Raw genomic sequence first — 144,179 nt, 5'->3', positions numbered from 1 at the left:
GTGAAATGCATGGTTGTGGAGTTGATGTGAGTGGGGTGTTAATTTGGAACTTGCCAAGGGGCTGTGCGTTTCCCTTGGTGCCATCCTGGAAATGCTGGTTGCTGTTGGACTGTTGGAGGATGAAGGAATCATGCACACTGGCTGTGTATTTCGAGGCAACATTGGTGGAGATCCCACAGTGTTCCGATGTTGCCTGCACATTGATGTGTGACGTGTGCTTCCTGTTTTGGTGATTGTGTGCTATGTCACCAGGGGGCACAGGTAGGACCTGTGTCCTGTGGATTGCCCCCAACACGTGTGTGAATCCGGCTGTGGCGTATGGTCCTTGCTTGGTGTCTAGCGGATCCTGCGCATTGTGTTGGATGTATGGGGACTGGGGTGCCAGGTGTGGGGGACTTGGATGTGGCTGGCTGTGAGACTCTTCCGACTCTGGCGGGTGTTGGTTGGGGTGTGCCAGGGGCCAACAGGTGCAGCAGAAGCTAGCAGCTTGGTGTGGGGAGGGATGTTGGTTGTCCGCTGTGTTGGTGCCGTAGGCCTGTTAGGCGATGATGGTCAGGATGCATAGGATGACTGTCCCTTTCAGTCTGTAGTGGACAGTGACATTGTCAGATGTTGGGTTGTGAGGCAGGTGCGTTTCCTGGGGGACCGCTGTCTTTGTCTGCGATGCCTCTGTGGTAGTCTGGGGGGGTGTTCTGGGTGGGCTTGGGGTACTGAGGTGGTGGCGATTGGTGTTGTGGCCCTCTTGGGTGTTTGGGCTGCATGATGAGTGGCTCCCTGCATCTTTTGCCCTTCCGATGACGCCCTGGGCTGGGCTACCTTTTGTGTTGCAGGCTGTCGTCCAAGTTTACACCAGGTCAGAGTAGGTGTTAATTTGCTGCTGCTAACGCGCCTTATCATGTGTTTTGTGTTCTTATCGCCAATCTGGCTGTTCGTTGAGAATGTTTAGGTGTCGTGTTGTCGCGGCTTTTTGCACAGGAACGCCTACTCTGCATCTCATTAGCGATAGTTGCGGGTTTCCTCTGTGGCGATATTTTTTGCGGCTGCTATTGCGGGTGAACAGTTGCTGTGGGCTATTAACATCAGCTTGTGAATGGGGAAGTACACTTTTCACAACTTTGGCTGCGATGAAGTGCCGTTAATTTGGCGATAGCTCCTTGTGAATATGCCCCTGTATTTTTGGTGCAGTGATAAAATAAATTAGGAAGCAATGTCCTGTGCACCAGCACACTTGATGGGTCAGCTGACCCAGAAAACTTCCTATGCCTTGTGCCAAAGACAGGTGTCAAGCTTCCAGGTCTGGCTGGTATTTTACCTTTTCGTAATCACTTACCTCCAGGGCCTCTGATGTGGGGAAATCTGCTTCAGTCTGTAGAAAGGGGCTCCTATGCCTCCTCTGTGACTCTCTGCTCTGCGACGGTCTGTTTCAGCCCGTGCAGCAGGGTTTCCTTGACTCGGGGAAGATCTGCACCAGCCTGTTAGGGAAAGGGTCACTGTGCTCGGTGAACCACTCTCTAACTCTCTGCTGAGACTGCGGATGGGGTGGTTTCCATTCTCTAACAGCATGAGAGCCTTCTCTCTAGGATGCTGTTAAAGCAAATTGAGCAAGATGTCTACTGCAGTTGTTTAAACAGCAAGCCCCCGTGTTCTGTAAAGCTCAACGAAGTGTAGAGCATACACTCATTTAGGCCCATGAGTCACTGCAAGCTGACAAGCGCAGTTTGCCTGGACCCAGACCCAATCCCGACCGCTAGTGCTCCAGACAGAATGTATCCTCCAAAATCTTCCAGTCACGAGACTCCGTGACCTGCTGCAAATGGCTGACCACAACGCATGACCTCTCCTTGGCCCTGGCATGCCCAGAGCCAAGGGGAACTGACAAACACTGCTCCATTCGCTGTGCAAAGCACACCACAGGCACAGCAACTCAAACAAGCACTAGCCCTCTAACCCGAGTGACAAAACAATCCACAGAGAAAATGCGACAACACCACCAAATATGCACCAGTTCAACCCCTGCTGAGTGACCCCTAGCAGGGCCACAGTCCCACCGGAGCAACAACCTCCATATCCTGACCCAGCTGCGGACCTCTGACATGAAGGCACGGTGAACCATGAGGATGTAAAGCCCACTGCACTCGTCAAAGTGCAAAGAGACATGCAGGACAACCCAGGGCCAGCCAAGAGAGCAGCCCGTTCAGTGGAAGAGGAACTGCGACTTCACCCATTCTGCCTCACAGCAGCAGGAGGAATGCACACAAACAGCCACGCCCCTCCACATGATAGGATATGTTTGTAAAAAAAAAATTATTTGCAATGCAATAGGTCTCGCATTTGAATGCTAGACCTATGACATTGCAAACAAACGTTCACCATTGGCCCGGCTTCTTCGAAAGTGAAAGCGGGCATGATCCGCTGAATGTAAGCAAAGCAAAGCATGTCCTCGTGCCTAGCGTAGGAAAAATTAAATAAATAAAATAGTACACCTACCATGTAACAACCAAGAAAAGGGGTCAGTAGCCATGGGAGGTTACAAATGAAGACATGGCCTTTCTAAGGAGGGACTAACAAACCTATTTAGGAATCAGAAGAAAGAAGTTACGAATGACAAAGACACAAGCCAATGAAAAAGATGGGCGGTAGAGCGGGGAGGGGCTTCTCTCCCATACTGAACTACAGCAGATCATCGCCATAGCAGCACTTGCGCGCTGGCTCAGGCTCGACCTAAAACGATTACGCCATAGGAATTTTAGTTGGTGAAATGCTAAAATGCTAAAATCAACAGTCCTAGATGCCAAGCATTCTAAGCACTTTGTATCGGTTGGGCTGTACTGAACGTTTAGAGAGGAACGTGCAAGGAGTCTCCATATTAAGTACCTTGGAGTACCCACTGAGATCACAATATTGTCCCAGTCGGTGTCTGGCTGCCAAGAACACAGTACAAAGAAAGTGGTCACTGCCCACTGTCATTTTAGGTCCTTAACTTAGTTTACATCACACCCTGCCAAAAAGGCTCTCATCATTGCGGCTTCCTTAGAGAGTACATTTCTTTCAAACTCCTGTCACTTATTTAGTCAAATAATGTAAGCATTTTCATTATGAAATTATGCAGCATTTTTAAGATATAAAAGCCATTACAGAAGATGTAAATTAATAAGAACAGAACATATTACGTGATTGAAAGTCGTACATCGCCATTCAAAACCATGGTGTTCTTGTCTTATTAATGAAGGTAAGGAAAACAATTTATTGTTGTCAGTTGAACAACAGTTCACATTGTAGTTAATCATCCAAGAAGGAGTGCATGCACCTCCCGGGTCTGATGACTCATGTGGTAGTTTGGCATCTCTCTGACTTCATAAAGATCATCTCGTCGGAGCGGTTTCAATAGCCCAACTCAAGTAAATGGCAGATATTTCGAGTCCCTTCTGTAATTCTGTTAAAACTTTACTTTTATAGGAATTATTGATGCTATTGACATTGATATGTCCTAGGATTTTTTTAACTTGTGGATTTTTCTACTCACATATAATGGCGAGCAATTACATTTCCAAACAAATAAAACATGTTTCAAAAAATGTGACTAAATACCTGACTTCAAATGTTGCCTTATTTTCAGGTTGTTGTTACATATGTCTGTGTGTAATAGCACAGCTATATTGTATTTTTTAATAATTCGCTCGAATGGGATCCAACTTTGCAATAATCAGGGCCACTGGAATTATACGATTGTGCAGCCATGGCGATTTTGGCATAATTATGCATTTGCCTCATAATTCATCATCTGCACATTAAAGCCCAAAAAATAGTTTCTAGCTCAAATAGTTCAAAAGTTACCAAAAAGGCAACGACATGCGCAGTGGAAGACTTTTTGTTGCTTATTACAGAGTTGGGTTTAATACGGGAACTAATGAGGTGCAACCAAAGCCCATTCAGTGTTACCAAGTTTAAAAATGAAGAAATAATGAAGTAGTGCTATTAAAAAATGTGCCACATTAACCAGCATAATTTCTTTTTCCTTCTGCATAATTTACTCAACCCTTCTGCATAATTTGACCCTCTCCTGCCGCATAATTTCAGTGGCCCTGGTAATAACCTATATGAATAAAAATTGTGTTTATTTTGGCTCTCTTCAGCTATTTGGTTAGTTGTCGGTTCTTTAATCGTGGATGAGTTTAATACATCCTGTGGATTCCCTTTCTGTTCAAATCTATGCAGTATTTTCCGTTCTCTATGGTACAGTGCTTTATTTCACGTATTTGTTCAACATATAGTATCAACCTTTCAAAGTGTTTGGGTTAACAGTTGTACATTCACATTAATAGTTACTCCGTTTTAACTTTTTCATATCTATAGCTGGTTTATTTGTTCATCTTTTTTCCAATGTTACATTTAAATACAATTTGAGGTCCTGATCATTCTTATTCAACCACTAAATATGTTCTGTGAGTAGCTCTTCATTGCTCTACTAGATGTTCTGTAAGTCAGTAATGAATGATAACCATTTAATGAGATGTTTATTGTAGTTTTACAGTGATGGAGCCCAAACTACCATTCTTTCCACCAAGATAAAAAGATACTGATATAAATCGGTGCAAATGGATGTCCCATGACTACTCGCTGCATTTAAACACAATATTTGCCATTAAGGCAATAGTTGTTGTGCAGGGATTCATTCATTGAATTATGATGCAACACAGTTATGATGCAGGTAATGTGCAGTTCTCTGTAGCATGTCAAAGTGTCAAAGTAAAATGTAATGGATATGTATATTGGCAACACATTTATGGTGATAGGTATGCAGAAGTGTTAAATCTCAACACAAATCTTAAAACATGTTTGTTTTTGCACATATGATTTTTGATTTAGTACAAAAAGGATATAAATCGATTTTTATAAATGGATCGGAGCCACAAGTTCTCCCAGGTGGTCCATCTGATAAACCATGTACCTCCCATAGAAGTTGAAAGGGCAGAGCTTTCAGAAATTCATCAACATTCCATAGTTTAGTATTCCACTACCCAGCTAGTCATATAAGCTAGTTAGGTCTAAACGATTTAGTCAGTCGTGTTTCCAAAGCACGTCAGAGTACCTAATAGTCTCATAATTTCAATTCTTATGTTATCAAATCCATTATTCGCACTCCACCCAATCTGTCAATGGCTTTCAAACATGATTTGCCCCTTTTCAGTGTCCCTAAAGATTGCCATTCGGCTTGCTGAACATGTTTCATATTTGAAGTAGACTTCTGAATTCTTTCCAAATTCTGCACCACGACTTTTAGAAAGACTTCATTTTTATCTACCTTATCTTAATGCACACAAAACCTCTGGGCCTAATGTATGAAATTTCTATTCACAAAAAGAGCTCGCAAATCACACACCGACTTTTTGCAAATGGAAAGGAATTTTACCAACAGGCCTATGTCCTAATAGGTTGGTTAACGACATTCTGAATCAAAGTGGGTTCTAATCTATCCTACCTTATCAATATTCATGCTGTAGGTCATAAATTGCAACTCAGAACGACTGGATACCATCAGAGGGATGGGGGCCTGCTGGAGTCAGTAGACCACAATGTAATATTGTGATCACATTTCAAATAAAGTTGCAGGGCCTCATTTAAAAAGAAAATGTTCTTGTTTCTTTGTTAGAGAGTTGGCAATGGCCCTGTCTACCACTGCCTCGCCCCATCAAACTTTTTTGTTAAGATTCACAAAGGAGATGGAGTCCCAAGGGTACATTCTTTGCGGTTTTGGAAAAATGTATAGGTTTTACAATTGGATATCAGTCGCAAAATATTGATACTTACCTTAGTGAATCTCTATTTGGAAGGGATGCCCTAAATGCTCCTCTTCCCAATAACGATTTGTTCTAAGTTTCTAAACCCATTTTGTGATTCAGAAACTAGTTACCAAATGAGAACATGGAATTAGTACCCAATAAAAAGCTATTTTCCAGTTTCAAACCCTTTGAGCAGCAAGCCATAGATTTTTTCCTTGAACTGCTTTCCCCTGGACAGTGGGTGAATGTAAATTTCTATTAAATGGGCAACAATTTCAAATACTTTAATGCAGTGGTCAGGTCTTCTTTTCTTTTAAGACCCAATTCATACATTGTCTTAGTGTGAAAAACAGACCACTGTGATGTGAGAGGGAGGTAGACAAGTGGATAGAAAGGTAGAAGCAGTCAAAAAGCCAGGAGATTTCCAAAGCATTTGCTCTGAAATCTAATGAAAAAAAGTTGTGAGTGTGTATTTTTAGGCTCTGTCACGGAATAACGTTCTCCACATAAAGTGTATTTTTGACATGAAGAAAAAAACAAATGAAAAATAAATAACTAATAAATTGCACATTCGCTTGACCACCCCCTTGACTTACAGAACATCATCCAGTGGGCAATCCACATGAATATGGCCAGGGAAAGTTAGAGCATATGATGTCATTAGAAATGTTTTATTTATAAATACATGTTTTTCAAACTTTTGCACCAACTATGCTTTAGCCTGTGCAGTGACTAGGCCCAAAGCTTTCCTTTCGACCTTTGCTCATAATAAAACATTCTGTGTAACTGCCTTGCATTGATGTCAACTTTAGAAACGCAGTGATTCCAATATCATGATCATTTAGATCCTCACCCCATATTAGATCATTTCAACAGAATATAATTGAATTATTGAAATTGTAAAGAATAAATGGTTACCTAGACTTTATAAATGTTGCTTACGAATAACTTGAAATATGCTTTCACATTGCTGACTAGTCTTTGTCTATTCAATGAACTTATAGTGCATCTTTGAACTTAGGTGAGAGGGTTCTCGTGGTAACCTTTCTTCATGTAACAATTATGCTAGAAAACGGTATTAACCCGGATGACAAGCTGCAGACTGTGGGAATCAGAAGAAGATGCATCATATGACTGACAACACCACATTACGAACTTTTGTGATTGGACATCAAGTGAAGATGCCTTCAGAAGTTGATGCTTGTGTATAAAAGCAGTAATAATGAGTGTTTCTAGCTAGTTTGACACACCTCTTTATTCCCTTTGACTCATCCAATGGTCCTGCTGCTGGATTTTCTTTGCCCAAGATTTTTCTGTATGGAGAGTTGATTTCTTTTTAGATATTCTTTAGCTGATTTACCTCTATTAACTTGTGATTGATGCTACTGCACACATTGCTATTCTACATTCAGGTGATATTGCAACTGTAGGAAGCTCGTCTGAGTTTTCCAGGTCTACTCTTTAGGAGAAGTTCATTCTTCATTGTCCGTTCTTTTCCAATTGAGCTCTTTATGGGTTCTTTCTATTTAAATTGGCCCCTTAGCTAGCTTATTGGGTTTCATTATGGAACACAACTTTAATGCTAATTTATAACGTCTTCTTTTATGTCTACAAATTACTAAACTGTATAAAGATATTTAGAAAGTCTAACCTAAAGATAAAATAAAGGCTTTAAAACTATCCCAAACTCTCATCATTGACTCATCGCAAATTCTAAATGTCCATGATGGAAGAAAGTGTGACTATAGGCACCGCCTTCCCTCAGGACTCTTGTTGCTCTAATTTTAGCAACATCAACATTTCCAATGACTGGGTGAAAATCTTAAGTTACGAAAGCACCATCACATATGCACACCTTAGTGAGTGCACGTTTATTGTTTTGAAGGGGTCTTTAGAGACCCATGTATAATCGTTCTGAAGATAGCCACAGTGAATGATATAGCACAAGTCGGTTGGCTGAAACATGTAGACCACACTAGAATGTCTGAGAACACATTTCTCTTTCCACAGCCACCACTGTTCTAAGCTGGAAGATTATCCTGGAGGCATTTTTAAAAAATTTTCACTCACTAATTCACAGTTTCATAAAGAAAACACTGTTCCGCTGTAATCAGGCAACGTGGCATACAGAGAATGCACTCGGCACTCTAGCTGGGAACCTGATGTTGAACCATGCCACCAACTAGGTTGGTGGGTGAGTGTTCTTTAAAAAACCTATAAGGATTTTCTATCCAGAGGGAATACAGAATGCACAATAGAGGTTGGCTGTAGGACATAGTAACTAGCTCATAATTTTCATACAAACAACTGTTAAAACCAGTGCTTAAACTGGAAAATAGGTGCAGGAGCCCATTGTTTTCTATATCAGCCTTTCACTGGTGCTACTGATTGCTGGGGTTGCCAGAGATCGAGTCTTGATTCCACTTATGTCCCTTTCTACCACCACCCTACATATTTTTCTCATTTTTTCTTTCTTTATCTCATTTGTGCAGGATGTTGTCATCCCTGCTTTCTCCCTTAGTCACTGTTTTTCCCATATTGCTCCCCCTCCTTTGTCCCTTTTCTGGGTGTCTCACTCTTGCTCTGAATTAAAAGCTGAAGATGAAAAATAAATATGAATTCCCAAAAATATGTGCAGCTGGTGTCCGCCACCTGCATCACCTCATTCAAATTTAGTACTGGTGAACACAAGCAAGTTTGCTACAAAATCGAACTAACAAAGCAGACACCAGAAATCTTTAGAAAAGCTCTCACAGAATGCTGTAAAGTCACTTCAAGCACTGCAGGCAAAGCAATAACTGTGTACCACCACATGATTCAATGGGATTCCACGTCCAAGCGCTGACAGCTTTCAAAGGTATTGACAAAATAGTGATCAATAGTCCAATCTCCCTCGGTGTTTTCCTCTGCTGAGGCTTTGGTCTGCTTGTGTCTTTATTACTCCCTGTATATGCTGTTCTGTTTTTTGCAGTTTGTGACATTAGCCTCCTGCAGGAGCATAGTAACTCTGACTTCATTGTACTTTTAGCAGCATATGGCAGCGAGTGTAGGCCCATATCAGCTAGAGGCAACACAACTGCTCTGGAGAGTTCCGCGCATTAATTTCTGCCGGGAGCAAATTTAATTCAGATTCCTTGCAATCAGCCAGATGCAGGAGTAACAACAAAAAACACACACGTGAAATTTGTGTGGGTGGTATAATGGTGAGGGTAAAACAGAAGGGAATAAAGTTTGTAACAGAGAAGTCCACCCAATGGCTGTAGTTCTGTTTTAATCAAATCCCGTCAAGATACAGCTGCAGGGATTTCTTCATTTGCTTGTCTGGCAGCCTTCCATTTCCCATTTCTCAGTAGCTCTTTGATGGTATGGAAAGCACAGATTGCAATGCACCTTTAAGGTTGCTAGTGGTTAAAATGCATGGTTGATGCATTCCTGGACTAAATTGACTAGTCTGAATCAAGATGATCTGTGTTCTAAACCAAGTTTCTTTAAATTTATAAAAATATTTTACCAGAAATTGTCGTTACTCCTAGTCTTACTCCTCTCAGTCATTACTTATAAGGTGATCTCACATCCATGAGACATGAGCTAATAGGAAAGGCGGAAAAAAAAGGTCATCCCAATCCCAGCATTATCCTGTTTTTTCCAGTCTCAGATTGAAATAGGAAATGTGAGGTAAGGTCCGTGCTGGGCTTTGGTTCTTTTCTTTTTGGCTTTCATTTAGGTACAGTTTTCTTTCCCTGCTAGGGCTCGAGGGATTTTACCAAGATTTACATTGGACATGTCCCTGCTTGGCCTGAAACATTTTCATTGGATGCACATCAGTGCCTGTTAGATCTGTGTCCTTGGTGTGGCATTCTCCCAAACGTTTTTCCTTTACCCCTCCTGTTTTGCTGAATTTGTTTAAGGTCACTGTAAGACTCTGTGCACTTTAGCACTCCTAACCAGTGCTAATGTGCTTGTGATCTCTCCCTAGAACATGGTAAAATTAGACTGCACCCAATTAGCACATTTAGTTTACTTGTAAGTACATAGTACATTATACATCATGTACCCAGGGTGTGTAAATTAAATGCTACTAGCAGGCCTGCAGCATTCATTGTTCCATCTACTAAAGTAGCACTTTAAAACATGTCTCAGGCCTTAAGTGCAGTTTAAGCTACACTTTCAACCTGGCAAAGTAAAACTTCTGCACGGCCTAAGGCTTCCATTTTATCTATACTACTATTATAAAGAGAGAACTGTGTCCTTTGAGCCAGGTAAACTCGAAAAGTACACCACCAATCACAACACCCAATACAGCGTTGGAAAGGGGAGGTCCAGGAGATGGAAATATGCTATACATTTAGGCAACATATACATTACAAAGTGAAAACAATATTCGGGGTAAAGTAGTTCCTTGTGGGCGTTCTTCTGCTGTTAGGGAGTAGCATGGGCGTGTCAAACTAAAACTGTGGGCGGCAACATTGGCACTCGCTTCCAGGGGCTGCGAGCTTCAGGCACACAGAGCGCAGCAGGCACACACAAAACACCGCGAGTTCAGTAACACAGAAACTCGCTGCATGAAGACAGAAGCTCGCTGCAACATTGAAGCATCTATAGAAGTAAGCGATAGTGACGGTGGGCACATAAAGAGCGTGGGCGTGGGCGTGTGTAACTTACTGAGGGAGGTGACATAAACAGCGTGGGCGGGGGTTTGAGGAACGTCGCCATGTGTAAGTAAACGGAAAAAACATTCACATATGCCATGAATGTAGAAGTTGATGTGTATTCACTTCAGGCAGACACACTCGCGCATCAGTTCTGTAACTACGCCTTATAAGGGGTGCGGCTTCCATCCACGGCGCGGCTTCCATCAACAAGACGCGTTACGTAGGAACGCTACATTCATGGCCCGCCTATTGCTATTACATACGTCACAGCCTTCACGACGCCACGCAAAGGGTTCCCTAAGGAAAACAGACACAGACTCGACGCTCCTGCTGCTCCCGCTGCTGGCCACTCTGCTGAGCGTCTCCTGCAGCGGTGCTGCCCCCAGCCCCCTTCTGCCCCGGACAACGTCGGGACGGGCTGCTAGTATCTTATAAATTACCCTAAGGTAGGCTCATAGAGCAGGACGCATGGCATTTCAGAAAGTAGGACATGTGAGTTTAAGTTTTACATGTCCTGATAGTGAAAAACTCCCAGCATTGTTTTTCACTTTTATAAGGCCTATCTCTAACATTGGGTTACTTCATTAAATTAAATAAGTGCGAACTTTGTATTTGGAGCAGATAGAGATATGCTGTTGAGACTCAAATGAACTTTAATTTAAAATCCTCCTAAATAGTAAAGTCCGCTTTTAAGTTACAATTCTGAAAACAGCACTTTTAGAAAGTCTTATTCTAATGATTGAGGCCTTCTGCCAGTGTCTGGGTCACATGGCAGTGAATGGCTTTGATTTGAGGTTTGTGTATTCCTCATAGACAGTAACGCAAAGTGGACTAGGAATGGTCAGAATCTGCCATTCTGGCTGTCTTGCCATTCTGCCAAGACAGCGGGGGTGAAACTGTGCCCTGCTCCAAATACAGTTCCAACAGCATGCCTTCAGCACACACAAAGGAACTTGACACCAGCCTTTTTTGCACTCCAGGCAAATTGGTGCCTTGACAGGGGAACTTTCGAGAACCAGATGTGGGGGAAGGACAGGGTGCACCCTCTCACACAAAGACTGTCACAAGGTATAAATATTTGATCCTCAGGCCCACTTCAGAACTCCTCTGGACCTGTGGAAGTTACAGAAGGAATGCTCAGTTGTCAGAGATCTACTCTGCTGCTTGAAGGACTGCCTTGCTGTCTGAGAAGGAAGACTGGCCCTGCTTACCGTCATCCTATGCTAACCTGAGTGTCACCAAGGGTCAGTGAGCTGACCAGCTGTGTGGGCTAGAGGGATGTAACAAGCCCCAGAGGCCTCCCTGCAACTGTCCAGCTGGTCTACTGCACTGGACCTGCCAAGACCTGCAACTGTACATTCCTGAGCTGTGCTGGTTTCTACTGGAGTGTGTTCCTGATCCCAAAGAGGTGCTACCAGGTTGTGAATTCTTGGCTGGCATTAGTTTAAGCTCCTCCAAAGAATAAGAGGTGAAATCCTGAGATTTGGGCTCTTTACAAGCACGAACGGGCCCTTTTCCATATGACTGTGCCGCCTGTGATGACCGTCAACGCCGAGCTACCGTGAGACCTGCTCTTTGCGCTCCAGCAATTGCCAGCGACGAACGGCAACACAAGAACTGCACTCTGAGCTACAGCAGTGACCAACAAATCCACGATCCAGCAACGACTGTTTGCAACGCTTGACCAGATCTTCATGCTACAGGGAGGACAACCTACAACAACTGGCCTGCTCTTTGTGGTACAGTGACAACCATCCTCAATTCTCTTCCTGCTCCTTGCACCCTCTTTCACCGTGAACAGAACTCTTCACGCTGAAATCTATGAAAGTAACATTTTCAGATGGTCTTACCTGGTCCCCGTGTCTTACCCGCACTCCATCGCTGTTGGCCTGAACTTGTGACTTTCTCCCGAGTCTAGTATAACTAGTAACCACAAGATGCTTTTTGTGCTTGTAGGCACTATTTTCACAAGAAACATTAAAATTGCACATCTATGGTTCTATCAGTTGGATTTTTGTCGTTCTGGTTTCATTTCTAAAATGTACTCTACGTTACTGAATTGGTTTGCGATTTTTCTTGTGTTTTTTTTCTTTATTACTGTTTGTATGTGGCATAAATTCTTTTCACATTGCATTTATGTTAAGCCTGACTGCTTATGTGCCAAGCGGCCACATGGTTAAACACTGGTTAATTTAGTGACTGGTGTGGTTCACCCTGATGAGGATTGTGGTTGTTGTCTAAGTGGGGCTTCCACCCACTCAAACAATTTCTTACAGTGCCTGTTTCTCCTTTTAGACTGGGCTATAAAGTGTTTTCTGTACTCTGTTTCTATTTGGTTTCATTTTTGGAAGTAAAGTAAGTTGAAGGTCCTGTGATGGGTGTGGACTGCTCCTGAAATGTTTGATTCCTGGCTGGACAGGGCTTGGTGGGATATATTCCCGTGTCATGCAAGGATTTGTGTTTGCTGCATTGCCTTGCCATTATTTCTTGGCTTGAGGAAGGAATGTCAGAGAGCCTCAGGATTGCGCAGGTGGTATGATGATGAAGGACTCTGTCCATGTGCTAGGTTTCATTTCAGGCATGAGAAGCGGTAAGATGAAAAAGCTTAGTATTTAAGGGCTGCTCGGAGTTATGTTAAGCATTTTTGAAACATTGTTGACGACCTTTGAGATGTTGGGAATTTTATTCCTTATGATTGTCATGGGGAAGCATGCAAGAAAGAGGAGGTTTGCTTCTTCCTCCTCAGCAGCAGAATCATCGAGGTCCATATTACTTTACCCAACATGATGGAGTGGCAAATTTCCAAATTACTGTGATGATGCAAGAATAAAGAGAGTTATTAGAGAGAATCTGGAGGAAATGAAGTGTAATTGAAGCCCTGTGTATGAAAAGGTAAAAAGAGCTCCCAAGGCTTCTGATTCAGACATTTCGGAAGCTGAAAGAAAGAGGAGGTATGCTCCCAAGGAGCCCAGTACCTCAGCAGTACTATATTAAGGAAGTTTGTGCACCCTCCTCAGTTGGGATGGCCAGTTCATGCACAATTTATGGGCATTGTGTTAAGAAAGTAGAAAAACCTAGATAAGAATTTTCTTCCTCTGTTGATGCAAAGGTAATTCTCTATGATTGAAATAAAATCTACCCTGGCAGAATTGATTTATATGGACCAAAGGTGAGAAGTCTGTTGGGGAGGACTTCTATGAAGATTTTTTCTCTGAAAGGATGCTACAGAGGGGTTTTCTTAAAAAGGTGCAACCTGGCTCTCATTTGGCATTAAGGGTAGGCATTAATGGAGGCTACATGTCTAATTCTGTCATTGTGGATTTCAAGAGCCTGTTTAAAATGTGGAGGAGGGTGTGAAATCTTTTGCTATACTTGAAGGGATATAGAGACATATTGAGTATCTTTCTGATACTTTATTTAACATTGTGAGAGCTGCAGCATGAGCTAGAGGTGCTTTGGTGGCTATTAGTTGTGAAGGGACTAGCGCACAGACCATTTTCAAGATACTTTGCATATTCCCTGTAAAGGTAAACATTTGTTTGAACAATGGTTGGAAGATGAAATGCTAAAGTTGTTCAATCAGAGATATGTAGGTAATGTGTGGTTTTATGCAACCAATTTAAACTGAAAGAGCTGAGAAACAACCTAACCTAGGTAATAAATCCTGTATAACAAAAGCCTGACCCCTAGAAGTGGATGCTCTGGGATAGCCTTTGCTTTCTTGATATCTATTGCCTCTAATTATAGACCCAAATGTCTCCTGCTGCTTATTGCAAGTGTAATCCACGCTACTACGCGCTTCTAGCTAAAGGGTTCACATTGTTAAGTACAAACTTGACATCAGTTTTTACAACAGTGCTACTCCCAAGCACTAATGCAACTTTACCTGTGATTATTTATTTATTTATCTATCTATCTATCTATATATTTTTTTTTTGCTTTGTGCATTGGAGCAGTCATTTTGGAGACGTGTCTCTCTGAGTCTTGGGAGAGGGGTTTGCTTAGCATTGCTAGATTCCTTATGATGCATCAGCATCTTTCTCCTTTACTGTTTGCTAGATAGTCGTCCAGGAACTCTCCAGCTCAACCAGATGACCAGATCAGCATTTGTTTTGCTAGCATGCTTGTACTTTGTTTATGTTTCTTACTGTCAATAGAACATTAGGAAAGTCTTACAATCTGTGAGGGAATTATTTTAAGAGGATGGGTGGATGTAAAAGCGCAGAGTTAGTGCACCTCAGCATTCTAAACAGAGTTGTAGCCAGTAGGTTGTTATTTTGAGAGGCCTGGTCCTCAGTAATGACATGAAGACAGTGTTTTGGTGAAACATCTATCTCAAAACTTTAAAAAGTGCAGCAAATGTGATCAGATTTTTAAAGCTCACAATGCACTTTCTATTTGTTGATGACAGTATTATTTTTCAATGGTGGTTTTGGAGTAAATAAAAAACATGTTGGTCGAAATTGAATATGTTATAAATGTCTTTGCCGGAAGTTTGGAGCTCTCCATATGGAATTGTTGGGGAAATTTGTGTCTATTTGTGCACATAGTACCCATTGCGCTTGTAGTTTTGGTTAAAATTAGACAAAGTGCAAAATTACCCGGGAGGGGGGAGGAGAGGGGAGGGGGTTTATACCAAGGGATTTCAATCAAACACGAGGCGTGAAATGATGCATAACAAAGCACACTGGACAAAGTGAATACAAGTAATACGATTGTAAAGGTAATTCCTAGATCTGTTTAAGGAGTGAGTTTTATGAAGATTAGTGGGAAATGCAAAATTTCAAAGTACCATAGGGTAAGACTGTTACACACTGGGTAGGAGTTAAATATAGTTTGCGGTTGGAAGTTAATTTCCAAAGCTATGCTTGGGAAAAAAAATGGATAATGGTGCATTTTAAATAATTTATTACCAAAATCCAAAACTAGGTGGGGTTCAACATCCATTCCAAGAAGGGCTTGTGTTTGATGGCCAAAGGTATTTGTATGTGGTGCTCATCAATGCATCACTCTGAGCCAGGCACCATATGAAAGCTAATACTCAATTAGTGACGACCAATATATTTTAGAAAACTCCAGAGTGAATAAACATTGCCATCATAATCACCTTTCAGAAGCAGTTCCCATATCTACATTATTAGCAGCCTAAAGAAAATTGCCCCTCTCCATTAACTTACAGCCACATGTCTACTAACATCAGCACATTATAGCTCCAATGTAGCCACACATAGCAAGATTAGCAAAAGTAATTGGCATTACTGACATACTATCGGAATCAACATTATCGTATAACAGAAATATTGTGTCACCAATATCGTTTACAAAAATATCTCTTTTCTATCCTTATATCGATAAACATATATACTTTCACACTAATATCGCTAAAGAAGACAAAAATAGAGTTTCCTCTTTTGTGTCTGTAAATTCATGTAGACTATAAATGATTTTAACAAAATGGCACTTACCAGACTGACAAAGGCTGCTGCGACAGCCGAAAACGCATTCTCCGCTGGGTCGGAGGAGGCTCAGTGCAATAAATGCCTTTTGAAACCTAGCACTGAAAAAAACACAGGTTTCCGGGACAATATAGTTAGGCTAACATTTCACTCGTACAAAACCAGAGAAATTCGGCCGTTGTAGTTAGCTGAGCTAACTACAACTTGCGCCACCGCAATGCAATGCTGATGATGTCACATTTTACATCACTCTCGACATGGTCAGTGACACCACTGATGACATCATTGATGACATCTCAAATGGGGTCACTTGTCCGACCACTCTGCCACTATTTCCACAGCGGAATCTACTCACCAGAGTTTCTGCTGCCCACGGGACTCTGGTGTTATTTCAGCAGCTCCAGTTGTTTTGCCGCCATCATCATCGGGACATGGGTGCTGGGGACTACTAATCCCAGCATCCCTTACCGGCACCTGCATACTGCGTCATCACCAGCGCCAGGAGGCATGTAAAAACGCTCCAGGGCTCCCGCAGCGCGTCCATTCTGCCACTATTTCCACAGCGGAATCTACTCACCAGCGTGTCTGCTGCCCACGGGACTCCAGTGTTATTTGAGCAGCTCCAGTTGTTTTGCCGCCATCATCATCGGGACACGGGTGCTGGGGACTATTAATCCCAGCATCCCTTACCGGCGCCTGCATACTGCGTCTTCACCAGTGCCAGGAGGCGTGTAAAAATGTTCCAGGGCTCCCGCAGCGTGGGTCCCTTGCCCGACCTTTCTGCCACTATTTCCACAGCGGAATCTACTCACCAGCGTGTCTGCTGCCCACGGGACTCTGGTGCTATTACAGAAGCTCCAGTTGTTTTGTCGCCATCATCATCGAGACACGGGTGCTGGGAACTACTAATTTCAGCATCCCTTACCGGCGCCTGCATACTGCGTCATCACCAGCACCAGGAGGTGTGTAAAAACGCTCTAGGGCTCTCACAGCGTGGGACGCGCGCGGTCAAAGCCCGGGCCAAGGGCGGGCCCGTCTGTGGCCGTCAGTGGCCGGCAGAGGCTGGGCCAGCCCTCTAACTCCTTCCACCCCGGACTGGCACTTAAAGTAAGCCGGTGCCTAATTTCGTCACTGGACACAAGGGGGGTCTATTAGTTTGCTTGTCTATATTCACTGTGCTAGAAAGTGTATTTTACCTGTAGCCTGTACCCTGTAACCTAGCGCTTTTAGTGTGCGGGCTCCTCATGTGGCATTGCTATACTATTCCATAGTTCAGAATACACCCTACGCTATGAGTAAAAATACATGCAAGGGGGAACTGGGGCAGGGGTTGTGGGGACCTTAGATGCCTTTCTCTCACGGGCCGAATCCGTGTTAATACACGAGATTGAGCTTACCGCGCGGAGGCTTTTGTTAGATCCATTACTCCCGGTTGTAAATCCTGCTCATGTCCCGGGGTCCACCGTTATGGTGGCATTGAGTCCCCAAATTCCTCAAAGAACTACATCCATCCCACAGCAGGGTCTTTCGCAATCCTCACAGATGGGTAATTCATCCTGCACAACCCCCTCATCTCCCCTCCAACTGTTTGTACTAGACAGTTAAGGGCAACACATGCCCCCAAAGGAAGAGATCAGCCTTTGAAAAGGAAAGCGCGTAGTGCACCCAAAACAAGTCGTCAGATTTCTAAGCAGGCAAAGAACAAGAATCCTGCTCATGGGTCAGGGGTGTCTACGGACATTTTGACTGAACAAGTTAGCAAAAAGGGGGCAGAGGGGTGTGAAAATCAATCTGCATCAATGACCGGTTCTAGCCTTCCCTGCGACAGTTTGGACTTTATAAAGCAGCTGGAGGAAAGGTTATTAGTCCTGATTAATCCGGTCTTGGCGAAACTTGAAGCTCTTGATCATAGATTAAGTAAATTAGAACAGCATCTATGTATTGAACAATCCACCCACTGTCTGAATAGACCAGCTGACGGGCTAGCTCTTAGGGAGTCGAGTATTGTCCCCAGAACATCCCCCATAGGCACAACGCACCCCTTATTACCATCAATGGCAATTCTTTCTAACCCCCCTCCGATCCTCCTTATACACTCTGATCCTGGAGGCACGTTAGGGCCCAAGGGCCCAACAGGGAGGCTTCAGGGTCTGGGAACTCCCATGCCCCCTGGAGCTTATCTCCATCTTCCATCCGAGACGTGCCCATATACCATTATACTGGCAAATGTCCCGAAACCTCCAAGCCAAGAAGAGGAGCATTGGTCCACACTTAGAAACAAGGCACTCCACTTTCTGAATAGCAAAACAGGGATGGGGGACTATCTTCATAGGGAGTTCAAAATGGTGAGAAGGGTTGCATGGGTTAGCCACTCTCGGAATGGTCATGATGGTGATTGTGTTGTGCTAAGTTTCAGGTCCCCGAACTTGGTTCGCTGTATTTTGGACCAGGCAGGTGCGCATAGGATTAGTAGTGAGGGCATCAATGTACTGCCGCTAGGATACTTTTATCGACCTGAAATGCATCGAAGTGCCAATGAAGGGAGGCAAATTCGGAACTGGCAAGGATTTTCCAATAGTCCAATTCCGTTGGCCAATAGGTATGAGGTGCTCAGCACGTTGGATGTTAACGATTGACTGCCCCCTAGAATAGATCGAAAAAGACTAGGGGTAAGTACACCCCAAGGTCCTAGGGAGAATATAGCTATACGGCTAATAAGGGTTCTGTGGTGACCCTGACTTCGACAATGGATGCCCTACAAGGTATTAATACTGTTAACAAGAGGGCAGACCACTCAGGGGCGGAAAGCAACCCACACATAATTCTAAGTCCTCTTGTATCTATCGAACCAGGGATAATTGTCTTCAATCCAACATTAGGTGCCAGTGGGCTTCTGTCATGCAGTACTTCTAGTCTTGGCTGTGGGGCATCTTCCCTGGTCTCCTGGAATATCACAAGGCTAAGAAACAAATTAATGTCTGATGATTGGTTCTCCTTTATAGATAGTAATAACTTTTTATTATTCCAGGCAACATGGTTGGTGGAACCCGAGTATAGACAAGGTTACTTAAACTTCTTTAAGGCCGCTACACCAAGTCCCCGTGGTAGACCGATGGGGGGCCTAACTACATGGGTTAGACAGGATGATAGTTATAATGTTAAACAGCTGGACTCTAAGAGTAGCGACAAAATTTAATAATTCAAGTTCAGAGCCCAGATTTTAAGGACCTTTTTATTTTTACAATTATGCAAGGGGTAAGCCGGGGGGCAAAGCCTCTGATACCATTGCTTTGTTAGAATCGCATCTTGATTTTTATAACGGGAAGGGGAACATCCTAATAGCAGGAGATTTTAACTGTTGCTTCAAACCACTAGATAGTAATGATATAGACCTCACATTGGAGGAAGACCGCTCCTGGAACATTCCACAACTGTCTCTTCCCCCAATTAAAAAGTGGTCAGAGGCTGCACTTCAGCTTAAAGTTTTATGCCTCGAACAAGGGTTAAGGGCAGGGAATGGCAGAACGGAATCTGACAAACAGGGCGCTCCTACTTTTAATAATGGATCACGTAGGAGCCGTATAGATTATATACTTCTCAATAAGGAAAATTGGTCTTCTATTAAGGACATGGCGGTATTAGAAAGAGTGGAAAGCGACCATGATCCCTTAGTATTATCTTTCCAGCTGGCCGCATGTGTTCCCCGAGAAGCTTTCTTAGAAGCGATTGACACCTTCCTCTCCAATGATACTAGGAGAGTAAAATGGTCAAACTGTCTTTTGAAAGAGGACCACTTAGTTGCAATGAGGGAGCTCGCTGTAGAGGCCACAGTAGGACTTCAGGAATGCAACACACAGGAGGATCTGGTGGCCAAAGCCATTCCTATCCATACAAATCTTTTTAATAAACTCAGGGCTTTTTTTACTACAAAGCTATCAAACTCGCAGAAAAGGCCTAAAAATAGGGAGGAAACCTGGTATAGCAAATCGTGTAGGGATGCATATAAAGCCCTGGCAAAGGCTATACGACTGAAAAACAGGGACGGTATTAAAAATGCACGGATGGCGTACAAGAAAGCGCAGCAGGACGCTAAACGAGCTTGGGATGAGGAGCACTGGAGGGAGCTGTATCACGCTAGTCGAGAAAGGAACATGTGTACGTTCTGGGATCTGGCCAAATGGGGTAAGGGGCTCCCTAGGGGACAACCCACAAATTATGTTTCACCTGATCTCTGGGTTTCGCATTTTGCGACCCAGTTTGCTCTTCCGGCTCCCGTTATTGAGTTGGACGCAGATCCGCTGAATATTCCCATAGATATTAAACCGCTACATTTCAGTAAAAACGAGGTTGAAAGAACACTGACTACCATCCTGAAAGGTAGAGTGCCGGGTTGGATCAAGTTCCAACAGACTTGTTTTTACACGAGAAGGGAGTGTGGGTGCCATACATTCAGACCCTCACCAATGCCATTGCCAAAGATTCTCCCATACCTGACACCTGGAAGGGCGCTGAGATCATTCCGATCTTTAAGAAGGGGTGATCGCTCCGATCCAGGCAATTATAGGCTGATAAGTTTAATAGATTGCATCCAGAAGATAATAGCTAGGCTCGTATTGACCAGAATGCAAGCCTGGATTGAGGAGGAAGGTATTTTGTCACCTCTCCAGGCAGGGTTCCGCTCTCATACGAGCACTAAAGATCAAGTTGTTAGATTTGTTTTAATTTACTGTTGGGTGGTTATATTCAGTGGAGGAACGCTTTTTGCGGCATTTGTCGACCTCAAGTCGGCTTTTGACTTAGTGCCGCGCGCTAAGATGTGGAGTGTCTTTGCAGGCCAGGGTATGCCACTTGCTGTATTGGCTTTTTAAATTAAACTGCACAAGGCTAACTTTGCCCAAGTTTGTTGGGGTCAGCAAGGAAAAGTAACAGACAGGTTTCCTATTTCCAGGGGGTACGCCAAGGGTGTGTATTGGCTCCAACACTCTTCTAACTCTCTACATTAACAGTGTGATTCAGTATTTTGAGAATCATCCCACTGATGCCCCCAAGCTGGATGGCAAACTGATCCCTCTGCTAATGTTTGCAGATGATACCTTGTTAATTTCCAAAACCCAGCAAGGCCTTCAGAAGGCCATAGAGCATTTTGAGGTATTCTGCAAGGAATATGGTCTTACTATTAATGTGAGTAAGACTAAGTTTATGGTGCTTCACAAGCACAGGTTTGTTAGAGGGAGGGTGGTCATGAATGGTGCTTTGTCGGAGCAGACCCAAGTTTTTTCATACCTAGGTATAACTCTGGGTTCGAAACTTGATTGGAAACCCTACACCAACCAGCTGGTTACTAAACATGCACAACTAGCAGGTGCCCTGACCAAGGAGCTTCATTCCTCATCCACAAAACCCATTGCCCCAGCGCTAAAAATATATGGTACTAAAATCAGCACGTCTGTTCTTTATGGGGCAGAGCGATGGGGGTTTGCAATCTAGCATCACTAACGAGCGCCCAAAATACGTTTTTGAGGGGTATACTTGGCCTTCCACCATCGACTCCATTATTGCCCCTGTTTTATGATCTGGGTTGCCAACGAATAGAGGACATAGCTCGCTTTAGACCAGTGGCATACTGGAGGAGACTGAGGGTAACCCCAGAGCTCTCCCAGTATGCTCGGGCATTCCTCGAAGTTAGAGATTCTGACAGAGCCCGCAGAATCCCTTGGATGAGCGAGGCAAGGGCAGTTTACAACGCCATGGGATTGAGTACCCTGTGGGAGAATCCTACTGCTAATTCCTTTCCGCCTAGAAAGGTTTTCAGAGAGTTATATTGGACAATGGTCTCTTTGAGAAGGTTTAGGATCTGTTCTAGCCCCTCACTCACAAGAGACTTCTTGGAGCTAAAACACGTAGCTGCCTATGAGGATTACTGGGATTTTATCATGCTTCCCGGGGACAGAAAACTGTACCACCAATTTAGGGTGGGTACGCTCCCTGTAAATTCCTTTATAGCTAAATGGCATGCCAATTCTGACCCAAGCTGTACATTCTGTCCTTCTCAGCCGGAAAGTATTGCACATATACTGTTTGTTTGCCCAGAGTATAAGCACCCCAGGCATACGTGATTAAAGCCTATTTGTTTGCTGCTGGGCATCACTACAGGGTCTGAGGCACTAAGGATCTTAAAAACCAATTGCTCAGAACCTGTAGCTATTGCTTTCGCCAAATTTTTACATTGGATATGGGTAATTTGTGCACCTAAAATAAGCATATATTAAAATCTTGTTTTAAAAAAATATATATATATATACATATTTATTATAGCTATTAATTTATTCTGTGATGCTAAAGATATTGTTGCCCTGGGTTCTCTGTTTTATGTTTTTATAGTCATGTTTTTAATTGAGTGTTTATGGTAAAATATTTTGTAACGGATGGATTAACTTAACGACCAAATCTCCACCTGAGCTATACTGTTACTGATATGAAATCTCAAATGTTTACGTTCCCCTTTTCTTTTTAACATGTTTGTCTTTTATGGTATGTATATCTAAATAAAGACTTTATGAATGAATGAATGAATGACATCTCAAATTACATCACTCATTTATTTGAAAGTTTTATATAGCGCGAACAAGACCCTTGCGGGTATCAGAGCGCTTTGCAAGGTAAATATCTTAGATACATAGGTACATGGTGAATACCATAAAGTTCCATGTCAGCCAATGATAGTGTAATCACCATATCATAGATCATAGATACAGAGGTATATGGTGCATAACAAAACGTTCCATGTATATCAAGCATATTATAGACACAATATCTGGGATACATACTCATGACATCACTCCTGACATCATCCAGTGACTGAGTGTTTCCAAAAAGTTTAAGAATGTTATATATTTACATCAAATACTATCTATCTAAGCGCCCCATCGAATACTATGCACATAGTAAAGTCATCATTGCATTGATTGATTGGTGCTTACACAAAAATTTCTTTCTTTTCAATGATGCCTTATACAAACAACTAAGAGGAGTCGCTATGAGGGCCTGTTTCTCCCCCAGCTATGCATGTTTACATGTTGTCTGGTGGGAGGAACAGGTCCCAGGCGTACTCACAAGGCTATCTTTGAAGTACAGAGGCAGAATCATTAATTGCAGCCATAAATGATAATTGCATGAATTTAAATTTTACCTCCACTATCAGTAAACTACAAATTGATTTCCTTGACGTGAGGCTTCAGGTCAAGGAAGGGAAAATATGTACTATGCTATTTCGTAAACCTACAGCTAGGAACATAAAGTTACATGCTGAAAGTTCCCACCCTAAACATCTCATAGCGAGCATCCCATATGGCGAAATTCTAAGATTGAAGCGCATTTGTAGTGATGATGCAGATTTTTTGACATGTCAAGAGGAAATGTGCAAGCGTCTTAAAAGCAGAGGATACAGCAATAAAATTATTCAAAATGCCATTGCTAAAGCTAGTGAGCGTCCTAGAAGTACTTTGTTCACTAAGCTCCATACTGGTAAGGATCCAGGGAAGGAAGTTTCTGATAGTCCTAGATTTATCACTACTTTCTCTAGGCAAGAGAGAAGAATTAGAGCCATCATGACTAAACATTGGCCAATTGTTTCGACTGATGTGATGTTACAAGAAAGGTTGCCCAAAGTACCATCAATTACTTTCAGAAGAGGTAAATCGATGGGCCCCGAACTTGATAAAAACTCTCCAGAAACTAGGAAACCACCACTTTGGTTACATACTGTCAATGGCTTTAGACGCTGTACCTCTTGTCGAGCCTGTAAGTTTGGGTGCAATAAGACAAGTTATTGCACACCCTTTGAAACGTCTCCTGTTCCAATAAGAGGCAGTTATAATTGTAAAACCGAATGTGCAGTTTACGTTTTGACGTGCACTTGCGGGCTGAACTACATTGGTAGCACTAAGCAGCCAGTGCACGTTAGAATATTGCAGCACATAAGGGCAATACTACACAACGATCCTGCTTACCCTGTGGCCAGACACTTTGCCAGTTGCCATGGTAAAGACATTAATTGTCTATCATATTATGTTGTTAGTGCCATTCCGAAATCCAAGAGGGGTGGCAATAGAGAGCGCCAACTCAGGCAACTTGAAACAAAATTTATATTAGAGTTTGACAGTAAGTGGCCACAGGAATTAAACAACACAGAAGACATGCACACCTTTCTGTAAAGATACAACATGGATTGTTGTCTTGATAATAACAATGGTTACAATTTGGTTGTCTTGCAATTTCCTGATACCAATGTAGATTTATAAGAATTTCCAAACAGTCAGCTGAAATCTTTTCTAGACCTCGCCTTGATTATTGTTTTTACAATGTTATGGTTTTTTAGCAGTATGTCAATTTTTGTAATAATTTTATAAATTTTTAATATTTTACCCCGGATGGAGTATCTTATTAATGATGAATTATAATACGTGCTTGCTATCAATTATATATATTGTATTTTATAATATTAATCAAGGTCTTAATATATTTAATATTGTACTGCACTTTTTTTATGCTATTTTGCACTGTCTTGTTAGTTCCTAATTTAGGACCTTTTTGCACTAAGCACTTTTATTGGGTAATTTGGTTGCCTGGATTTATCCGGTTAGAATTGCAATGCACATGGGCAGTGCATGAGTGAAATGTCAAAACACAACGCTGATACAATAGGGATTCATCCAGAGAGAAATTTTTGTGCATTTATGTACAATTCAAATTTGTATCTTAATAACTACAGTTGTTGTAAATCGCTATATTTGTTAAAATAATGTTGTGGGCGAAATACACAAACATTTTAAATTCAATGAATAGCGTATAAGCATGTATTTGTGTCAGGTATAGAAGAAATACTTTGCACACCGTGTTCTTTAAGTCTTTTCACACTGCCGTTTGACCATGTGACTGTTTCTTTAATGCAACCCAGGTGTGCACTCTTACTATATATATATAAAGAAAAAAATGGCGAAGTTCAAGCTGAATGTGATCAAGGGCTGTACAGCCCGAAACGCGTAGTCGTGAAGGGTGATTAATAAAGTATTTCTTGCCTGAAAACTTTGCTGCAGAGGCCTGAGTCTCCATCCTCGCCAGGGGCTTTCTGGAAGTGGTTGGGGTTATCTTCGGATATATATATATATATATATATATATATATATATATATATATATATATATATATATATATATATATATATATATATATATTACCTACTGGCGGTCGCCAGTAGGTATATATAGTTAGGATTTTTTCTCTATGGGTTTTTTGAAAATTCTATGTCTAATAACTTTGGCGTTTGTGGACGGAAATGGCTGAAATTTTCAGGAAAATGGCACATTTTGTTTCTGAGCAGCCCCTGAAAATTATGGGGGGGTTCGTCAAGGGGGGGCCGAGAAAAAAGGGGGGTCCCAAAACGCGTTTTTCCCATGTTAATTTCCATAGGGCGGTTGGCCTCACTTTTAGCCCGAACGGCTGAATGGATTTGCACGAAACTTGGCAAAATTGTAGGGACTGGTAGCCCGATGTGCCTTTTGTAGGTCTCAATATATGTGCTCCAGTGGATTTTGAGAAATTAACGTTTAAAAAAAGATATATATCTGTAACAGCGGACCGGGCAGCGGCCCAGGACGCGTACTTGTCGCGCAACGGAGCTTTGTGAAGCGAAGCTGATTGGTTCTCCGGCGTCTGTCAACATTCCAAACAGTCCGTAGCGGCCGCCATCTTGTCTCTCGGTAGGATCGAGAGACAAGAGGAGGCCGAAGCGAAGGGGCAAATGACCATAAGGGGGCATAGTACATTGTCGCTCACCCCCTAGGTTTGATGTGGAGGTTTTAAAAGGGCCCCGCGGGGCAAAAAAAAATAAAAATAATAATAATCGAACAGCTGAATGGATTTGCACGAAAGTTGGCAAAATTGTAGGGACTGGTAGCCCGATGTGCCTTTGCTAGATCTCAATATATGTGCTCCAGTGGATTTTGAGAAATTAACGTTCAAAAAAAGATATATATCTGTAACAGCGCACCGCTTCGCGTACTTTTCGCGTTACGGAGCTTTGCGAAGCGAAGCTGATTGGCTCTCCGGCGTCTGTAAACATTCCAAACAGTCCGTAGCGGCCGCCATCTTGTCTCTCGGTAGGATCAAGAGACAAGAGGAGGCCAAAGCGAAGGGGCAAATGACCATAAGGGGGAATAGTAGATCGTCGGTGACCCCCTACGTTTGATGTGGAGGTTTTAAAAGGGCCCCGCGGGGCAAAAAAAATAATAATAATAATAATCGAACGGCTGAATGGATTTGCACGAAATTTGGCAAAATTGTAGGGACTGGTAGCCCGATGTGCCTTTGCTAGGTCTCAATATATGTGCTCTAGTGGATTTTGAGAAATTAACGTTCAAAAAAAGATATATATCTGTAACAGCGCTCCGCTTCTCGTACTTTTCGCGTTACGGAGGTTTGCGAAGCTGATTGGTTTTTCGGCGTCTGTAAACATTCCAAACAGTCCGTAGCGGCCGCCATCTTGTCTCTCGGTAGGATCGAGAGACAAGAGGAGGCCAAAGCGAAGGGGCAAATGACCATAAGGGGGCATAGTAGATCCTCCCTGACCCCCTAGGTTTGATGTGGAGGCTTTGAAAGGGTCTCGCAGGGCAAAAAAAAAATATACCGTTTTTTTTAGTTTTTTTGCGTGGAGTGCGCCCGGTTCGCGAACCGGGAAGCGGTCTGGGGAGCGTACTTTCTTGAAAATTAGTGAAAAAAGTTAGAGTAAAATAATAATTGTGAGTGATCAGATGTAGGGTAGCTCTGAGAAGAGCTTTTGGGTTTATGGTACATTTAGGTACTTATAAGTAGGTACCAATGCACAGTCTTAAATTCAGAGTGAAAACTCTGTTGCCCTCATCTGAGAAGTGAACTCCATCTGCTCTGTAGATATCTTGCATGTAGTAACGCAAGTTATTGTTGTACAGGGAGCCCATTCCATGGTCTCTCATGTAAGCTGAAACAGATTTGTTTACATGCTTCCTCGATTTCTCAATTTGTGGACAAAATTGGTTCGACCACCTCCATTTCTGTCTTTGGCATATATTTGAATATACCAAGGCAGTCTGAGGAAAAAGTGCCATCAATTGCTCAAAGGTGTCCTTTAAAAGCATTTCCAGACCTACCCCAGTCAAAGTGCCCAAATCATTACCTCCACAGTGCACAATTAACAGGTCAGGTTTTGGCAAATGCATAAAGGTTTTCACCAATGGTATCAATTGGTGACATTTTAATCCTCTGTGGCCAAACCACTTAATTTCCACATCTTGTAAATTGAGGTTAGGTAAATTCCTGTTTTCAGCGTACCTTTGAGCCCAATAGATGTAGCTATGTCCAACAATCCAGACAGAAAACATGGCGAGAGAAGGTTCTCCTGCAGTCAGATGAAGTGTGGCAATGAAATGGCAGTTGAAAAAATGAGAGTGTAAAATGAAAAAAACTGAGGAGTTTCTGTGTTAATGAAGCAGTAAGAGTGATTGGTGGATTTTGATTGCTGAAAACAGAAAGTTAGTGTGCATGGATGAGTTCGTTGAAAGATGTATTTTGAGTGGCGAAGAAAAAATCATTAAATGAAAGAATGCTCTGGATATGCAGGTGCACTGAGAGTTCAGAGTTCAATTGCAACATTGTTGTGTGAGAGGTCTTGCAAGAGGTGGTTGCTATGCAGAAAAAGCAGAGAGGGGGCAGAGGGGGGAAGGGTTTTGCTTTGAAAAAAAGTGAGGGAAGAGTTTTGATTGGGTGACATGAGAGATCTGTGTGAGGAATTACAGCATTTCTGTGCTTTTGATAGCTGCAGACTCTGGAGTGCATACCTTTTGCTCTGCTGAAGACAAATTGGTGTGTTTCTGAGACTGTTTTGAAACTCAAAGTATTTGCTAAGGTGAGAAAAAATTTCTTTAATTTAGATAGAAAATAGTGTGCTTTAAGGAGAAAATTATGAAGAAAGTTGTGTTTTTCAAATGTTGCTTTGTCTCAAGTGTTTCACAAATAGATTTTGTTTCTTTGAGAAATTGTAATTGGAGAAAATGTGAAGTATTAGTACTGACAGGGCTTTTATGTGCATAGGAGCTGTGGAGTGTTTTCAAATTATGACTTGTAAATCGTTTTTGAGAAAAAGCAATGGTTTTAATATTGATGAGAAGGACATAATGGTGTCTGCTTCTTTATAAGGTAATTGAGAGTCTCTGATGTTATTTTTCCCATTTCAATGTAAGAAGTTTGTCTGTGGAGCAAATTGCTTGTAAATATGCTCCCACCTGTGCATGGCAAATTTAGATTTTGAATGTTTCCGTTACATAGGCATGTTAAAGGTGACTGAAACATGCTGCAAAGGCAATCAAAAAATGCTTTTATGTGTCTTAAGGACATTTTAAGTCATTTCCCCATGTGCAGTGTTTTCAAATTATGAGTTGAAAATCGTTTTTGAGGTAAAGGAATGTTTTCAAAATTTATGTGCGCCATATGACCCCAAATTTTTTTTTCAGGGGTGCAGCAGGGTGTTCTTGAGACACCCCTGCACCGTCGGAAAAATTCGTAATTTGCGATGAGGTAATTGCTAATCGCAAATTGCACCTTCATTCCTATGGGCCTCCTGCTGCATGGAAATGAATGGGTAATCTATGCAAAGTCGAATCTGTATTTAAAAGGGTCTGCACCTCTGTACGGGTGTTCGCTATGTGAAGCACGAAAGTTTCACGGGCCGAACTCAAGGCCACCTCTCTCTGAGACAAAAGAGCTCTTATTCTTGCCATGCCGTTGAAATGTGCTCCCAAGGTTGGTATTTGTGGCCAGATTGAAAACTCCCTATGTTCATGTGTGGGAGGAAATAGAACATTTCTGCAGCAAATAACCCGTTCATTTACTGTTACGATAAAATGAATACTTTTAATTAACCCAGAACAATCTTCATTATTGAGCATCAAATAACTACCATTTTCCAAGAACTTGAACGTGGGGATGATAGCAGGAACTGGCGTGCCTTGCAACACGCAAGCCATATTTGGTCGGTGTTTGTTGCATGAACCGTGTAACTGTATGTGCCTACACATTAGTGAATGATCTGGCGTCTCAGTGCATTCCTCTCCATTCAGATAAAGGTCTTGATCATCTTTGAAAATCTGTATGTGTATGGAAGCGACCAGACCTCATGAAGAAAACCACTACCTAAAGGTTAATAACGACCTATTGGTATATATTTCATACAATTTGAAAACTTATATAAAGCAAAAGGCAGCGTTATTAAACCATGGATAAGGCACGTTGCCAAAGCAGTGAACCTTTTGGATTTATACTGGAAATGTTAAAGGAAGAATTACGGAGTAGGGCCTGTAAATCTTTAATGGACAACGAGTAAAATTACTCCAACCATCATATTCCTCTAACTCCGGGATAGTAGGGGTGTTTAATTTTTTAGAAGTAGCCAATCCAAAGCATTTGGTCTGGGAAATTGTTTCATTCACAAACAACATATGATTTGGGATGAGACATGCACGGTGGAAAGCCTCAGTGCCTTGTACCTGCCAGGTTCGTGAACCCCAAACTGATGTAGATCCTGGATATTTTTACACTGTGTTACGTTAGCATGGGCTCATTACTGGTTTAAACGCCATTTTTCCTTTTTTGTAACTTCTGCACACGATACTTGGTTGTTGCTTTAGCTTTCAGCCTACCTGCGTCAAGATCTATGCCTGCTTCAAGCAGGCGCAGGGTTTTGATGTAGCTTTGTCCTATCTGATTGTAAATGCGGCACACCGTGGGTGGCAGAGCAGCGGTGCACGTTAACTGGTGCATCCCTGGGGATGTGCTAGTTAATATAAATCTGCCCCTTTACATTTAATTATGTGCAGGGGACACAGAGTAGGTGAGGTTTATCCAAGGTTAAGAAGAGATGAGTCCTGTTCAGTGAAAAATTGGAGATAGGCTTCAGTATATTATATACTTAAGTAGTGTGTTAAGTTTTTGATGACTGTTATTAATTTACTGTTGGGTAATAGTGGTTAATAACATTTTTTATTATATTTTACCACAGATTCAACTGCAGATTATTTCAAGATTTTAGGATGCCTAGCAAAGAAAGAGTAAGAAAGGCTGCAAAACGTCAAAGACAGCAGGACCATGGAAGAATGCAGCAGTCCTCTAACAAAAAGATTTGTCAAGTCACCAAGAAAGCACCGGGTAAGAGTCGAAAAACAGTCATAAGAAATATGTGTAGTAAAAAAAATATTACTACAGAAAATGTTTCAGTCCAGAAAAGGAGACAGAATTCAAATGGTAAGGAAAGGCCAATGAGAAATGTTACTGCTAGAGTAAGAGATAACTCTATGCATGAAAGTAGAAGGAAACAAGAGTTTAGGGATATTCGTAAACGAATGTTCCGCAACAGGATAATTGGGAATTTGTTAAAAAATATTAAGAAAGGTCAGCAGAAAGTGGTTTTTTATAAGAGAAAAAAAATTGTTGAGAAAGTTATTGATCAGGCATTTGAAATTAAACGTAAGTTATTTATTTTGACAATCAATAGAATTCGGAAGCTAAACAAGGTAATTTATGATTTCAAAAGAAATAGTAGATGGAAGAGAATAGTTAATCGTAGTAATTTTTGTGAAGTTTTTTCTGGAGAATGGATGCATAGTTCAAGCTCTGAGGCATTTTTTAATGAGGAGAGTTATTTCCAGGATAATGATTTGGTGCATGCAGTTGACACCAGTGGTCGAGCTTATGAAGTGAAAGATGGTTGTCCAGTTGAAAAAGAAAAACTTGTGACAACAGAGATAGAAGAGGTGTTAGGTAATGAGGTTTTAGGGAGACGTCCTAAGGGTCCTGTGTACACCTGGAAGTGTAGTAGTATTTGCAGTGTACGACAGGATTCCATCAATTTGCTTTGTGATTTTATACGGTCATTTAGTAAGAACATTTTGAAGCAGAAAATGAAGTTGTTGCAAGAATTAGATCCTTGCAGAGTGAGAGAAGTGATAGGTTTGCATGGTCATTCACTGGCTTGTCTTTCCAGGAGAGTATGCCAGAGTGTTTTTCATCATTTCAGGATGCTAGCAGTGCATCATAATAAAGTGAGGAAATTAGTTAAATGTTGTATTATGCTAAGAGTCCAGCAATTATGCTTAAACAATTATGCGCTGCTCTTTTGCATGGTTCTGAAATAGATGTGAAGAATATATGTGAAGAAATTGAGTTTTGTTACTTTGGAAGTAAAGAGGAGAATGTTGAAATTGACCAAGAAGAAGAGAGTAATGTGGAAGATAGTGTACAGGTTTCCAGTACAGATAATTTCCAGAGGGAAATTGCGACGTTTGAGGTGAAATCAAGTGAAAGGCCAAATTTCACTTGTGTGTGTTGTCGACGCACTTATTATAAGAATCAGACTAAGTTAGTGGATTTATATGGAAAAAGTGAAAGGGAAAATAATAGTGAATGGAAGGATTTTACAACATACTTGATGGTAGAAAATTGTTTTGATTTGGGATTGGATCAACGTGTGTGTACTTATTGTTGTAACAAATTAAATCAAAACCAGATGCCTGCTAGAGCAGTTCATAATAATCTGGAATTGGTTGAGATTCCTTCTGAATTGAAGGATTTAAATACTTATGAATCTATTTTGATTCAAAGTATCCATCCCTTTCAGGCTATTGTAAGAATGGAGCCAAAGACAGGGAAATTGCCTCCATCAGATTTACAGAGTGGATTAAAGGGAAGAGTTGTTTATTTGCCTCTAGATTTGAAGAAAAACATTAACACAATTGGAGTAGAAAAAGTGGAAGAGGAACCTCTTGTTATCTTAGTTAATGGGGTTCCGACAAAGAATAAGAAAATATGGCAAGATTTAGTAGATGTTAGGAAAGTCAAAAGGGCAACATTGTATTTGAAAAAATATAATAAGTACTATAAAAATGTATATGTTGCAGAAGAGGAAGTAAGTGAGGAAGAGGATAACGATTTGTGTGCTGGTCAAATTGAGAAAGTAGAACCCTGTACTAGTGAAGAAATATATGAACATTATAGTGTTCATCCTTTGCATTCCAAGGAAGTCATGGGGAATGCTATTGAGTTGTTTCAAATGAAACAAGCGAAAGGGAGTCCCATTAGTGTTTGGGAGGAAAGTTTGGAAGCTCGGTGTTTCCCACAGCTTTTTCCAACAGGTCAGGGAGGAAGATATGATGAGCGACCTCATCAAATTCCTGCTTCTGAATACCGGACTTTGCGATTGTATGCAGGAGATCCTAGGTTTCGACAATGCATTCCTTATTTGTTTCATCTCCTGTTTGAAAGCGATCTGTCTGGACTGTCATATGCAGTGAACCACATCTTGAAAAGTGGTATACACATGCAAAACATCTCGGCAAGTGACTTTATGGATAAAGTCAATGTCCAAGACAGTATTTTGGATTCTCACCTGATTAATCTCATGGCGTGTCAGCGTGGTACTAATGAGTACTGGTACCGTCGTCATGGTGATTTAAAATGTATGCTAAGGAACTTAGGAACTCCCACATGGTTCCTCACTTTTAGCTGTGCTGAGTATGGCTGGGAAGACTTACTTGAATTTCTACGAGAGGCAAATGCTAACGTAGAAAACATCGAATTCAAGACACCCGGAGAACTGTGCTCTTTGGATCCAGTCAATGTATGTAGGTACTTCAATCATAGATTTGAAGGTATGATGTCTTTCATCATGAATAAGAAGAATCCACCTCTTGGAGAGGTGTTGGATTTCTTCTGGAGGAAGGAGTACCAAGCAAGAGGTGCTCCTCATATACATATGTTGCTGTGGATCAAGGATGCACCTAAATTTGGAACGGATGCAGAAGACTCAGTGATGAGTTTCATAGAACAGTATTCTACGTGTGCTGTTCCAAACGCAAAGGAGAAAAAAAGCCTACGAGAAAAAGTTCTACGTTTCCAAAGCCATCGATGTGGAAAGTACTGTCGTCGTAAATTCCGGAACAAAGACAAGTTCTACACCAAATGTCGTTTCGGCTTTCCACGACCGGTGATTTCTAAAGGAAGAGTGAACAGTTTGATGTCTTCGCTGCGACATAATGTGATGAAGAAATCACCTAAAAACACATACAATTTGAAGAGGAACGAAGAGTCTAAGTACATTAACGACTACAACCCGGTGATTTTGTCCATGTGGAATGCTAACATGGATATACAGTTTGTGGCTGATAACTGTATGGCTGTGGCTCGGTATGTGACATCTTACATCACCAAAAAAGAGAAGACAGAATTGAAGGATATGTGGGAGGACATTTCCCATGAAAAGAGCCTCAGCAAGAAGTTGTACAGTTTCAGTCTGAAGATGTTGTCGCATCGAGAAATCGGAGCTTACGAATGTTCTGACCGGTTGTCTTCAGCAAGTCTCTATGCCAAGTCCAGGAGTATCGTTTGGGCGAGTGTTGGTCTTGCTGCAACGCGTAATCGAGTTCTGAAACCTGTGCGGGAAATTGAGTATTTGGCGGAAAAGGAGCCAAACAGTACCGACATTTTGAAGAGCAACATGTTGGATACATATTATCCAAATCGAAGCAGTCACCTCGAGAATGTTTGTCTGTATGAGGTTCTGCAAAATTACATATTCAAGAGGAACATCAAAGAAGATACTGAGAAAGGAGTGTATGCTGTAATAGGAAGTGAGGGATGTCTGGTCAAGCAAAGAAAATGCCACTTGATAAACCATCGAAAATTGAGTGGTGAATCTCCTGAAAAAAAGGAGTTTTTCTATTTAGCACTTTTGCAACTTTTTAAGCCTTGGCGTGCAGAAGAGGAACTGCTTGGAGATTTCCTTTGTTACGAAGACTCATTCAATGCTGCCAAGGAGACCATAGAATGTCCTGCTTTTCCCAAATATGTAGAAATGTTGAATGTGGAAATTGAGCAGGAAGCAACGATTGCAGCCGAGATTGCCAGAGACAGTTCTCAGGACAGTCAGAGTTCTGCTTCATTGAGTCAGGATCCACTAGGAGGACCTCTTATCGAAAATGAAGCTGCCACTACTATGAATGAAGTGGAAAGAGCCATGGCACATGCTCAGGAGGATGCGGTTAACTTAGAAGAGTTGGAAAGACAACTCAACGTTGAGCAGAGGAAAATATATGACGAACTTACCATGCAAATTGATCATGGATTAAGTCATGACAAGAAAGAGTGCTCATGTACGTCGTTGAAGCCTGTCCGACTGTACGTGAGTGGAGAAGCGGGAACTGGAAAAAGTTTCCTTATTAAAGCAATTTCATGTTATTTGCAGGAAAGGACAGAGTCATCGCTGTCTTGTGTTGTCACCGCTCCAACTGGACTGGCAGCACATAACATTAAAGGGATTACTTTACATCGTTTACTGATGCTGCCAGTGGAGCATGACAACAAATTAGAATATCACAAGCTATCTGGAGATGCTTGTTTTGAAGTTTCAAGAGTCTTGAGGAAAATGAAACTTCTTATCATTGACGAAGTAAGCATGGTTTCCAATGTCATGCTTGCCTTTGTGCATTTGAGAATGCAAGAAGTTCTCAAAACAGAGTATGATGTGTTATTTGGTGGCAAACACATCATTGTTTTCGGAGATCTTCTGCAGCTGACACCAGTGAAAGGGCAACCTGTGTTCAAAATGCTCACGCATGAAGATACCAGGAAGTGCTTAGGGAGTATTGGCAACGTCAATATATGGTTAAACTTCAATTATGCTGAACTGCATGAAAATATGCGTCAGGCAAAGGATGAAGTTTACAAGACTATTCTACAAGATGTTAGAATTGGAAAAGTGACCGAGCATGGGAAAGAAGCTTTACATGCACGATTACTGACAAATTTATATCCAGACGAAGATGTTGTGCCTGAGAATATTTTTCAGAAAGTTACTGAGAAAAAATCTGGAATATGTATGATGCCAACTCTTGCAGAATGTGCCAAATTCAACAACAAAATGTTGCATTTAGAAAAGCAAGAGATTGTGAAATTGGAAGCTATTGACAGAGTAGAGCATATGGGATCAACAATTATTTTGTCTGAGAATCTGAAAACAAAATTGGATTCATTAGAGAAGAGTATATCTAAAACTGCGGGTTTTGAAAAGACTCTGAATGTGTGCTTGAACTGCCGTATAATTTTAAGAAGGAATTTACATGTTGAAAGAGGTCTGGTAAATGGATCAATGGGTAATGTTGTTGATTTTGTGAAATACAGAAATAGAGATGGAATTGAATTTTTAAAAATTAAATTTGATGGCATTGAGGAAGTACAGCTAATTGCTCGTTGTTCTGCTAGATTTTTGCTTGTAAAAGACTTATATGTTCGTCGTAAGCAGTTTCCTGTTTGCTTGGCATATGCGGTGACAATCCATAAATCGCAAGGTTTAAGTGTAGACTGTGCATTGGTGAATATTGGCAGTTCTGTGTTCAAGGAGGGTATGGCATATGTGGCATTGTCACGAGTTAGGACTTTATCGGGATTGTACTTGATTGAGTGTGATGTCACAAACATTTGTGCGGATCTAGATTGTGTTAAGGAATACAATAGGTTGAGAAGAGAGTATGCGCCACATTTGCCTCAGTATCCTTTGTTTGAGAAACGTGTGGTAGGCCGGAAACGAAGAAATGTGACCAATACTGGGGAGGTTGTAGCAAAAAGACGAAAAGTCGATGAACCTGAAATTATAAGCAGAAACAAAAAGGATTCTGTTGAAGATGTTGTTGGTTTTCAATTTGAAAACAGTTCTGGTGTCAACTGCTATGCTAATGTAGTGATTAATGTTTTGTTTTCTCTACAAAATGTAAAAGAAGAGATTGTGGTCAATTCTGATCAAAGATTTTGCAGTTTGTTAAATTCTGTGTTAGAGAAATGTAGCACTGATAGAACAAACATAGAAAGTGTGTCTGAAATTCGAAATCTGTTAGACAGATGTTCAGGCCAAACACAATTCTCTCAAAATAGTCAGCAAGATTGTCAGGAGTTTTTAATGTATATGCTTGATGTATTGTATGCTGAAGGTGTAGATGTAGATCATCTGTTTGGGCTTTCTTATCAATGGCAGCATGACTGCGAGAACTGTAGGGTATCAAGTAGTACTAGTGTAGACTCAGAAAGATTTATATATTTAACTTTGCCAGACAGTAAATCAGTATCTTTTAATAAGCTAGTAAAAGCAGCTGATCACAATATGGAGTGTAGGCAATGTAAATCTGAAATGATGTCCACATTATTTATACGAACATATGGCCAGTATGTCATTTTAATGTTCCAACGATGTAGGCCTGATGGAACAAAATTGACAACTTTAATTAAAAATGTTGTGGCTTCACAGTTGTCAATATCAGGAAGGACTTTTGTAACTGTAGCAATTATATATCATGATGGTTCTTCAATAACATCAGGACATTATACAGCTTATTTAAAGTGTAGAAATGGCTGGTCATTCTGCAATGATTCTGTTTTAATTTTCAAAAAAAAATTGCCATATGACCTTAAAAACTCTTACCTGGTGTTTTTAAAACCAAAATTTTAGGGAAAGAATCTCGGGATGTGCTCTGAGGAATTTCAAGAAGTTCTCATGGCTCCTACACTATTTGGCCTTGAAGATAAGTGTAGTACAGAGACATAACTTTTTACCATAACACTGGACGTTATTGAGAAATATGTGCACTTTGAATGAGTTCAGAAAAACTATTTCTTTTTATAAGCTAATTGAAGCAGCGAATCAAAACATGGAGTAGAGGGAATGTAAGTCTGCAATGCTGTCTACTGTTTTACATTGCTTTGTGATTAAAAGTGATGTAGAGAATTAAATAATTGTACTAGTCATAAAGGTAGTGTAAGTCTGCTTCATAGTAAGCAGTATCAGTGTGATAGGAAATGTAGAACATGATTGAGCAAGAAGGGGAAGATATTACTAGTCCAGGATTGTGTAAATGATCTTCAACATTTTAATTCTGAAAGTTGTGGAAATGCGAAAAGACGGGATTGGCTAACAAGAAATCCAAGAGTTATACATGGCTCTGACAAGATTTGGCCTTGTGGAATCTTGTGGTAGAGAGCAAGAAGTCATTTATTGTATGTAACATGTTTTTGAAAACGATGGAGGTTTTCTTTCAGAAAGTGGCGGGTTGAAAGTAATAACAGCACAACAGAGTGTAAGCTGTTCATAGGACATCCTTGGCCGTCATGGAAAGTAAGTTAACTTTAAGGAGTTCTGAATTCTGATTTCTAATGTTGTATGGGTTTTTTAAACACAATCATTTTGATTGTGTTTTTTTTTCCCCGCTGTTATATGATGAATACCTTCAAGTCACTGTTTTAGTGAAATTTGATACATTCTGAGAACAGCAAAAATAAACCATTTAACATGTATAATTAATTCTGTTCTGTTTGCATTTATGATGTACATGTAGAACTGTGTAGGAGGCATGGAGAAGGTGAGGCTTCTGTAAGTGTCAAAGTTGTTGCATACAGTGCTCATATTCTACGTAGTCTTTTATATTTCATTACTTTCACTGTTTCTGACTGATCTAAAATTTTTTTTTTAAAAAGAACAGTAAGTATAAGGGAAGGAAACAGACAGTTATGTTAAAAGAAACACAGCTATAGGGAATAAACTAGGGATACTGTTACCCGCAATCCTCTGCTGATGATGTCACTGAGCATGTCATGAATGATGTAATATGTGACATCATCAGCAGTGGATTACGGGTAATAGTATCTCTAGTTTACTCCCTTATAGCTGTCTTTCTTTTAACATAAGTGTCTGTTTCCTTCCCTTATACTTACTGTTCTTTTTTTTAAAAAAAATGTTTGGGTTCGCTTCCGGTTCGCGTACCGGGGAGCGAACTGGGAAGCGAACTAAGAGAAATAGAGGTTGGCACAGTTGCAAATATTGTACCAATTTTTTAATAACGGGGAGGTAGTTCTGAAAAGAACTTTTTTTTAAATTGTTTTTGTTGTTTTATATTTTTTTTATTATTTTTCTGAACATTTTTTTACTTTTTTTGAATTTTTCTGAACAGTTTTATATTTTTTTTGTTTTTTTTTCGGAGGGGGCAACGAAAACGATTCATTGTAAAGGGCTCAACAGGAGCAAGAAAACAAAAAAAAAGAATTTATTGTTTGGGGAGTTTCGGACAAACATGAGCATGATTGTCAATAGCTCTGTTGATCAGAGTGATGCTACTTTCTGCGTAGCAAATGAATCCACTGCAATGTACGCAGACTTGTTTTACTTCACGAAATCTCGTTTGTATATTTGGCACCATCTCCCTGCCCTCTGGTCCCGTTACTTCCGGTACAACAGATCTTCTGGCCATAATAGGGAGATTATCTAGGTCGTCCTGTTCCTCTTCTTCCTCTTCTTGCTGAATTATAACTTTAGCAGGTGGTCCACTCTTCCTTGGATGTGGTGGAGGTGGTGGGGAAGCACCAGCTGAAGCTAGTAAAGAAGCCATTGCTCACTGGTAACAAAGGGTCTTTCTCTCACAATGATGAAAGTCAGAGTGAGGAAAGAAGGAGGGATTTTCACCATTTGGGAAAAAAAATAGTTCTCAACCAATGAAAAGTGTTCATTTTAGATCATATGACCTAGTCTTACATCATTAGGAAACCGAAAGTGAAATGAACCAATGAAAAGTGTTATTACCAAGTCACATGACCTGCTGTGTGTATGTTACGCGCTTTGCAGGGCCTCCCGGTTTGCTTCCAGAAACCTGTGCTTTGTGACTCGGTAAGCGTACGAGTTCGCTAACGTAGCACGTCATATGACGTATCACGCGACAACGCGAAACGTCATGCGGACGGGAGGCGTCACGATGTTGTTTTCTAACGCAGCAGTTGCGGTAAAGAAACGTTTACCGGCTCGCGGTCTATTTCGCGGCATCAAAGTCAGCTAACGGGAAGCTTCCCGATTCGCGAAGCGGGAACGAAGAAAAAAAAATATTTTAAAAAAAAGTTATTAATAAACATATAAAATATATTTTTGGATTTAAAGAAGAATACATTTTACAGCTACAGATATTAGCTGTTAAAAAACCAATGAAATTCACTGAAAAAACCATAGGTTATAGACCATATATAGTTAGGAATTAGCATTTACAAAACCTTGAAAATTCACTGAAAAAACCATAGGTTATAGACCATATATAGTTAGGAATTAGCATTTAAAAAACCTTATTTTACTCACACAAAACCATTGAAATTCCATATATAGTTAGTTGCACTAACTATATATCGCGCACCCGCAATCCACTGCTGATGATGTCACATATTACATCATTCATGACATGGTCAGTGACATCACTGATGACATCACTGATGACAACATCCAGTGATTATGTGTTTCTGTAAAGTTTAAATATGTTTTACATATTGAAGAATGAGTGGATGTATAAGTGTCTGAATGAAGGTTTTAGTAGGTGCGTGATTGACTGTATGAGTGAGTGATTAAATGCGTCTTACTGAATGCACGGGTTAGTGACTAAACTGTCTGAAAGTGTGCATCAGTATGTCTGTTGTTGTGCAAGCTGCTGCATGTGTTGATCAGTAGCTATATAAGTAGCTATATGGGTTATTGATTGGTTGCACAAGTATTTGTATGGGAGACTGAGTGTGTGTATGGCTGGCTGGGAGGTGTGTGACTCTGTGCAGATCAATGTGTACTTGTATCAGTGATTCTATAAGAGAGTAACTATGTGTTAGTATATGTTTCAAAAATGTAAGGTGTTCTGTGTTTAACTGTATAGATGAGAAAATGGAAGTGTGATTGATTCTTTTCAGGACTGACTAGGTGTGTGAGTAACTCCATGGATGAGTGGCAGAGTGTGAGTGTCTGTATAGGTGTATGAGTGCATATGATAGTGTTGTAAAGATGAGTGATTGTATGTATGAATGATTGTATGAGTGAATGTGTGTGTAGACATAGGAATCAGTGAGTGCGTATGTAGTAACTAGTATTGGTGTGTCAATGGTTTCAAAAATGATACTCTCTATTTAACACTGGGTGTAACGGAGGTTATATTACAGTGTGAGGAGATGCATTGTATTATCACATGAATGATATCATCAGTGATGTGATCATTGATGTCAAGTGAGATGTCATCAGTGATGTCATTTGAGATGTCATCAGTGATGTCATCAGTGATGTCATTTGAGATGTCATCAGTGATGTCATCAGTGATGTCACTGACCATGTCATGAATGATGTAATATGTGACATCATCAGCAGTGGATTGCGGGTGCGCGATATATAGTTAGTGCAACTAACTATATATGGAATTTCAATGGTTTTGTGTGAGTAAAATAAGGTTTTTTAAATGCTAATTCCTAACTATATATGGTCTATAACCTATGGTTTTTTCAGTGAATATATATATATATATATTCACACACACACCAAGGTTATTGAAGAATGAGTGGGTATATGAGTGTCTGAATGGATGATTTAGTGGGTGTGTGGCTGACTGTATAAGTGAGTGATTGAACATGACTTAGTAAATGCATGGGTGAATGACTAGTGTGTGCGAATGTCTGTATCAGTCTGTCAGTTGGTGTGTAAGTGGCTGCATGGGTTGGTGAGTAGCTACATGAGTGTCTATATGGGTTAATGATTGGTTGTCTGAGTTTCTGTATGGATGCCTAAGTGTTTGTGTGGGTGGGTGGGGGTGTGTAATGGTGTTATTCACTGGGTGCATGGGTTCATGAGTGAATGTGTGAAGGGCTGTATGGGTGAGTGAGTAAGCGTATGGCTGTGTTTGTGAGTGAGTGGAAATCTCAGTGGTATATTGTGAGTAACTACATATGTGAAAGGCAACTACAAATGTGAACTGTGTGATATTTCCCTTACTCTTAGTTTGCTTACCTTAGGGCACCTGACCTTTCCGAGGCTACTCTCTGGTCCACTGCGTCCTTGCTAGGAGATCAATTGCGTGGAGAGAGGCAGCCCTGTTGGTGGTCGACTGGCCCATTGATGGCCGCCATCTTTGAGCGATTTACGCTCTAGTTGTTCCACATAGCTCCATATACTGGGCCTCGACCCACATACATAAAACAGGCCCATACGGGGACGCACACCACAATAGCAAGTGATTTCAGAATTGCGGACATCTGATCTCAGTGATTGTTTTTACTCTTAGATATTTGGCACCAGAAACTACGGTCTGTGTATATTGAGCATCTTTGTATGAATTTTAACTTTAAAACATGATTTTAACTGTGTACTAACATTGTGACTGTTGAACTGTGTGATTTTTCCCTTATTCCTAGTTTGCTTACCTTAGGGCATCTGACCTTTCCAAGGCTACTCTCCGGTCCACCGTGGTCTTGCTAGAGACCTATTACGTGGAGGGAGGCAGCACTGTTGGTGGTCGACTAGCCCGTTGATGGCCGCCATCTTTGAGCATTTTACGCTCTAGTTGGTCCACATAGCTCCGTGTACTGGGCCTCGGCCCACATACATAATACAGGCCCTTACTCGGATACGCGCAGTGGGCGCGCAGCTGGCTCGCCAAGAGCATGCCTAATGAAAGTCCGTCTGTGCCCATCCGCGCCTGAATGCCGCCAGCCACCAAGGAGACTGCCTCTCGTTCCGAAGAAGTGGATCAAAATGGCCCCACTTACTTACTCAAAATCTGCTCTAGTGGAGATTGGAAACAACATCGAAAAACTAGGTGTAAGGGGAATATATCCCTGATTAGTGGCCCGCTTTTTGGCCATTGCTCAAGATGCAATCAGTTCCTGGCATTCCCCCCATCTTGGCCACTCATTCTCACATTCACCCCACAAAGTCTCAAGGTTTAAGCAATCATTTTACCAGTAAGAAGACGTATGAGATGGGAGATAAACAATACGACCTACAGGGTCTGTACCTTAACTCACGGTCCATCCCCAAACACGTGGCTGAAGTCTGAGATTTGTTAGACACCTTTAAACCAGATATCTGTTTTTTCACTGAAAAATGGTTGCATAAGCTTGCTGCCCCATCTTTGGCTATTGCTTTTCCAGCAGAGTACAGAGTCTCTAGACTTGACAGAGTGGTGAAGAAGGGAGGTGGTTTAGCCATTGCAACCCATTTACCTTTATGCATCAAGCTTTTGGACACAAATGCCATCTCCTGAACAAAGCCTTTCAAAGATCAGACTAACACGTTCCTGTCGTCTTTCGGAAATGTGTTTTTTTCTGTGCGAAATTAAAGTCCGTTACAACTGCTGCGGTATCGCTCTCTCCAAGTTGCTCCTTTTTAATTTTATTTTTTTCCAAAACATTATGAAGCATGAGAACACAAATTTCTGTAGCTCATTCTGAGCTTCATCAATTTCATGGAGACCGGTGTTCACAGAAGCAGCGATTACACATTTATGAGGACTGGTTAATATTCCTTGTAATTCTGTGCCATATTCTTGACATTATTCAGTAAACTAGATTCTTTAACTTTAAAAAGAATTTCTTTAAAACAAAAAATAATAATAATATGTTAATTATACTTACCTTTAGCTCATTCTAAATGAAGTAGTGGTTAAGGAAGTCGTGGTTAAAAAAGTTGTGGTTCAGGTCCAGGTCGTTGTTTATGAGTCGTTGTTCAGGCCACTTGTTCTAAAAAAATTGTTGTAAAGGTCGTTTCCCCCACAAAACAAATGGAACCGATTTGACAAGAGCGTAGATGGAGAGGTTCTAAAAAAATCGTTGTAAAGGTCGTTTCCCCCACAAAACAAATGGAACCGATTTGACAAGAGCGTAGATGGAGAGGTGACCCTCTCTACCATTCCGATCACGGCAGTGCTCCCTACAATAGTCCGAATCCATGACTATCGATTTCTATCGATTTCCTTGCCCAATCAATTTGCGGATTATGTTCGGTAAGCCACGGCAACCACAAAATGAGCTGGAAATGCGGGGCATCTATGAGACTGAACTTCAAAACACTCACATGATCACTTGTCCCTTTCAAGGAAATTTCTTCTGTGTCAAATACACTGGGACCTGAAGACAGATTGGTTCCATCAACTGCTCGAACCGACTCTGGTCTTTCTTTCTTGATAAATTCAATTCCTAATGATCTTGCAAATCCAATATCTCAAAAGTTTCCCATAGCTTCGTAATCAATCATCACCAAGATCTTGCGATGGTCTGTAAACACAGGTACTTCATGTTTTGCCCCCAAAAAATAGTGTCACCACTCTTGGAAGGCATCCTTGACTGACTCCAACTCCTTATCCGCAATTGAATAGTTTGCCTCTGCTGCAGTTAATTTGCAAGATCGGAATGCCACCGGATGTAGCTGGCCAGTGTTTTCGTGTCTCTGTGTAAGAACTCCCCCTATAGCCAAATTGGAGGTATCTGCTTCCACATAAAAGGGTGCTTCTGGATTTGGATGTTGCAGCACTGGAGCGGAGATGAAGATCTTCTTTAATCCTTCAAAAGCTTCTTCCGAGTCCTCCTTCCACTCAAACTTGACCTTTTTCTTCAGCAACCGAGTGAGAGGACTCACCTTTTCCGAAAAGTTTGGAATGAAGCGCCGATAGAAATTGGCAAAAACAATAAAGCTTTGCACCTCCTTCACACTTTTAGGAGATGGCCATTCTTGAATTGCCTTCACCTTTGCTCCGTCCATAGAGACACCTTCTGGGGTCAATACAAACCCCAAAAATTCCACTTGGGTAGAGTGAAAAACAAATTTCTCCAGTTTAAAAAACAGCTGGTTTTCCAAAAATTTACCAAGAATGGCTTGCACATGCTGAACACGTACCTTCATGTTGGGGGAAAAAAATTAGAATATTGTCAATGTAGACTACTGCAAAACGATCTAAGAATTATTTTAACACATCGTTGACAAAATGTTGAAATGCTGCTGGAGCATTGCATAGCCCGAATGGCATGACTTGATATTCAAAAAACCCCAGACTCGTTCGGAAAGCAGTCTTCCACTCCTCGCCTTCGGCCATGCGTACCAGATGATAGGCTCCTCCTAAATCCAATTTTGTGTATACTCTTGCTCCCTTAACCTGATCTGACAACTCAGAGATTAAGGGCAAAGGGTAACGATTCTTCCTTGTCACCAAATTAAGGGCTCCATAGTATATACACGTTCTCAAGTTGCCGTCTTTCTTCGGAATAAAGAAAAGTGGAGAGGACACTGGCGACTGAGATGGACGAAAAATGCCATTGGCTAAATATTGTTCCTCGTAATCCTTCAAGTGTTGATTTTCAACCTCAGAGAGGACATAGATCCGACTACAGGGTAAAGAAGCACCTCGTACCAAATCAATTCTGCAATCGTAGTCCCGATGAGGAGGTAATTTCTGTGCTTCCTGTTCATAAAGACAGCCGCTAAATTCAAGTATTCCTTAGGAATTTCTTGAACCTCCACAAAACGGTTGTATGATTAAACAACTCCTTCGTAAATTACGAATGCCTGAACCATGAAGGCTAAACAAGGAAAAAATACCAAACCACTAATTAATGAACCACGACCTACTGAACAATGAAAAATATTCATTTAAGATATAATCCGAATCTACCACTACTTTCAAATCAACTCATCTAACCCACGTTTTATTACCATTCAATTAATTTTTAGCTAAAGTGTAAAATGCACAATGTAGTCATTGGTTAAACAGAGAAGAACATAGTAAGTGTCACACGTTTATTTTTAATGCAAATGTCCCTGTTGTTTATTTGTCCTTTAACTGCCAGTATTTTCAAGATAACTACCAAACCCATTTCAATGCAGTCACTCTACCAAGGCCTGTGACACTTGCTGACCTTGACTGTTAATTAAACAGGATGGCATGGTCTGATGTCTGAGGAATGGTGCTCAATCACTCTCAAATTACTATCTCCCCAATAATCTCCTCCACTAGCCTAGAAATGATGGCATTCAAATTAGAGATCGCACATGGCCAAACTGGATGAGAGCTGTGGTCTATCGTCCCCCGGGCAAAAATAAAAATGTTTTTGGTGCATCACTTTTGGAATCCCTTTCTCCCCTCACCTTGCATGCAGATAACCTTCTACTAGTAGGACATTTTAATCATCATTTAGACATTCCTTCAGACCCTGATTCCGCCTTTCTTATAGCAGCTATGGAATCTCTTGGTCTCTCTCCTAAAGTTCTTAGACCCACTGACATAGCGGGACACCTGTTGAATACCATCTTTTCTAATATACGGGACATAGTAGTGGAACCTCCCTTAGCCTTGACTTGGACAAACCATATTGCACTAAAATTCTCGTTAAAAATCCCTAATGCTATCAACAAACATCAGTATATCCTGGGATCTCGGAGATCATGGCGGAAAGTGACCCTTACCTCACAGTCTTAGGAAAGAAAAAGCTGCCTTTAGGAAATGGGAAAGGAAATGGAGGAAATCAAAACAGGAGGAAGATAAACTAGCCTATCAAATGTCTCTTAGAGCAGACGTAAAAAAGTGCAACATCGCAAGAAGATCCCACCTATGGGTTAGAATCAGTGAAGCTAAAAATTCCTCCAAAGAGCTGGCCAAGATTCTTATAGATTTCACCAACCCGAGGGTTAATATTCCAACTATCCTTTTGACTCAAAAGTTCTGTGATGATCTTGCAAATCACTTCAAGTAAAAAATCTATAAAATCTATAGCTCTTTTAGTGCAGCATCACGTAACCATGAAGCTTTAGATATTATCTCTCCCCCATTGGAAGTTTTTAATGCTATCACTCTGGAGCAAGTCCAGTCCTTACTAGTACAAATAAAATCAGGCTTCCCTCTTGACCAGGCCCCCCTTTCATCATCTCAGCTCTTGCCACAGGCCTCTGCGGCTCCTATCACTGAAGTCTGTAACTTATCACTAACCACAGCCACTTTCCCTCAGAAATAGAAGAAGGCTCGAATAAGACCCATATTAAAAAAAAACTGGCCGATCCACAGGACTTATAGAACTATAGATCCAGATCACTTCTTCCTTTTTTTTCTAAAATTATGGAAGCATCAGTTAATAAGCAGTTAACTGAATTTCTTGAATTGAATACCTCACTTGACCCTTCCCAGTCAGGCTTCCGTGCGTCCTATAGTACTGAATCCACCCTAACTGAAGTAATGCTATTAAGCTAGCCTTAGATAAGGGGACACCACCATGTTGATACTCCTCGATCTGTCAAGAGTGCTTGACACCATCTCTTATCGAATCCTAGTGCAAAGGTTACGAGAGATAGGTGTCAGCGGATTGGTGTTAAAATGGTTTGAAGCTTCCTCGTGGACAGAAAACGGCTAGTCCAACTAGATTAGTTTACATCTCAAACTACGGCTGTAGACCAATGGGTCTAAGCACCTACTGAGGTCTTTTTAGAAATACCAGATGTTCAGGGCGTACCACTTGTGAACCGCTAAGTAATGACAGGCACTTGTAAAACAGGGTGTAGGCAATAGGGCGAGTGGTAATACCTCACAACCACTCAGGATGACCAGAAACTGGTCAGCAATACATATGAACAACAATGCCCCTGCACTAACACAAAAACCATATAGTAACAATTTTCGTATACGATTGTAACACAAGAAAATGACATATAGTGCATCAATCTAAACAGTTCGTGTAGATACGTGATTCAATGAAAGTTCGTCTATTGTGACGGGTAAGTCAGTCAAAAGTCTGTGGTGGGGGTGTCCATTTTCTGTTTATTGTTCCATTTCAACAAAAGCCAACACGTGTTTCATCGCAAGGAACAAATGCGAATCTTCAGGGCTATATGAGAAATACAAAGTCTGTTGGAACTCCACATGTTTCGGTTATACTTTTCATAAAAAGACCGGGTGACTTTCGGTGTCACCATGGTGGACAAAGGCATGCGCAGAAAGTGGTAATGTGACTTTTTGTGTATGTGGGAAAAAGTCATAGCTAAGGTGACATAGGTGACATGGTGCTGTGTCTAGTGGCAAAAAATTATAAAATCTGTCAAGGACAAAGTGACTGATGTGACTTGTAGTGCGTTGCTTTGCCAACATCCTGGCCGGTTGTGCGAGTGAAGTGATGAGACAGGGTGGTGTGTGGTATAGAGAGAACGGGGTCCCAAGATTACTACTGAGTGACATAGTTGAACATTGTTTAAAATTGCTAACGACATGACAATGTTATATCATTGCGGTAGACTATTACTTGGTGCGCGTGGGGTATGGTATCCAAGATTGTTTGTCTTCTAAAGTGCGCAGTTAGAATAGTTTTAATTCAGTGCGGGTGAACTCCCGTTCAGAAAAACCAGACATACCTGGAAAAAGGCTTTATAGGTCGGAAATGCTGGTGAGGAGTGGACACAAGAAAGGGCGCGAAGGGACCGGTCAGGGCTTGAGCTGTGTTGATCATCAGTATATGGATGTGAACAATGGGGAGACAAATGGAAGAGAAACGGAGGAAACAATGTCAAAGGTAAAAATATGGAATGCTTGTCTGTAATGTAAGACAAGGAAAAAGGAAAAAAAGGAAAAACTAATGCTGGGCGTCTGATTGAAACTATGGAAAAAAGGAGGGTAGAGTCCATAGAACAGAAATTAAGCTGGGAAAGAAATGCGAGGCTATGGCTTGATGCCATCCTTAAATCTAGTAAATTCAGGAACTACCATTCCACCAACAAAAATTATTATCAATAGGATTAACATAACGGGAGCCAATTGTGAATGCAGGCCAATCATATCGTAATCGGGCGTTTAAAAAGACATGCTGGACATTTAAATAATACGAAGTTAATGATGTTTGTAAAAATCGGAACTCACCCGGCCAGCCAATTATATTAACTAATTTGGCTACAATGTAAGGGAGGTGACTGCCTCGGTAGCGGCAATAGACCTCGTATGTCGTTAATTAGGACTGCAAAATCCGATGTGTGGATAAACACATCTGAAAAGAAAACAAGAATCGCACCTTATTTATCTAATTCCGATTTAGATAAAAAACACTACTACCCGGTAAGGCAAAACGCATGGTACTGACGGAAATCCTACCTTCGTTTGCTGCAAGTAAGGTGGAAACCGGGAGGAGCGAGGTTAGTGTGGTTGCAGGGCGGGTGCGCACTTAAACCACAAAGTGCCTAGTCCTTTGGAAAAAGTAAAATTAAAAAGGCGGGTAAGATACTCTCCGTGATGTGGAGAGACCGCAGCCCATAGATATACGAGCGTTGGTTATACAAAGAACACAAAAGTTAACGGTCTTGAAACGCTTACCTGGCGGACGTGTATCTCCCTCTGCGGGTTTCCCGGCGCCGTGTTTCGTAAACGGACACGTGACCGGAAGTGGGGCTCCTTTAAATAGTGATGATGTGTCGGTGAGTTTCAACGACTAGAACGTAGCCATGGTGAACTACTGTCAATATGCATGGCCATAATGAGAAGAGTTACTACCACGAGTTACACGGTAGAATGAAAAATACAGATATGGCTCAAAAAAACTGTTTAAATATCTGACTCGCGCACACGTATTTTGCGCGGTAATTAGAGGTTGAGAAACATGTTTTTTCATGAGAGAAAAAGGTATAATTTTTCTTATACCAACTAATTTGGTGCTAGTAGCGTTATGGCGTGTGATGTGTTACACACTGATTCTTAGTACAGTGTCTCTCCCTTAGGGGAGGTGATGTGTACGATTGCTGTGCGGCCCAGACTTGGACCTCATTCGAAAACATCAAGCTTGTGATAGGCTAATACAACTATTATACAGAACACCCAGCAAGGTGACTATATGCAAAAACACGTGGGTGTGTCCACATGCCGGCATGAATTAGATATAAATGTCAATATTGACTTAGCGTCTCAGTGATGAGACGTGAGCAAGATACTTGGCATATTCTTACCCGGGTAGGGGTCAGATCCTATGTACGGATAGTTTATGATTAGCGAACCACTCCATCACACAGAGGATCAGGAATTGGTTCTGACTACGTCATTGTAGTCGATGAAGCAACAGGGTGCTCCTGTATATAGGTCAATATACATACTGGTTCTGAACGCAAAATGAGAACAACAACATCGTATAAGTGAAATACAGTGGGAAATAACAATGAATATGCTAATTCCAGTTATTTAAAGTGGAGAGAGGAAATACAGCGGCATGGATACAGTTGGAGACATATAGTTTATACTTAGTCTCCCAGGAAAAATTGTAATTCAGGGTCATAATTTAAACCACATTCTATGCTCCGAAGGCGCATAATCCAAGTTGCTTCCTTGCGTCTTAGGAGTAGTTCACGATTGCCACCTCTCACATGGATGGGTACGGTTTCTATTCCATAGAAAGAAACCTGAAAATCGTCTACGTTGGGTTGACACTTTGCTACATGGAGGGCCACAGGGTATTTAGGATCATGTTTCAAGATTGCCCTCATATGTTCTGAGATTCTTTCTTTCAGCGCTCGTATTGTGCTCCCAACGTATTTCTTACCACACTGGCATTCAATGATGTAGATTACATATTTGGTGGTGCAATTTATGTTGGTTCTGATCTCATATGATTCACCTGAGGGGCCCGTGTAGTGTTTGGTCTTGTGCTTGGCCCATTTGCACATTGGGCATAATCCACACTTGAAAAAACCATTCCCTCGTTGGGTAAGCCATGTAGGATGTCTATCCGCTTGTGGCACAGTGGGGCTTAGTCTGTTCTTCAGTGTCCTCCCTTTACGGAATGTTATTTGAGGGGTGGTCGGGATTACTTCCTTTAATGTAGAATCCTCTCTTAACAACTTCCAGTGTTTAGTTAGGCTAGTTCTGATTGAGTTGTGTAGATCATTATATTCGGTAATCATTCTTACTGTGTTCTCTTTTTTCTGCTGAGGGTCTTTGGGTTTCAACGTTTCCTCTCTTTTTGTTTTGTTCAATTTAGATTTCACTTTTGACAAAATTGGTTTTGGGTAACCTCGTTTGGTGAATCTCTGATTCATGTCCTTGATTGTTTTATCCAGTTCCTCATCATCGCTACAGTTCCGTCTGGCACGAAGAAACTCGCCAAAGGGTATAGACCTGATTTGGTGTAAAGGATGAAAACTGTCTGCTCTTAGGATTGCATTACAGGATGTGGGTTTCCTGTACAGTTTGCTCTGTAGGGTGTTGTTGATTACATAAAATTCTAAGTCTAGAAATTCAATGTGTGAACTGCTTCGTTTCATAGTGAAACTGATTTCCCAAAGATTATTGTTCAAAAAGTCAAAAAAGCTTTGTAGTAGAGCATCCGTTCCGGTCCATAGTAAGATACAGTCGTCTATGTAGCGACCCCAGAACAGAATGGAATCTGTGAATTGACTACTGGATGTGCCCCAGAGATGGTCTGCTTCAAATGCTCCCATGAAGAGATTAGCGAAAGAGGGCGAGAATTTCGAACCCATGGCTACTCCACGTTTTTGTTGGTACCATTTCTTCTGGAACATAAAGAAATTATTCTCCAAGATCAAACTCATCATCCTATTGATAATAATTTTTGTTGGTGGAATGGTAGTTCCTGAATTTACTAGATTTAAGGATGGCATCAAGCCATAGCCTCGCATTTCTTTCCCAGCTTAATTTCTGTTCTATGGACTCTACCCTCCTTTTTTCCATAGTTTCAATCAGACGCCCAGCATTAGTTTTTCCTTTTTTTCCTTTTTCCTTGTCTTACATTACAGACAAGCATTCCATATTTTTACCTTTGACATTGTTTCCTCCGTTTCTCTTCCATTTGTCTCCCCATTGTTCACATCCATATACTGATGATCAACACAGCTCAAGCCCTGACCGGTCCCTTCGCGCCCTTTCTTGTGTCCACTCCTCACCAGCATTTCCGACCTATAAAGCCTTTTTCCAGGTATGTCTGGTTTTTCTGAACGGGAGTTCACCCGCACTGAATTAAAACTATTCTAACTGCGCACTTTAGAAGACAAACAATCTTGGATACCATACCCCACGCGCACCAAGTAATAGTCTACCGCAATGATATAACATTGTCATGTCGTTAGCAATTTTAAACAATGTTCAACTATGTCACTCAGTAGTAATCTTGGGACCCCGTTCTCTCTATACCACACACCACCCTGTCTCATCACTTCACTCGCACAACCGGCCAGGATGTTGGCAAAGCAACGCACTACAAGTCACATCAGTCACTTTGTCCTTGACAGATTTTATAATTTTTTGCCACTAGACACAGCACCATGTCACCTATGTCACCTTAGCTATGACTTTTTCCCACATACACAAAAAGTCACATTACCACTTTCTGCGCATGCCTTTGTCCACCATGGTGACACCGAAAGTCACCCGGTCTTTTTATGAAAAGTATAACCGAAACATGTGGAGTTCCAACAGACTTTGTATTTCTCATATAGCCCTGAAGATTCGCATTTGTTCCTTGCGATGAAACACGTGTTGGCTTTTGTTGAAATGGAACAATAAACAGAAAATGGACACCCCCACCACAGACTTTTGACTGACTTACCCGTCACAATAGACAAACTTTCATTGAATCACGTATCTACACGAACTGTTTAGATTGATGCACTATATGTCATTTTCTTGTGTTACAATCGTATACGAAAATTGTTACTATATGGTTTTTGTGTTAGTGCAGGGGCATTGTTGTTCGTAGACCAATGGGTCCCCCAGAGATCTATTTTAAGCCCCACTTTATTCAATATTTATGTGTCCTCCATTGCCACCATTATTAGATCTTGTGGCTTTGATACCATCTTGTATGTGGATGACACACAATTGATAATCACCATTGACACAGATCCCGCTAAGTCCAGAGAAAATGTAAAAAAAACTGCATGTTAAAAACAGAGGCATGGATGACTGTGAACTTTCTACAGCTTAACATAAACAAAACCGAGATTTTGCTATTCAGAAAGACTGAGGAATTTTGGTCTACCAATTGGTGGCCTTCTGAGCAACGTGAACCCCCTACTCCCAAAAAATGTGTGAAAAACCTCAGTGTCCTGTTCGATGACAAACTCTCCATGGAAGAACATGTGACAAGCATCTCGGGCACATGCTTCGGCTTAATGCGAATGCTCAGGAAGGTATTCCCATGGATCCCTCTCTCAGCAAGAAAATCTCTTATTCAGGCACTACTAGTAAGCAGACTAGACTATGGAAATTCCCTACTGGTAGGGATGAGGGAATATCTACTCTCAAGGCCGCAGGTAGTGTAGAACACAGCCGCTCGCCTAGCCCTTAGTCGGCCCTCTCAAACACCTTCCAAAACCCTTCTGTGACTGCTCCACTGGCTGCCCATTAGGAAACAAGTTGTGTTTAAGCTTCTGTGTCTGCTCTTTGAAACACTGGAGGGGAATGGTCCAGGCTACCTAAAAAAGAATCTAAAACTGTATTGTCCTTCTTGTCAATTGAGATCGAGCAGCCAGCAGTTGCCGTGAGGATAAATAAAACCAGAATGGGGGGCTGCTTGTTCTCGTATCTGGCTCCCTGCCATTCAAACAAACTGCCAGACCACATTTGTGCCTGCACAAACCTCAAGCAGTTTTAAAAACTTCTTAAAACCCGGCTGTTCAATCACTCACTAGTTGTCTCTGCTTCTTCGCTGCCTGTTATTGTGGTGCTGAGAGATCCCCTTGGGGAAGATTTGTTTTGTGCCTAATAATCAATAATAATGATAATAATATGTAAGAAACAGGCAATAGAAGTGCAGAAAGAGGCAAGAGAGGTGCTGAAAGAGACAGCATTGCAGAATGAAACAAGAGGTGTAGAAAAAAGCAAAAGAAGTGCAGAAAGAGGCAAGTGAGGTAGAGAAAGATTCAAGAGAAGTACAGAAACAGACAAGAGAGGAAGAGGCAAATAAAGTACAGAAACAGGCAAGAGGGATGCAGAAAGAGACAATAGAAGTGAAGAAAGAAGCAACAAAGGTGCGGAAGGAGGAAGCAATAGGGGTGCAGAAAGAGGATGGAGGGGTGCAGACAGAGGCAAGAGAGGTGCATAAAGAGGGAAGAGGGGTGCAGAAAGAGGCAATGGGGGTATAGAAATATGCAAGAGAGATACACAAAGTAGCAAGAGCAGTGCAGAAAGAACAAACAGAGGAGCAGAAAGAGGCAAGAGGGGTGTAAAAAGAGGCAAGAAAAGTACAGAAAGAAGGAATAGACATGCAGAAAGAGGCAAGAGATGTGCAGAAAGAGGCAAGAGAGGTGCAGAAACAGGCAGTACATGTGCAGAAAGAGGGAACAGGGGTGCAGAAAGAGGCAAAAGATTTGCAAAAAGAGGGAAGAGGGTTCAGAAAGAGTCAAGAGAAGGGCAAAAAGAGGCAACTGAGGCGCAGAAAGAGGCAAGAGAGGTGGATAAACATGCAACAGAAGTACAGAAAGAGGCAAGAAAAGTGCTAAAAGAAGCAACAGAGGTATAGAAAGAAGCAAGCGAAGTGATGAAAGAGAGAAAAGAGTTGAAGGAAGAAAAAGGAGGTGCAGAAAAAAGCAAGAGAAGTGCAGAAATAGGCAAGTGAGATACCGAAAGAGGCAAGAGAGGTGCAGAAAGAGGCAAGAGAGGTGCAAAATGAGGCAAGTGCAGTGCAGAAACAGGCACGAGAGGTGTAGAAAGAAGGTAGATGCAGTAAGCGGAAGTGAAGTGCAGAAAGAACCAACAGAGGTACAGACAGAGGCCTACTTTGACTGTCCCTTACCACAGACTCATACAAAGTATCCTGATCGCTAATCATTCTCCCAAGATGTCTTAAACCTCACTTTTCTCTTCAAGGTTCACTATTAATCAACTGCTCAGAATGTTAGGCCTACCAAATATAAAACAGCAATCCCAACCTTATATCTCTTGTAAGTCTGACCAAGTTTGTGAAGGTATGCATGCATGTCTTTTCCTAGTAACATGTTACTTAAAAATAAACATACAAATACTTGAATACCTGTGTTTCAAACACTATACTCTGTAAATATGTATACAAAAAGGTAAATGCATTTCTTTCTGCTCATAATAAAGGGCACATGGGTATTCAATAGTATATTTGAGGGGTTCTTTAGCACCTATAGACATATGACATGTCTGCCTCTGCAACTGAATAACAGAGCAGAACTTAGAACATTTAACCACGTATAGGAGAATCTACCTACTTTTTAAGGGATGTATGACGTTACAACGCACACTTTTACAACGCATACCTTTACAACGCATTTTTACACCGCAACATCCATTACAACGCACACCATTACAACGCATACCATTACAACGAATTCTTAAAAAATACCTTTACAACGCATTCCACTACAACGCATACTACATTTACAACGCATACCATTACAACGCATTACATTACATTGCATATAAGGTAAGTGTTGGATAGTGTAGGGGTTAAAATTACTATTCTAACTCCAGGGGGTGCAACAGTAGGGAAAGTTTTGGATAGTGTAGGGGTTAAAATTACTATTCTAACTCCAGGGGGTGCAACAGTAGGGTAAGTGTTGGATGGTAAGTTTTGCGTTGTAATGGTATGCGTTGTAATGACTACGTTGTAATGGTATGCGCTGTAGTGGTGTGCGTTGTAGTGTCATGCGTTGTAATGACTGCGTCGTAAATGTATGCGTTGTAATGGATGTTGCGTTGTAAAAGTTTTGGTGTAATGGTAGTGCGTTGTAAAAGTTGCGTTGTAAACGTTGTATACCCTTTTTAAGCTATCATCTTTAGATGCACAACACATGTGAAAATACATGTACAAGTGGACATATACCCCAGTTACAAGAGCACACAGACCTTTAAACTTGACAGCTTGTACTTCCCATTTGAGTACAGAAACAGGCGACAGAAGTACAGAAAGAAGCAAAAGAAGTGCAGAAAAAAACAAGAGAGGTGCTGAGTGACAAATGTGCAGAAAGAGGCAAGACGAGTACAGAAAGAGGCAAGAGTGGTACAGAAATAGGGAAGATGAGTGGAAAAAGAGGCACCAGGGGTGTAGAAAGAAGCAAGAGAGGTGAGAAAGAAGCAAGAGAAGTGCAGAAAGAAGCAACTGAGGTACAGAAAAGGCAAGAGAAGTGCAGAAAGGGGCAAGAGAGGTGCAGGAAGAGGCAATAGAGGTACAGAAAGAGGGTGCAAAAAGAGGCAAGAGGGGTACAGAAAGAAGCAAATGAAGTACAGAAAGAAGAAAGAGAAGTGAAAAAGAAACAACAGGGGTGCAGAAAGAGGCTAGAGGGTACCAAAAGAGGCAGGAGGGGTGCAGAAAGAAGCAACAGAGATGCAGAAGGAGGCAATAGACCTGCAGAAAGAGGCAAGAGAGTTGCAGAAACAGGCAAAAGAGGTAAAGAAAGAGGGAACAGAGGTGCAGACAGAGGCAAGAGAGGTAAAGAAAGAGTTAAGAGGGGTGCAGAAAGATGCAGGAGGGGTGCAGACATTTGCAAGTGAGGAGCAGAAAGAAGCAAGAGCAGTGCAGATAGAACCAAAGGAGATGCAGAAAGAGGTGAGTGGGGTGCAGAAAGAGGCAAGAGAAATACAGAAAGAAGCAAAAGTGATACAGAAAGAGGCAAGAAAATTACAGAAAGAGGCAAGAGATGTGCAGAAAGAGGGAAGAAGTGTGCAGAAATAGGGACGTAGGATGCATAAAGAGGCAAGAGGGGTACATAAAAGACAAGTGAGGTGCAGAAAGAAGCAAAGGAAGTGCAGAAATAAGCAATAGAGGTCTAGAAAGAGGCAAGAGAAGTATAGAAAGAGGCAAGGGAGGTACAGAAAGAGGCAGGAGAGATGCAGAAAGATAGAACAGGGGTATAGAAAGAGGCAAGAGAGGTGCAGAAAGAGGGAACGGGGTGCAGAAAGAGGCAATAGAGGTGCAGAAAGAGGAGAGAGGGGTACAGAAAGAGGGAAGAGGGGTGCTGAAAGAAGCAAGTGAGGTGCAGAAACAGGAAAGAGAGGTATAGAAACAGACAAGAGAGGTATAGAAACAGGCAAGAGAAATAGAGAAAGAGGCAAGAGAAGTGCAGAAAGAGGCAGGAGAGGTGCAGAAAGATGGAACAGGGGTGTAGAAAGAGGCAAGTGAGGTGCAGAAAGAATTAAGTGAGGTGCAGAAAGAGGCAAAAAGGTGCAGAAATAGGCAAGAGAGGCACAGAAAAAGGCAAGAGAAGTACAGAAAGACGTAAGAGAAGTGCTGGAAGAAGGAACAGAGGTGTAGACAGAAGCAAGATAAGTGATAAAAGAGACAGAGTTGCGAAAAGAAAAAAAAGAGGGGAAGAAAAAACCAAGAGAAGTGCAGAAAGAGGCAAGAGGTGTGCAGAAAGATGAAGGAAGGGTGCAGACAGAGGCAAGAGGGATACATAAAGAGGCAAGAGAGTTGCAGAAAGAGGCAAGAGAGGTGCAGAAAGAGGGAACGGGGTGCAGAAAGAGGCAATAGAGGTGCAGAAAGAGGAGAGAGGGGTACAGAAAGAGGGAAGAGGGGTGCTGAAAGAAGCAAGTGAGGTGCAGAAACAGGAAAGAGAGGTATAGAAACAGGCAAGAGAAATAGAGAAAGAGGCAAGAGAAGTGCAGAAAGAGGCAGGAGAGGTGCAGAAAGATGGAACAGGGGTGTAGAAAGAGGCAAGAGAGGTGCAGAAAGAATTAAGTGAGGTGCAGAAAGAGGAAAAAGAGGTACAGAAACAGGCAAGAGAGGCACAGAAATAGGCAAGAGAAGTACAGTAAGAGGCAAGAGAAGTGCTGGAAGAAGGAACAGAGGGGTAGACAGAAGCAAGATAAGTGATGAAAGAGTCAGAGTTGCAGAAAGAAAAAAGAGAGGGGAAGAAAAAAGCAAGAGAGGTGCAGAAAGAGGCAAGAGGTGTGCAGAAAGATAGAGGAAGGGTGCAGACAGAGGCAAGAGGGATACAGAAAGAGGCAAGAGAGGTGCAGAAAGAGGCAAGTGAGGAGCAGAAAGAGGGAACAGGGGTGCAGAAAGAAGCAATAGAGGTGCAGAAAGAGGAGAGAAGGGTACAGAAAGAGGGAAGAGGGGTGCTGAAAGAAGCAGGTGAGGTGCAGAAACAGGAAAGAGAGGTGTAGAAACAGACAAGAGAGGTGCAGAAACAGGCAAGAGAAGTAGAGAAAGAGGCAAGAGAAGTGCAGAAAGAGGCAAGAGAGGTGCAGAAAGATGGAACAGGGGTGTAGACAGAATCAAGATAAGTGATGAAAGAGACAGAGTTGCGGAAAGAAAAAAGAGAGGTGCAGAAAAAAGCAAGAGAAGTGCAGAAAGAGGCAAGTGAGGTACAGAAAGTGTCAAGAGGAGTGCAGAAACAGCCAAAAGCGGTGCAGAAAGAGTCAAGAAAAGTGCAGAAAGAAACAACAGATGACCAGAGGAAGGTAGCAATAGGGGTACAGAAAGAGGCAAGAGAAGTGCAGAAAGAAGCAAAAGAGGTACAGAAAGAGGCAAGAGCACTGCAGAAAGAGGCAAGAGATGTGCAGAAAGATGGAGGAAGGGTGCAGCAAGAGGCAAGAGGAGTGCAGATAGAGGCAAGAGAGGTGCAGAAAGAGGGAACGGGGTGCAGAAAGAGGCAAGAGAGGTGCAGAAAGAGGAGAGAAGGGTGCAGAAAGAGGTAAGAGTGGTGCTGAAAGAAGCAAGTGAGAAGCAGAAACAGGAAAGAGAGGTGTAGAGACAGGCAAGAGAGGTGCAGAAACAGGCAAAAGAAGTAGGTAAAGAGGCACGAGAGGTGCAGAAACAAGCAAAAGAAGTAGAGAAAGAGGCATGAGAAGTGCTGAAAGAAGCAAGAGAGGCATAGAAAGAAATGTACAGAAAGAGTCAAGAGAACTACAGAATGAAGCAACAGAGGTACAGAAGAAGGAAGCAATAGGGGTGCAGAAAAAGGATAGAGGGGAGCAGAAAGAGGTAAGAGAAGTGCAGAAATAGGCAAAAAAGTGCAGAAAGAGGCAACAGAGTTGAAAAAACATGCAGAGGAGGTACAGTAAGAGGGAACAGGGGTGCAGATAGAGGCAATGTGGTACAGAAATATGCAAGACAGGAACACAAAGAAGCAAAAGCAGTGCAGAAAGAACAAACAGAGGAGCAGACAGAGGCGAGTGGGGTGCAGAAAGAGTCAAGAGAAGTACAGAAAGAAGCAAAAGAGGTGCAGAAAGAGGAAAGAGAACTTCAGAAAGAAGCAAAAGAGCTGCAAAAAGACGCAAGAGAACTGCAGAAAGAGGCAAGAGACATGCACAAAGAGGGAAGAAGGGTGCAGAAAGAGGAATGAGGGGCCAGACGGAAGGAAGAGACGTGCAGAAATAAGCAAAAATAATTTCAGAAATAAGCAATAGAGGTGCAGAAAGAGGCAAGAGAAGTGCAGAAGGAGGCAAGAGAGGTGCGGAAAGATGCAGTAGAGGTGCAGAAAGAGGGAGCAGGGGAGTAGAAAGAAGCAAGAGAGGTGAGAAAGAAGCAAGAGAAATGCAGAAAGAAGCAACTGAGGTACAGAAAAGGCAAGAGAAGTGCAGAAAGGGGCAAGAGAGGTGCAGGAAGAGGCAATAGAGGTACAGAAAGAGGGTGCAAAAAGAGGCAAGAGGGGTACAGAAAGAAGCAAACGAAGTACAGAAAGAAGAAAGAGAAGTGAAAAAGAAACAACAGGGGTGCAGAAAGAGGCTAGAGGGTACCAAAAGAGGCAGGAGGGGTGCAGAAAGAAGCAACAGAGATGCAGAAGGAGGCAATAGACCTGCAGAAAGAGGCAAGAGAGTTGCAGAAACAGGCAAAAGAGGTAAAGAAAGAGGGAACAGAGGTGCAGACAGAGGCAAGAGAGGTACAGAAAGAGTTAAGAGGGGTGCAGAAAGATGCAGGAGGGGTGCAGACATTTGCAAGTGAGGAGCAGAAAGAAGCAAGAGCAGTGCAGATAGAACCAAAGGAGATGCAGAAAGAGGTGAGTGGGGTGCAGAAAGAGGCAAGAGAAATACAGAAAGAAGCAAAAGTGATACAGAAAGAGGCAAGAAAACTACAGAAAGAGGCAAGAGATGTGCAGAAAGAGGGAAGAAGTGTGCAGAAATAGGGACGTAGGATGCATAAAGAGGCAAGAGGGGTACATAAAAGACAAGTGAGGTGCAGAAAGAAGCAAAGGAAGTGCAGAAATAAGCAATAGGGGTCTAGAAAGAGGCAAGAGAAGTATAGAAAGAGGCAAGGGAGGTACAGAAAGAGGCAGGAGAGATGCAGAAAGATAGAACAGGGGTATAGAAAGAGGCAATAGAGGTGCAGAAAGAATTAAGTGAGGTGCAGAAAGAGGCAAAAAGGTGCAGAAATAGGCAAGAGAGGCACAGAAAAAGGCAAGAGAAGTACAGAAAGACGTAAGAGAAGTGCTGGAAGAAGGAACAGAGGTGTAGACAGAAGCAAGATAAGTGATAAAAGAGACAGAGTTGCGAAAAGAAAAAAAAGAGGGGAAGAAAAAACCAAGAGAAGTGCAGAAAGAGGCAAGAGGTGTGCAGAAAGATGAAGGAAGGGTGCAGACAGATGCAAGAGGGATACATAAAGAGGCAAGAGAGTTGCAGAAAGAGGCAAGAGAGGTGCAGAAAGAGGGAACGGGGTGCAGAAAGAGGCAATAGAGGTGTAGAAAGAGGAGAGAGGGGTACAGAAAGAAGCAAGTGAGGTGCAGAAACAGGAAAGAGAGGTATAGAAACAGACAAGAGAGGTATAGAAACAGGCAAGAGAAATAGAGAAAGAGGCAAGAGAAGTGCAGAAAGAGGCAGGAGAGGTGCAGAAAGATGGAACAGGGGTGTAGAAAGAGGCAAGAGAGGTGCAGAAAGAATTAAGTGAGGTGCAGAAAGAGGAAAAAGAGGTGCAGAAACAGGCAAGAGAGGCACAGAAATAGGCAAGAGAAGTACAGTAAGAGGCAAGAGAAGTGCTGGAAGAAGGAACAGAGGGGTAGACAGAAGCAAGATAAGTGATGAAAGAGACAGAGTTGCGGAAAGAAAAAAGAGAGGGGAAGAAAAAAGCAGGAGAGGTGCAGAAAGAGGCAAGAGGTGCGCAGAAAGATAGAGGAAGGGTGCAGACAGAGGAAATAGGGATACAGAAAGAGGCAAGAGAGGTGCAGAAAGAGGCAAGTGAGGAGCAGAAAGAGGGAACAGGGGTGCAGAAAGAAGCAATAGAGGTGCAGAAAGAGGAGAGAAGGGTACAGAAAGAGGGAAGAGGGGTACTGAAAGAAGCAGGTGAGGTGCAGAAACAGGAAAGAGAGGTGTAGAAACAGACAAGAGAGGTGCAGAAACAGGCAAGAGAAGTAGAGAAAGAGGCAAGAGAAGTGCAGAAAGAGGCAAGAGAGGTGCAGAAAGATGGAACAGGGGTGTAGACAGAATCAAGATAAGTGATGAAAGAGACAGAGTTGCTGAAAGGAAAAAGAGAGGTGCAGAAAAAAGCAAGAGAAGTGCAGAAAGAGGCAAGTGAGGTACAGAAAGTGTCAAGAGGAGTGCAGAAACAGCCAAAAGCGGTGCAGAAAGAGTCAAGAAAAGTGCAGAAAGAAACAACAGATGACCAGAGGAAGGTAGCAATAGGGGTACAGAAAGAGGCAAGAGAAGTGCAGAAAGAAGCAAAAGAGGTACAGAAAGAGGCAAGAGCACTGCAGAAAGAGGCAAGAGATGTGCAGAAAGATGGAGGAAGGGTACAGCAAGAGGCAAGAGGAGTGCAGATAGAGGCAAGAGAGGTGCAGAAAGAGGGAACGGGGTGCAGAAAGAGGCAAGAGAGGTGCAGAAAGAGGAGAGAAGGGTGCAGAAAGAGGTAAGAGTGGTGCTGAAAGAAGCAAGTGAGAAGCAGAAACAGGAAAGAGAGGTGTAGAGACAGGCAAGAGAGGTGCAGAAACAGGCAAAAGAAGTAGGTAAAGAGGCACGAGAGGTGCAGAAACAAGCAAAAGAAGTAGAGAAAGAGGCATGAGAAGTGCTGAAAGAAGCAAGAGAGGCGTAGAAAGAAAGGTACAGAAAGAGTCAAGAGAACTACAGAATGAAGCAACAGAGGTACAGAAGAAGGAAGCAATAGGGGTGCAGAAAAAGGATAGAGGGGAGCAGAAAGAGGTAAGAGAAGTGCCGAAAAAGGCAAAAAAGTGCAGAAAGAGGCAACAGAGTTGAAAAAACATGCAGAGGAGGTACAGTAAGAGGGAACAGGGGTGCAGATAGAGGCAATGTGGTACAGAAATATGCAAGACAGGAACACAAAGAAGCAAAAGCAGTGCAGAAAGAACAAACAGAGGAGCAGACAGAGGTGAGTGGGGTGCAGAAAGAGTGAAGAGAAGTACAGAAAGAAGCAAAAGAGGTGCAGAAAGAGGAAAGAGAACTTCAGAAAGAAGCAAAAGAGCTGCAAAAAGACGCAAGAGAACTGCAGAAAGAGGCAAGAGACATGCACAAAGAGGGAAGAAGGGTGCAGAAAGAGGAATGAGGGGTCCATACGGAAGGAAGAGACGTGCAGAAATAAGCAAAAATAATTTCAGAAATAAGCAATAGAGGTGCAGAAAGAGGCAAGAGAAGTGCAGAAGGAGGCAAGAGAGGTGCGGAAAGATGCAGTAGAGGTGCAGAAAGAGGTAGCAGGGGAGTAGAAAGAAGCAAGAGAGGTGAGAAAGAAGCAAGAGAAGTGCAGAAAGAAGCAACTGAGGTACAGAAAAGGCAAGAGAAGTGCAGAAAGGGGCAAGAGAGGTGCAGGAAGAGACAATAGAGGTACAGAAAGAGGGTGCAAAAAGAGGCAAGAGGGGTACAGAAAGAAGCAAACGAAGTACAGAAAGAAGAAAGAGAAGTGAAAAAGAAACAACAGGGGTGCAGAAAGAGGCTAGAGGGTACCAAAAGAGGCAGGAGGGGTGCAGAAAGAAGCAATAGAGATGCAGAAGGAGGCAATAGACCTGCAGAAAGAGGCAAGAGAGTTGCAGAAACAGGCAAAAGAGGTAAAGAAAGAGGGAACAGAGGTGCAGACAGAGGCAAGAGAGGTACAGAAAGAGTTAAGAGGGGTGCAGAAAGATGCAGGAGGGGTGCAGACATTTGCAAGTGAGGAGCAGAAAGAAGCAAGAGCAGTGCAGATAGAACCAAAGGAGATGCAGAAAGAGGTGAGTGGGGTGCAGAAAGAGGCAAGAGAAATACAGAAAGAAGCAAAAGTGATACAGAAAGAGGCAAGAAAACTACAGAAAGAGGCAAGAGATGTGCAGAAAGAGGGAAGAAGTGTGCAGAAATAGGGACGTAGGATGCATAAAGAGGCAAGAGGGGTACATAAAAGACAAGTGAGGTGCAGAAAGAAGCAAAGGAAGTGCAGAAATAAGCAATAGAGGTCTAGAAAGAGGCAAGAGAAGTATAGAAAGAGGCAAGGGAGGTACAGAAAGAGGCAGGAGAGATGCAGAAAGATAGAACAGGGGTATAGAAAGAGGCAAGAGAGGTGCAGAAAGAATTAAGTGAGATGCAGAAAGAGGCAAAAAGGTGCAGAAATAGGCAAGAGAGGCACAGAAAAAGGCAAGAGAAGTACAGAAAGACGTAAGAGAAGTGCTGGAAGAAGGAACAGAGGTGTAGACAGAAGCAAGATAAGTGATAAAAGAGACAGAGTTGCGAAAAGAAAAAAAAGAGGGGAAGAAAAAACCAAGAGAAGTGCAAAAAGAGGCAAGAGGTGTGCAGAAAGATGAAGGAAGGGTGCAGACAGAGGCAAGAGGGATACATAAAGAGGCAAGAGAGTTGCAGAAAGAGGCAAGAGAGGTGCAGAAAGAGGGAACGGGGTGCAGAAAGAGGCAATAGAGGTGCAGAAAGAGGAGAGAGGGGTACAGAAAGAGGGAAGAGGGGTGCTGAAAGAAGCAAGTGAGGTGCAGAAACAGGAAAGAGAGGTATAGAAACAGACAAGAGAGGTATAGAAACAGGCAAGAGAAATAGAGAAAGAGGCAAGAGAAGTGCAGAAAGAGGCAGGAGAGGTGCAGAAAGATGGAACAGGGGTGTAGAAAGAGGCAAGTGAGGTGCAGAAAGAATTAAGTGAGGTGCAGAAAGAGGAAAAAGAGGTGCAGAAACAGGCAAGAGAGGCACAGAAATAGGCAAGAGAAGTACAGTAAGAGGCAAGAGAAGTGCTGGAAGAAGGAACAGAGGGGTAGACAGAAGCAAGATAAGTGATGAAAGAGACAGAGTTGCGGAAAGAAAAAAGAGAGGGGAAGAAAAAAGCAAGAGAGGTGCAGAAAGAGGCAAGAGGTATGCAGAAAGATAGAGGAAGGGTGCAGACAGAGGCAAGAGGGATACAGAAAGAGGCAAGAGAGGTGCAGAAAGAGGCAAGTGAGGAGCAGAAAGAGGGAACAGGGGTGCAGAAAGAAGCAATAGAGGTGCAGAAAGAGGAGAGAAGGGTACAGAAAGAGGGAAGAGGGGTGCTGAAAGAAGCAGGTGAGGTGCAGAAACAGGAAAGAGAGATGTAGAAACAGACAAGAGAGGTGCAGAAACAGGCAAGAGAAGTAGAGAAAGAGGCAAGAGAAGTGCAGAAAGAGGCAAGAGAGGTGCAGAAAGATGGAACAGGGGTGTAGACAGAATCAAGATAAGTGATGAAAGAGACAGAGTTGCGGAAAGAAAAAAGAGAGGTGCAGAAAAAAGCAAGAGAAGTGCAGAAAGAGGCAAGTGAGGTACAGAAAGTGTCAAGAGGAGTGCAGAAACAGCCAAAAGCAGTGCAGAAAGAGTCAAGAAAAGTGCAGAAAGAAACAACAGATGACCAGAGGAAGGTAGCAATAGGGGTACAGAAAGAGGCAAGAGAAGTGCAGAAAGAAGCAAAAGAGGTACAGAAAGAGGCAAGAGCACTGCAGAAAGAGGCAAGAGATGTGCAGAAAGATGGAGGAAGAGTGCAGCAAGAGGCAAGAGGAGTGCAGATAGAGGCAAGAGAGGTGCAGAAAGAGGGAACGGGGTGCAGAAAGAGGCAAGAGAGGTGCAGAAAGAGGAGAGAAGGGTGCAGAAAGAGGTAAGAGTGGTGCTGAAAGAAGCAAGTGAGGTGCAGAAACAGGAAAGAGAGGCATAGAGACAGGCAAGAGAGGTGCAGAAACAGGCAAAAGAAGTAGGTAAAGAGGCACGAGAGGTGCAGAAACAAGCAAAAGAAGTAGAGAAAGAGGCATGAGAAGTGCTGAAAGAAGCAAGAGAGGCGTAGAAAGAAAGGTACAGAAAGAGTCAAGAGAACTACAGAATGAAGCAACAGAGGTACAGAAGAAGGAAGCAATAGGGGTGCAGAAAAGGATAGAGGGGAGCAGAAAGAGGTAAGAGAAGTGCAGAAAAAGGCAAAAAAGTGCAGAAAGAGGCAACAGAGTTGAAAAAACATGCAGAGGAGGTACAGTAAGAGGGAACAGGGGTGCAGATAGAGGCAATGTGGTACAGAAATATGCAAGACAGGAACACAAAGAAGCAAAAGCAGTGCAGAAAGAACAAACAGAGGAGCAGACAGAGGCGAGTGGGGTGCAGAAAGAGTCAAGAGAAGTACAGAAAGAAGCAAAAGAGGTGCAGAAAGAGGAAAGAGAACTTCAGAAAGAAGCAAAAGAGCTGCAAAAAGACGCAAGAAAACTGCAGAAAGAGGCAAGAGACATGCACAAAGAGGGAAGAAGGGTGCAGAAAGAGGAATGAGAGGTCCAGACGGAAGGAAGAGACGTGCAGAAATAAGCAAAAATAATTTCAGAAATAAGCAATAGAGGTACAGAAAGAGGCAAGAGAAGTGCAGAAGGAGGCAAGAGAGGTGCGGAAAGATGCAGTAGAGGTGCAGAAAGAGGGAGCAGGGGAGTAGAAAGAGGTAAGAAAGGTGCAGAAAGAGGGACGGAGGGTGCAGAACGAGGCAAGAGAGGTGCAGAAAGAAGCAAGTGACGTGCAGAAAGAGGCAAGGGAGGTGCAGAAATAGGCAAGAGCAGTGCAGAAAGAGGCAAGGGAAGGCTGAAAGATGCAACAGAGGTGTAGAAAGAAGCAGGATAAGTGATGAAAGAAGCAACAGAAGGGTAGAAATAAGTAAGATGTGCAGAAAGAGGCAAGAGAAGTGCAAAAAGAAGCAAAATAAGTGCAGAAAGAGGCAGGAGGGGTGCAGAAAGAGGTAAGAGAAGTGCAGAAAGAAGGAACAGACATGCAGAAAGAGGCAAGAGAAGTACAGAAAGAAGCAACAGAGGTGCAGAAAGAGGCAAGAGGGATACAGAAAGAGGCAAGAGAAGTGCAGAAAGAAGGAGCAGACGTGCAGAAAGAGGCAAGAGAGGTGCAGAAACAGGCCGAAGAGGTAGAGAAAGAGGGAACAGGGGTACAGAAAGAGGCACGAGAGGTACAGAAAGAGGGAAGAAGGGTGCAAAAAGAGGCAAGAGGTGTGCATACACAGTAAGTAGAGGTGCAGAAAGAAGGAACATGGGCGCAGAATGAGGCAAGAGAGGTGCGGCAACAGACAAAAGAGTTGCAGAATGAAACAAGAAAGGTGCAGAAAAAGCAAGAGAAGTGCTGAAAGAGGCAAGTGAGGTGCACAAAGAGGCAAGAGATGTGCAGAAAGAGGCAAGAGAGGTACAGACACAGGCAACAGAGGTACAGAAAGAGTAATGCAGAAAGAGGCAAGAGAGGTGCAGAAAAAGCAAAAGTGGTTTGCACACAATTAGTACCAATATAACACCCACATTTATCAATAAGTAATAGGTGACCATTCTCTGCTTGCAAAGGGCCTTCCAACATGCTGTAACGTTTGTTGCTGCATTTCTGGTAACGTTTGAGCCGTTTGAGCTAGAAACAAGTTTTTTTTTGTTCAAGTCTGCAGATAATACAGCAGATGATGGATTATGTGGTAAATGCAGAAAATGTATAATTGTGCCTTTTTTTAATACATTTTATTTTGAGGGAGGGACACCGTGTGACTATTTTCAGCCAGGGGACCCCATACCCAGGTCTTGGCCTCTCATTGGGGCCACAGAGGCAGCCCCAATGCCCCCGCAGTCCCAGCCATCTCCCCGTCTCCCGCGAGAGTCGGCATTAAGCATGGGCATAAAATCCGTTCCATTCGCGGAATTTGCGGATTTTCTGCAATTTCGCGGTCCGCGAATCTCGCGAAATTGCAGAAAAATCAGCGAAATCGCGTTCGCGTCGGATTTTCAAAAACTGAAGTACATGAAGCACTTACAGGTTTACAGCAGGTGCCCAAGTTGAAGTTAATTTCTTTGTAACCATTTAAGTGCTTCCTGAGCGGCGCCTCCAGAGTTGTTGCCTACTTGCAACTATTCTCTGACCCTGCTCTGACCCTTGAAGCAGGTTCAGAGAATAGTTACAAGTATGGCACAATGCTCCAGGCTGTGTGCGTAAGAAAATTCCTAGGCAGTAACACACTGGAAAACATAAGGCATGAAATGACAGCGAAAACAAACTAAAATAAATTGTAAATTTAATAAACACTTTTAAAAATCAACCAGATTATAATACAGTATATACTCTGTGATAAGGGAAATTAGAATCTAAATTCATACAATTTTAATAAAAACAACATCATCAACATCTACACATTTACACATTTTAACAGTTGCTATTCCGTGGCGAATAGGGTCAAGTTGAAGCTAATTTCTTTGTAACCATTTACAAAATGGTTACAAAGAAATTAACTTCAACTTGGGCACCTGCTGTCACCCTGTAAGTGCTTCCTGAGCGGCGCCTCCAGAGTTGTTGCCTACTTGCAACTATTCTCTGACTCTGCTCTGACCCTAGAAGTAGGGCACAATGCTCCAGGCTGTCACAAAAATTAAACCACAACAGGAAGCACTTACAGATAAGGAAGCAGGTGCCGGACTTAAAACTCAAATTCAGTAACACATTAACCAGCCCCTGGTTGAGGCTGGGCAGGTGTGCTTTCTCCCCATAATCTACAGTGGTGAACCAGAGGGTGCTGTGATGAACAAGAAGGTGCAGTTGTGAACCAGAGGGTGCTGTGATGAACCAGAGGGTGGCATTGGTGAACCAGAGGGTGGCAGTGGTGAACCAGAGCGTGGCAGTGATGAACCATAGGGTGGCAGTGGTGAACCAGAGGGTGGCAGTGATGAACTAGAGGGTGGCAGTGATGAACCAGATGGTGGCAGGGGTGAACCAGAGGGTGGCAGCGGTGAACCAGAGGGTGGCAGTGGTGAACCAGAGTGTGGCAGTGGTGAACCAGAGGGTGGCAGTGATGAACCAGAGGGTGGCAATGATGTACCAGAGGGTGGCAGTGATGAACCAGAGGGTGGCAGTGGTGAACCAGAGGGTGGCAGTGATGAACCAGAGGGTGGCAGTGATGAACAAGGGGTGGCAGTGGTAAACCAGAGGGTGCTGTGATGAACGAGATGGTGTCAGGGGTGAACCAGAGGGTATCAGTGGTGAACCAGAGGATGGCAGTGGTGAACGAGAGGGTGCTGTGATGAACCAGAGGGTGACAGTGGTGAATCTGAGGGTGGCAGTGGTGAACCAGAGGGAGGCAGTGATGAACCAGAGGGTGGCAGTGATGAACCAGAGGGTGACAGTGATGAACCAGAGAGTGGCATTGGTGAACCAGAGGGTGTTGTGATGAACCAGAGGGTGGCAGTGATGAACCAGAGGGTGACAGTGATGAACCAGAGGGTGACAGTGATGAACCAGAGGGTGACAGTGGTGAACAAGAGGGTGGCAGTGGTGAACCAGAGGGTGGCAGTGATGAATCAGAGGGTGACAGTGGTGAACAAGAGGGTGGCAGTGGTGAACCAGAGGGTGGCAGTGATGAACCAGAGGGTGGCAGTGGTGAACCAGAGGGTAGCAGTGATGAACCAGAGGGTGGCAGTGGTGAACCAGAGGGTGGCGCTGCTTAACTACCCAGGAGCCCTGTGGGTGTGAGCCCCTGCACTGCTGAGCTGCCCAGGTGGGATTGTGAGCCCACGCGCTACTGAACTGCCCCAAGGCCCAGTGGGTGTGAGCCCCCGTGCTGCTGAACTGCCCCGGAGCCCTCTCAGTGTGAAAGTCATTTGTGCTCAATTGCCTGGGAGCCCTCTGGGTGTGAGCACACATTGTGCTAAGTGTCCCCCTGCTCCCAGTACATATATACCCGTACCGCACAGCACCATTATGCTCTTGCACCATGTAGTCTGGTGCCTGGATGCTCCTGATCCGTGTAGGTGGTACCACCGTCTGGTGCAGTCAAAATCTAAAGTCATAACTTGCTACACAGCACCAATAAACGCGTGTCCCCCCTGGCACCGGTATGCGCATGTACCAGGCGTGGAGCACCCGCATGCCACTGCACCCTACTGCCCAGTGCCAGCATATGCCTGTACGGGGCAGTTTAGTATGAGATGGGACATTGTCCAGCAGCAGCAGCTGCATGCGCCTGAACCCACTGAGCAGGACCAGAATGGCTTTGTGCCAACACTCGCAGCAGAGCTATCTTGGACATCTGAAGGATTCTGGGGTCCTGTGCCAAACGTATTTTTGCATCCATGAGTTTCCCGAGCGCCATCCCCGTGTAGCTCCTGTGACCAGGAGGCTGCTTTCTCCTCATCTGCTGCTCTGCTCGGTCTCTGACCTTTTATAAACAAGATGCATGTGAACTCGCAAAGAAACCCCGCCCGTTTGGCCCCATCCACCACACACTAGCGGTATGAAACGTCTTCCCGCCCATCCCGACTATAATGGCCAGCTCACTCAAGGGACCTCGGCGCCTTTTGGCGTGCTGGGAAAGTTACAGGCACACATGGTCACATATTTGTGCAAATGGCACAAAAATCCGCGAGTTAGCGGGAAAATTAGCAAACTCGCGGACTTTTTTTTGCAATTTCGCACTAATTCGTGGACCGCGAATTCGCAAATTTCGCCCATACTTAGTTGGCATTGCTTTTGGACAAAGGGAGCTGCAAACATGCAGCTCCCTTTGCTCAAAAGAAATTCTGCTTTGCTTCATGGAAGCTACACTAAAGAAGGTGCATAATAAGGGTGGGCGTCCGAATCGGCTACGCCCACGGAGTAGGCGTAGTGTTGCCTTCTACGCATTTTGCGTAGACAGCGTAGCCGGCAACACTACGCCCACTCCGTGAGCGTAGCCGAGTCGGCCGCCACCCGCCTCCCTCCCGCCCTCCACTAGATACTTTATTTAAGCATTTGCACGGATAAAAACAACTTAAAAGCACTTTCCTTGTCCGGGGCTCTTCCGGGTCTTCATCTTTGAATAGCGTCCTTTGCCTGGATACCAATGCGCATGCGCGGGCGGCCGCGCATGCGCATTTCTCGGGAGAAATGCGCATGCGCGGCCGCCCGCGCATGCGCATTGGTATCCAGGCAAAGGACGCTATTCAAAGATGAAGACCCGGACGAGCCCCGGACAAGGTAAGTGCTTTTAAGTTGTTTTAATCCGTGTAAATGCTTAAATAAAGTATGTAGGGGAGAGCGGGAGGGAGGTGCGTAGTGGGGCTACGCGGAGTGCGGGAGTGGGCGTAGCTTCTCGCCCTCTCCGCGTAGCTCCGCGGAGCCCCACTACGCCCCACTACGCCCAGGGTTAGTGCATAACCTTTCACTCTTTATGTCTACACACTACAAAGGTATGTCACAGAATGAGTAAGATGCAGGAAAGTGGTTCACACAGTGCTGATAGTCTCTCTCTGTAAATATATATGGAAAAAACCAAAGGCTACAAAGACGTTATAGTAAGGCTGACATTTCCCTCATACAAAACTAGAGATATGCAGCCGTTATAGTTATCTTAGCTAACTACAACTTGCGACCCTGCAATGCATGCTGATGACGTCACGTATTACATCACTCATGACATGGTCAGTGACATCACTCATGACATCTCAAACGACATCACTGATGATATTAAAGATTAAAGCCCCCCTCATTTAATGTAATCCCTGGGGAGGTGGTGGTCCCCGGAGGCTAAAAGGAAACGAAGCGCAGGAGCCCACACTTTGCTTTTTTTTTGGGCAGGATTCGCGGATCTAGTGTGAATCCTGCCCAATTTCTTTTTTTTAAATGCATTTTTGGCCTTGAGCAGGCCTAGGGGGCCAGGATGTTTCTACCCTGACCCATTTTCTTGATTTTTAATGTGTTTTAACTTTTTTTCTTGTGACTCGGTGCAACTGAGTCACAAGATGGCTGCCAACGCTTCCTGGTTTGAAGCAGCCAATCAGATTGCAGGCTCGAGATTGGGAGGGTTCCCAGAACCTTCTTGGCCATATTTGTATATTTGAGAAATCTTTAAATTTCTCAGGAACTACTGAACAAATTTACCCCATTTAACAAAAAGAGTGCACACTGGACCAGCGGTACCTTTATGCCAAATTTGGCCAAATTTGGTGTATTTCTGTTCAGCATTTTGGGTTGTAGCTGTGTCAACAGTTTCCTATGGAAATTACCATGGAGAAAAAAGCTTTTTGTTACCTCCCTATTTCGCAGCCCCTGCTTAACAAGTCACCCCGTAGTTTTCAACTCAACAGCTAAAGTAAGTGGGCCATTCGTTTTGAAAATTTTGCGAAGATTCATGAAATGGTGCCCAACATATTGGCAAGTTGCTGAGTATAACTACCTATTGGCGACTGCCGGTAGATAATATATATATATATATATATATATATATATATATATATATATATATATATATATATATATATATATATGTATATATATATATATATATATATATATGTATGTATATATATATATATATATATATATATTCACTGAAAAAACCATAGGTTAGAGACCATATATAGTTAGGAATTAGCATTTAAAAAACCTTGAAAATTCACTGAAAAAACCATAGGTTATAGACCATATATAGTTAGGAATTAGCATTTAAAAAACCTTATTTTACTCACACAAAACCATTGAAATTCCATATATAGTTAGTTGCACTAACTATATATCGCGCACCCGCAATTCACTGCTGATGATGTCACATATTACATCATTCATGACATGGTCAGTGACATCACTGATGACATCACTGATGACATCTCAAATGACATCACTGATGACATCACTGATGACAACATCCAGTGACTGTATGTTTCTGTAAAGTTAAAATATGTCTTACATATTGAAGAATGAGTAGATGTATAAGTGCCTGGACGAAGGATTTAGTAGGTGCATGACTGAATGTATGAGTGAGTGATTAAATGTGTCTCACTGAGTGCATGGGTTAGTGACTAAACTGTCTTAATTTGTGCATCATTATGTCTTTTGTTCTGTAAACTGCTGCATGTGTTGATCAGTAGCTATATGAGTAACTATATGGGTTATTGATTGATTGCCCAAGTATTTGTATGGGAGACTGAGTGTGTGTGTGGCTGGCTGGGAGGTGTGTGACTCTGTGCAGATCAATGTGTACTTGTATCAATGATTGTATAAGAGAGTAAGTATGTGTTAGTATATGTTTGAAAATGTAAGGTGCTCTATGTTTAACTGTATAGATTAGAAAATGGAAGTCTGATTGATTCTTTACAGGACTGACTAGGTGTGTGAGTAACTCCATGGATGAGTGGCAGAGTGTGAGTGTCTGTATAGGTGTATGAGTGCATATGATAGTGTTGTAAAGATGAGTGATTGTATGTATGAATGATTGTATGGGTGAATGAGTGAGTGTTTGAGTAAACATAGGAATCAGTGAGTGCGTATGTAGTAACTAGTATTGGTGTGTCAATGGTTTAAAAAATTATACTCTGTATTTAACACTGGGTGTAACAGAGGTTATATGAAAGTGTGAGGAGATGCATTGTATTGTCACATGAATGATATCATCAGTGATGTGACCAATGATGTCAAATGAGATGTCATCAGTGATGTCATCAGTGATGTCATTTGAGATGTCATCAGTGATGTCATTTGAGATGTTATCAGTGATGTCATTTGAGATGTCATCAGTGATGTAATCAGTGATGTCATTTGAGATGTCATCAGTGATGTCATCAGTGATGTCATTTGAGATGTCATCAGTGATGTCATCAGTGATGTCACTGACCATGTCATGAATGATGTAATATGTGACATCATCAGCAGTGAATTGCGGGTGCGCGATATATAGTTAGTGCAACTAACTATATATGGAATTTCAATGGTTTTGTGTGAGTAAAATAAGGTTTTTTAAATGCTAATTCCTAACTATATATGGTCTATAACCTATGGTTTTTTCAGTGAATTTTCAAGGTTTTTTAAATGCTAATTCCTAACTATATATGGTCTCTAACCTATGGTTTTTTCAGTGAATTTCAATGTTTTTTTAATAGCAAATATCATAAGCTGTCGAATGTCAAGTACATGGTAAGTCAAAACATTTTCGTGTTTATGCACACTGATCTGCTTTGAATGCTGCCCCCCCCCCTCATTTCTATTAGGAGTACTCTCTCTTTGCAGATAGTGAAGGGTAGTTAACGCAGGCCTTTGCCCCCGTTGTAATCCGTCGTGCCTGCTTCTCTCTCCATTTGATTGATTGTTATCCAAGCATTTACTGTTTTAGAATTGGTTCTCTTTGGTTCATTCTCTATTTACAAACAAGCACAGAGTCGCAATACTCTGTTTAGTCTTTGCAGATAGTGAAAAATCGTGTAAAAAACAAAAGGAATCGAGCAAAATCAGTAGGCCACTAATGGGATCTCTTTTTGACCTCGCTAAAATAGAAACATTAGGAACAACCCCTCATGAGAAATACGAAACTAGTGAGATGAACTGAGCTCCACACCATGATGGCTGCAAGACAGCTCGGCTCCGCCACCCACCCCGCCCAAAATAACGATAAACTCTATACAAATATTACAAATATATACAACACACCAGCAAAGTAACAGGGTAAAACATTTTATTAAATAACTATTTACATAACTATTTTATACTTTTTGGTGCCCGATCCGGCTAGCTCAATCGATCGAGCATGAAACTCATGCACTCTGATAGTTCAAAGTTTTGAGGAGTGCTTGTAACACTGTCTGAAGCTTATTTGCACTTGCTACAGCTTCACTATTCTCAATGTAAGTGGGGGCTGTTTGAGGACGTGACTGCATTTGAAAACAATGTGATGCGGTGCCACCCTGAACCGCTTGACGGAGGCCCCCGAGGGACGGTGTGATGGCGCGGACTCGGAGGGGGCGCTTGGCTCCGGCCCCCTCCCCAAGTCGTGTTGCCCTGGTGTGGCCTGAGATCGCCCCAGACATAGGTGGCCGGCTCCCGGGGTCAAGCGGAACTTTTTGCCTTTTGGTGACTCTTCCATTCTTGACCTTGTCCCACAATCCGTTTCACCTAAAGACACGCTGTAGTGGGGCGCCCCTTTACCGTTTCAGTTGACATTCCGCCCGCTTTTGCTACACTGTGCCTCTTCCGCTATTCAGCTGTTTACCGCCCGCTCTTTCGACTACAGCGTCTCGCTCACCATGTAGTTGAGTTGCTCCCGCTCTTGCGGTGCAGCGATAGGCGGCTGCCACAGGACTCTCAAAATGGCGGCAGGCTCTTCAGATTTGGGCGTGGTCCACTAAAATGGCCCTGTGACACCTTGGAACTCGGACGCTTGTCTGCTAGGGCTTGGGCTCCATTCTCGAAAGCGTCCCCTCAGCCTTGAAGATTCTACAAAAGTCTTGGGGGCCCCCGACTCCCGCAGGCTTCTGGTGGGGAGCGGCTGCCATGATTGCTCGTGGAATGGCCACGACGGAGCTACGAGATGGTGGTGCTCTCATGCTGACGCCAGCTTCAGTCTGAAACATCCAGAAACACTGTAGACTACCAATTCGATCAGTTCCGGTAGCGCCCCAACGTGACCCGGTAGAGAAGAACTTGCCCTCCCCTCTTTGACTGATGGTTCTTGTTGCCTGTCCCTTCTGTTGTCATTTAACAGAACTATTTAGCCTGCTGAAAGGGGTTGTGTTCCGACCGCTGGTTGGTGGAGACATTTTGACTATATTCTGGACCTGCGTTGTCGCGTAATGCGTCATATGACGCGCCGCGTTAGCGCATCCGGAAGTGCTCCGGTGCGCGAAGCGCAGCTTCCCGGAAGCGATCCGGGGCGCGGCGCGCAGCGCGTAACGTAAGCATAACAGGTCATGTGACTTGTTAATAAAACTTTTCACTGGTTCATTTACTTTTCTTATTCTAATGATGAAAGGCTTGGTCATATGACCTAAAAATTACGCTTTTTATTACTTTCGAACATTATTTTTTCTTAAACATATGTTATAATGTTCCAGGCTAATGTACTTTCCCGGAAAATTTACAACTGTTCTGCAAGTAAAATATATTCCTTTTTCGAGAAAAAGGGCGTTTCTTCGTCCCATGACGGAGCCGTTGAGCAAAAGAGGCTCGGCCTGCTGTCTTAGTCGCCGATACGCCTGAATATCAGATTCTTATCGATCACTTTATGTTGCAGGAGTAGAAAACACAACAGCCCTTGACCATTTATCTTTACTGCGTTCCTGCGTATTATACCTTTTACCCTTCATGTAATGGGACTGCTTTATTTCACTTGCCTTTTACTGATTCTAAAACAGTGACTATTATTAAAAACTTTACCAATGTAAATACTACTACCATGTTTTCTTTTAAAAACCTTTATTGTGAAAATGTCAGTATACAAATACGGGCCTATAACCACGTGGGCCGGCCACGGAGCAAACTGTGAACGTATATGATGAGTAGACATTTACACTGTAGAGGAACGTAACGGGCGGGCCATTAGGTTGCAAGAACTAAGGTGTCTAACAGTTGCGGAATCGGTGGACGTACATTTTATAATTAAAATACGACAGGGCCAGTTACAATAAAATTATCTAGATATACATTTGCGGGCAAGTACCATGGGTGACGTTAATTCGAACTTTCAATAGTACAGTAATCAATAACACATCAGAACTTAATATCAATAGGGATGTCGAAATATTCAATCAATTCTCGTCCCCGCCCGCCATGTGCTTCAAAACTGCATACGTATCTCGTGATATCAAGGTTGTGCAACCAGTACACAACAAGGAGTTAGGAGTCCCATTTATTCCGGCGCCATTTTGGGCGAGGACGGGCAGGTCCAGGATATAGTCAAAATGTCTCCACCAACCATCGACTATGATGATGTTCATATGCTGTATTTATTAGAGTAACACTCATCTGTCCACATGAAATTAATTTGCCACAATCTAAACATGTCATTTTAATCTTTCCAAAGTTCTTCTAAATATTTGGGACCGTTTCCCTTGCCTCTGATGCTGTCAGTGCCACTTCTTTGGTGAATGTACTGGCAGATCGGGGGTTCTCCTCCAAATCTCTCTTTTGTGCAGCACTATAATTAATCGGTGCCACCTCTCCATATGACGATGCATGGTATAATTACCATAACTATATTTTTTTTCGGTTCCTCTGGAGAGTACATCGTGGCAGATGAGGCAGGTAACGTACCGGGCATTTACTTTTTTTGCATGTAGAGGAAAGGAAAAAAAATTTGAGCGTCCGAGTTCTAAGGTGTCCCAGGGCCATTTTAGTGGACCAGGCCCAAATCCAAAGAACAGGCCGCCATTTTGAGAGTCCTGTTGCAGCCGCCTGTCGCTGTAGCATCAAGAGTGGCCTGAAACTCAGCTGAATGGCAACTGAAACGGTAAAGGGGCGCCCCACTACAGCAGACGAGCCTCCACCTGGGGAGGCCCGTTCACGCCGCCTCCCCCCCCCTTCGGGCCCCCCACGCCGTTATTCGGAGCAGCATTGTAGGATGGCCACACCAGTGCGGCAACTTGCTAGACACCACCTCGGTGCCAACCGAATCTCAGCGCCTTGTGGTGTCTTCCATTCCGAAAATATTGTTGTGCTGCCTTCGGCCTATTCGCCGCAAGTGCGCACGCAACTCAGCTGCATAGCGAGTGAAACACCAAGGGGCGCCCCACTGCAGCCGAGGAACCTTCCTCTTGGGGGCGACGCACAGCATCACATTGCTTTCCAATGCAGTCAGATCCTCAAACAGCCCCCACTGACTGACGCCGCCTCACAGGCCAACGGGGCGCCCCACGCCTACTTTCGGCGCAGCATTGTAGGATGGCCACACCAGTGCGGCAACTTGCTGGACCCCACCTCGGTGCCATCCGGATCTTGGCGCGTTGCGCTGCCTTTGGCCCTATTCGCACATCGGTCCGCTACTGACGCCACCTCACAGGCCAACGGGGCGCCCCACGCCGACTTTCGGCGCAGCATTGTAGGATGGCCACACCAGTGCGGCAACTTGCTGGACACCACCTCGGTGCCATCCGGATCTTGGCGCGTTGTGCTGCCTTCGGCCTATTCGCACATCGGTCCGCTACTGACGCCGCCTCACAGGCCAACGGGGCACCCCACGCCGACTTTCGGCGCAGCATTGTAGGATGGCCACACCAGTGCGGCAACTTGCTGGACCCCACCTCGGTGCCATCCGGATCTTGGCGTGTTGTGCTGCCTTCGGCCTATTCGCACATCGGTCCGCTACTGACGCGAACTCACAGGCCAACGGGGCGCCCCACGCCGACTTTCGGTGCAGCATTGTAGGATGGCCACACCAGTGCGGCAACTTGCTGGACCCCACCTCGGTGCCATCCAGATCTTGGCGCGTTGTGCTGCCTTCGGCCTATTCGCACATCGGTCCGCTACTGACGCCGCCTCACAGGCCAACGGGGCACCCCACGCCAACTTTCGGCGCAGCATTGTAGGATGGCCACACCAGTGCGGCAACTTGGTGGACACCACCTCGGTGCCATCCGGATCTTGGCGCGTTGTGCTGCCTTCGGCCTATTCGCACATCGGTCCGCTACTGACGCCGCCTCACGTGCCAACGGATTTTCTACGCTTTTTATACCCTATGCCGCATAACAGGTCATGTGACTTGTTTATAAAACTTTTCATTGGTTCATTTTACTTTTGGTTTCCTAATGATGGAAGGCTTGATCATATGACCTAAAAATAACACTTTTCATTGGATGAAAACTTTTTTTTTTTCCCAAACGATGAAAGCCCCACCTTATTTCTGGATGTTTCAGACTGAAGCTGGCGTCAGCATGAAAGCACCACCATCTCGTGGCTCCGTCGTGGTCATTCCGCGAGCAATCATGGCAGCCGCTCCCCACCGGAAGCCTGCAGGAGTCGGGGGCCCCCAAGACTTTTGTAGAATCTTCAAGGCTGAGGGGACGCTTTCGAGAATGGGGTCCAAGACCTAGCAGACAAGCGTCTGATTTCCAAGGTGTCCCAGGGCCATTTCAGTGGACCAGGCCCAAAAAGGAAAGAGCCTGCCGCCATTTTGAGAGTCCTGTGGCAGCCGCCTATCGCTGCACCGCAAGAGTGGGCGCAACTCAGCTGAATGGCGGATTTTGGCACAGTGTACCAAAAGCGGGCGGAATGGCAACTGAAACGGTAAAGGGGCGCCCCACTACAGCAGACGAGCCTCCACCTGGGGAGGCCCGTTCACGCCGCCTCACCACCCCCCTCCCCCCGGGGCACCCCACGCCGTTATTCGGAGCAGCATTGTAGGATACCAAAACCAGTGCGGCAACTTACTTGACATCACCTGGGTGCCATCCACATCTCAGCGCGTTCTGCTGCCTTGGGACTATTCGCACAACAGACCGCTACTGACGAGCCACCCCCGGGACGCCCCACGCCGTTATTCGGAGCAGCATTGTAGGATACCAAAACCAGTGCGGCAACTTACTGGACATCACCTGGGTGACATCCACATCTCAGCGCCTTCTGCTGCCTTGGGACTATTCGCACAACAGACCGCTACTGACGAGGCCACCCCCCGGGACGCCCCACGCCGTTTTTCGGAGCTGCATTGTAGGATACCCCAAACCAGTGCGGCACCCAGGCAACATCACCTGGGTGCCGTCCAGAACTCAGCACGTTGTGCTGCCTTGGGACTATTCGCACAAAACACAGCTACTGACCATTGTTGCTTCTTTTTTCCTAAAAATGTTTAAATGTTTTTACTGTTTTTGTTGCGTTGTATATATTTATAAGTTATTAAAGTTTTATAATCCTACTACTTTGTTGGAGTGCTATATATTTTTAATGTGACACATAATTGTAAAAACTTTGATGTACAAAGAGGCATCCCTCGAATCTTCCGCTTCAGGCTCGGTCCCCTCCCCAATCACAATACAGGATGGTTTTCAGATAGTAGGAACGCGTGTGGTGTGACGGATCTCATCGGGTGGGGCCTTGATCTACTGTAACTCCTTTGAAGAGGGGAGATTCTTTACAGCTGGGGCCATAAACTACATCTGCAGGGCTAGGTGATAGCCTGGGACCGGCCTGGACAATCGGACACAGAGGAAGAGGAGTTTCAGAGGGTGCGGTAGTGAATAGGGCGAAAGGGAGGTGTCGGGCGGGCACAGGGTGTGATTCTCAGGGAAGAGCAGCGCAGATGGGGGGAGGTTTATTGCCCATGCATAAGACAGAGAGCGGGGGTGACCAGTGCCGTCTGGAGATGCTTGCGAGGGTGGGGAGCCATGCTAAGGATCGACAGCGTGCAGAGAGTGGGTCTGGTCAAGGCATCTAAAATGGCTGCCGTGCACGACAAAAGTGTGGCATTTGAAAAAAGGCAAGATGGCGCAGACAATTTTTATCAACACTTCCTGATTTCCTTCGAATCGAACGTTAACAGATGTTATCTCTCCCACACTACCGGTCCCCCTCGGCTTAAACGCCGAGATGGTAGGGACTGCATCCCGTGGAGATAGGCCGAGACGTCACTCAGCAGAAAAAAAAAAGTCTATAAACATACAATAAGTTAAAAGTCAATCATTCTTGTTTCCTTGTAGTACGCTCCCCAGTCCGCTTCCCGTTACGCGAACCGGGCGCACCCCACGAAAAAAAAACGATTTTTTTTTTTTTGCCCCGCGGAGCCCTTTTAAAGCCTCCACATCAAACCTAGGGGGTCAGGGAGGATCTACTATGCCCCCTTATGATCATTTGCCCCTTCGCTTTGGCCTCCTCTTGTCTCTCGATCCTACCGAGAGACAAGATGGCAGCCGCTCCGTACTGTTTGGAATGTTTACAGACACCGAGGAGCCAATCAGCTTCGCTTCGCAAAGCTCCGTAACGCGAAAAGTAAGCGAAGCGGAGCGCTACCCGGGACGCTGTCACAGATATATATCTTTTTTTAAACGTTAATTTCTCAAAATCCACTGGAGCACATATATTGAGACCCAGCAAAGGCACATCGGGCTACCGGTCCCTACAATTTTGCCAAGTTTCATGCAAATCCATTCAGCCGTTCGATTTTTTTTTTTTTTTTTTTTTTGCCCCGCGGGGCCCTTTTAAAACCTCCACATCAAACCTAGGGGGTCAGGGAGGATCTACTATGCCCCCTTATGGTCATTTGCCCCTTCGCTTTGGCCTCCTCTTGTCTCTCGATCCTACCGAGAGACAAGATGGCGGCCGCTATGGACTGTTTGGAATGTTTACAGACACCGGAGAGCCAATCAGCTTCGCTTCGCAAAGCTCCGTAACGCAAAAAGTACGCGAAACGGAGCGCTACCCGGGACACTGTCACAGATATATATCTTTTTTTGAACGTTAATTTCTCAAAATCCACTGGAGCACATATATTGAGACCTAGCAAAGGCACATCGGGCTACCAGTCCCTACAATTTTGCCAAGTTTCGTGCAAATCCATTCAGCCGTTCGGGCTAAAAGTGAGGCCAACCGCCCTATGGAAATTAACATGGGAAAAACACGTTTTGGGACCCCCCTTTTTTCTCGGCCCCCCCTTGACGAACCCCCCCCAAATTTTCAGGGGCTGCTCAGAAACAAAATGTTCCATTTTCCTGAACATTTCAGCCAATTCCGTCCACAAACGCCAAAGTTATTAGACATAGAATTTTCAAAAATCCCATAGAGAAAAAATCCTAACTATATATACCTACTGGCGACCGCCAGTAGGTAATATATATATATATATATATATATATATATATATATATATATATATATATATATATATATATATATATATATATATATATATATATATATATATATATATATATATATGTACATATATATATATATATATATATATTCACTGAAAAAACCATAGGTTTCAGGCCTGATATAGTTAGGAATTTGCATTTAAAAACCCTTTGAAATTCACTGAAAAAACCATAGGTTTCAGGCCTGATATAGTTAGGAATTAGCATTTAAAAAAAACTTAGAAATTCACTGAAAAAACTGATTTTAGGGGTGTTATAGTTAGCTGGACATTTCAGTCATACAAAACCATTGAAATTCATCCGATATAGTTAGTTGTACTAACTATATCTATATACTAACTATATCTCTCACACCCGCAATCCACTGCTGAGGATGTCACATATTACAGACCCCCCAGGATATAGCGGCATGGATTCGCAAATTTAGCGGCACAAATATGAAAATTTAGCGGCACAAATATGGAAATTTAGCGGCATTTTTGCGGCACTTTATTTTACTCATAATCATTCATTTTCTGCCTTAAATCAATGGAAACTGTTTTAGCAGAGTATTCCACTTTGAATAGGCCACCTGGAATATGGAATAGAGGAAGCAGCCCACAGGTGAAGGCTGTTATTCCTTGAAATTGCAATTCTCCATTTGCTTTAGTACTAGTACTTCAATGAAAGGAAAGAGGGGCTCCAAAGATGGCTTCCCAGTGTTGTCGACCTTGTGGTAAATCAAAAGTGGGAAGCAGCGCCTCGGGCTGATTCTGGTGTAATGTCGGTCAATCCGTCTACTCAGTGTCAGAAAGAATAATTGGGACGACCTCGTCAGGTGGTGAAGTTGAAGTGCCCGGGCCGGCATGGGTCATGGGGCTGGAAGTGGGGTCAGAACAGGAGCCATAGGCAAGACAGACTCAGATGGTCCAGCTGGCTTCATAGGTGAACTCAAGTGGAAGGCATCTCTGCTCCTTGGGGCCCGAAGGCACACCATAGGGAATAGGTAGGAGTGCAAAGATCCAGATCATGCCTACGTGGAACTCCTTGATCTGAGGCAGCATGGCAGTAAGTAAATTAGTTGGCTTTCGCAAGCAGCAGAGCGCGCTCAAGCCCCTTGTGCTGGCTGTCTAACGATCCATCCATGGTCTAGCCCCTTCTTACCTGGTTGATACTCTTTCACATTACTAACCTTTCCCACCTCCATGTTCTGCCAACCTTCACATCCGCACTGTTCACAAACCCCCGGCCCCAATCTTGCTGTGGCACATTCCAGCCTCGTGACACACTCCACTGGAGTGCCCCCGTCGATCTCAGATCTGTAGCCTCTGCTTTTAAAACTTCCCTGCAGCACTAAACTAACATTCCTAACTCATTAGAAGTTTTCTTGCCTCTCCTTCACTGCTCTCCTACTCCAAAGACATCATCTTTCGCTGTTAATAAGAGATCCCTCAAGGGACGCGTCTTGGCCCAAAACCTCTTTGCGTTCCACGTAATATCGAATCTCAGGCCTGCCATATGATCCTAAATATGTACCCTTAAATAGGAGGTAGAAATAAGACATGGATCTTAATTTTGCAGTTCTCTTAAAGAGGTCCCGTGTTCGCGATAGAGCGTTGTCTCTTCCCTCCTCTGTCCTGCCCTCGATGCTATCCATGCTCCCTCTAGTGTGTCCCCGTACTCTCCTCTCCTCAACACCTTACCTTCCCTCCTTCCTATACCGTGCACGCTCCTTCTCACCCCGAACACTCTCTTGTACTCTGCGTCCTGCTCACTGTCTTCTCCGCCCTGCTCGCTCTCTACTTTTCTCTCCTCTCTACCTGGCGCACTCTCCTCTCCGCTCACTCTCTGCCCGGCGCTGTCTCCTCTTTGCCCGGTACTGTCTCCTCTCCGCTCACTCTCGGTCCGGCGCTCACTCGCTCTTCCGTCCCCTCAAAGGTTCGACGGTTTTACTGTAACTGAGCAGCGAGCGCACTTCTCTCGAGCCTGAGGCGGCGCGGGCTCTGATTGGCTGACAGCCCCCTGCCTCCCATTGGCTTCAGATACAGATGAGCACAGGTAACGTCGGTGATCCAGGGGCTCGTCTTTTTGTGCCAGCGGGAAGCTGATAAGGGCGATTAGCAGGGAGAACATTGGCTGCCTTCCTGAGATCCGTTAGTCATCCCTTCCAGACCCCCCAGGATATAGCGGCTTTTGTGAAAATGCCGCGCGATTTCTACGAAAGTGCCGATTTCGCGGGCACTTTCGTAAAAATCGCGGCATTTTTACAAAAGTGCCGATTTCGCGGCAAATCACGAAATCGCGAAATCGCGATATCCTGGAGGGTCTGATATTACATCATTCATGACATGGTCAGTGACATCACTGATGACATCTCAAATGACATCACTGATGACATCATTCAGTGAATGTGCTTTGCTTTGTTATTTAAATATGTATTATATATATAGCAATTTACATTGAAGAATGAGTGGATATATAAATATAAATATCTGGATGGGGGATTTAGTAGCAGTGTGATTGACTGTTTACTTGACTAATTTAAAGTGTCTCTCTAAAGATATTGGATAGTGACTAAACTGTGTGAACATCTGTATCACTTTGTCAGTTGTTGTAAAAACTACTTCTCCAGTTGGTTACTAGCTATTTGAAAGTCTATATTAGTTATTGATTAGTTAACTGAGTATTTGTATGCTAATTCCTAACTATATCAGGCCTGAAAATTATGTTTTTTTCAATGAATTTCAAAGGTTTTTTAAATGCTAATTCCTAACTATATCAGGCCTGAAACCTATGGTTTTTTCAGTGAATTTGCAAGTTTTTTTAAAAGCTAATTCCTAACTATAATGTGGCTGAAACCTATGGTTTTTTCAGTGAATTTCAAACTTTTTTAAATGGTAATTCCTAACTATAACGTGGTTTTTTCAGTGAATTTCAATGGTTTTGTAAATGATAAACTTTAAATGTATTAATTGTTATATTTTTATACTGATTTACTACATTATTTTAAATTATTTATTTTTAGATATTTTATTTTTTAAATTACATTACATATTTTTAATATAAATTGAAAAAAAAATGTTTTTACACCTCTCTGCAACGCAGCCTCCTGGCGCGTTTGCAGAGGGGGAAATAATTCCCCTTGCATACTGGGGGTCCCTGGGGGCCAGCTAGCCCACCATGAACCTCCAGTATTCCCCAGGGGGCTGCATTGCAGAGAGGTGTAATGAGGCCACACCCTTTTTTTACACCTCTCGGCAGCGCAGCCCCCAGGCGCGTTTGCAGAGGGGGAAATATTTCCCCTTGCATACTGGGGGTCCCTGGGGGCCAGATAGCCCACCATGAACCTCCAGTATTCCCCAGGGGGCTGCATTGCAGAGAGGTGTAATGAGGCCACACCCTTTTTTTTACACCTCTCTGCAGCGCAGCCCCCAGGCGCGTTTGCAGAGGGGGAACTAATTCCCCTTGCATACTGGGGGTCCCTGGGGGCCAAATAGCCCACCTGGAACCTCCAGTATGCGCCAGTGGGCTGCATTGCAGAGAGGTATAATGAGGCTATGCCCCTTTTTACACCTCTCTGCAATGCAGTCCCCTGGCACGCTTGCAGAAGGGAAACTAATTCCCCTTGCATATTGGGGGTCCCTGGGGGCCAACTAGCCCACCTGGAACTTCCAGTATGCGCCAGGGGGCTGCATTGCAGAGAGGTGTAATGAGGCCACACCATTTTTTACACCTCTCTGCAACGCAGCCCCCGGGCGCGTTTGCAGAGGGGGAACTAATTCCCCTTGCATACTGGGCATCCCTGGGGGCCAACTAGCCCACCTGGAACCTCCAGTATGCGCCAGTGGGCTGCATTGCAGAGAGGTGTAATGAGGCTATGCCCCTTTTTACACCTCTCTGCAACGCAGCCCCCTGGCGTGTTTGCAGAGGGGGAACTAATTCCGCTTGCATACGGGGGGTCCCTGGGGGCCAACTAGCCCACCTGGAACCTCCAGTATGCGCCAGTGGGCTGCATTGCAGAGAGGTGTAATGAGGCTATGCCCCTTTTTACACCTCTCAGCAACGCAGCCTCCTGGCGCGTTTGCAGAGGGCGAACTAATTCCCCTTGCATACTGGGGGTCCCTGGGGGCCAACTAGCCGACCTGGAACCTCCAGTATGCGCCAGTGGGCTGCATTGCAGAGAGGTGTAACGAGGCTATGCCCCTTTTTACACCTCTCTGCAACGCAGCCCCCTTGCGCGTTTGCAGAAGGGAAACGAATTCCCCTTGCATACTGGGGGTCCCTGGGGGCCAACTAGCCCACCTGGAACCTCCAGTATGCGCCAGGGGGCTGCATTGCAGAGAGGTGTAATGAGGCCACACTCTTTTTTACACCTCTTTGCAACGCAGCCCCCTGGCACGTTTGCAGAGTGGGAAATAATTCCCCTTGCATACTGAGGGTCCCTGGGGGCCAACTAGCCCGCCATGAACCTCCAGTATTCCCCAGGGGGCTGCATTGCAGAGAGGTGTAATGAGGCCACACCCTTTTGTACACCTCTCTTCAGCGCAGCCCCCTGGAGCGTTTGCAGAAGGGAAACTAATTCCCCTTGAATACTGGGGGTCCCTGGGGGCCAACTAGCCCACCTGGAACCTCCAGTATGCGCCAGGGGGCTGCATTGCAGAGAGGTGTAATGAGGCCACACCCTTTTTTACACCTCTCTGCAACGCGGCCCCCGGGCGAGTTTGCAGAGGGGGAACTAATTCCCCTTGCATACTGGGGGTCCCTGGGGGCCAACTAGCCCACCTGGAACCTCCAATATGCGCCAGGGGGCTGCATTAAAGAGAGGTGTAATGAGGCTATGCCCCTTTTTACACCTCTCTGCAACGCAGCCCCCTGACGCGTTTGCAGAGGGGGAACTAATTCCCCTTGCCTACTGGGGGTCCCTGGGGGCCAACTAGCCCCCCAGGAGCCTCCAGTATGCGCCAGGGGGATGCGTTGCTTTGCCCCGGGGGACGGCGGTCCCCGGGGCAGTGTGGGGGGGATTGGGCCCCCCACACTTCTTTATCACTATGCCCCCGCGATTTGGTCCCTGCGGGGGGGGTAATTTGAAAAAAAACAGACCTGGTTTAAAAAAAAATAATTGGGGCCTTGGGGGTCCTTGTGGGACCAGCTGGGCAGTCCTAGGGGGTCAGGGTGTTTCTACCCTGCCCCCTTTTTGTGTTCTAAATGTTTGTTTTTCTGATTTCCTGTGCCTCGGTCTACTGACCACAAGATGGCTGCCAACACTTCCTGGTTTGATTTGTTGAAAGCCAATTAGCATGCAGCTCGTGTTGATTGGCTGCCACTGTCTGTCAACACTCCAAAACAGAAATTGTTGGCAGCCATCTTGTGCCTCGGTAGACTGAGGCACAAGGAAGCAGAAAAACAAACGTGTAGAACTGAAAAAGGGGGCAGGGTAGAAGCACCCTTACCCCCTAGGCCTGCTCAGGTGGTCCCACAAGGACCCCCAAGGCACCCCCAAATGTTTGTTTTTTTTGAAAAATCGCGGGGTACGCATACCGTACGGATAACGTACGCTCCCTACGCGATTTAAAAAAAAAAAAAAAAAATTTTTGTTGGGCCTTGGGGGTCCTTGTGGGACCCCCTGAGCAGGCCTAGGAGGTCAGGGTGCTTCTACCCTGCCCCCTTTTTCAGTTCTACACGTTTGTTTTTCTGCTTTCTTGTGCCTCAGTCTACCGAGGCACAAGAAGGCTACCAACAATTTCTGTTTTGGAGTGTTGACAGACAGTGGCAGCCAATCAGAATGCAGCTCGGGCACGCGAAGGTACGCCTACCGTATGCGTACGGTGCGCGCTAATCGATATATATATTTTTTCTCTTTTGATTTTCTCAGGAACTACTGTAGGGATTTACACCAATGAAGCAAAAGCGTGATCTGCGAATCAGACTCTACCATTTTGCCAAATTTCTTGTAATTCCCTTCAGCCGTTCGGGCTGTAGCCGTGTCTAAAGATCCTATGGAAAATAACATGGGGAAAGCACGTTTTGGGACCCCCCTTTTTTCTCAGCCCTCACTTGACAAATCCCCCCAAAACTTTCAGGGAAGGAGCGGAGCGGAGCGGGCCATATTCTTTGAGAAATTCGCGAAGATTTGTCCATCGGCGCCAAAGTTATTCCCAATAGAATGCTGCGGATTGCCTATGGAAACTAGGTCCTAACTGTATCTACCTACTGGCGACCGCCAGTAGGTAATATATTTATATATATATATATATATATATATTACCTACTGGCGGTCGCCAGTAGGTATATATAGTTAGGATTTTTTCTATATGGGATTTTTGAAAATTCTATGTCTAATAACTTTGGCGTTTGTGGACGGAATTGGCTGAAATTTTCAGGAAAATGGAACATTTTGTTTCTGAGCAGCCACTGAAAATTTGGGGGGGGTTTGTCAAGGGGGGGCTGAGAAAAAAGGGGGGTCCCAAAACGTGTTTTTAACATTGAGTTTTCCATAGGGCGGTTGGCCTCACTTTTAGCCCGAACGGCTGAATGGATTTGCACGAAACTTGGCAAAATTGTAGGGACTGGTAGCCCGATGTGCCTTTGCTAGGTCTCAATATATGTGCTGCAGTGGATTTTGAGAAATTAACGTTCAAAAAAAGATATATATCTGTAACAGCGGACCGGGCAGTGCTCCAGTTCGCGTACTTTTCGCGTTACGGAGCTTTGTGAAGCGAAGCTGATTGGTTCACCGGCGTCTGTAAACATTCCAAACAGTCCGTAGCGGCCGCCAACTTGTCTCTCGGTAGGATCGAGAGACAAGAGGAGGCCAAAGCGAAGGGGCAGATGACCATAAGGGGGCATAGTAGATCCTCCCTGACCCCCTAGGTTTGATGTGGAGGTTTTAAAAGGGCCCAGCGGGGCAAAAAAAAAAATAATAATAATAATCGAACGGCTGAATGGATTTGCACGAAACTTGGCAAAATATTAGGGACTGGTAGCCCGATGTGCCTTTGCTAGGTCTCAATATATGTGCTCCAGTGGATTTTGAGAAATTAACGTTCAAAAAAAGATATATATCTGTAACAGCGCTCCGCTTCGCGTACTTTTCGCGTTACGGAGCTTTGCGAAGCTGATTGGTTCTCCGGCGTCTGTAAACATTCCAAACAGTCCGTCGCGGCCGCCATCTTGTCTCTCGGTAGGATCGAGAGACAAGAGGAGGCCAAAGCGAAGGGGCAAATGAGCATAAGGGTGCATAGTAGATCCTCCCTGACCCCATAGGTTTGATGTGGAGGCTTTAAAAGGGCTCCGCGGGGCAAAAAAAAATCGTTTTTTTGGTGGAGTGCGCCCGGTTAGCGTAACGGGAAGCGGACTGGGGAGCGTACTACAAGGAATGAAGAATGATTGACTTTTAACTTATTGTATGTTTATAGACTTTTTTTTAACTTTTTTTTCTGCTGAGTGACGTCTCGGCCTATCTTCACGGGATGCAGTCCCTACCATCTCGGCGTTTAAGCCCAGGGGGACCGGTAGTGTGGGAGAGATAACGGGGCATATTATCAAGGGGGTTTATCTCCGCTTTTTTGGCTTTAAAAGCCAAGAAAGCGGAGATAAAATTATCTCCGTATTACCTAGCTGTCGCTAACACCAGTTAGCGACCGCTAGTAGGAGATAGCGACTATCTTGGGCCCCACTTTGCATGTCAGTGATATTCATCACTAATGACATGCAAAGTGGGCATGCCAAGATGTTAGCGACTGGAAACAGTCGCTAACATCGCTATCTCCTATTACCAACTTTTGGAGATATTCGCGCTAAGCGCGAATATCTCCAAAAAGTAACACCTGCCCTGAGCAGTTCTTAGCCATGTTATCCAATGGGAGGTGGATAACATGGCTAAGAGCATTAGCTCGGTAATGCATGAATATCGCTGACTTTTCAGCGATATTAATGCATTGCGGCCGTTTTTTATCGCATTTGCGATAAACCTTGATAATAGCAAGGTTTATCTGCGATAATTTCTGACGATGCTTAGCGGTAAAAAATTCGTTGCTAAGCATCGTTAGGGTAAATATCGCTTAACTTTGGTAATATGCCCCAACGTCTGTTAACGTTCGATTCAAAGGAAATCAGGAAGTGTTGAAAAACATTGTCTGCGCCATCTTGCCTTTTTTCAAATGCCACACTTTTGTCGTGCACGGCAGCCATTTTAGATGACTTGACCAGACCCACTCTCTGCACGCTGTCGATCCTTAGCATGGCTCCCCACCCTCGCAAGCATCTCCCCCAGGCACTGGTCACCCCCGCTCTCTGTCTTATGCATGGGCAATAAACCTCCCCCCATCTGCGCTGCTCTTCCCTGAGAATCACACCCTGTGCCCGCCCGACACCTCCCTTTCGCCCTATTCACTACCGCACCCTCTGACACTCCTCTTCCTCTGTGTCCGATTGTCCAGGCCGGTCCCAGGCTATCAGCTAGCCCTGCAGATGTAGTTTATGGCCCCAGCTGTAAAGAATTAACCCTCTTCAAAGGAGTTATAGTAGATCAAGGCCCACACCCGATGAGATCCGTCACACCACACGCGTTCCTACTATCTGAAAACCATCCTGTATTGTGATTGGGGAGGGGACCGAGCCTGAAGCGGAAGATTCCAGGGAGGACTCTTTGTACATCAAAGTTTTTACAATTATGTGTCACATTAAAAATATATAGCACTCCAACAAAGTAGTAGGATTATAAAACTTTAATAACTTATAAATATATACAACAAAACAAAAACAGTAAAAACATTTAAACATTTTTAGGGAAAAAGAAGGAAGTAGCGGTCGGTTGTGCGAATAGTCCCAAGGCAGCATAACGTCCAGATTTCTGGACGGCACCCAGGTGATGTTGCCTGGGTGCCGCACTGATTTCGGTATCCGGCGTGGGGCGTCGCGGGGGGTGGGTCATCAGTAGCGGTCTGTTGTGCGAATAGTTCCAAGGCAGCAGAACGATGGCACCAAGGTGATGTCCAGTAAGTTGCCGCCCTCCGAATACCGGCGTGGGGCGCCCCGGGGGGGGGGGAGGCGGCGTGAACGGGCCTCCCCAGGTGGAGCCTCATCTGCTGTAGTGGGGCGCCCCTTTACCGTTTCAGTTGCCATTCCGTCCGCTTTTGGTCCACTGTGTCAAAATCCGCAATTCAGCTGAGTTGCCGCCCTCCGAATAACGGCGTGGGACGCCCCGGGGGGGGGGGGAGGCGGCGTGAACGGGCCTCCCCAGGTGGAGCCTCGTCTGCTGTAGTGGGGCGCCCCTTTACCGTTTCAGTTGCCATTCCGTCCGCTTTTGGTCCACTTTGTCAAAATCCGCAATTCAGCTGAGTTGCGCCCACTCTTGCGGTGCAGCGATAGGCGGCTGTCACAGGACTCTCAAAATGGCGGCAGGCTCTTTCCTTTTTGGGCCTGGTCCACTGAAATGGCCCTGGGACACCTTGGAAATCGGACGCTTGTCTGCTAGGTCTTGGACCCCATTCTTGAAAGCGTCCCCTCCGCCTTGAGGGTTCTACAAAAGTCTTGTGGGCCCCCGACTCCTGTAGGCTTCCGGTGGGGAGCGGCTGCCATGATTGCTCGTGGAATGACCACGACGGAGCCACGAGATGGTGGTGCTTTCATGCTGACGCCAGCTTCAGTCTGAAACATCCAGAAACAAGGTGGGGCTTTCATCGTTTGGGAAAAAAAAATAGTTTTCATCCAATGAAAAGTGTTATTTTTAGGTCATATGATCAAGCCTTCCATCATTAGGAAACCAAAAGTAAAATGAACCAATGAAAAGTTTTATAAACAAGTCACATGACCTGTTATGCGGCATAGGGTATAAAAAGCGTAGAAAATCCGTTGGCACGTGAGGCGGCGTCAGTAGCGGACCGATGTGCGAATAGGCCGAAGGCAGCACAACGCGCCAAGATCCGGATGGCACCGAGGTGGTGTCCAGCAAGTTGTCGCACTGGTGTGGCCATTCTACAATGCTGAAAGTCGGCGTGGGGCGCCCCGTTGGCCTGTGAGTTCGCATCAGTAGCGGACCGATGTGCGAATAGGCCGAAGGCAGCACAACGCGCCAAGATCCGGATGGCACCGAGGTGGTGTCCAGCAAGTTGTCGCACTGGTGTGGCCATCCTACAATGCTGAAAGTCGGCGTGGGCGCCCCGATGGCCTGTGAGATGGCGGCAGTAGCGGACCGATGTGCGAATGGGGCCAAAGGCAGCGCAACAATATTTTCTGAATAGAGGACACCACAAAGGCGCTGAGATGCCAAGATCCGGATGGCACCGAGGTGGTGTCCAGCAAGTTGTCGCACTGGTGTGGCCATCCTACAATGCTGAAAGTCGGCGTGGGGCGCCCCGTTGGCCTGTGAGATGGCGGCAGTAGCGGACCGATGTGCGAATGGGGCCAAAGGCAGCGCAACAATATTTTCTGAATAGAAGACACCACAAGGCGCTGAGATGCCAAGATCCGGATGGCACCGAGGTGGTGTCTAGTAAGGTGCACTGGTGTGGCCATCCTACAATGCTGAAAGTCGGCGTGGGGCGCCCCGTTGGCCTGTGAGATGGCATCAGTAGCGGACCGATGTGCGAATGGGGCCAAAGGCAGCGCAACAATATTTTCTGAATAGAAGACACCACAAGGCGCTGAGATGCCAAGATCCGGATGGCACCGAGGTGGTGTCTAGTAAGTTGCACTGGTGTGGCCATCCTACAATGCTGAAAGTCGGCGTGGGGCGCCCCGTTGGCCTGTGAGATGGCGTCAGTAGCGGACCGATGTGCGAATGGGGCCAAAGGCAGCGCAACAATATTTTCTGAATAGAAGACACCACAAGGCGCTGAGATGCCAAGATCCGGATGGCACCGAGGTGGTGTCTAGTAAGTTGTCACACTGGTGTGGCCATCCTACAATGCTGAAAGTCGGCGTGGGGGCGCCCCGTTGGCCTGTGAGATGGCGTCAGTAGCGGACCGATGTGCGAATGGGGCCAAAGGCAGCGCAACAATATTTTTGGAATAGAAGACACCACAAGGCGCTGAGATTCGGTTAGCACCGAGGTGGTGTCTAGCAAGCTATGCAGCTGAGTTGCGTGCGCACTTGCGGCGAATAGGTCGAAGGCAGCACAACAATGTTTTCTGAATAGAAGACACCACAAGGCGCTGAGATTCGGTAGGCACCGAGGTGGTGTCTAGCAAGTTGCCGTACTGGTGTGGCCATCCTACAATCCTGCTCTGAATAACGGCGTGGGGTGCCCGAAGGGGGGGGGGGAGGTGGCGTGAACGGGCCTTCCTAGGTGGAGGCTCGTCTGCTGTAGTGGGGCGCCCCTTTACCGTTTCAGTTGCCATTCAGCTGAGTTTCGGCCGCTCTTGATGCTACAGCGACAGGCGGCTGCAAGAGGACTCTCAAAATGGCGGCCTGTTCTTTGGATTTGGGCCTGGTCCACTAAAATGGCCCTGGGACACCTTAGAACTCGGACGCTCGAATTTTTTTTCCTTTCCTCTACATGCAAAAAAAGGTAAATGCCCGGTACGTTACACGCTTCATCTGCCACGATGTACTCTCCAGAGGAACCGAAAAAAAATATAGTTATGGTAACTATACCATGCATCGTCATATGGAGAGGTGGCACCGATTAATTATAGTGCTGCATAAAAGAGAGATTTGGAGGAGAACCCCCGACCTGCCAGTACATTCATCAAAGAAGTGGCACTGATAGCATCAGAGGCAAGGGAAACGGTCCCAAATATTTAGAAGAACTTTGGAAAGATTAAAATGACATGTTTAGATTGTGGAAAATTAATTTCATGTGGACAGATGAGTGTTACTCTAATAAATACAGCATATGAACATCATCATAGTCGATGGTTGGTAGAGACATTTTGACTATATCCTGGACCTGCCCGTCCTCGCCCAAAATGGCGCCGGAATAAATGGGACTCGTAACTCCTTGTTGTGTACTGGTTGCACAACCTTGATATCACGAGATACGTATGCAGTTTTGAAGCACATGGCGGGCGGGGACGAGAATAGATTGAATATTTCGATATCCCTATTGATATTAAGTTCTGATGTGTTATTGATTACTGTACAATTGAAAGTTCAAATTAACGTCACCCATGGTACTTGCCCGCAAATGTATATCTAGATAATTTTATTGTAAGTGGCCCTGTCGTATTTTAATTATAAAATGTACGTCCACCGATTCGGCAACTGTTAGACACTTTAGTTCTTGCAACCTAATGGCCCTCCCGTTACGTTCCTCTACAGTGTAAATGTCTACTCATCATATACGATTACAGTTTGCTCCGTGGCCGGCCCACGTGGTTATAGGCCCGTATTTGTATAATGACATTTTCACAATAAATGTTTTTAAAAGAAAACATGGTAGTAGTATATACATTGGTAAAGTTTTTAATAATAGTCACTGTTTTCGAATCAGTAAAAGGCAAGTGAAATAAAGCAGTCCAATTACATGAAGGGTAAAAGGTATAATACGCAGGAACGCAGTAAAGATAAATGGTCAAGGGCTGTTGTGTTTTCTACTCCTGCAACATAAAGTGATCGATAAGAATCTGATATTCAGGCGTATCGGCGACTAAGACAGCAGGCCGACCCTCTTTTGCTCAACGGCTCCGTCATGGGACGAAGAAACGCCCTTTTTCTCGAAAAAGGAATATATTTTACTTGCAGGACAGTTGTAAATTTTCCGGGAAAGTACATTAGCCTGGAACATTATAACATATATTTAAGAAAAAATAATGTTCGAAAGCATCATTAGAATAAGAAAAGTAAAATGAACCAATGAAAAGTTTTATTAACAAGTCATATGACCTGTTATGCTTACGTTACGCGCTGCGCGCCGCGCCCCGGATCACTTCCGGATGCGCTAACGCGGCGCGTCATATGACGCATTACGCGACAACGCAAGTCTAGAATATAGTCAAAATGTCTCCACCAACCAGCGGTCGGAACACAACCCCTTTCAGCAGGCTAAATAGTTCTGTTAAATGACAACAGAAGGGACAGGCAACAAGAACCATCAGTCAAAGAGGGGAGGGCTAGTTCTTCTTTACCGGGTCACGTTGGGGCGCTACCGGAACTGATCGAATTGGTAGTCTACAGTGTTTCTGGATGTTTCAGACTGAAGCTGGCGTTAGCATGAGAGCACCACCATTTCGTAGCTCCGTCGTGGCCATTCGACGAGCAATAATGCTAGCCGCTCTCCACCAGAAGCCTGCGGGAGTCGGGGGCCCCCAAGACTTTTGTAGAATCTTCAAGGCTGAGGGGACGCTTTCGAGAATGGAGCCCAATCTCTAGCAGACAAGCGTCCGAGTTCCAAGGTGTCGCAGGGCAATTTTAGTGGACCACGCCCAAATCTGAAGAGCCGGCCGCCATTTTGAGAGTACTGTGGCAGCCGGCTATCGCTGCACCGCAAGAGCGGGAGCAACTCAACTACATGGTGAGCGAGACGCTGTAGTCGAAAGAGCGGGCGGTAAACAGCTGAATAGCGGAAGAGGCACAGTGTAGCAAAAGCGGGCGGAATGGCAACTGAAATGATAAAGGGGCGCCCCACTACAGCGTGTCTTTAGGTGAAACGGATTGTGGGACAAGGTCAAGAATGGAAGAGTTACCAAAAGGCAAAAAGTTCCGCTTGATCCCGGGAGCCGGCCACCTATGTCGGGGGCGATCTCAGGCTACACCAGGAGAACACGACTTGGGGAGGGAGCCGGAGCCAAGCGCCCCCTCCGAGTCCGCGCCATCACACCGTCCCTCGGGGGCCTCCGTCAAGCGGTTGAGGGTGGCACCGCATTACATTGTTCACAAATGCAGTCACGTCCTCAAACAGTCCCCACTTTACTTTGACAATAGTGAAGCTGAAGCAAGTGCAAATAGGCTTCAGACAGTGTTACAAGCACTCCTCAAAACTTTGAACCATCAGAGTGCATGAGTTTCATGCTCGATCGATTGAGCTAGCCGGATCGGGCAACAAAAAGTATTAAAATAGTTATGTAAATAGTTGTTTAATAAAATGTTTTACCCTGTTACTTTGCTGGTGTGTTGTATATATTTGTAATATTTGCATAGAGTTTATTGTTATTTTGGGCGGGGTGGGTGGCGGAGCCGAGCTGTATTGCAGCCATCATGGTGTGGAGTTCAGTTCATCTCAATAGTTTCGTGTTTGTCATGAGGGGTTGTTCCTAATGTTTCTATTTTAGCGAGGTCAAAAAGAGATCCCATTAGTGGCCTACTGATTTTGCTCGATTCCTTTTGTTTTTTTACACGATTTTTCGCTATCTGCAAAGACTAAACAGAGTATTGCGACTCTGTGCTTGTTTGTAAATAGAGAATGAACCAAAGAGAACCAATTCTAAAACAGTAAATGCTTGGATAACAATCAATCAAATGGAGAGAGAAGCAGGCACAACGGATTACAACGGGGGCAAAGGCCTGCGTTAACTACCCTTCACTATCTGCAAAGAGAGAGTACTCCTAATAGAAATGAGGGGGAGGGGGGGGCAGCATTCAAAGCAGATCAGTGTGCATAAACACAAAAATGTTTTTACTTACCACGTACTTGACATTCGACAGCTTATGATATTTGCTATTAAAAAACCATTGAAATTCACTGAAAAAACCATAGGTTAGAGACCATATATAGTTAGGAATAAGCATTTAAAAAACCTTGAAAATTCACTGAAAAAACCATAGGTTATAGACCATATATAGTTAGGGCTTAGCATTTAAAAAACCTTATTTTACTCACACAAAACCATTGAAATTCCATATATAGTTAGTTGCACTAACTATATATCGCGCACCCGCAATCCACTGCTGATGATGTCACATATTACATCATTCATGACATGGTCAGTGACATCACTGATGACATCACTGATGACATCTCAAATGAGTGGAAGTATAAGTGTCTGGACAAAGGATTTAGTAGGTGCATGACTGAATGTATGAGTGAGTGATTAAATGTGTCTCACTGAGTGCATGGGTTAGTGACTAAACTGTCTTAATTTGTGCATCATTATGTCTGTTGTTCTGTAAACTGCTGCATGTGTTGATCAGTAGCTATATGATTAACTATATGGGTTACTTATTGATTGTCCAAGTATTTGTATGGGAGACTGAGTGTGTGTGTGGCTGGCTGGGAGGTGTGTGACTCTGTGCAGATCAATGTGTACTTGTATCAATGATTGTATAAGAGAGTAAGTATGTGTTAGTATATGTTTGAAAATGTAAGGTGCTCTATGTTTAACTGTATAGATTAGAAAATGGAAGTGTGATTGATTCTTTACAGGACTGACTAGGTGTGTGAGTAACTCCATGGATGAGTGGCAGAGTGTGAGTGTCTGTATAGGTGTATGAGTGCATATGATAGTGTAAAGATGAGTGATTGTATGTATGAATGATTGTATGGGTGAATGAGTGAATGTGTGTGTAGACGTAGGAATCAGTGAGTGCGTATGTAGTAACTAGTATTGGTGTGTCAATGGTTTCAAAAATTATACTCTGTATTTAACACTGGGTGTAACAGAGGTTATATTAAAATGTGAGGAGATGCATTGTATTGTCACATGAATGATATCATCAGTGATGTGGTCATTGATGTCAAATGAGATGTCTTCAGTGATGTCATCAGTGATGTCATTTGAGATGTCATCAGTGATGTCATCAGTGATGTCACTGACCATGAATGATGTAATATGTGACATCATCAGCAGTGGATTGCGGGTGCGTGATATATAGTTAGTGCAACTAACTATATATGGAATTTCAATGGTTTTGTGTGAGTAAAATAAGGTTTTTTAAATGCTAAGCCCTAACTATATATGGTCTATAACCTATGGTTTTTTCCGTTAATTTTAAAGGTTTTTTAAATGCTAATTCCTAACTATATATCGTCTCTAACCTATGGTTTTTTCAGTGAATATATATATATATATATATATTGCATCAGCAATTTTCTTTTAACAAAAGACACCGCAGTCTTCTTGAACTTGTTGTTTCAGTTTACTTTGACCTGTTTCCTTCTTCCACCTTTCCTTATATATATATATATATATATATATATATATATATATATATATATATATATATATATATATATATATATATATATATATATATATTACCTACTGGCGGTCGCCAGTAGGTATATATAGTTAGGATCGATTTCCATAGGGAAATCGCAACATTCTATTTGGAATAACTTTGGCGCCGGTTGAGCAATCAGGCTGAATTTTTTAGCAACTTTGCCTCGCGGCTCTCCGCTCCTTCCCTGAAAGTTTGGGGGGGATTCGTCAAGCGGGGGCTGAGATAAAAGGGGGGTCCCAAAATGTGTTTTCCCCATGTTAATTTCCATAGGGCGGTCTGTCGCAGTTTTAGCTCGAATGGCTGAATGGATTTTCACCAAACTTGACAAAATTGTAGGGACTGGTAGCCCGATGTGCCTTTGCTATGTCTCAAGATATGTGCTCCAGTGGATTTTGAGTAATTTAGGTTTAAAAAAATTTATATATCTGTAAGCGCGTCCCGGTACGCGTACCGGGGAGCGCTCCGGGTGCGCCACGCGACTTGCGCACGGCAAGCTGATTGGTTCTCGGGTGTCTGTAAACATTCGAAACAGTCAGCAGCGGCCGCCATCTTGTGTCTCGGTAGGATTGAGATACAAGAGGTGGCAAAAATCAAAGGGGGAAATTAGCAAAAGGGGGCAGGGTAGACCCCCCTGACCCCCTAGGTTTGATGTGGGGGCCATAAAAGGGTCCCGTGGGACAAAATATATATATTTTTTTCGAGTTTTGCGGGGGGAGCGCCCGGTACGCGCACCGGGGAGCGTACGAGGGAGCGTACTTAGGTGAAAAATAGTGAAAATAATAGTGTAAAATAATCATTTTGAGTGATTACATGTAGGGTAGCTCTGAAAATAGCTTTTGGGTTCTGTGGCTGTTTTAGGTACCTACAAGTGTGTCCCACACACCCCCACATGCACACAACCCCACACTCACACACCCACACAATCCCCACACACACTTCACACATGCACACTTCCACCCACAGTCAAATACCCCACACCCCCACATCGACACCTTACACATCCACAGCTACACCCACAACCCACACACCCACACTCAAACACACACCTCACCCCCCTTCCACCACACACACACACACATGCACATACACACAAATATCTCACAGACACACCCCACACATCCCACACACACATCTCCCCCCCAACACACACAGAGACAACTCACAGACACATCCACACATCTCATTCATACATACACATCCTAAACACATACCTCCCACACCCACACACACCCCACACACACCTCACGCACCCACACTCCCACCTACACTCAAACACCCCACACACCCACACCCACACACACACCTTACATACCAATATCCCCACCCACATCCATATACCCCACACACCTATACACCTCATCCCCCCTAGACACACAGACACACACATACACACCTCACAGACACCCCCCGCACATCCCCCACACACACCTCCCCCACCACCACACATGGGGAAAACTCAGTGAAACACTAAAATAATAATTTAAAGTGCTTAGAGGTAGGGTATCTCTGAATAGAGTTGTTGTGTTGTGTGGGTGATTTAAGTACCAACATGTAGGTACCAATGCAGAGTCGTAAATTCAATGTACACCGTTTACTCTGTAGATAATTTGCATGTTGTTATAGAAGTTATTGTGGTATATGGAATCCATACCATAGTCTGTCAGGAAAGCAGAAACAGATCCTTTAAGTACTCCCTGAGAAGACATACGGGATCATGGGTAGTCTACCCTGCTCCCTTATGATGTTTTAAAATTGCACAGTATATTGTAAGTTTCACTTTATACTATAATATAAGCATAATTATTTTGGTAGTACTTCATGAATTAGATATAAAAATGAATAATGTCTCAAACAATTTTTAATTATTAAATAAAAATGTATTGGTCAGAATTTTCATAGTTCAATAAAACTTCCAGCATTACATCATCTGGAATCTCCTCAAACATGCATGTTTCTATGTGTTGTAAACATTCAATAAATTGTTCATCCAAAGACTGATCCATAAAATCTTCATCCAAAAAATCTTCATTTAGAATCTCCTCAGATGTAATCTCGAAGGAAATATTGAAATTTGCTTGCTTCCCTTCCATTTTTTTGCTGTAAATTGCATAAAAAATAACTATATCAGTAGATTTAGGGCAGTGTTGTGTTTAATTTCAGACAGGTAGTTCTGTTTTTTTAACAGTTAAGTTAACTTTGGGTAGTGTATGGTAACAGGCAGGAAGTAGAAATAAAAAAAAGTGCTTGTGAAGAAGCGTAAGTAAATTCATATTTATATCAGAGAAGCCTAAGTCAATCAATAAATATAACAGAGGAGCCTATCTCTATCTACAACTATAGCAGAGGGACAGTAAATAATTATCAGAAACCGTTTTTACAAATTAACTTAAAGTGCCCCTTACAAATTATCAACTTACTTTAGAGAGAGGTGGAGAAGAAAAAATGCGAAAATCCTTTCAAGATGTACCTCAGGTAGTTGTAGTCAAAATGGCCGTGTTTCCCTCTCATTTTTCATTTATATTCATGTACATAACCAATCAAATGTCAGGGAAAAAAAATAGAAAATGAAAGTAACATTTTAATTGGTTGTCAATTCTAACACTTCAGATGTGTTTTTGTTATGTAATTTACCTCAGGATATTTAGACAGGGCTACAGGCCAAATGGCTGAATGGAATTCCACCAAAATTGGGAAAATGGTAGGGACTGGTATGTAGTATTGCCTATTCTATATTTGGTGAAAGTGTCTCCAGTGGTTTTTATGTAAATTAACTTTTATTATTTTTTTTGGAGCGCTTTCCGGTGCGCGCCCCGGTACGCGTACCGGCAGCACTACGGGAGTCCTCCATTTTGTGTTTCGGTAGATTTGAGTCAGAAAATGGCAGACAAACAACGTTGGGAATGGGTGCACGGTTGGCACTCCCTGACCCTCTAGGTTTCCTGAGGGGGTCTTAGGAGGCTCATATAGGACAAAAAAAATTATATTTTTAAATTTTCGCGGGGGGAGCGCCCGGTACGCGCACCGGGAAGCGTACTTGGTGAAAATTAGTGAAAAAAGTTAGAAAAAGATAATCATTTGGAGTGATCAGAGATAGGGTAGCCCTGAAAAGGGCTTTTGGGTTCTGTGGCTGATTTAGGTACCTACAAGTAGGTACCAATGCACAGTCTTAAATTCAGCAGGAATATTCTATTCCCTTCATCTGAGAAGTGCACACCATCTTCTCTGTAAATATCTTGCATGTTGTAACGCAAGTTGTTGTTGTATATTGAACCCATTCCATAGTCTCTCATGTAAGCAGAAACAGATTTATTCACATGTTTCCGTGCTTTTTCAAATTGTGGACAAAATTAGTTGGACCATTTCCATTTCTGCCTTTGGCATATATTGGAATATACCAAGGCAGTTTGTGGAAAAAGTGCCATCAATTGATCAAAGGTGTCCTTTAAAAGCATTTCCAGACCTACACCAGTCAAAGTGCCCAAGTCATTTCCTCCACAGTGCAGAATTAACAGGTCAGGGTGTGGCAAATGCAAAAAGGTTTTCACCAATGGAATCAATTGGTGACATTTTAATCCTCTGTAGCCAATCCATTTTATGTTCACGTTTGATAAATCAAGGTTGTGTAAATTTCTGTTATTAGCATACCTTTGAGCCCAGTGGATATAACTATGTCCAATAATCCAGACAGAATACATGGTCAGAGAAGATTCTGGTGCAGTTAGATGAAGTGTGGAAAAGAAAAGGCAGTTGGAATAATAGGAGTTTGCAAAAAAAAAACCTGTGGAGTTTCAGTGCTCTTGAATCACAAGCAATGATTGGTAGAATGAGATAGGTGAAAACTAAAAGTTAGGGTGCATGGTTGTGTTCTGTGTAAGAAGTAATTTGAATGGTTAAAAAAAGTTATTTAAAGAAACCTTACACCAGATAAGCTGGTGTATTTGCAGGTCAAACATCCTTGCAGAGGTGATTTGCAACATTGTAGAATAAACTTTTAACCCTGGCAGCTCAGTGAGGAGGGAGTTGCTATGGTAACAGGTAGAAAGAGCTGATTGGGGGAAGGGTGTTGGTTTGAATATAGAGAGGGAAGAGTTTTAACTGGTTACCAAAAAGGGATATCTGTGTAGAATTAGAGGTTTTCTGTGCCTTTATAGTTTGCAGTGGTTGGAGAACATACCTTTTGCTCTGCTAAAGAAATATTGGTGTGTGTATCTGACACTGTTGTGAATGTCCTAAAGCATTTGTAAAGGTGAGTTATGATTCATTTAATATACATAGAGACTTGTATACTCTATGGAGAATATTTGGAAGAAAATTGTGGTCTTTAAATGTTGCTTTGTGTCATGCTTTTTGTTAATGCTTGGTAAAACGTTTTTACTGCATAGAGTAATTGTATTTTGTAAAATTGTGAATTTTTAGTCGTGACATGGAATGCTTCTACGTAGGACTTGTGCTGTGTTTTGTAAATGTGATGTAAAAAACGATTTTGGGGTAAAAAATAGTTTTTACATTTTTTAAAAGAAATAAAAAATGTGTGCATGTTTAATAGAAATACATTTGACTCTTTACAATAATGTTACCTGTGTTAACTCAGTGTAGGAAACATATTGAGTTTGTTTGCATAGAGGAATTGTAATTTGTAAAATTGTGAAGCTTCATGTGAAAGCTTTTGCCTTAGTCTTATCATTGCTGTGAGGCAGATGGTTGTACATAGGATCTGTGCTGTGTTTCCTAAATGTGATGTTAAAAACGATTTTGGGGAAATTAATGTTTTTTACATATTTGAGTATATTGTGGCACAGAGGTTTAAAAAGTGACGCATCTAATTACATGTGTCTCTTTTTAAATATGGTGCAAAAAGGTACATGTTTGGGCTTTCTTGGGAAGCGTAGGTGGTGAGGCTTGTGTCTAAGAGTGCAGTGAACTAGGCTTCATGAAGCCTATCCCTGACTGCACTGTTAGACACAGGTGTGAATTTGACTCTTTACAATCATGTTACATGTGTTAACTCAGTGTAGGAAGCATATTCAGTTTGTTTGCATAGAGGAATTGTATTTTGTAAAATTGTGAAGCTTCATGTGAAAGCTTTTGCCTTAGTCTTATCCCTGCTGTGAGGCAGATGGTTGTACATAGGATCTGTGCTGTGTTTCCTAAATGTGATTTCAAAATCGATTTTGAGGAAATGAATGTTTTTTACATATTTCAGTATATTGTGACGCAGAGGTTTAAACGTGACGCATCTAATTACATGTGTCTCTTTTTAAATATGGTGCAAAAAAGTACATGTTTGGGCTTTCCTGGGGAGCGTAGGTGGTGAGGCTTGTGTCTAAGAGTGCAGTGGACTAGACTTCATGAAGCCTATCCCTGACTGCACTGTTAGACACAGGTGTGAATTTGACTCTTTACAATGATGTTACATGTGTTAACTCAGTGTAGGAAGCATATAGAGTTTGTTTGCATAGAGGAATTGTAATTTGTAAAATTGTGAAGCTTCATGTGAAAGCTTTTGCCTTAGTCTTATCCCTGCTGTGAGGCAGATGGTTGTACATAGGATCTGTGCTGTGTTTCCTAAATGTGATGTCAAAAACGATTTTGGGGAAATTTTTTTTTTTTACATATTTGAGTATATTGTGGCGCAGAGGTTTAAGACGTGACGCATCTAACTACATGTCTCACTTTTTAAATATGGTGCAAAAAGGTACATGTTTGGGCTTTCCTGGGGAGCGTAGGTAGTGAGGCTTGTTTATAAAAATGCAGTGGACTAGGCTTCATGAAGCATAAAAATAGTTTTTACATTTTTTAAAAATAATAAAGAATGTGTGCATGTTTAATAGAAATACATTTGACTCTTTAGAATGATGTTAGCTGTGTTAACTCAGTGTAGGAAGCATATTGAGTTTATTTGCATAGAGGAATTGTATTTTCTAAAATTGTGAAGCTTCATGTGCAAGATTTTGCCTCAGTCTTATCCGTGCTGTGAGGCAGATGGTTGTAAATATGATCTGTGCTGTGTTTCCTAAATGTGATGTCAAAAACGATTTTGGGGAAAATAAATGGATTTTACATTTTTGAGTATAATGTGGCGCAAAGGTTTAAAAAATGACGCATACATGCGTCACTTTTTAAATATGGGGAAAAAGGTACATGTTTGGGCTTTCCTGGGGAGCCTAGGTGGTGAGGATTGTATCTAAGTGTGCAGTGGACTAGGCTTCATGAAGCATATCCCTGTCTGCATTCTTAGACACAGGTGTCAATTTGACTCTTTACAATGATGTTAGTTGTGTTTTAAAACAGTGTAGGAAGCTTATTGAGTTTGTTTGCATAGAGGAATTGTATTTTGTAAAATTGTGAAGCTCTATGAGAAATTGTTTGCCTCACTCTTATTCCTGTTGTGAGGCAGGTGCAATATTTGGCCTCAGTCTTATCCCTGCTGTGAGGCAGATGATTGTAAATAGGATCTGTGCTGTGTTTCCTAAATGTAATGTCAAAAACGATTTTGGGGAAAATAAATGGTTTTTACATTTTTGAATATAATGTGGCACAGAGGTTTAAAAAGTGACGCATCTACCTACATGTGTCATTTTTTAAATATGGGGCAAAAAAAGGTACTTGTTTGGGCTTTCCTGGGGAGCATAGGTGTTGAGGCTTGTGTCTAAGAGTGCAGTGGATTAGGCTTTATGAAGCCTATCTCTGCTGCATTCTTAGACACAGGTGTTTTGAGGCAAAATCTTGCACTTGTCTCACAACAGGAATAAGAGTGAGGCAAACGCTTTCTCATGGAGCTTCACAATTTTACAAAATACAATTCCTCTATGTAAACAAACTCAATATGCTTCCTACACTGATTTAAAACACAGGTAACATCATTGTAAAGAGTCAAATTGACACCTGTCTCTAAGAATGCAGACAGGGATATGCTTCATGAAGCCTAGTCCACTGCACACTTAGATACAATCCTCACCACCTAGGCTCACCAGGAAAACCCAAACATGTACCTTTTTTCCCCATATTTAAAAAGTTACGCATGTATGCGTCATTTTTTAAACCTTTGTACCACATTATACTCAAAAATGTCAAATACATTTATTTTCCCCAAAATCGTTTTTGATATCAAATTTAGGAAACACAGCACAGATCATATTTACAATCATCTGCCTCACAACAGGAATAAGACTGAGGCAAACGCTTTCACATGGAGCTTCACAATTTTACAAAATACAATTCCTCTATGCAAACAAACTCAATATGATTCATACACTGATTTAAAACACAGCTAACATCACTGTAAAGAGTCAAATTGACACCTGCGTCTAAGAATGCAGACAGGTATATGCTTCATGAAGCCTAGTCCACTGCACTCTTAGACACAAGCTTCACCAACTACGCTCCTCAGGAAAACCCAAACAAGTACCTTTTTGCTGCATATTTAAAAATTGATGCATGTAGGTAGATGCGTCACTTTTTAAACCTCTGCGCCACATTATAATCAAAAATGTAAAAACCAATCATTTTCTCCAAAATCGTTTTTGATATCACATTTAGGAAACACAGCACAGATCCTATTTACAATCATCTGCCTCACAGCAGGGATAAGACTGAGGCAAAATCTTGCACCTGCCTCACAACAGGAATAAGACTGAGGCAAACGCTTTCTCATGGAGCTTCACAATTTTATAAAATACAATTTTATATAGCTATATAACTCAATATTTTCTTGGGAAGCATAGGTGGTGAAGCCTGTGTATAAGAGTGCAGTGGAGTTAGACATAGGTCTGATCTTCTTTGTAGTTGTGGACAGACCTGTCTTCCACTATATTTTTCAATACACTCCTCACCTTTTGTGCACCACTGGAGAATCCTCACCTGATCTGAAACCTTGTATTGATCATTTTCTTTGTTGTTTGGTAATAGTGGTCTATAATGTTGTACTGTTTTTCTTTAACACAGATTGAAATCGTTATTTGAAGAAAAAGCAAAGATGCCCACAAAAGAAAGGACAAAGAAAGAACGCAACCGGGAAAAATCAAAAATAGCAACGGAATTACAGCATTCTTCCACAACAGATACTTCAAAAAACAGGAACAAAGCTCCTGGTAAGACAACTAAGTCTTTTTTACGCAACATATGTACATCCAGAAAAAATAATGGACACCACGTACAAAAAGAAAATGAGAGGGTAAAATTAAAAAGGAAGGAGAGAAATTCAAAGAATCCTAAAACTGGAGCAGGAGAGAATAATATGTATAGGAATAGAAGGCAGAATCAGTTTAGAGACATTCGTAGATGAATGTTTCGCAATAGGGTGGTTTTAAATTTGTTAAAAAACATTAGGAAAGGTAAACAGAGAGCTGCTTTTTATAAGAAAAAGAAAAGTGTAGAGAAGATTGTTGATCATGCTTTTGAAGTTAAGAAAAAATTATTTATTTTAATAATCAATAGAATTAGGACACTTAACAAGACAATTGATGTTTTCAAATCAGTAGATGGAAAAGAGTAATTAATCGGGCTAATTTTTGTAAAGTTTTTTCTGGAGAATGGATGCACAGTTCAAGTTGTGAGCCATTTTTTAATGAGGAGAGTTACTTCCAGGAGAATGATTTACTGCATGCAGTTGACACCAGTGGTCGAGCGTATGAAGTGAAAGACGGTTGTCCGATTGAAAAAGAGAAACTTGTGCCTAGAGAACCAGAAGAGGTGTTATCTGATGGAGTTTTAGGGAGACGTACTAAGGGTAGTAGTATTTGTAGTGTGCGACAGGAATCAATTGATTTGTTTTGTAATTTCTTACGTACATATAGTAAGAAAAGTCTAAAGCAGAAAATAAAGTTGTTACAAGACTTAGATCCTTGCAGAGTGAGAGGAATCACAGGTTTGCAAGGCCATTCACTGGCTTGTCTTTCTAGAAAAGTCTGTCAGAGTGTTTTTCATCATTTTAGGATGTTAGCAGTGCATCATACCAAAATGAGGAAATTAGTGAGAATGTTGTATTTATGCAAAAAGTCCAGCACTTAAGCTTAAACAATTAAACAGTGCTCTTTTGCATGGAACGGAATTAGATGTGAAGAAGATTTGTGAAGAAATTGAGATTTGTTATTTTCGTGAGCAAGAGGACAGTGTAGAAATTGAGACAGCAATTCAAGGTAATGTGGAAGACAATGTACAGATTTTAAATACAGAAAAGTTTGAGAAGGAAATTACCAGGTTTAAGGTGAAATCAAGTGAAAGGCCGAATTTTACTTGTGTGTGTTGTCGACGGACTCATTATAAGATTCAGACTAAGTTAGTCGATTTATATGCAAAAAGTGAAAAGATGGATAATTATGAGTGGAAAGATTTAGCAACTTATTTGTGGGTGGAGAATTCTTTTGATTTCAGTTCTAATCAGCGTATTTGTAAATATTGTTATGACAAATTAAATCAAAACAGAATGCCTGCTAGAGCTGTTCATAATATTCTGGAGTTGATAGACATTCCCCGTGAATTGATGGATTTAAATACATATGAGTCTATTTTGATTCAATGTGTCCATCCTTTTCAGGCAATTGTTCGCATGGAGCCTAAGATAGGGAAATTGCCTCCTACAGATTTGCAGAGAGGATTAAAGGGAAGAGTTGTTTATTTGCCCCTAGATTTGAAAAAAAATATTGATACAATTGGTATAGAAAAAGTAGAAGAGGAACCTTTAGTTATTCTAGTTAATGGGGTTCCAACAAAGAGTAAAAAAATCTGGCAAGATTTAGTGGATGTTAGGAAAGTCAAAAAGGCAACGTTGTATTTAGTCAAAAACAATGAGTACTACAAAGATGTATGTGTTGCAGCAGAGGAAACAGCTACAGATGAAGACAGTGATTGTTCAGGCGGCCAAATTGAAAAAGTTGATGTGTCTAGAAGTGAAGAAATATATGAACATTATACTGTTCATCCTTTACATTCCAAAGAAGTAATGGGGAATGCAGTTGACTTGTTTCAAATGAAAACAGCAAAAGGAAGTCCCATTAGTGTATGGGAAGAAAGTTTGGAAGCTCGTTGTTTTCCACAGCTATTTCCAACAGGTCGAGGTGGACGATATGACGATCGACCACTTCAAATTCCTGCATCTGAATATCGAACTGTAAGATTATATGCTGAAGATGCAAGGTTTCGTCAATGCATTGCCTATTTGTTTCATCTACTGTATGAAAATGACTTGTCTGGGCTTTCTTATGCAGTAAACCATATTCTGAAAAGTGGAGCACATCGGCAAAATGTTTCGGCGAGGGACTTTATGGAGAAAGTGAATCTTCAAGATAATATTTTAGAATCTCATCTAATCAATCTCATGGCATGTCAGCGTGGTACAAATGAGTATTGGTACCGTCGCCATGGGGAATTGAAATGTATGCTAAGGAACTTAGGAACTCCTACATGGTTCCTCACTCTTAGCTGTGCCGAGTATGCATGGGAGGACTTACTTCAATTTCTACGAGAGACCAATGCTAATATACGAAATATAGAATTCAAAACACCTGGAGAACTGTGCTCTTTGGATCCAGTGAATGTATGCAGATATTTTAATCATAGATTTGAAGCTATGATGTCTTTTATTACCAACAAAAAAATCCTCCCCTTGGAGAGGTTTTAGATTTCTTTTGGAGAAAGGAGTATCAAGCGAGAGGTGCTCCTCACATACATATGTTGTTGTGGATTAAAGATGCACCCAAATTTGGAACAGATTCGGATGACACAGTGATGAGTTTCATTGAAGAGTATTCAACATGTGCTGTTCCGAAAACTACAGAAGAAAACAGTTTAAGGCAACAAGTTTTACGCTTTCAATCCCATCGTTGTGGAAAGTACTGTCGTCGAAAATTCAGAAACAAGGACAAGTTCTACACAAAATGTCGTTTCAGCTTTCCACGACCAGTGATTTCTAAAGGAAGAGTAAATAATTTGATGTCTTCTCTGCGACATACTGTGACGAGGAAATCACCAAAAAATACATACAATTTAAAAAGAGACGAAGAGTCTAAGTACATCAACGACTACAACCCAGTGATTTTGTCCATGTGGAATGCTAACATGGATATTCAATTTGTTGCTGACAACTCTATTGCTGTGGCTCGATATGTGACGTCTTACATCACAAAAAAAGAAAAGACAGAACTAAAGGAAATGTGGGAGGACATTTCACATGAAAAGAGTCTAAGCAAGAAATTATACAGTTACAGTCTGAAGATGTTGTGGCATCGAGAAATTGGAGCGTATGAATGTTCTGATCGATTGTCGTCAGCAAGTCTCTATGCCAAATCTAGAACCATCATTTGGATGAGTCTAGGTCTTGCTGCAACACGAAATCGAGTTTTGAAATCTGTACAAGAGATAGAGTATTTGGCGGAGAAAGAACCAGAAAGTACAGATATTTTGAAGACAAACATGTTGGATACATACTATCCAAATAGAAGTCATCACCTTGAGAACGCTTGTCTCTATGAAGTTCTGCAGAGATATATTTATAAGAGGAACATCAGAGAAGATATCAATAATGGAATATATGGAGTCATTGGATGTGATGGATGTCTAGTGAAACAGAAAAAAGGTCATTTGATTAATCATCGCAAATTGAGTTGTGATAATCCAGATAAAAGAGAATTTTATTATTTGGCTCTTTTGCAACTGTTTAAACCATGGCGTGAAGAAGAGGAACTTCTTGGAGATTTTCTCTGTTATGAAGACTCCTTTAATGCAACGAAGGATACCATAGAATGTCCTGTTTTTCCAAATTATCTGCAAATGTTGAATGAAGAAATAGAGCAAGAAGCCACAATTGCTGCAGAGATTGCGAGAGACAGTTCTCAAGGCAGTCAGAGTTCTGTTTCATTGAGTCAGGATCCACTAGGAGGACCAATTATCCAAAATGAAACTGCTACTGCCATGGATGAGGTGGAAAGAGTTATGGAACAAGGTCAAGATGATGAAGTTAACTTAGAAGATTTGGTGAAACAACTAAACCTTGAGCAGAAACAGATATATGACGAAGTCACAGAACAGGTTGAACATGGATTTAGTCATGAGAAGAAAGAGTGCTCATGTACATCATTTAAGCCTGTCCAACTGTACGTGAGTGGAGAAGCGGGAACTGGAAAAAGTTTTCTGATTAAAGCCATTGCAACTTATCTGCAGAAAAGGACTGAATCACCGCTGTCTTGTGTTGTTACTGCTCCAACTGGGCTGGCAGCACATAACATTAAAGGGATTACTTTACATCGTTTACTGATGCTGCCAGTGGAGCATGATAACAAATTGGAGTATCACAAGCTATCAGGAGATGCGTGTTCCGAAGTTTCGAGAGTCCTGAAGAAAATGAAACTTCTTATCATTGATGAAGTAAGCATGGCGTCAAATATCATGCTTGCTTTTGTGCATTTGAGAATGCAAGAAATTCTTAGAACAGACTATGATGTCTTATTTGGTGGAAAACATATTATTGTTTTTGGAGATCTTCTGCAGTTGACTCCAGTGAAAGGACAACCTGTGTTCAAAATGCTCACACATGAAGATACCAGGAAGTGCTTAGGGAGCATCGGAAACGTTAATATATGGTTAAACTTCAAATATGCAGAACTGCTTCAAAATATGCGGCAGGCAAATGATGAAGATTATAAAAATATTCTACAAGATGTAAGGATCGGAAAAGTAAGTCAGCAAGGGAAAGAAGCTTTACATGCACGATTAATTTCAAATTTGTACCCAAATGAAAACATTCTTCCAGAGAACATATTTAAGAAAATTAACGAGAAGAAATCTGGCATATGTTTGTTGCCAACTCTGAAAGAATGTTCCATGTTCAACAACAAAATGTTACAGTTAGAAAATGAAGAGATAGTGAAACTGGAAGCTATTGATAAAATAGAGCATATGGGAGCAACAATTATTTTGTCTGAAAATTTGAAATCAAAATTGGATTCATTAGAGAAGACTATATCTAAAACTGCTGGTTTTGAAAAGACACTGAATGTGTGTTTGAATTGTCGTGTCATTTTAAGAAGGAATTTAAATGTTGAAAGAGGTCTAGTAAATGGAGCAATGGGTTATGTTGTTGGTTTTCTGAATTACAAAAATAGAGATGGAATTGAAATTTTTAAAATTAAATTTGATGACATTGATGAAATAGAACAAATTTGTCGTTGTTCAGCTAGATTTTTGCTCGTGAAAGACTTATATGTTCGCCGAAAACAGTTTCCTATTTGTTTGGCATATGCGGTGACAATTCATAAGTCTCAAGGTTTAAGTGTAGATAGCGCTTTGGTGAACATTGGAAGTTCTGTGTTTAAAGAGGGTATGGCATATGTGGCATTATCACGAGTCAGAACTTTAGCAGGATTGTACTTGATTGAGTGTGATAAAACAAAGATTTGTGCAGATTTAGATTGTGTAAAAGAATACAATAGGTTAAGAAGAGAGTATGCTCCACATTTGCCTCAATATCCTCTGATTGAAAAACGTGTGGTAGGCCGAAAAAGAAGAAATGAGAGTAATTGCAGTGAGGTATCAGCAAAAAGGCATAAAGTAGATAAACGTGTAATTGTAGAGAGAAACAAAAAGGATTCTGTTGAAGATGTTGTTGGATTTCAGTTTGAAAACAGTTCTGGTGTCAACTGCTATGCTAATGTAGTAGTTAATGTTGTTTTTTTTCTTCAAAATTTACAAAGACAGATTGTTGAAAATCGGGAACAAACATTGTGCTGTTTATTGAATTCTGTGTTAGAGAAATGTAGTAGTGATAGAGTTAGATTAGAAAGTGTTTCAGAAATTAGAAATCTTCTAGATATATGTTCAGGTCAAAATCAATTTTCACAGAATATTCATCTGACACTATTTGGCCAAATGGAAAGGTGCAAGAATGAGTAAAGAGTCATGACTGAAAAAAAGGAGTATATTAACATTTTGAAAATATTTCTGATGTTCTTGGAGCTTTTCTTGTAGAAAGTCGATGAAATGGATTTCTAAGTGAACAGCAAAATACTATGTAACGAGAAAAGGACCTCCATGATATACTATTTGGCCTCAAGGAAAAGTAAGTCAACCAAAGATTAGCGTACATTTGTCATTTGTCAGTATGTAAGTTTTTTTTTAAAACACAATCTTTTAGATTGTGTTTTTTTTCCCGCTGTCATATGATGAGTAATTTGAACTCACTGCTTTAAGTGAAATTCAATATATTCTGAGAACAGCAAAAATAAACTATGTAACATATTGTAGAAATTATTCTATACTTTGGATTGTGTAAATTAAATTGTATTCCCATTCTCTGACATCCACTCTCCCTCGCTTATCTTTGTTTGCTTCTTACTTTTGACCTCTTCTCTCTATTTTTCGTTCACTACTTCTCTGTGCTCAGTGCCTCACTCTACTTGTGTTATTTTCACTTGTGTTTATCTACCTTCTATAATTTCTTTTACAACAACTTCACTGCTCCTCTCTCATCGTTCTTCATCCCATTTCTTTTACTCTGGTTCCGTTACTATCCATCATTTCCTTTCTTTCAATGTCCTTCTCTTTACTTTCATCACCAAATTATTTTCTCTCAGTACCACTGTTTTAGTCGTCTTCTCCTCTCTTTCCTTTTTTTTGCAGACTTACTTTTTTTATTTTCTCACTCATTGTACTCCACCTCACTCAGTTTTTCTCTTAGTGTGTCTACGTTATAACTTCCTCAGTCCATTTCCTTCAATTGTTGTATATTATTCTGTCTCCCTTCATCCTTTCACTCTATGACTGTTCTGCTCTTACTCTCAGTTATCTTCTATTCCTCATTCTTCTCAATGCATCCTTAATTAGACTGTTTTCTGTCTCAGTCATTATCTTTTTACTTACTTCTGTTTCCTGATTTAGTTTTGCTAACTCACATTGTTTTAGTATCTTTCTTACCTTCAGTTCATTTCTCTGTACTTCTCTCTCTTTTTCTTAGTGAATCTATATGCATTACTCTTTGTAATTTGCTCTCCTTCTATTTCTTTTTCCCTCTTTTTGTCCTTCTACCTTAGTTTATTTCCCTTTCTGTGTTCTTCACTCTCACTTTATTTCTAAATAGAGTGTTATGATGTTTTTAGCTCTTCATTTGTATCTTTTAATTTAAAATACATATTTTACTAATTATAACTTATTTTTTCTTCTCTCTTTCACAGATACCAACTGTAGTAAAAAATATTAAAGTAACATTTATTATATGGTAAGTATGACAAAAAAAATGTAGTTTGTTATCACCCTTTGCTTTAAGGTCACTAACATTTTCTCAATCTACCTCACTCCTGTGTTTTTACTCTGCTTCTCTCACTTATTTTTATTCTCCATGTTTACTCCCCTTCCATTATTTACCCTCTCATATTCAACTTCTTTTGATCCCTATTCTTTACTTCACTTACCCTCTGTTCCCTTCCTTTGCTTATTTACTCATTCTCTTTTTCTTAATTATTTACCTTACTCCTACATATATACCTCATCCCTCCCCCAACACATACACACACCTGTAACATACACCCCACACACACACCACACCTACACATCATACACACAAAAAAAACCTCCCACACACACTCCTCAAAAACACACACACATTCCATACACACACATACATTGAACACATATACACCCCACACTCATACACTTCTCACACATATTTCACACACCCTCATCTCTACCCACACCAAAACACTCCGCACAACCACACCCACAGACACACCTTACACACCCACACTCCGACCTACACCCACTAACTCCCTGTAAGTCACACACACTGCATTACTTATCTTTTTTTGCTGTTGTACTCAAGCACATTCAGGTACTGTTCCTTTTACTCTCTTTGTCCTCTCTCTTTGTCACTCATCATGTGTTATCCTAATTCAATATTTCTCCCTCTATCACCCCTCTTTACTTTTACTATGGGTAGCGCACCGGGGAGCGTAACAAGGGGAAAACAAAGAGAAACAGTAAAACAATATTTTAGATTGCTTTGAGGTAGGGTAGCTGTTGTGTTGTGTGGGTGATTTACTTACTGCACTCCTTCCACTCCTTTTCTCAGTACCTCTGTTCTCACAGTTCTTCATTCCTGTTCACTCAGTCCGTCTATCTTACTGTAATTGTCTCTGTCTCTTTACTCTTTCACTACTTGTTCATTATGCTTTCTCCCTGAAGTTCAAGCACATTACGTTATTTACATTTCTTTGCTGCTTCAATTATTCCCTTTCTGTTACTTCTTCTTTTCTTCTTTTAGTTTTTTTCTCTGTCAATCCACATGTTTTAACTTTATTTGATGTTATCCATCTTATTTCATCCCTCTTTATTTATGCACACTACTTTTTTCTCTCTCTCCTTTACCAGTGTTATTTAAATCTGGGCCGTTATTACCTTATATTTGTACATCATTTTATCTCTTTCCTTTTAGTCTTTACAGACACTCACATTCTTCATGTGCCTCTGCTTTAGTATTCTTCTTCTCTCTTTCTTTGTTTCACAGCCTTATATTTTTTACATTTTCTCTCTTACACTTTGTTATATCTTTTACACTGTTTTACTATGTATTACACAGTACATCTGTGTTGCTCTCTCTTGCTGTCTGTCTCTTAACATTACTCTCTCTTTCTCTTTCTCTTATGCTCTCCTTCTCTTGTTTTTTTTCTCTTTTTTTTGTGTTGCGCTAACGGGGCGCTCACCGGTGCGCGTACCGGGAAGCGCACCCATGAGAAAAATGAAGTGAAGAATGCTAAAAATGTTAGTAATTTTTTAAAAATGGGAGGTAGTTCTGAAAAGAACTTTTTTTTTAATGTTTTTGTTGTATTATATTTTTCTGAACATTTTTTTTTTGTATTTTTTGAACAATTTTATGGTTTTTTTGGTTTTTTTGGGGGGGAACAACGGAAAACAGGCATTAGAAAGGACTCAACAGGAGCAAAAAAAAAATATCACTTTTTGGGGCACTTGTGATTTTCAAATGCTCTGTTCATTAAAATCACACTCATCTCCCCGTGGCAAAGTAGTCCCCCACATTAATTACACACTAGCTTGATGTGTTGAATATTGCTCTGGATATTGGGGACCGTCTCCCTCGCCTCTGGTCCCGAAAACCTTTCCTGTGTTGAGGTGGTGGCCACAGGAGTTTGTGGGTTTTCACGGAGGTCACGCACCTCAGCCACGCTGTAATTTATTGGATGCCACCTTTGCATGTGGCGGGAGTAGCTATATTTTTTATCTGTGCCTTGGGACAGAACTTCTTTGCAGATCAGGCATGTGACATAACGGGCATTGACTTTTTTTTGGCTTTCTGGGAATGTATAAAATTGCCAAATGAAACTGTCCTTGTGGTGGGATTTCCGGGGCTGTTCAGGCAAGAATACTCTCTCATGTACCTCCTCTTCCTCTTCTTCCTCCTCTTCCTCACGGGTGGGAAGGAACTGGGTAGGTGGTCCTTCCTTCCTAGGAGGTCGTGGTGGTGGTGGGGGTGCACCAGCTGCAGCTACTATTGAAGCCATCTCTTAATAATGAAAATAGGTCTTCCTCTCACAAAGTTGAAAGTCAGAGTGAGAAAAAAGGTGGGGGCTTTCATCATTTGGGAAAAAAAATGTTCTAAACCAATGAAAAGTGTTATTTTAAGGTCACATGACCTAGCCTTACATCATTAGGAAACCAAAAGTGAAATGAACCAATAAAAAGTTTTATCAACAAGTCACATGACCTGTTACGCTTACGTTACGCGCTCCGTGGATCGCTTCCGGGGGGCTGCGCTTCACGCCTCGGTTCGTGCTCCGGAGCACTTCCGGGTGCGCTAACGCGGCGCGTCATAAGACGCATTACGCGGCAACGCGATACGTCGCGATTACGCGACGCGTCACGATGTTGTTTTCTAACGCGGCAGTTGCGCTAACGGAACGTTTACCGGTTCGCGGACCGGGTCGCGGCACCAAATTGAGCTAACGGGAAACTACCCGGTGCGCGGACCGGTATCGAAACAAAAAGAAAATGTAAAAAAAAAATATATATACATAAAAAAATTATATTAAATACATATAAAATATATTTTTCCTTTAAAAGAAGAATACATTTGACAGCTTTTAATATTTGCTATTAAAAAACCATTGAAATTCACAGAAAAAACCGTAGGTTATAGACCATATATAGTTAGGAATTAGCATTTACAAAACCTTGAAAATTCACTGAAAAAACCATAGGTTATAGACCATATATAGTTAGGAATTAGCATTTATAAAACCTTATTTTACTCACACAAAACCATGTGATGTCATTTGAGATGTCATCAGTGATGTCATCAGTGATGTCACTGACCATGTCATGAATGATGTAATATGTGATGTCATCAGCAGTGGATTGCGGGTGCGCGAAATATATAGTTAGTGCAACTAACTATATATGCGAATTTCAATGGTTTTGTGTGAGTTAAATAAGGTTTTATAAATCCTAATTCCTAACTATATATGGTCTATAACCTATGGTTTTTTCAGTGAATATATATATATATATATATATATATATATATATATATATATATATATATATATATATATATATATATATATATATATATCTTTCTCGCCCCCTTCCTGGGCTCTTGTCCCTGCCATTTGAGAACTACCACAGGATGGGCATTAGTTCTGGGGAGGAATTGGAAGTATGCATCCATGGATTCTGATTTGCTTCCACAGGATCAACTACAGCCAGGTTATTTACAGTTCATTAATCAAGTATGACACTCAGATCATCCTCAATCTGGAAAAAACTGTAGCCCTAGATACCACCACTGAAACTGAGTAATGGGGTATTTTAAAGAAGACAGCAATAATCTGGTTTTGTTTACAACTGATGATAAAAGGGATCAGCCAAGTACCAAACAAAACTATTCCCCCATCACACGGTGAGCATGGACATCACAGAACTCAGTATCATAACACTAATACAACTGGATCTAATTTCCTTCAAGTGTAGCAGGGATGCATTGCGCAAAGCTGTTTCTCATTCTCCATTATTCCACTCCAACTTACTTTCACTGTAGCACTATGTAAGCAGCCTCTACCAATCAAGCACCACACATCTTAATAATAACTTTTTTGATCCACTACACTCTAGTGCAGAAATATGTAACACAGTATAGACACAACTCTGGTAATTATGCATTTTGTATATATGTATATGATATTTCTATAGTGTGAGCTTGGCCAAAAGGGTGTGGAGCACTGTGGGGTATAAGACAACCATGAAGTCAAAGAGTGAAAAAGTAGGTGGTTTGTGAACTTTTAATTCATAATGTTGTTGTGTTCTTTAAACAAAAGTGCATCTTCAACTCTTTCCTAATTTATATCAGTGTCGTGTGGTGCTGATGGGTGCATGGATCTTGATGGGTGGATCTATGCATGGCTGCATAGATGTAAAAAGCCTGCAAATTAGCTTTTTCCTTTTTTTTTAGACTTCGTAGTCTGCAGTGTCATGGTGTCTGGATATTTGGTGTGACAAGTACCACCAGAGATGCTTAGCATGTTTGCACGATAAGCGTTGCTGTTATGCATTTGTAAATAATGTAGCTGATTTTGAAGATGGTTCAGTCTGGCAAGGGGTGCCAATGGAGTTGGGATAACCCTTCATTATCCATTACCCTGAATAAGACGGTCTGTATTGTGTAGTAAAGCAAGGGAAAGCAATGCAATGCATATATACAGGTGTAAAACTATTGAGCCCCTGACGGACTCCTGATCTTACTTTGTGTACTTCAGCATCTTGAAAGTAAGAAAGCCTGAGTTGGGTTTGGAAGAATTAAAACGTGTTGATGGAAATTAGAACCTGTTTGCAGTGCCGCCCCACTTTTTGGCCCATTTGAGACCTCTGGATGCTGGCTATTCTAACTCTGAGAGGGCACTGGGCTCGGCTAGGCAGCCCCAGCGCTAGTGCTATGTTTAACACAGTGAAAATACACACACATTAGGGTACGCTATTGATTAGATACCCCTATGATTGGCATGACCTACCTTGTAAGTCTCTAGTATATAATAGGGCAGGGGGATTAAAACTACCTTTAAATCCCTAGTATATAATACAGCATGGCAGTTTAGAGGCCAGCAGTCCTTACTGCACTTGCATGTGTGCACTGCTAAGAGCCTGAGGTAATTTTAAAAGCAGCCCTGTGTTGCAGGACTGCTTCTAATTATGTAAATCATGCCCAAACTCCACTTTGGTATTAGGGGCACTTAATAATTGATAAACAACAATATGTCTGCATATTAGGTGCCTCCAGGGTCTCCCTTAGGTATCCCACGGGTCAGAGACAGGTACTTATAAGGAGGACCCTTATAAAAGAGGTTTTATAAGCCCTGGTAATACAGAAATTGCACATGTCACTTCCCCCATTTAAGTAAAGTGTTTCCTAAAATCGACTTTTGTGCTAGGAGCACTATGGAGTGAGGATCTACATAATCTTGCATATTAAGGACCACTAAAGTCTCCCCTAGGTGTCCCAGGGGTGGGGGGGGGTATTGTAGCTATAAGCAAGGTCCTTATAAAAGATGTTTTATAGACCCCTAGCCACATAGGTTTGCATTGCAATAGTTTATGAACTCATAACTATAGCTAGGAACTCACAAAAATTACCATTCAACAACTTAGGAGAATGGTATTGATAAATCCAACAATATGCTATTGTTGAGTACAGAAACATAATTTCTAAGCCTTTCTTGTTTGTAAGCCACAATTCAGCCTTCCAGTTACGTTATGTTAGATTATGTTAAATTGGTACTTATAGAGTTCGCAGCTACTCAGGAAGAGTCTCCCGGCACTAAATGACCTCAGGGCAGAGGTGTCACTGTTATTAAAAGCGAGAGGGGTCTATTGATTATTGCTGAAATAGCCAGGTTTTCAGCTGCTTCCTAAAGGTGAGCAAAGCATGTACCCATCTGAGTGACATAGGCAGACCGTTCCACAGGCGAGCAGCCTGGACTTGGAAAGAGCGGTCACCTATGCGCGCAAGGGAGAATTTGGGGACAATTGCCTGCTGCTGAAAGGCAGACCTCAAGATTCTACCAGGGATGTAGTACTGAACTCTCTTTCTGATTTAGAGTGCACCAGTATCACGTAGGGCTTTAAAAGCCAAGACCAGAGCTTTGAAACAAATTTTCTTTTGAACAGGAAGCTAGTGCAAAGCTTTTATGTGATTAGAGACCCGCACTCTATGTCTCAACATGAGAATAGCCCTGGCTGCCGCATTCTGGATTACCTGAAGCCTATTCAATACGGTATTATGGGGGGCCTAGGTACAAGATGTTCACGTAATCTAGCCTAGAGACAATGAGAGCCTGGACTACTGTCTTCCTGTGAGAGATCGATAGTAAGTTAGTAAGATAGTTCTTTAGCAATCTTAGGAGACCAAAACAGCATCCGGCAACTGTCTGAATCTGAGCTTTCATGAATAGAGTGTCATCAAGCTTGACATCCAGATTCTTAACTGTATTTACAGATGTTGCAGGGGAGTCATGTCAGCAGGCCACCATTGACGCCATATATCCCAGGATAAAGAACCTGAAGATCACCTCGGATTTCTGCGGATTGCACTTTAATTGGTTCAGCCTTAGCCAGGTGAACACCCCTGATAAACACTTGTTAATCTCATAACCCCTAAACTCCTCGCCCTTATCACATGTAAACAAGAGTTGAGTATCAATTGCCATACGAAATAATTGTTGAGTCGTATGACTCAGCCAAGGGACCAAGTCAGGCCATATATAAGTAAAAATGCATTGAGCACAGAACTGAGCCCTGAGGGACCCCCACCTTCATGGGGGGAATGGAGGCAGCAAAAGGCAGAGACCAAATCACTTGTTGCCTATCCTCCAGAAAGGTGGAGAACCACCTGAGTACCGTGCCACCAAGGTCACACTCCTGAAGTCTCTGCAGGAGCCGATCATGGGGCACGGTATCAATACCGGAGAGGTCCAGCAAAAGCAGCACTGCTTTGCCTCCTTTATCTAATTTCTCTTTAATAACTTCAGAGACTTCAACAGTTCCATCTTTAAATATCGATGTAAAAAATATAGTTTACAAAAATATCGTTTACAAAAATATTGACACCCCATACTTAACCCCTTGGCCGTGGCAGTAATTCCACCACGGCGCTGGGGGGAGGGGGAGCCGCGCGGCACCGCCATGCTTGTGACGAAACCACTCCGTCACGAGCCACGGGCGCGCTGTGCTTGTGATGGAGTGGATCCGTCATGGCCCCGCCCGCTCATTAGAACGGCTGCGCAGGCGCGGAATTCCTGCAGCGTGGGCGGGGCGACTGCGCCGTGACGGAACCACTCTGTCACCAGCACAGAGCGTCCGTGGCTCGTGATGAAGTGGTTACGTCACGAGCACGGAGGGGGTTAAACAGGTAAGTACAATAATACCGAATCAAAAATATCGAAGTAAAAAATATAGATGTAAAAAATATCAACTTAAAAAATATATATATATAACAAAATATATTAAATAATATTAATATGGTTAACAAAATAAATTACATTCAATATATATTTTAACTAAATATGACAAATAAACTTAATTTAAAATAAAGAAACACAAAAATGTGTACATATACATATATTTACTTAAATACATTTAACTATTATCTTTATTTAATTTATACATTTTAAATTATGTAAATATAAAATATATACATATATCAATATTTTAATATAAAATAGAACATCCTATAATTAATTAACACATTACAATATTTTAAAAAAACATACATTTCCCAACACAATAATTAAAAGAGCAGGGAAAATGTTGGATAGCGAAGGGGTAAAAATTACTTTTCCCACTCCAGTGAGTGCAACAGTAGGGAAAGTTTTGGATAGCGGAGGGGTAAAAATTGCTATTCCCACTCCCGTGAGTGCAACAGTAGGGAAAGTGTTGGATAGAGGAGGGGAAAAAATTACTATTTCCACTACAGTGAGTGCAACAGTAGGGAAAGTGCTGGATATCACATCAATAAAAATCAAATCAAAATTTTTATTAAATTCAATTTCCATTATTAACGTAAATATTATTTAAATTAAAATTAAAAAAGATAATAAACGGTCATTAATTACACATTGTTTAACACGATAATTTCTACAACACACAACTAAAATTAATTACACAATTACACATAATAATTAATAATTTATTTATGCAAATTGATTAACAAATAATTAATAATTCATCAATGAAAAATAAATGACTTCCCACCATTTACACCTATAAACACCACAACACACACCTAAAATAATTAAACAATTACCATAATTAATTAAAAATTAATTAATTTGAATTAATTAACTAATTATCAAAAAATTATTAATATTTTAGTGTACACGTTTAACTCAATTACATCACAACTATACAATTATAAATAAATATAAATTACTAAATAAATGTCATATTATTAAATTACTTCCCACCCTAGTCTCCTATAAACCCACAACCCGCTACAGGACTAAGAACACAAAATTCAATAAAAAAAATTGTATTCACTACTATAAATAATAAATAAAATCTATAAAATTAAATTACTTCCCACCCTATTCCCCTATAAACCCACAACCCGCTACAGAACTAAAAACGCAAAATTGTATTTAAAAAAAATATTTTAACTACTAAAATTTTAACACGTACTAAAATTACAAACAATTCTCATACAAAATACTAAAATACATAACATTAATAATAATTCGATATTTTTAACAACTATATTTTTGTAAACAATATTTAACACTTCAATATTTTTGCAATCGATATTACTTACCTAACAATCGATATTCTTGACCTCAATATTTTTTCCATCAATATTTCTATCCCACAATATTTTTACCGCGATATTTCTGTACATCGATATTTATACATCGATATTCTGTACCACTTCAAGCAAGGCCATCTCTGTGTTAAAATTAGTATGGAAACCAGACTAACTGTGATGCAGCAAGGTTTGTTGCAACGTATTCTGTGGTAACTAAATTTGCATACTTCTCAAGGACTTTTGGCTGAAAAAAGTTGTAGTGATATTGGCCAAGAAGGGGTCTGCAGAGGGTTTTTTTAATAAAGGGAGGATTTTCGAATGTTTTCAACTGTCCGGCATCTGGCCATTATTCAGCGAAGCATTGAGGATCATATTGACGGCTGGATTAATGTTCGCTGCTACATATGACAGCACTTTGGCTGGGCAGGGCCCAGAGGGAGAGCCAGACCTGAGGGATTTCATGACCTCCAGAGATTTTTCCAGAGGAAGATGGGGAAACTGTGTGAAGGATGGGCCTGTCTCAGGGGTGACGGAAGGTGGGGAGCCTATGTTCACTTCTGTGGCCAGGGTGGGATCCTCAAAGGAATCTTGAATGGTTTTGATTTTATCGTAAAAATATGAGGCCAAATGGCTAATCCATTCTGAGGTGGGAGTAAAAGGTCTGTCAACTGCCCTAGGGGAAGTAAAGTCTTTCACTACTTTAAAGATTTCTTTACTTTTATTCCCAGCTGTCTCAATTTTAGATGAGAAGAAATGTTTTCCTCAAGGATTTTATTATAGTGAACCTTAAGGGTCTGTTAATAAGTTTCTTTATCTTTGGGATTAAAAAAAAATCCGCCATGCCCTCCCCAGATGTTTACAGGCACTTTTGCTCTTCTTCAAAGCTTCCTTAAACCATGGGTCTGGGACTCCAGTGGATTTAGCTGGATGAGAGACAAGAGGTGCAAGCTCCTGGGAGCGTAACTGGAGCCAATTCTCCAGTCAGTGTACATCACTCTCGAGGTTGCCGTTAAGGGAAATCGGATGGTGACTGAGAGCGTCGCACAGGGCTGCTGGGGTTATCTGATGGAAAAGTCTGGAAGTGATGGGGCGAGGCTTCACAGAGGATTGAGGGCAATTTGTCTCTTTCCATACTCTAAAGCATAAAAGAGGATGGTCAGACCATACTAGGGGGAGGGGCACGTCAATTTATATCTCTACATCAGAGAAAATCTGATCCAATGTGTGTCCCTTCTCATGTGTGGGAGATGGACATAAGGTAGCAGATAAAAAATAGCCAATTGCTCCCACAGCATGATAGACTCCTATTCTGCTGGTTTGTCCATATAGATATTATGTGATCTGCCCTGATTGGTCAGCCTGAACAGGATTAGCCAGGCCGTGTTGATGAAGTGATAATTGGTTCACTCCAGAGAGGCTAATCCATTGGAAAGAGCCCAGCTGCAGAGGAATTCCAGAGCAGGGGGGAGAGGTCGTAAACCATGGGCTTGAAAGAAAAGATAGGACAGGCAGGAATAGCCAAGTCAATCTACCCCCATCTCCTGTGACCTAGCCTTAACAAAGGAATTGTCAGGGGGAGAACTATCAAATGAGCCATTCCGGAGGTTGGTTTAACTAGTTCTTGCTCCTCTACTGAGATTTCATCCATATTGAATTTTGGAAGAATAGTGCTTTCTGCAAGACCATTATGCTACACTTTGGAGGAACTAGTCATGCTCTGGAATGTTGCTCTGCATCTCGGTGGACAGGAGTGCCCTCCTGCTTGACCCCAGTGAACACTGAGTAAGTATCTGTGAGGGGCAGAGCCTCTCAGATCTGCTGCTTGAACCTAAGAGAAGAAGAAGGGTCCATGCTGGTAGTTTGATTTGCACCAACCAGGAGCTGCACTGTGACTGACTGCGCCTGCTGCACAATTTGGAATTATAGCCCTGTGCACCTAACTTGCTTCAAGAGGATTAAAGAGTGGACTCCCTGTTAGCTACAGGTTAACAGAGCTCACCTGGACCATCCCCACCAAGAATCCCCAACCTGAAGTGCGTCCAGTGGATTTATGAGGGTTTTATCTAAGTGGATTGTGGTAACTGAAGTCCCAAGCTTTCAAGGACCATCTTGGAGTTTTCAGACCCTTGGATGGTGTTTTGCACACTTTGGTACTCCCAGAGGAACTTCAGGAAGAAGTTCTGGAAGTTTGCAGAACTTTGGAGCAACTTTGGACAAAGCTCAACACAAGAGGACTGACTCAACCTGACAAGCCAAGCCGGCAATCCTCAACCACAAGCCGGCCTGCCCTGCTGGTTCTTCCTGCTGAAAAGCTCCGGAGGTCTGACTTCCAGAGTTTGACCAGGAGCTCCCTTGAAAGCAAGCCGGCAAACCAACACTGAACCCAGCCTCATGAAGAGCATTGAGGGACCCCAGAGGAAAAAGCTCCAATAATGTTTCTAAGTCCGAAGGCAAAATCTTTTCCGGCTCCAACAGTGAGAGTCAAACCGCCCACCTTCAATATTGAGCAGGCCTGCGTCCCTGGTTCATCCTGCTGAAAAGCTCAAGAGCTCCAACTTCCATAGTTTAACCGGGAGCTCATCAAAAGTCCAGCTGGTGAACCCTTACTGAACCCGAACTGGTGGGGAGAATCGAGGGGCAGGAACAGCTCCAGGAAAGTTTGTAAGTCAGAAGGTAAAAACTTTGACTGAGTCCTGCTGCGAGGGATAGCCACACAGGGCTCCACATGGTCGGCCTGAAACTTTGACTTTGTCCCAGTCTAGCGTGACCAGATGTCCCAATAGGTGCTTTAAGTTTCTATGTGCTATATAGTGCTAATTCTTTGAAAATTAATATCTTTGGTTTCCCTTTATTGGATTTTTTTTTCATTTTGGTGTAATTTTAAAGATAAAAACATTTCCTATTTTTATAAATTGGTGTTGGATTTTTATTGTGTGTTTTGTCTTAATTATTTACTGAATTGGTGTTTTTAAATGCTTTAAATACCTGTATCTGAAGCTAAGCTTGCCTGCTCATAGCCAATCTACCAAGGGTTGAGCATGGGAATAATTTTCTGAGACCTATTCTGAGCCCTAGACTGTGTTAGTGGCCTTATTGCCAGTGGTAGATGCATATTTACCACTTCTAATAATCCACTTTCCAACTCGTGTGACCTGTAAATCACATTAGATGTCATTCTCAAGTGCTTTACTCACTTAGAAACCTTACACAATTTGTTCAGCTAATTAAATAAAACCTCAGAGTGCCGAATAAGAATGCCCTGATGTGGCAATTGAATGGTTGGGACAGGATATACAGGGCCTCATTTACTACAAAATGACGCTGCACTGCACCACAAGCCAATATGCTACATTGAGTGGTGTCATTTTAAAAGCACCGGGATGCATCATATTAACAACAATACCACACATCCCTGTGCTTCCCCCTGTGCTGGCACACAATTGGCTTCCATGCACCAGCGCAGTCACCCTTGCATCATGTTGCATTGTCATTTATGTGAGATTTTATGTTTGGTCTTGTGAATTTAAGTTACAATTTATGTAACATGTTGTCTTGTACTTCTGTATTGTTATATTTTTGGGGACGGACCAGTCAACAGAATAAAAATCCTTCTGTGTTTCAGAGTGTAATGTTTTCCTGTCTCCATTGCGTTTCTTTTGGTATTTGAACATTCAACACCATTTGAAATGTTTATGTTTATATGCAAGTAATTGCAATACACTAGAGAGAGGATATCTATAGAAAATAAGAAGTAGAGTAAAATCTCTAACAAGTGTTGGCATTGAGAGGTACAGAATTAATATGCAGCCTTCCTAAAATAGGTGATACATCTATGGTGTGTGGGGTCCCCTTTGCAGTTCTAAAATATCAATTTGAGGGAAGCTAGATAAATGATTAAAGGTCTCACTTTCATTATAATTTAAAATCCAACTTATTTTTGAAGTCTCAATCTACATTACGATTTTGGAAATTACTCTTGTGGAAAGTTTTGGTTTTTCTGCCTAAGCCAAAAGAGGCCTTTCAGTCAGTGTTCAGTGTCACCTGACTGCTGATGGCTCCCCTATGGTGAGATGTGGTTTGCTACCAGATAGTGGACAAACGGCATGTGTGTGGAGAGGGGTTTTATCGGTGAAGCGGGATGGCATGGGGGGGATGTGCCTACCCCCTTTCTGTGCTTCAGAGGATGCCTAGCTTGTCATTGGCAGATGTAGGCCTGCCTCTCTTTTTTTGTCTTGCTAGTCAGCTGGGCTCCAAACCCAGTGGGAGGGGGAGATACCCCAGAATGGGTATGGAGTTACCACAAGGGAGGGTTTACCCATTTTCACAGCCACACCTCTGGGTGGGCACTGGGAGATCTGCCCAGGGGATGCGGGGTTCTGCTATGTTGAATGTAGGTTGAGAGGGACATTTTGGAATAGGCTACAATAATACTCACATGAAGTGCTGCAAAAGTGGATAGGATCAAATCCGGGAACTTTCACCCGATTGGCTATGGAGAGGCCAGGAGTTTCCCACAGGATGGCACTGGGCACAAATGTGGAATTCCCCAGTACCCTACTGAGACACTTACACTTCAGCACCTGTGGAGAATCAGAAAGACTGCCCTCCTCTCTGAAGAACCTGAAGGAAGACTGAACCTGCTTGCCTTGAACCCAAAAGCGCAAAATGACTCCATGGGTCAGTTGGCTGACCTTCTGTTTGAGCTACATTGGCACAACAAACCTCCAGAGACTTTTCCTGTAATTGGCCACTGATCACTACCAACTGGATCTGCCCTGGACACTGCTGATGGCCTCTGCTGGAGTGTGTCTGAACCCCCAAATGGTGTCCCCAGGACCTGGACCCTTGTCTAGTGCTAGAATGCCTTTCCTCTGTCCCCAAACTACCAGAAGTGTAACTAAGAAATGTTTTCCCAATTGGGATCGCCGTTAAAGTCACAGCCATTAATGTCAAATCACCTGCAGCCTTAGTCTGCTGATTTCTCCCACCGAATGGTACCTGACTGCCTGAAAAGTTTTTAAGTCCAAACATGGAGGGTTTCATCTGGACCAACAACGAGCAGCAATCTGCCGACTTTGAAGCTTGCATGGGCCCTGATTTCAGTCTTCACCCTCTCTGAGGTATTGCCTGCTTTGGGGGAAGAATTGTTTTTGCGCAAGAAGGAAAAATATTCTCGACAAAACATTCCTTAGAGGTTAAATCCTTTTTCTATGTGTGCTGTATTCAATAGTAAAGTCCATACATTTTTGTAGATACCCTGATGTTGTTCTCTTTGACTTCTCCTACTCAAGAAGGGGCGGTCTCTTTGCTGGGCCATCCCTGTGAAATAGTCCACAGGTGGGAAGGTGAGACCTCTGTGGGCCCAGATGCTAGCTCCACAGATCCTGTGGCCAAGAGAAATCCAGTGGTGTCCTTGGCTCACATCAGAGAACTGCTTCTCCTCCTCCTTGGTGTGATGTTGGTTAGGTGCCTGTCCTGCATCTGAAGTTCTTTTTCCCACTTCAGGTCCTGATGTCCTTTACTAGTGTCAATGCTGCCTGCTGCAGCTAATGAGGGAAAGTGAGATTCTATATGTCAATGTCTGTAACAAATAGATAAGTGACATGAATGTAATATACCTCATAGTTAATTAGTACACTTCAACATGTATGTATGACCCTATTTAGAAAACATAAATGATTCATATGCCACACTATCACAGGGTAATTGGTCACTAATACTGAACCATGCCTATAATGGATAAATATCACTTTCATGTCATTAACAAATATTACAATTGATTGAGATAAAACACTAAAAAATCAAAATATGATTGCATCCTTCTCTAACCGAAGCCATATGACATAGACATATTCTCATTTTACAACACATTTATGATGCTTAACTAAAAGCTAGCAATGTCAACATAAATTAGCATGGTATGCCTACCTCACTGTATTCCGCACAACATAGGATAATGAGGGTATAATTCAGCTATTGAGCTAATGCATGGTATACACATTTGTATACCATGTCCTTGGACGGAAAAGCCCCCTGCATGGTGACCGATGTGCACCTTTTTCCGGAATGCCCTGTCTGCATAGACATCTGGATGCCTGACACTGATTTTTGGTCATGGGCGAAACCGAATCATGATTATGCACCATGACTTAAGCCTGTCTCATCATGGTAGTGAGGACTTTTCAGATCAGAAGTGTACGCCTTTGCCCTTTTTGGCTAAAGTTCCCAAAACATTTTGCTTTTCCCCTAGACCTTTTTTCTGACATGGTGTTGCCAATTTAGATGCTTTGGTCAATTTGCCACTGCTGATCAGTGTCAAAGTGCAAGTGTTCCCTGTATAAAGTATAATGGTAATTGGTTGTCCATGATTGGTATGTTTGGCTTACTAGTAACGTCCTAGTTAAGTGCACTATGTGTGCCAGGGCTGGTAATGCAAATGCTACTAGTGGGACTGCAGCACTAATTGTGCCACCCACACAAGTAGCCTCAAAAAAGAGAACTCAGGCCTGCCACTGCAGGGCCTGCATGCAGTTTGTTAAACTGCCATATTGTTCTGAAAAGTGCAACCACCTGCCAGACCTTACCCTTCCCTTACCATACACATCAGACACCCCTATGGTAGGTCCAAGGTAGCCCCTGGGCAGGGAGCAGTGCATGTGAAAGGTAGAACATATACTAAGGTGTGTACCATGACCTGACAGTGAAATAATCTCCATTTCGTTTTTCACTGTTGAAAGGCCATATTGCCCATAGGATCGCATGAGGAGGCTGTGTAATATGTTGTCCAGCCTATCTTCCCAAAGGCTTAAGATGGAGAAGTGAAGGTTAGTGTACCTGAAGTCACAATGTAATAACACATCTTATTATGAAGGTGGTTTTTGCATTGTGTGTTTAGAAGCCATTCTTTTAGAAGTGGCTGGGTATTTGTTCTCTAACATTTCTGTGTGTCTCTGCCTGGTTGTGGATTTGAAAGTGATAGGATCTGGGGAATGTCTTGTCCCAGGGGAGGAGGTGAGACAGCAACAGGCTAACCTGCATCTGGAGTGTAGGAGGAGGAGGAGCCCCTAGAGGTGAGGAGGCCTGGGTTGCTGCAATAAAACAGATGTCCCATCTCCTGCTGAGTGAATGAGAATCCAGACCCCACTAATCAAAGGAAGAAGGTGTCAGTGGCAGGGAGGCACCCAGAACTGGTTTGAAAAGTGTTCAGTGCCGCCCTGAACACAAAGACTTCAAAGACATTTAGGGGTATAACTATGAGAGCTGAAGCCCCTGAACTTTGCAGAAATGGATTGATCAAAATTGAACAAGACTGAAGTTACTTCGTGGTCAAGAGGAACCTTTGCCAAGGAAGAAGCAACTGAAGAGACTGAAGGTAAGGACTGACCCTTGCTGTGTTTTCCGGTGCTGGCCTGCAGTTTGCTGTTTTAGCCGAGGACAGGCTAAAGGGACTTTGCTGTGTGCTGTGTCCCCCTGCTTGAAAGGACTTTGCTGTGCTGTGTCCTGAAGTAAATTATCCCCAAGGGCCCGAGGTGAGCTGACTCCCTGTTGTGGAAACTCAGGAACACAAAGGTTTCCAGGAGAGTCTCAGCGACACTGTGTGCGTGTGCTTGGTGCAGCCTGAGATCCTCGTAAGGAGTGCCGTGTGATCATGGAGACCTGGAGTCCAAGCGAGTCTCAGCGATGCTGTGTGCGTGTGCTTTTTGCATCCTGAGCCCTTCGTGAGGATTGTTCTGTGATCGTGTGCACCGGAGTCCAAGTAAACCTCAGTGACTCTGTGTGCATGTGCTATGTGCAGCCTGAGACCTTCGTGAGGATTACCTTGTTATTGTGCCCCCGGAGTTCGAGTGAATCTCAGTGGCGCTGTGTGCGTGTGCTTCGTGCAGCGTGAGACCTTCATGAGGAGTGCACTTTGATGGTGCACCCGAAGTTCAAGTGAGTCTCAGCGACGCTGTGTGCCCTTTGGTAGCCTGAGATCTTCGTAGCAGTAGTGGCCTGGACCAGCAGCCTCGGAGGAGCTGAGCCGCCGGGCCGAGCCCGCCGTTACCATAGTGGGACCTCGAGCCAACCTCATAGACCCGAGTCCCACTGCCCGGAATTCACAAAGAATACATCGGAGGCCCAAGTCGCTGGAAGAGGAGAGGAGAGTGAGGTCACATCCCCAAGGTACGTGTGTCGACACCTGGGGCAGGGTGCGGCTTGGAGGGAGATGATCTCTGCCTCTCTCATTCCAGCAGCACGAGCCTCTGCTTCGGCTCGTATCGCAGCCCGTAGTTGCCAAAGGAGTGGCAGTACCCGGCCGGAGTGTGGAGCTGCAATTTTTGTTACACCATAACCGTGTTGAGGGCAACTGTTGACAGAGGCTGACTGCGAGTCAGCAGGAGTAGTGGAGAGACCCCCTACTGCACCGTGATCGGTGCTGGAGTGTATTACACATTGCATTATTTCTGAATAACGAAGTACCTGATTGTCGTATTACACATTGCATCATTTCTGCATAATGAACTACCTGATTAGTCTATTACGCATTGCATTATTCCTGTATAATGTACTACCTGATTACTGTATTACGCATGGCATTATTTCTGCATAACAAACTACCTGATTGTCGTATGACGCATTGCATTGTTTCTGCATAACAAACTACCTGCTTAGTGTGTTGCGTATTGCATTATTCCTACATAATGAAGTACGTGATTGTTGCGTTACGCATTGCATTCTTTTTACATTGGAAAGTGCCTGGTTCTAGCATTACAAACTGAATAACATTGTATTAGGACTACAGTGGAAAGTTTTATAAGTGCTCATTAATATCGCCAGAACTTACAAGGACTAGCTGGCCTAACAACCAGCCAGGAGGAATATCACAAATATGCATATGTTGGGTTTAGATTGTGTAGTCTAATCGTATATCTTTTTATATACATTTATACTTTTATGAAACTCGTTTGGAGTACCATTGTGGTGTCATCATTGGTTTGCTGTGAGAGTGGTTGCAAATACTTTACACATTTGCCTTGAAGATAAGCCTGGCTACTCATGCCAAGCTACCAACGGGGTGACCGGGGGCTATCTGAGAAAGTGTCCTTCCTTTCCCTGACGTGGAAACGAGGGTCCCTATTTGGCCTAAGGTAAATACCTCAGCCAACCAGGGCGCCAAGGTCTAATGGGGAGGGACTGACCAAGCGCTACCCTCATATTCGTAGAGGACTATTGTCCTTGCCAGAATTTAAGTGACATGAGCACATGATGTCAGTATACCCATTTTGTGTTTAGTAAGGATATGTTATGTTATGTTATGTTAAAATTTTATTTATATAGCGCACGGCTACTCAACAAGAGTGTCCCGGCGCTTTCAAAGACAACTCAGCAGATAAAAAAACATAACAATCAACAAGCAGAAAAGAAGTAAGAGAAGAAGCAGCCTACAAATTAAAAAGCCAGGTTTTCAGGTTTTTCCTGAACAAGAGCAAGCTAGGGATACTGCGCAAGGCAAGGGGCAGGGAATTCCACAACTGGGGGGCCTTGAAACTGAAAGAGCGCCCCCCGATGCGCGCCTTCCTCACGCGAGGCACCACTGCCATGCGCAAAGATTCTGACCGCAGGGAACGAGCCGGACGGTAAAAGGCCAGTCTGCGCTGCAGATATTTAGCTCCAGAGCCAGAAAGTGCCTTATGCACCAGCGTGAGTGTTTTAAACATTATCCGCTTTCGGATAGGAAGCCAGTGAAGTGACTGAAGCACCCCAGATGTTCTAGCCCGCCTATGAAGGCCGTATATGGCACGAGCCGCAGAATTCTGCGCCACCTGCAGCCTTTGAATCAGATACTCCGGAAGTCCCAAATACAGAGCATTCGCATAGTCCAGTCTAGATCCTATGAGAGCTTGGACAATGATCTTCCTATGCTCCTCTGTGAGCAGGGGTAGGAACTTCCGGAGCATCTTAAGGATTCCAAAACAGGAGCCCGTCAGACCAAGAATGTGCGTAATAAGTAGTATTAACAGGCCTCTTTAACTGTGTCACTTGGGTGGTGCCTACTGGCCAACCCATGTAAAAGTCTTCTGTGCACTTAACTCATACTTGGCCTATATGGCAAATTTGTGTAGCTCCGGGCAGGGCATGATATGTGTGTGTACATGCTGGGATGTAAGTGTGCCTATACATGGTACTGAACATTGAGGACTGTGGGTTCCATTTTGGAAACCCCGGGCCAGGAAAGGCTTGTGAAGGTGAGGACTACACCACCCATACATGAGAAGTGGATTGTTGACATTTGTGAGGGGTGCTGTGGGAAGGCACTTACTGGAGGAAGGGGACCAGAACATCTTCTATGTACCTCAAAGGTCTCATATATTCCAGGAAAAACAACTGGTCACAGAAGACTGGGCTGATTATAAAGCAGATCATAGGGTCTGATATGGCTGACACTGTAAGATGAAGGACTCATGATAAAGGGGAAGGATTAGGCCTTTCATCCAGTGTGAGGAATATTTCAGTGGAGACTGGCAGCCAGGTGAAATCCCTGTTACTTGATTGGACTGTGATGCGAGTCAATCAAAAATGGAGCTGCTCCTGCTGTAGCAGACTGTCCCTTTGACAAAGAACAGGCAAAAGGCACTTCAAAGATGAGAAGACACCCACAACGGGAAAATGAAAGGACCAGACACGAAGTTACATCACTGTCTTGATTTAGACCATAAAGGTGGGAACAAGAGTTCCAAAAATGTTTCAAATTGTTCAATAGCACTGTTCAACAAGAAAGAAGATCACAAAGACTTCTAACTGCCAGAGCCATGACTAGAGACCAAGGTCTGCTAGTCTCCCTGTTGCGTGAGAGGAAGAGAGTGCACAGAGGAAGCGAGGCCCAGTGGGGATCCTACTGAGTGGATCCCCATGAGCAGAGCGGAAGATGCCCTGTTTGGTCTGGACCTCCACATAGGGATGTCTACCATGTATCAGGAGTGAACCAGTGTGAAGTTAGGTCCATAGCCCTTGTGCAGAGAAGTCAACGACCCCTGTGTGTCAGCAGGGGGGCACCTTTAACATTGGGCTGTCACCCTTGTGGGGAGAAGTCAGCAACCCTCATGTATCTAGGGCAGCATTGTGAAGTTAAGGCTATCATGCTTGTGCAGAGCAGTTGTTGACCCCGGTGTGTCAAGAGTGAGCATTGTGAAGTTAGCGATCAATGTGTGCTGTGAGGGAGCCTCTGTGAAATTAGGGCTGTTGCCTATGTGCAGGTGAAACCGGTTGCCCCCATGTGCCAGGAGGTGGCCACTGTGGAGGCAGGACTAGTATTGCTGCTGTGAAGAACACTCACCAATTCCCAAGAATGCTATGGAGAGGACGTCCAATACTGATGTGAGGTGTTCAGAAACTAAGCGTATGGACCTTCAGCATCTGGAGACCGGAGCCTGTGAAGACACTTCCTGGTCTTCCAGCACTTGACAGCTGCCATCAAGTGGTACAAGACTCCTCGAGGCAGGCAGGTCTATTGGGAACGTGCACACGTTTAGTGGTGTTGAAGTCGGCTCTTAAGGCCAAACTTGGACTGTGGAACATGGGAGATGTTGTAAGAGGCAACTACAAGTTGCCTCCAGTATCGAATGGCGAATAACGAGCCTCAGAAGGGACAGGGGGACTCAGGGACACTGCCCAGGATGACTCTAGGGCACTGACCATAAGAGATTGTGGCTAATATTTAGTGTGTTACTTTTATACTTTTTGTGTTTACAATAAAATACTACTTGTTTTGTTAGAGCGAGTATTTGACTGGTCCATCAACTTATTGCAGTTGCTGATAGGACTTTGAGAGTTATGCCTGTGTATGCCACACACCTACCTCTCGAGAAGACCTTTAGACTGCTCGACCCGCCCTATCACTGAGAGTCAGTACTGAAAAAGGTAGTACTTAGCCCAGCAACTTAGAATCCATAGTAGGTCGTGCCAAGGATATCTGGTATGATGGGACATTAAGACATCTCACAATTGGGCTCAGTAACTCTTGTTACCCTATGGACCTCTGAAACCATTTTTGATGCTATGCATGAAAGCAAATGTACTCACTGGCTTGCTGCTGCTCATAGTCATTCAGCTGACCAAGAAAGTCAGGCGTTCTCCAGAATCCTACTCTGCAGTAGTGTGAGCAAGGGCGCATAGCAAGGTAGACCTCTCTAGGATCCACAGAACTGGTATCCTAAATCAGCAGCGTAGACCTTCCCAGACTTCCTGGAATCTTCCATTGGCATTCTCGACGGATGTATGACGGTACGACGCGTACCGTCACAACGCGTGCTTTTACAATGCAAGTCGTAACCACGACTTGCGTTGAAAGTGCGCATAGTAAATAGTATAATTTACTATTCTAACACCAGTCCCCGTGGATACTAGGGAAGGTGTTGGAATAGTAAATTTACCATTCTTTATCCTCTAGCGCCCTCCAGCGCAAGTCGTGGTTACGACTTGCGTTGTAAAGGACGCGTTCAAAAGTACTGCGGGGTAACATCCATGTCGAAAAGGATGTTCCCCTTCTTGACTGTAGTGCACTTCTTGGTGATCTCTTGAATTATGGGCCATATGGGTGCATCAAGCCTCCTACATCTCAAGGAACCTGCTAACGACCTCCTACTCAATGTTTTCAACATGTTCTTGAAGGAGTTGGCACCCTCTTGGTCCTCTCATTTGAAATTGTAGGGGTGTGCTAGCTTGAATTCAACTAGTATGTAGGTGGGTGCAATTTGGCTCCAGGATATCTCTGTGGGCATTCCTGCCATATGTGGATTCATATACACCTACAGAGTGCTGCATAGGATCTGAGAAAATGGTAAAAATAGGAGACACAAACGAGGTGGAGGGGGACATGAGTCATTGATGAGTAGAGAAGTTCCTAGAGATGCCATTCTAGTTAATTGCGATCAATTACTTCAAGTTCCATAAATTGACCTGATATATGAAAAATATGAAACATAAAGATACTAGGCATACACCATTTATTACTTTTTTTGGTACATTTACAAGACCATGTAAAGCTGTTGGATCATGGCTTAGCCGACAATAGCATCTCAGGATGTTAAGTGTGGACAAATATATGAACTAACTGTTGTTATTGACTCAGCTCTCTCCTATCACTTTGATGCAGCAATCACACCTGCAGTGCATTTCGAGTGTAATGCTTCAATTTACTTGCTTATAATTAACCCCTGACCTCTGGGCACTCCTGCCAATGAGATACCTCGACTGTGCTGGAATGCTGGATTTTGGCCAATGTGTATCCCATGTTGAAAAGCTATATTGTATAAAAAGCAACAGACGAAGATGTTGTGGAATATTTCAAAGAGGTACAGCAGTACATCACCCTACCCCATGCAATTAAGACATTGGAAGTGTGCCATATCCCACAGTGACTGACTTAAGTGCTAAAAGTGTGAAATCAGTGGCTCCTAACAAATGTCAAATGTCGAAAATGGCCAATGGAAGGTAATTGGTCATCCATTATCTGCTCCACTCGACTGCCAGTGGATTTAACTACCTGATGCCAGCAGTGGGATTGGTTTGCCTTTGAGTTGCCAGCTATGACCTACTGGCATTATGTAATTATCCATTGGCCAGAAGTGGAGAGCAGGAAGTGCCTGGACATGGGAAGCAATGACTGGGAGCAGGTCATTTTGAAGAGAGTTCCTGCTCCCATTCTGCAGCCATGTCAATAATCGCTTTTTGGGACAAATCATTGTCGCCCCGCCTCTTCATCACACATAAATGTGCCTCTCTGTTGGTATAGCCTCTTTCTTCTCCTCGATTAGTTGTTTCTCTGGATGAGGGGCAGTGCACCAAACACCAACGGTGGCTAGCTGTCTTATGAGCCTGCCTCTAGTGTGTGACTGGTGATTAGATGAGTGGCAGCCAGTAACGGGTGTGGTACAAGTGTTGGTAATGTGCCTCCAACCTCCATATACATAGTCAAGGGTACATATATATTGAGATGGGTGCTCTTGATTTTTTTTATTGTGTACACCTTTAACAGTTTTCGGATGTTAGTGGACGCCATGTAACTTGTTTGGTGTGTTCATGTAGGCAGGCACATGGGTTTATTTGTGAATACTGCATGCTTGCAGTGTTAGTGTTGTCTAATTACTGATTCATAATGTGCGCCTCTTGTGTATCAGGGTGACGTAATGGTAGCAACTGTGGATTAGTGTTACTGTTGTTGAATTGAACTTTGTTTATTTGTTATTTTATCCTTTTAGTGCTCTTCCTTGACGACACTGGTCAATCAATTGGGATGTCGTTCTGGTTCAATAATTATAAATAACTTTAATGAATTGTGCCTTATGAACACTGTGGCTCAATGGTTAGAGCGGCAGACCCTGATGCAGAGGTCTGGCCTGGGACCAGGGTTCAATTCCTGTCTCGGCAGCTCTTGGACTCATTCTCCCCGGACCTGATAATTCTCGCCTCGGTGCCTAGTCTAATCATGGGTCCCACTCTGTGACTCTGGGCAATAGCTTGCTTAATCTCCACAACAGCCCCAGCAGCGCTTGGATGCCTGGCTTCACCTTGGAGGTGCCCAGGAATGGACATTTCACATGGAAAAGCCAGGAAGGGTTCCACTTCGGTATGAGTGCAGCGCCGGGACGCCCCGTCGCGTGGGCGGCCGTGCGCTTTACAAATACAACACATTTACATTTTACATTTATGCATGTGTCGATGGATTTGCTTTGTCCTGGGCCCTTATTTGATTTTTCCCTTGTTCCGTCCATTTTGTAGCAGATGTTCTCGCCATCCACATCCACAATTACACCGGAGTAGTATATTTTCGTGTGAGATGTTCTCCGCATTGTTGTACACTTCCGTATATGGCTTTATGAGTTGCAATAACACCTAATATATAGGAACAAGCGTAGCACCATATCACACGTACTCAACTGGCTTTAAAAATTCGACACTGTGTGTAGGGTGCAGTCATTTACTTGTTTAGGTCAGGCCCCTGCCTTCAGTTTTTCTTTGTTTGATATGGCCATTCCTCCACATTCAAAATCATGAACACAGCGACAAAATAGAGTTTTGTATATTACTGGAAAAATCGGAAGTGTTCAATTGATAAGCAAGTGCAGTTTTAACGCTTTCACTTTCAGAGTCCTAGATTGTCATCTTGAAACTCCAAAAACATGCATAAATATGTTCATTTTGAAAGGAAGTGTTTTGATGTGTTTTAGCTCCCAGCAATGTAGCATATTGTCTCGCTGCCTCTGTGCAGTATCTCCATGCTTCTGTCTGACAACTGCAGCTGCAAACTGCAACCACAATGCAGTAAAGTTAGGAAAAAAGCAACTTGTGGTCTAGGCAAAAACTAATTTGATAAAATATAGAAATATAGTGATCATTATTAAAATGTGCGAAAATGGCAACAAACAGAGATTTACAAGAACTGAACTGACGCATCTCTGCATATTAGCAGAGATGCGTCCGTTCAAGTGTGTCATGCAAAAAAAAACTTGCGCCACCATGGTTGCGTTGCATTTACAATGCGGCGCACAGTGGTGCAAGGAATGACAGATGCATCACGCATCTGTTGGCGTACCGGTAATGCATTGCTGGAGCATTGTCGCAAGCATGACGCAACTCCAGCAATTCTTAGGAATGCCTATTCCTAATGTGCTGCGTCACTCCTTACACCTGCTTAAAGCAGGCGTAAGGTTTTGACGCAGTGGCGACGCAGAAGTGACTCATTCAAATCTTGTAGATTTCACTGCGTCACTTTTAGGAGGCTTTCTTGCGTAGGAAGCCCACCCTGCATACATTATACCTGACGCATGTAAAATGTGACGCAGGGCTTTACAACGTGACGCATCTCCCTAAATGCCTCACGTTGTAAATGTGTTGCAGCGTGGTGCATTGTTTACACTGCCGCCCCGTCACAAAAGTGACACATCGCCGGCGTAAAACTGTCGCAAGGGGCTTCTAAATCTGCCCTGGGATGTAAAATATCATATTTTTTTAAGTCAATACAAATGTAAAGAATTATTTATAAAAGAGCAATATCACTGTTCACTAAAAAGTCACATACTGTGAAGGAAAATTCTCACTATAAAAAGACTTTAAAAAGGTGTAGAACTGTCATTTGGGTTCAAGGAGCTAAAAACACTTATATAAACAAAGCTACCGATAGCACAGTATTCTTGGTTATTATTGGTATTAGACATATAATCTGATGTAAAAAGTGTTTCAAGTTGTTTGTGCCAAGTTTCTATTTGTTGTCAAGACATTATCCCATTTTTCATTCACTGTTGCCAGAATCTAACAAACGTTGGTAAGAGCAAGTACAAACATGAGTGAACACTGCTATACAAATGGCACAATATCCCATGCTCCAATTTTAGCCTGAACACCTTGATCTAAATGAAGGCCTAAGTGTCATCTAGATTGTCTCTGTAAGGCATGTTCATTATATAGGCCTCTGTGGGCTAGAGAGAGATAGGCTAGCAGTGAAGGCCTGAACTGCTAAAGAAAATTACTGTAGGGTGCACTTAGGGTCTGCAAAGTCCTCTATCCAGCAGAAAGTTAGTTCTGCATTCAAAAAACCTCAAACAAACCGGTGTAGTTAAACTGGTAAAAAACTGATCATTCCTATGTGGCCCAACCCTTCATGATAACGGACTGCAGAGCTGCTCACAGACTGAGATGCAATGGGGCTTTCTATGTAGATAAAGGTAGCAGTCGCTATTTATGTATGGTTGCATCTCCGACTACCTACAAGTTAAGTTATAATAGAGGTACAGACAACCTCAAATCTGCAATATAGTAGACACATATATTTAGTAATGAATTTATCTGCTGCACTTTTGATAAAAAAACACATAAATTAAGTTTGCGGTTCTGTGTGCGGGAGCTTTTTCAGCATCTCTATCCTTGCCTGCTGGGATGTCAGCCACAGCAGATCTAGGAGGGGCACTGTATGGATGTCAAGATGGGTTTAGGATGAACCAAATATATAAAAAGGAAATATTCTATATTCCCTCCCAGATGTGTGAGTGACCACCCTCTACTCACGGCCTTGCTCATGCACCATTATCTACCCCATCCGGGCAATCAGTCTGAGTCACAGCGGTTGCATAAAGGCCACAGCTTATTTGAAAGCATGAAACATAAACATTGCATTTATTTTATGGTCATTCGTACGCTCCATGATTCCACAAAGCATCCAACTCCAAAAAGTATCACATTCTGATGCATTGGTCCATAAACTCCTTATAGCCCTTATAGCACAGCCCCTCTGATTGACGGCCTCTTTGGTGTCTAGTGCGTGTGACCACCAGGCTTCTCTTGATAACGACATCTGAGTGGGTGACCCTCAGGCCTAACCTGGGCTGCAGGTTCTGTGACCACCTGCTGCTGACCAGAAGCTGGCCATTTGCCTGCTTCCCCAGTGCTCCTGCTGTAAGGCATCCCAATGACACTGTTTTGTGTGGCTCATCATCCTAGGCTAGTGTTCTTTCTTGTCTTTCTACTTTGTGCTATTTCCTGTGGCCTCCTTGCCCTCTTTTAACTTGCAGCTGCGACACCTGTGATTCTGCGTGGGTGGCTGGGCCAACATCGAGAGGTGAAGGCCTTCCTGTCCTTGCCACCTTAATATCCTCGATAAGCCATTCCCTGCTGGGATGTGTGACACCCTTTTCACCTTTCGGCATAGTGGACTCCCGGCCCTCTTAGTATTTTCACACTGTAACATTACAAAGCAGTTAAGGCGTCAGGCAAAGCAACATGCCAACTCACCTTTAAGCAGGCTACCCATGCCACTAAAACAACTGCCTGCCCCTCCTCCCACACCCATCTCTGAAGGCATCCTGTAGTTCATAATGAGTGCCTTAAAGACCACACAGGCCTCCATCGCCTCAATTGAATCTGCCACCACAAAAACAAATGCAGAACTCAAACTCTTGAAGGGCAACTTGATCCAACTGGGGCATAGCCTGGATACCACAGAAAACAAAGTGAATGACATTGATCTGTGGGTGGTAGAGACTGTGACCTGGAGCACTGAACTCTGGAACACACAGAAGAAAATGACAGACTTAGGAGATCACAGTCGCAGAAATAATGTCCATATTATTGGGTCCCTGAATCAGCAGACATGCAGGACGTCCCCAGTTCCTCCAATCTTTCCTTCCACAGTTGTTGAGCTTGACCTTCTCCTTCTCACTGGAGTATGGTCAGGCATAACGCACTCCCTCCCGTTCCTCCTTAGCACATCAGGCACCAGACCATATCTTTGACTGCTTTGCCCTCCACCAGGAGGTGAAGATGGTCCTCTCCCAGGCCGGCAAATATGGTCCCTATTCTTATAACGGCAACAGTATTACCTTCCTATGCGACACACATACTGCAAAAAAGTTCCTGCCTCCGCGTCTAACGCTCTGGAAATTGCACCTTTGGTTTGACTGATGGAGTCTGCCACTATGTTGGTGACTGTTAATGGTATAAGCAAGTATTTCCAGGATTCTGCCGAACTGGAGCTTTGGCTGGAAGATATGGAAACCGTATGGCACTCATCAATAGATTCTACCCCACTTCCTTCTCTACCATCACCAGCGCTATGCAAGGAGGTGACTGCAAGGGCCAGAGATTCAGATAGAGACCCCCAGTTGGATCCTTGCTATGATAGGGATACATTCAGGCCATCTCACACTGCTGTTAGTCCCATTCCCTCCAGCCCGATTGGCTCTTCTTTTCTCTCCCCTTCGGAGTGCTGGAAACCCGTGGTGATCCATAACCCTCATTGAAAGTAAAGTCGACCCTTTTCCCCACCCATTGCCTCCCACTGGTTAATGCAATATGCTTCAACATCATACTGCACATCTTTCTCTTTGGTCCCTCAATGTAAACGGCATTACCCACTTTATCAAAGTTAAAACAATCTCTCACCTTCTTAGGCTCTAAAGGATCAGATATTATCCTTAAGCAGTAAATGCATCTCATGGCAGAAAAATTGATGAAACTTGAACTCAACTGTGTGATTACTGTTCTAATTTTCAACAGCTTCCGAAGAGACCTGCCTGCGACCGGCACAAACACGTCTCCCCGTGGAAGAACGGAGTGGCAATCTTGTTTCACAAGTGGCTCCTGGTTCAAATCCTGAAATCATTGTCGGATATCTGTGGATGCTAAATTATGGCACAGAATATAATTTCAGACAGTATCTTGATCGCCAGCTGTATATGTGCACCTTTGGATGTGATGCGTCCACAGCTCGACTGCTTATGGAATTTCTCTCTAAGAAGCTCATCATTGGTGGTGACTGGAATTTGATTCTTGTTCCTCTTCTGGATAAATTCGACAGAAAAGATATGCAACGCAACTAAGACCAGACTGTGCTCCGTGACTAAATGGACAATCATTCTTTATATGATGTGTGGCGCTTACTCCATCCTACAAACCAAGAATATACGTATCCATCCCTAAACCATGGTTTATAATCATGGCTAGACTTCTTCCTGATGAATGATATGGCTCTACTGCTGACCATCACATGCCACATCGAAATCGGAGCAATCGTCCATCGTCCTCACTCTAGATCTGTAATTGGCACTGCTCGCGTCTGAATGACTCATGGCTCCAATCGCCAGAGGAGAAATCTCAACTGCAGGCATTTATCCATGATAACCTAGAGCTTGGCAAACCGGAAGTGATCTTCAAGCAACTTCTCTGGGTGGCAGGGAAGGCACACTCGAGTGGCATGCTGATGAGAGAGGCTGGTTTTGCCAGGTCTGAACTGAATAGCATAGCAGCACTCCGCTCTGCTCATCCTGTTTAAAAATTGAGGGCCTGATTCCCAAAAGTAAACTTACACTTTTGTGTAATAGTAAGTTAATAGTAAGTTTAGGACTGCAGAGACTCCAATGAGGGTGTGGAGATCTCTGCATATAAAAAGATAAGTAGGGATATTATACTTGACTGCTGTGGGCTAGATAAGGCCCACTGTATCACCTGCCTAAGGTACGTTTGGGACACCCTAGAAGCCATTGGTTTATATGTGTGGTTTACTGAACCTAACAGTATTTCTAAAACTGCTAAGGTAGAGGTGAAAGCAGCATTTATGAAGCACTGAGCAGATACAAGAATGAAAACTGTGTTAGTAAAACCCTCAGTTTCAAATTACTGTAGATCCTTACTCCCAGGTGAACCTGCTGTGTATTTATCTTTAGAGCTTACAAGGTGGGAGCAATCACTACTTTTCCGTTTTAGGTCAGGATCCCTTTTTAATCCTTCTCTTTTAAAAATTCCCCAGACTTAAAGGGTAACCCAAAATTGATTTGCCCCTGCGATAATCAATCTGCACAATCACTTTTGCACTATATGTTTTTTGCAGACTGTACAGTTTAGCACGCAAGCACTTTCTGAAGCCTTTGTTACTTACAGTTTTTAGGCTCACATGAAACCTCATACCTTGGATGTACCTTCCTAAAAGCAGCCATTCAGGCTAGAAAAACGATGGAAGGCTAATTTTATGAACTCTAACTATGTCCTGGGTCATTTAGCTGATCAAGCTCTGTGTACTCTTCCCTCCCGTCCCTTTTCCTCTTTTGTATGAGAAGGAGCACATGGCGGACCCCATTTGAGGTTTTTGTTCTCCTCTTTTGCACTATCTCCGTTTAATTTCGGCCAGCTTTGACATGTGGGTAGTGATGTTAAAAAAATGTACAGAAAATTGTGCTTATGCTTTTTTTTATTTAGACGTATGATGAAACTGGTGACTTAACTTATACTAATGTGAACATATTTTTATCTTTTTTTAAATTAATGTAAACGTGCGCTAATACTACTGCTATATTATGGATCTGTATTAGATTGTATGTGCTTTTATGGGCTATTTTTAATCAGACCCAATAAAGATTTTAATTGAATTGACTGCGGGGACTCCAATGAAGAGTGGGAGAACTCTGCATATAAAAAGATAAGACAGGCTTATCTTTTTATGTGCGGAGCTGTCCGCCCCCCAACTGCAGACTCAATTACATTTTGAATTGCACTCTGGTTCCCATGACATATGAGCAAACTATGGTACAGTTCTCAGTGGCGGCTGGTAAGTTTTGGAGGGAGGGTGACGGATGGGACGCACATATACACATAACACTCACAGCAATGCATTCACACACATGCACTCACACACACACACACACACAAACACATCCATTCACAACACTCTTCACCAAACATTCATACATACATGCAAGCATGCACCAAACATTAATTTGAAAGAAAAGCACACACTTACCTGCAGCCAGCTCTGCCTCAGAGGTTCCAGGGGCCTCATTTATGAAAAGTGACGCATCGCTGCGTGAAAACAGCGATGCGTCACTTTTCACTGCGTCCTCCTTGCGACACCAATGATGTGTCATATTTACAGTATGACGCATCATGTCGCAAGGAGTTACAGATACGTCAGTATTTCTGACGTATCTGTAAGCGCAAAAGTCACGCATTTCTGGGTGTGTCACAAAAGTGACGCAACTCCAGCAATGCATCCTTTCACATGGGGAAAGCCCCATGTGAAAGGACTTGCGTCAGTCTTACGCCTGCTGTGAGGCAGGCGCAAGATTTTGACGCAACAGCGTCCTAAAAGTGACGCAGTGAAATCTCATAGATTTCACTGCGTCACTATTACGAGGCTTTTTGCGGGGGAACGCCCCCTCTTCATACATTATACCTGACGCAGGTATAATGTAGCGCAGTGGTTTACAAAGTGACGCATCTGCTTAGATGTGTCACTTTGTAAATAGTGCGCAACAGGAGGCATGTTTTACGCCGCCGATGCGTCACAAAAAGTGACGCATCGGAAGCGCAAAACTGACTCAAGGCCTCATAAATGAGGCCCCAGGAGTCTTGGGTCTGCTGCCTACCCTCATTGGCTAACCTAATGTCAGTCAATGAGGGAAGGCAGTAGTCCCAACTTCATCACAGAGTGGGATGGGGTCAGTGAGACTGCTGACCCCACCCCACTCTGTGATGAAGTGTCACTGATTGACACTCGACCCTGGGCGCTTCAGGGCTTAAAACTGAAGCGCCCAGGTGCAAGGCAATCAGTGACACTACCCCTCGTCACTGAGGAGAGGGTCTGAGGGACCTTTGCTGAGCTGTGAACGTGATGCCCACAGGAGCTGTGACTTGCTCAGCCCAGCAAAGTTCAGTGCAGGCAGTCAGGTGCCTGCACATTTACGGCATGTCTGGCTCCTGGCTGCCTGACCTGAAAATGAACAGTGTCTGTCAGGCTGAGCTTTATTTAGCATGACAGACACTGTTTCTGAGGAGCAAAAGGTGGAGGGGCGTGGCCCCTCAGCCCCAATGGACCTGCCACACCTGTGAGTTCTACCAAAGTTTCACATGTAGCTAGGATGATACTAAGCCGCATATGGCAGTGTAAAGCAGCACAAGTGATAGTGCAATCAACTTTCGTTCTCTAAAGGCATTTTTCCTGAACATTGACTTGAGCACAGAACCAAGGGGCATATGAACAACAAGTAGCGATATTTATCGCTAAATAGTCTTAGCAACGTTTTTTTTTATCGCTGCCTATCGCTGGATATGTTAGCGGAGAAAACATGCTATTAGCAACGTTTTTCTCCATTGTGCTAAAATATCCAGCGATAGAGGCGAAATGCGTGAATATCACTGAGAATACAGCGATATTCACGCATTAGCGACGAAATGCTCCTAGCCATGTTATCCACCTCTCATTGGATAACATGGCTAAGAACTGGTCTGAGCAGGCGTTGGTTTTTGGCGATAGCGGGAATATTTCCATCGCTACGCCTGCCTTGCTAATAGGCGATAGCGATGTTAGTGACTGCTTTCAGTCCCTAACAGGTTGGGTACGCCCACTTTGCATGTCATTAGCGATAAATATCGCTGACATGCAAAGCGGGCTCCAAACCGCTTGCTATCGCCTAAAAGCTGTCGCTAACATCAGTTAGCGACAGCTTGCTAATAGAGCAATCGAATTATCGCCGCTTAAAACGGCCGCTAAACCGGCGATAATTGCCTATCGCCACCCTTGGTAATATGCCTCCAAATGCCTTCGCTCACAGAGTGAAAAACTCAATAATGTTTGCAAAGGGGGCGCACAGGGCAAAAACGCTGCAAACGTCCCTGGGATTCCAAGCAAAATGAAGTTCACTAAATTAACATAGCCTGGGTTTGTGTGAATTTCTAGTGTAAACTGAGAGCTGACACAAATAATGAACAAGCAGAATATCACATCACATAATGTGAAATTTGTGAAAAAACACACACATTTTACACTACTTCCCCATGGGTAGTTAGTTGTGAGAGGCGTACACTACTAGACGTTGTACATGGAGTGGAAAACTGACTCAAGATACTGGGGCAGATCTACAAGAAAGTGTTGCAGTGTCGTTGCGCCTCGCTACACCACCCCTAGGGTGGCGTAGCATTCTGATGCATTTTCAGGTTTACGATTCCTCGTAAATCTGGAAATGTGTCTGGTTCCAAGGGTGTTGCGTGGGAACATCCACAGCAACACCCATGGAATGCCCCTTTCACGCAAAGTGCTGTTCGTAAAGGGGTCATATTTACAAGGACAGGAAAAGCCGGCCAGGGTGGCTTTTCTTGTTCTTGTAAATATGGGGCAAGAAATGCGCTGCCAGTGCGTCACAAAAAGTGACATACTAGCACCGCAAGGCACTGGTAAATCAGCCCTAATTATCCCTCAAAATCGCACTGTGGCGCAAACAGAGCATCATGCCAACAGGCATGCTTTGCACCAGCGTGTGACAACATCATCCATGTGCGAATTAATAGGCCGCACAAGTTTTTCCTTTCACACAATGCATCTATGTTTAAATGTAAGTCTGTGGCAATGTATGTAGGCACTCAAGAATTTTACTAAAGCAAATATGTTTTCCTCTCTCCAAAGTCAGCTGCCCTCAAGGGCAGAGTATGCCCTTTCTAGCACTCTTTTTACCACGTGGCACCGCCCCCCCGCCTTTGAGTTCATTCCTCTATGCTGTTCTCTATAAATTCCCTATAATCTCGTATTAAATGTTTCGTTTAAAGATTTCCATGCATCAGAAGGAGAAAAGGGAAAAGGACGCCCGTGCCTTTTTAGCCAAAAATGTGCCGACTCGACTGTTCGAAAGACAAGGGAGAAATGAAGATTCATATGCCAGCGTAAATACCTTGCTTCGCAGACGTCTTGCGGACAGCCTACTTGTTCACTTCGTTTATGAGACTCTATTTATGATACTGAGTTTGGAGACCACAGGGGCGCATTTATGCTAGTATCACTCCCTCGAGTTGGAAATAACTGTACGGCGGAAGGAGATAATCTTTATAAATTGCTGCTTTTAATACCAACACCAATTTGCAAGCCACAAAGTCCCATCTAAAAGTATTTGTAAGCCATTTATTCGAGCACATCCAGGTGCATTCATGTAAGCGTGCTTTATTCCACGGTGCTTGTAACGGCGGCTACTCTCTGGCAATCAATGTTTACATTATTGGCTATCCTGTAAATTCTAGTGAACATCCACCATTAGCGCTGTTACCTTTAAAAGATTATTGATCAGTTTAATGGAAAGTGATCATATAATCTGTTCTCAGTAGCACTCTTATTGGCTAGTTGTCGGCTGGAGGTGGCCCAGTGATGGAGCATCA

The sequence above is a fragment of the Lissotriton helveticus genome, chromosome 5_1 (genome assembly GCF_964261635.1).
Source record: "Lissotriton helveticus chromosome 5_1, aLisHel1.1, whole genome shotgun sequence".
NCBI classification, from domain to species: domain Eukaryota; kingdom Metazoa; phylum Chordata; class Amphibia; order Caudata; family Salamandridae; genus Lissotriton; species Lissotriton helveticus.
The sequence above is the reverse complement of the archived record's forward strand: the minus strand, read 5'-3'. Positions refer to the sequence as shown.